Source organism: Phacochoerus africanus, chromosome 5 (assembly GCF_016906955.1).
Source record: "Phacochoerus africanus isolate WHEZ1 chromosome 5, ROS_Pafr_v1, whole genome shotgun sequence".
NCBI lineage: Eukaryota > Metazoa > Chordata > Mammalia > Artiodactyla > Suidae > Phacochoerus > Phacochoerus africanus.
In genome coordinates, this window is record NC_062548.1 from 116295691 (window position 1) to 116431220 (window position 135530).

Below are 135530 nucleotides of genomic sequence, written 5' to 3' on the forward strand. Positions count from 1 at the left end.
GCTAAACCGAGGCATGTGCGGGAAATGAGTGACAAAGCGGCAAAGGCAGGTTGGATTGGGTCCAGGTTGGGAGAGACTAGCTACTGGGGTTAGCTTAAAAAAAAAAAAAAAAAATGGAGATTCTTGCATCGTGTGTGTGTTTTTTTGAAAAATTTCAAGCAGCACAGAAATACAGTGAACTATACAAAGACTCCTTATCACCAAATACAGTTATTATCAAGATTTGCCACATATGCTTTCTTTTTGTTCCCTCGTTTTCCTTGCTGAAGTTGCATTAGAGCAAATACCAGTTGTTATAACATTTTACTCCTCCAAACTTCAGTATGTCTCTAAAAAAATATGGAAGCTTGCCATGTCATTACGCTTGTTACAGTCTTCCTTACAGAGGTCCTAGCCATAATCAGATCTTCTTGATTGTCTCAAAAATGGCTTTTTATACTTGGTTTGTTTGAATTAGGGTCCAAACAATTCCATATGTTACATGTGGTTATTATGTCTTAAATTTTCTGTAATCAGAAACAGTCTTGGAGTTTCCATTGTGGCCCAGTGGTTAATGAATCCAACTAGGAAACATGAGGTTGCGGGTTCGATCCCTGGCATTGCTCAGTGGGTTAAGGATCTGGTGTTGCCATGAGCTGTGGTGTGGGTCGAAGACGCGGCTCGGATCCTGAGTTGCTGTGGCTCTGGTGTAGGCCGGTGGCTACAGCTCCAATTAAACCCATAGCCTGGGAACCTGCATATGCCGTGGGAGCGGCCCTAGAAAAGGCAAAAAAAAACAAAAAGCGAAAGAAACGGTCTCCTCACTTCCCCTTTTTTTCTTAGGTATTGGCTTGTTTCAGGAACAGGGGGATTGCATTTCATATGCCTCACATCAGGTTGGTTGGGCCATTGTCAGTGATGAGTGGGTCCAGGTATTTATTTTTTTTTAATTTTTTTTTTTTTTGGCTTTTTACAGCTGCACCCGTGGCATATGGAGGTTCCCAGGCTAGGGGTCATATTGAAGCTACAGCTGCCGGCCTACACCACAGCCACAGCAACGCCAGATCCGACCCGCTTCTGCGACCTACTATATCACAGCTTGGCAATGCCAGATCCTTAACCCACTGAGCAAGCCCAGGGACTGAACCCTCGTCCTCATGAATACTGAGTGGATTTATTACCACCGAGCCACAACAGGAACTCTGGTCCAGGTGTTTTAAAGTTTCCCAAAAAACTTTCATTTAATGGTTTCATCCACTGCTGATTACTGTCTGAATTATTTCATTGGAGGACACAAAATCATAAATTTTTTTTCCTTAATTCTATCATCCCACATTTACTAGCTGACAATCTTCTACAAAGAACTCCCTCTCGATGTGGAGTAAAGAAAACTCCTACACTACTGGTGGGAATGTAAGCTGGTGCAGCTACCATGGAGGTTCCTCAGAAAACTAAGAATATTAATAATATTGCTAAAATGCTAATCATCAAGGAAAAAAAAGAAAACTGAGGATGGAGTTACCATATGATCCAGCAATCCCACTCCTGTGTTCACAGCGGCACTATTCACAACAGTTGAGACATGGAAACAGGGAGTTCCTGTCGTGGTGCATCGGAAATGAATCCGACTAGGAACCACGAGGTTGTAGGTTTGATCCCTGGCCTCGCTCAGTGGGTTAAGGATCCGGCGTTGCCATGAGCTGTGGTGTGTAGGTCGCAGACTTGGCTCGGATCTGGTGTTGCTGTGGCTCTGGTGTGGGCTGGCAGCAACAGCTCTGATTCATAGCCTGGGAACCTCCATATGCCATGAGTGCAGCCCTAAAAAGCAAAAAAAAAAAAAAAATAGACATGGAAACAACCTAACCATCCCTTGACAGGTGAATGGATACAGAAGATATGGTACCAAAAAAACAAAAAAATTAGGAAAAAAAAAAAGGATATCATACATATATTGAATACTACTCAGTCATAAGGAACAAAATAATACCATTTGCTGCAACATGGATGGAACTAGAGATTATCATAGCAAGTGAACTAAGAGATAAATACTGTATGATGTCATTTATATGTGGAATCTAAAACATGACACAAATGAACCTATCCTCAAAACAGAAGCAGACTCATGGATAAGAACAGACTTGTGGTTGCCGGGGGCTGGGGGGGGGGGGGGTTGGGAGAGGAATGGAGTGGCAGGTTGGGATGAGCAGAAGTCAGCTATTATACACACAGAGGATAAACAACAAGATTGTACTGATAGCCCAAAGAGCTATATTCAATATCCTGTGATAAACCACAATGGAAAAGAATATTTTAAAAAAGAGACTGTGTGTGTGTATATATATCTGAATCATTTTACATACAGCAGAAATTAAACAACACTGTAAATAAACTATACTTCAATTTAAAGAAATAAAATCCTGGAGTTCCTGTAGTGGCTCAGTGGTTAACGAATCTGACTAGGAACCATGAGGTTTCGGGTTCTGTCCCTGGCCTCACTCAGTGGGTTGAGGATCTGGTAAGGCCAGTGGCTACAGCTCCAATCAGACTCCTAGCCTGGGAACCTCCATAGGCCACAGAAGCAGCCCTAGAAAAGACCACCCCCCAAAAATTAAAATACATATAAAAAAATAAAATCCTTAAAAAAAAATCCCTCCCTATTATTAGTTATTATTCTGAATTATTCATAATGGAAAGGCAAGATAAATGCTTAATTCTTTCAATTCCAGTTTTCAGGAATTTATCATGTTACTTCTAGTAGCATACGATGAGTAGTTCTTGAATTTTTGGCTTTTTCTCTCTTCATAAATATCATTATGGGGAATTCCTGCTGTGGTGCAGAGGATTAATGATCCAGCTTGTTTCTGGGGCATTGCTAGTTTGAGCCCTAGGCTGACTCATTGGGTTAAAGATCTGGCATTACCACAGCTGTGGTGTAGGCTGCAGGTGCGGCTTGCATTTGATCCCTGGCCCAGGAACTTCCATATGCCAAGAAGGTTTCAAAACCAAAACAAAAAAAACCTCATAGTCTTTTTTATATATTGAGCATACCACTCAGTCATCAAATTTAAGCAGAGGTTCAACAGGGTCAGCTCTCATAGAGATTAGAGGCAGAGAAACAGATCAGTCAAAAGATTGCCTAGGAGTTCCCATCATGGCTCTATGGTTAATGAACCCGACTAGTATCCATGAGGACACGGATTCGATCCCTGGCCTGGCTCAGTGGGTCAAGGATCCAGTGTTGCCGTTAGCTGTGGTGTAGGTCGCAGACATGGCTCGGATCCCATGCTGCTGTGGCATAGGATGGTGGCTACAGCTCTGATTCGACCCCTAGCCTGGGAACCTCCCTACATGGCCCTGAAAAAAAAAAAAAAAAGACACACACAAAAAGATTGCCTAGGAGTTCCCATTGTGGCTCAGTGGGTTAAGAACCTGACATAGTGTCCATGAGGATGCATGTTCATGTTGCTGCAAGCTGCATCTTAGGTTGAAGATGCAGCTGGGATCCAGCATTGCTGTGGCTGTGGCTGTGGCTGCAGCTCCAATTTGACCCTTAGCCTGGGAACTTTCATATGCCCCAGATTCCACACTTGCACAGTTGGAAAGAAAAAATAAAAATAGAAAATAAGAAGTTCTGGGAGTTTCCGTCACAGCTCAGTGGTTAACGAATCCGACTAGGAGCCATGAGGTTGTGGGTTCAATCCCTGGCCTTGCCCAGTGGGTTAAGGATCCAGTGTTGCCATGAGCTATGGTGTAGGTCGCAGACTCGGCTCAGATCTGGTGTTGCTATGGCTCTGGCGTAGGCCAGCGGTTACAGTTCTGATTAGACCCCTAGCCTGGGAACCTCCATGTGCCGAGGGAGCGGCCCTAGAAAAGGCATAAAGACGGAAAAAAAAAAAAAAAGAAAAAGAAAAAAAGAAAAAAAAGAGAAAGAAAACAAGAAGTTGCAGCGTTCCTGTCGTGGCGCAGTGGAAATGAATCCGACTAGGAACCATGAGGTTGTGGATTCGATCCCTGGCCTTGATCAGTGGGTTGGGGACCCAGCGTTGCTGTGAGCTGTGGTATAGGCTGGCAGCTGTAACTCTGATTGGATCCCTAGCCTGGGAACCTCCATATGCCACATGTGTGGCCCTAAAAAGAAAAAAAAAATTTCCTATATATCAAAATCACAAATATAGCAAATTTTGGTCCAGCAATTCTGGCTCTAGGAATTTATGGAGCCATATGGTTGCACATTTGAAGTAACTTAGATACAAGGTTATTTATAGCAGCATTGTTTATCAGTGCAAAAGACTGGAAACCACCTAAATATCCACTAATGTTAACAGAGGACTAATTAAACTATACTACATTCATATAATTATGTACTAAGCAATCGAAACGGATAAAAATTTTTATATACAGAAATGAAACATTTTCCAAGATACACTCATTTAAAGAAGCAAGGGGCAAAACAATGTGTATAGTTGTTTGAATTAAAAGAGGGAAACCTGCAGTTCCTATTGTGGTTCAGTTGGTTAAGAACTCATGAGGATGCAGGACTGACCCCTGGCCTCGCTCAGTGGGTTAAGGATCTGGCATTAATGTGAGCTGTGGTGTAGGTCTCAGAGGTGGCTTGGATTCTGTGTTGGTGTGGCTGTGGCGTAGACCCACAACTGCAGCTCCCATTCAACCCCTAGCCTGGGAACGACCATGTGCCACAGGTGCAGCTGTCAAAAAGAAAAAAAGGCAGGGGGAGCTACATATGTATTTACATGCGTATAAATACAGAAAATATCTTGGACCTAAACTGATTGCCTGTGTGGATGTGGTCTAGGAGGCTGGAGACAGCAGTGGAAGTCTTCACTTTATACCCTATGTATACTTTGAATTCTGAGCCATGGACTGTCTTATCCCTTCCCCTTCAAATTTACTAACATAAAAAAATTTGCAAAAGATAGTCTAATCTAAGGCAAGGATGGAGAAGAGTCAGATTTGTTCATTACAGAGGTAAACGCTTGAAGCTGAGAGCTGTCTATCCAAAGTATTAAGAGAATAGCAGCCTCAACTGTACTGTTTTGCACTCTCACAAAGGAGAGGGTCCTAAGCCATAGCACAGCCTTAGCTTGTCTTTAGGCCCTTAAGGCAAATGGGATGAGCAGTCGTCTTGCCAGCTTTCAGTCTATCTTTTTGGCCAGAGCATGCAGCAGCTTGATGTGGGGATCTCAGCTTCAAGAGCAGGCCTTGAACCAAGGCCACAAAGGTGAAAGCGTGGAATCCTAATCACTAGACCACCAGGGAACTTCCTGCCCTAGTTTTTGTTTGTTTTTTGTCTTTTTAGGGCCCCACAGGCAGCATACTGAGTGAGGTTCCCAGGCTAGGGCTGGAATGGGAGCTACAGCTGCCCGCCTACACCACAGCCACAGCTAGAAGGGATCCTAGCTGAGTCTGCGATCTACAGACAGCTCACAGCAAGGCCAGATCCTTAACCCGCTGTCCCTGCTCTACCTTTTAAATCTTTTCTAGTTCGGCCGGTCCTTTTCTTAAATGTTTTGTGTAGCCAAGGGTGAGATTATCTGGGAAGATAAAGATTTGTGTAGTCCACCCCTTCCTGTCTGTATTTATATATCCTGAACTCCCCTACTCAGTATCTGGAGTCTTGTGAGATTTAAACAGCTTTAAGGAGTTCCGCTTTGCTGCAGTGGGTTAAGAATACGACCACAGCGGCTCTGAGGCGGCAAAGAGGCAGGCCCCTGGCGATGGGTTAAAGGATCTCGCGCTGATACAGCTGCAGCATAGGTCGCAGCTGTGGCCTAGATTCAATCTCTGGCTTGGGGAACTTCCATATGCCGCGGGTGCGGCCATGATAATTAAAAACAGGTAAACAGCTTTAAGTGCCTCAGGAAAGGGCAGACGTTTGTTACATTCTTTCTGCACCCGCATCCCACCTCCCAGGGAGGGAGTGCAGCGTCCCCACCCTACCCTTTTCTACTTCTGCTCCTTTCCTTCCCTCTGCTTTTTCCAAGCCCCTTTCTTTCTTTCTTCTCTCCCTCCCCCCCCCCCTTTTTTTTGGCCACATCCGCCGGCATATGGAAGTTCCCCAGCCAGGGATCGAATCCAAGCCACAGCTGCGACCTAAGCCGCAGCTGCGGCAGCACAGCGGGAACTCCTCCAAGCCCCCTTTCATTGTGTTTCGGTTCACTAGTGGCTGGATCTGCTGGGGGCTGCCCTGTGACGGAAGCCAGAGTCATTCTCCCGCGGCCCGAGGCAAGGATTCCTTTGTCTCCCAGTCTGTCTTCAGCTCGGACCGCGCCGCGGTGGCCGGGAGACTCTCACATCCGCCCGGCTCTGTCCGCCACACGCTCGGTGGTCACAACAGAAAGCCAGGATTCGGCGCTCGGGAGCTACGCCCAGACCTGGGGACCCGCACTCCGGAGGCTCGGGTAGAGGCCGCGTGGGAACCGCGGGGGCCCGACGATCCTCACCGCGCAGGCGTCAGATTTCCCTTCCGGACACTGCAATTCCCATAAGGCCGTGCAGCGTCCCCTTTGCCGCCGGTCCTCGGGAGCTGCGCCCGCTCGGAGAGGGCTCGGGGACGCTCGCCGCGCTGCATTATGGAATACATAGTCTAATAGAAAACGTCCTAGGGCACAAACTCCCGACCAAGCCCACGTGTTTACCTTGTGCCCTGGGGGGACGTCAGTGAAGAGTAGCTATCAGATTTCGTCATAAAACGGCGACCAGACAGGCGGCGCCATCTTCGAACTTGGACTTCCGGAAGGACTTTGGCGAGGGTGAGTGAACCGCAGGGAGTGTGCGGGGCCCCACGATTACTCTTCCTCCTTCTTTTTTGGTAGCGCTAAGGTATTGGGAACCAACTCCCCGCTCCGCTTTTCCCTCTCTGCACAGCATTGCGACCTCTAGCCCCTGGGCTCCTACGGAAACCGTCGTGCTCCCCACCTCCTAACCCATAGTGGCAACCGTGCATCCCCCCGTCTCTGCTTTCCTCGGGTCTTGCCTTCTTTCCTCACCTGGTGTCCGTAACACTGCATCCTGTGTCCCGACTCTGTGCTGCCTACATTGCGACCCTCGGACTCTGCGAACCTATTGTAGTTCTTACCCAGACTTAGGAAAACTCGGGGCTCGCTTCCCGAACAGACTGGTGGTGAAAGCTACACCCTCGCCCAGGACTGAGGAACGGCAGGCGAGGTGGTAGTGGCGGTAGCGGGTCAGTCTGCTCATTCTGTGGCCCGCTCTTCCTCAGTGAGGCTCTTCTAACCCTGGGGGTTGTGCCCCGCGCGCTGCAACCCCATTGGCGCAGCCAGGGGCCAGTTATGTTTCCCTGTTTTGTCCTTTTATCCCGAGGCAAGTTGGCTTTCTGTTGGGAAGGGAGAAGGTGGTGACTTCAGCTTCTTCACCTATGGTAACTCACTTTGTTAGAGGGGTGTAGGGTATGGCCAAGCCTCTTGGCTCCAGCGGCAGGTTATTACACACTGAAGTCATTATTGTGCCTTCCTCTCTTTTTGCCATTCCTTCTTATCAACTGCAGTATTATTTTCTTAATATTCCTTTAGTATTCTTTTCTTAATAATTTTCTTTAAGTTGATTTAATTTTGGAGTTCCCTTGTGGCTCAGCGTTGTCACTGCAGTTTCTCAGGTCGCTGCTCTGGCCGGGGGTTCCTCTCTGGCGGGGCAACTTCCACACGCCCCAGACGCGGCTCCCCGCCCCCTCCCCTTTTTTCTTTAATTTTAAGTGGTTTAGTCTTGATCTAAGCAATGTAGATGAAGCCATGGAAACCATGGATTTCATGGACTAGTGATAGTTTTTTTGTCTTTTTAGGGCCACAGTGCTGGCATATGGAGGTTCCCAGGCTAGGGGTTCAGTCGGAGTTGTAGCTGTAGGCCTGCACCACAGTCACAGCAATACTGGATCTAAGTCCCGGCCAGGACTTACACCACAGCTTAGGGCAACACCAGATCCTTAACCTACTGAGCGAGGCCAGGGATCCAACCTACGTCCTCATGGATGCTAGTTGGGTTCATTAACCTCTGAGCCACTACGGGAACTCCTGACTAGTGATAGTTTTTTATACAAGTTAAAATAAAAACACAATTAGTTGGGAGTTCCTTTCGTGGCTTCGGCGGTTATCAAACCCAACTAGGATCCACGAGGATGTGGGTTCGATCCCTAACCTTGCCCAGTGGGTCAGGGATCCCGAGTTGCCATGAGATGTGGTGTAGGTCACAGATGCAGCTCAGATCCTACATTGCTGTGGCTGTGGTGTAGGCTGGCAGCTGTAGCTCTGAGAACTTCCATGTGCCACAGGGTGTGGCCCTTAAAAAAAAAAGGCATAAAAATAAAAACACAATTAGTCAAGTAAAATCATTTTATTTTTGTATCACAGAAGTCATCCTCCATACCACCAATTGTACCATAGGAACACTTTGGGAGATAATGTATTAGCCCAAACAATGTCTGTGCATAAAGTGCTTTGATACTTGAGAACAGTGTTATCTGATCATTTTCTTTGGCCGGGGAAGTCAGGCTGGCAGCCTGGGAGCAGCATGTGAACCACACAAGCTGGGGTGCAGATGTAAACTTTTATAAACTCTAGTACAGATTTACTAAACATTTTTGTGTCCAAAATTTGTGTAGTGAAAACATAAATGGAAATTAACGACCTCCCTGCTGCCTTTTATGAGAAATAAATCTTCATAGAGAAGTTAGTTGTTCAATCAACAGGTTAATTATGGCACTTACCATGTGCCAGATTCTGGATACTATAGTGAATCAGATAGACAAGATCCCTATCTTATGACACTTTCAGGAAGATATGTATTTATACGAAAATTCTAGATGGGCTAAAGAGCGAAATATAAGATCCAAAACTAAAAAAAATTCACTAGAAGAAAATAAAAGAGAACATGGTTTTAACAGTGGGGTAGGAGATGCTTTTTTTTTTTTCCTTTTTTTTGGCTATGCCCATGGCATTTGGAAGTTCCCAGTCCAGGGACTGAATCCTTAACTGGTAGGTCACCAGGGGATTCCAGAAAATGCCCCCCACTTCTTTCTTTTTTTAGGCCAAATTTGTAGCATATGGAAGTTCCCAGGCTAGGGGTCGAATCGTAGCTGCAGCTGCTGGGTTCTATGCCACAGCCACAGCCACACCAGATCTGAGTCCTGTCTGTGACCTACACCACAGCTCACAGCAATGCTGGGTGTTTAACCCACTGAGCAAGACCAGGCATTGAACCCACATCCTCATGGATACTAGTCATGTTCATTACCACTGAACCACAACATGAACTCCCAGGAAATGCCTTTTTTTTCTTTTGATCTTTTTGCCTTTTCTAGGGCCGCTCCCGCAGCATATGGAGGTTCCCAGGCTAGGGGTCGAATTAGAGCTGTAGCCACCGGCCTACACCAGAGCCACAGCAATGCGGGATCCGAGCTGCCTCTGCAACCTACACCACAGCTCACGGCAAGGCTGGATCCTTAACCCGCTGAGCAAGGTCAGGGATCGAACCCGCAACCACATGGTTCCTAGTCGGATTTGTTACCACTGTGCCATGACGGGGACTCCTGGAAATGCCTTTTTAAAACACAAAACAGTTCCCTTGCTGCACAACAGGTTAAGAATCCGAGTTGCCACCCCCGAAGCTGTGGCATAGGCCTCAACTGCAGCATGCGTTTGATCCCTGGCCCAGGAACTTTCACATGCTGTGGGTGCGGCAAAAAACAACAACAAAACCCTTCACAAGATAAATAGAAGCCATAAAATAGAAGATTAAGAAATTTAACTCATGAAATTTAAACGTCATGGAGTTTAAACTTCAGGAGTTCCCACTGTGGCACAGTGGGTTAAAAATCTGACTGCAGCAGCTCAGGTCCCTGCTGAGGTGCCAGTTTGATCCCTTGCCTGATGTTGCTGTTGGCCCAGCTATAGCGTAGGTTGCAGCTGTGGCGAGAACTTAGTCCATAGCCCGGGAACTTCCATGTGCCACAGGTGTAGCCATAAAAGAAGGAAAAAAAAAAACCAAAAAACTTCATTTAGCAAGAAACTAAGTTTTGAAAAGGTAGAGAAAATATTTGTTACATAAATAGCATAACTCCACAGATCAATAAGGAAATGATTAATTTGTCCTATGGAAATATGGGCAAATTATATGCATAGGCAGTTTATAAAAAGGTATAGATATCCAACATGTAAAATTGCTAACCTCAATTGTTATTGCGACAGTGCAAGTAAAAACAACAGAGAAGAATTCTTGCACCCATCAGATTGGCAAAAATGAAAGATTGACAAGGGTGTGCTAAAATGGATATATCCGTTTTTACAGTTAGTGGGGGTATAAATTGAGTTTCATTTTGGTGAGCTCTTTGACAATATCTAATAAATTTTGAAACATCTATATCCTTTAACCCAGTACAGTAATTACACTTCAGACAATTATTCTAGAAGAAGAATTTTTCATTAAGAGATCTATACTAGAATATTCCTTGCAGTATTATTTGTAATAGTATTGTAACCCACTTGGCCATTAAATGGGAAATATCTATAATCCTGTGGAACACCACATAGTAACTAAGAAGAATGAGATAGATATATGTTTACTGATGTGGAAAAATCTTTTAAGACATAAAGAAGTTCTCTTTTTTTTTTGTCTTTTGGGCTGCACTCAGGGCATATGGAGGTTCCCAGGCTAGGGGTCCAGTTGCACCACAACAGGAATTCCCAGAAGTGCTCCTAACTAATCCCCATTTAACTAGCTACCTTTGTTAACTGATATTCCTCATTTCCACTAGTTGAACTGAATGTTTGCCAAGAGTTATTGCATTGATTCCTCACATTTTTTGTGTCAGTTGATTTGTCATTATATAATTGTGATATATATTTAAATTTTAAGGAAATTTAAGTATGTTAAGAGTTAGCTTCTAAGGGTTCCCCTTGTGGCGCAGTGGTTAACGAATCCGACTAGGAACCATGAGGTTGCGGGTTTTGTCCCTGCCCTTGCTCAGTGGGTTAAGGATCTGGCATTGCTGTGAGCTGTGGTGTAGGTCACAGACTCGGCTTGGATCCCATGTGGCTGTGGTGTAGGCCGGTGGCTACCACTCCAATTAGACCCCTAGCCTGGGAACCTCTGTATGCCTCAGGGGCGGCCCTAGAAAAGGCAAAAAGACAAAAAAAAAAAAGTTAGTTTCTATTAAAACTAAGTTGAAATAGCAGAGGCACAGATGTATTATTATTTTTTTATATCCTACACATGTTTATAACTGTTTTGTGTCAACTAGATGTTTTTAAAAACAATTCTAAAAAAGAAAAGGGCAAACTAAATTGAATACTTTAGAAAGACAAAGATCATGAGTTTGTAAACAAGCAAAAAAGCTGCCAAATAGGTGTGAGACAACTGTGAAAGACTGAGGAAATTTTGTAAAAATCTGGAATGTTACTGCCCTTGAATTACTTCTCAGGAAAAGAGAATGTTTCAAGGGGTGTCCTTGTGGCTCAGCAAGTTAGGGATCCAGCAACACTGCAACAGCTTGGATTGCTGCTGTGTCTCAGGTTCCATTCCTGGCCCAGGAACTTCTACATGCTGCCCACATGGCCAAAAAAAAAAAAAAAAAAAGAGTGTTTCAGGAAACCAGGGGTAAGTAGCCTTGGTGCTGCTGAGAGGTCAAGTTAAATGAGACTGAGTGTCTCCATTGGACTAATTGACACAATTATTGATGATCACTTTAGCTTCAGAGATGAGTTGGGAGCAATATCCTAGTTAGAACGAAGCAAGATAATTAAAACACATGTCAAAGGCAGACAACTCTTAACGGTGGACTGAGGGAGAGGAGGATGTTAGTTGGAGAGGGAATGTGGGTTGAGGGATAGTTGCATTTGTGTTAAGGTGAGAATTAAAAACATTTAAATCCTATTTGGAAGGAACCCGTGGAAAGGAAAAGCATAAACAATTCCAGTTTCCTTGGGGGGGGGTGTGCAGGAGGGGGCATGGGGCTAGAATACAAGGGGAACCTTTGGCCCTAGAAGGTGGATGAGGGCTCAGAGGTAGAGAGTGTTAGGTTACTTGACAAGAAATTGAAGTATGGTGTTTGGCTTTTGTTACAGAAATCTGAGGCTAAGTCATCTGCTGAGAACTTAGAGGATCAGACTAGAGAGAAAGTGTCATTGCTGGTGCTCGACAGCTTAGCTGCACTCAGGGATAGGATGGGTGGTTGGTTCATCCAGGGCTTGAATTTTGCCAGGCCCATGGAACAAAAAGACAAAAAGAAAGGAAGTTCATAATATGAACAAGAGTCTGATTTAAAAAAAAAAGGATTCTAAGCTAGGTGGGATGTGGCTAACAGATGAGAAGTTGGAGAGATGAGTGGGTAGTGGATTAATATGGCTGAAGAATACTTGATAGTAGTTGAGCAGTTTAGCTGTAACGATGGGAGGCTGTGATCAGACAGTGGATGTCTTTGTGATTTCAGAAGTCAGAAAGCTTTTTTTGGCTGCAGCATACAGCAGCTTGGTGTGGGATCTCAGTTCCCAGACCAGGGTTTGAATTGGGGCCAGCAGCAGTGAACCTCAGTCCTAACCACTAGACTATCAGGGAACTCCCAGTTAAAAGGTTTTCTTTGCTGACAAGATCCAGGGTGTGGCAGTGGAGGGAATAGCTGAATGTTAGGAGCTTCAAAGAACAAGGTTTACACAAGGTAGGGAGGCCTGTTGGTCAAGAAGTGGCACTGGAAGGAATTCGCTGGTGGTCTAGTGGTTAGGACTTGGTCCTTTCACTGCTGCTGGCCTGAGTTCAAGCCCTGGTCTGGGAACTGAGATCCCACATCATTGCATGGCCCAAAAAAAGGGCACCAGAGAGGATTTGAGAAGACACTGATCCTACTTTCTGTCTGGGATAAGTGGGATATGAGAAAATGGGCAGCATCTACTTGAGAGCCTGGAAAGCTGGAAATTTCATTTTCTGTATTTTGTTTTTTTTTGTCTTCTAGGGCTGAACCTGGGGCATATGGAGGTTCCCAAGCTAGGGGTCTAATTGGATCTGTAGCCACTGGCCTACGCCACAACCACAGCAACCAGAACCACAGCAACGCGGGATCCAAGCCTAGTCTTTGACCTATACCATATCTCATGGCAACACCAGATCCTTAACCCACTGAGAGAGGCCAGGGATCGAACCTGAAACCTCGTGGTTCCTAGTCGGATTCGTTACCCACTGAGGCAGGAACTCCTCATTTTCTGTAATTTTTTCATTCAAGATTCTGAATATTATTTAGGGCTTGCCAGTCAAATGTGCTCTTGAAGAACTCAAATTTGGGCCTGAGTTTAGAGAGAGGCAGGCCAGAAGTCCTGCCTTTTGCTAGTGCAGATGGTGGTAGTGATAGGGTTCTGGATCCAGGAGCCAGAGAAGAGTATTCCTCAGTTTTTTACTTTCTGATTATTGTAGAGGCCACTTATTTATATGGAGGCATCACCTATGGCAGGGGCTTTTTGTTTTGTTTTGTTTTTTTGGTAGCGCCCATGGCATGTAGAAGTTCCCGGGCCAGGGATGGAAGCACCATAGTAGTGACTCAAGCTGCTGCAGTGACAATGCGGGATCCTTAACCCGCTCCACCACAGGAGAACTCTGGCAGGGGCTTCTTGATTGAACAGGTGGCTCCCCCCTTGATTTAGGAGACTGCGGTTCTTGAACCAGCAGCTGTAAATAACTTCTCACTTGATCTTGGTCAAAAGATCAAGAATCAATTGTAAGCAACTTCTCCATTTGGCAGACACTTGTTTCTAAATTTTTTTCCCCCAACCCTTCCAGTGATCATCTGTGGAGGCCCTTCTCAAACCTGAGTGTGCTTCAGAATCACCTGAAAGGGAGTTCCCATCGTGGCACAGTGGTTAACGAATCCGACTAGGAGCCATGAGGTTTCGGGTTCGGTCCCTGCCCTTCCTCAGTGGGTTAACGATCCGGCGTTGCTGTGAGCTGTGGTGTAGGTTGCAGACGCGGCTCGGATCCTGAGTTGCTGTGGCTCTGGCGTAGGCTGGCGGCCACAGCTCCGATTAGACCCCTAGCCTGGGAAGCTCCATATGCCGCAGGAGTGGCCCAAGAAATAGCAAAAAGACCAAAAAAAAAAGAATCACCTGAAAGGCTTGTTATAACGTGAAATGCTGGTCCCATCCCACAGTTTCTGATTCAGTAGGTCTGGGATAGGTCAGGAGATTTGTATCTAACAAATTTCTAAGTGATGCTGATGCATCACTGGGACCACACTAGAGAACCACTGATGTGAACCATTTAATACCCCGTGATAAATCCCGTTTGGCTTGAACTGGTGAGAGAGGATTCCATTCTGTGCAACTGAACTTTGACCAATATAGAGGTCAACCATCATTTTATTCACGTCTTCTCTGTCTTTATCTACATGATCTGTTAGTGATTTTAAAAAGTAGTTCTTAGGAGTTCTCTGGTGGTTCCTTGGATTAGGGAACCAGCATTGTCATTGCTGTGGCTCAGGTCTCTGGTGGTACAGGTTCTATCCTTGGGCAGAGCCAAAAAAAAAGGTAATTCTTGTATTTTCTGAAGATTTTGTTTTATACATTTTGATGCTATTATTTAATGTCTAAAGGTTCATACCATTTATGTCTTTTATATGATTTGAAGTTTTATTCATTATAAAGTGCTCCTTTTTTGTCCCATTTAATACTTTTTCCCCCTGAATTCAGTTTCACTATTACCATTGAAACTCCTTTTTTTTTTTTTTTTTGCTTATATTGGCCTGTGTATTAAAATTTTTTTTCATTATTTAAAGTTTTATCAACATATAGTTGATTTATAATATGATAGTTTCTTTCTTTCTTTCTTTTTTCTTTCTTTTTTTTTGTCTTTTGGTCTTTTTAGGGCTGCACCCGCGGCATAGGGAGGTTCCCAGGCTAGGGGTCCAATTAGAGCCATAGCTGCTAGCCTACACCACAGCCATGCCAGATCTGAGCCATGTCTGTGACCTACACCACAGCTCACAGCAACACCAGACCCTTAACCCACTGAGCGAGGCCAAGGATGAAACCTGCAACCTCATGGTTCCTAGTTGGATTGGTTTCCACTGTGCCACGATGGGAACTCCTATAATGTGATAGTTTCTGTAGTACAGCAAAGTGATTCAGATTCTTTTCCCATATAGATTATCACAGAATATAGGATAGAGTTCCCTGCGTCATACAGCAGGTCCCCATTGGCCAGTCATTCCACATACCACAGTGTGCATATGCCAATCGCAAGCACCCAGTCCATCCCTCCCCACCACCCTTTGGTAACCTTAAGTTTGTTTTCAAAGTCTAGAAACTTTCTGTTCTGCAAATGAGATCATTCGTGTCCTTATTTTTTTAGGGCCAAACCCTAGGCATATGGGAGTTCCTGGGCAAGGGGTCAAATTGGAGCTGTAGCTGCCTGCCTACCCCACAGCCATAGCAACTTGGGATCCAAGCTGCATCTGTGACCTGCACCACAGCTCATGGCAATGCTGAATCCTTAACCCACTGAGCAAAAGGCCAGGGATTGAAACTGTGTCCTCATAGATGCTAATCAGATTCATTTCCACTGAGCCACAATGGGAACTTCATCACTAATCATTTTTATCTCTTTGCAATCTATGTGGTTTTTCTCAAACATCTTTCATATCACTGATTCTCTTTTCAGTAGCATAGTTTCAACATTTTAGTCTCTGGTTTTATTTCTTTGACATTATACATATATGTAATTATTATCTATTATTGTTATTTTGCTTTTTAGGGCTGCACCTGCAGCATAGGGAGGTTCCCAGGCTATGGGTCAAATCGGAGCTGCAGCTGCAGGCCTTCGCCACAGCTGCAGCAACTTGGGATCCAAGCTGTGTCTCCATCCTACACCACAGCTCACCTCAATGCTGGATCCCTAACCCACTGAGCGAGGCCAGGGATTGAAGTCGAGTTCTCATGGATACTAGTCGGGTTCCTTACTGCTGAGCCACAATGGGAACTCCCTGATTATATACTTTTACTCAGTTTCTCTCCTTATGACCTCCAGGTCATTTTTTACCTCGCCATCATTTATCTCTTCTTTGAGCTCTTATTTCTTGGATTCCAGTCTCTGGCTTTTTTGAAAGTATGGAAGAAGCTTTTGTTGGAAAATTTCTTGTTTTCAGGAGACTTTCTTTGAAAGGGTACTTTTCATCTTTTTTTGTTTGTTTGTGTCCTTTTTACTCCTTCTGTAGTGTCTGTGTAGGGGTTCTATTTGCTTGTTTCTGCTTATTACTAACTTTGGAGCAGTTCTCTCAGGGCTTGCTATTTACCAAAGAGCAGTGTAGGTGGATTCTCATTGACTTCTACTTATTTTGGCTTTGTTACATTGTATCTTTGACACATGATGTTTTAGTGTATCCTTAGCACCTGACTTAGAGGGTTGACTATTATATAGTTCATAATTTAATTATAACAGGAACTTTAATTTGTATGATATTTTTTGTGGTATTTGTATTAGCATGCTTTTCCATTGAGGTTGATGAATTCTTCATCCCTAAGATGTATATGGACCCGTGGGAGAGGTTCTTTCTGGGATCTGAGCTATTTCTCCCCTTTTGTCAGACAAGTAGATTATTCTGGCCAAAAACAGGGCTTTTGTAGAGTTTTTATGGTACTCAGGTTTTTGGTTTGGTAGTCAATATTTGTTTATCTCTGTCATTTTACTTTGGTCCCTGGTTGCACAGTTGATTTCCTGGGTTTGAAGAAAATGAAGATTGATGACCATTTTTTCAGTCCATTCTTCAATGTGGAAATGGCACGCAGAGGTTCAGGGATTGAACCATGCCACAGCAGCAACCAAGCCATAGCAGTGACAACTGCCAGATCCTTAACCCACTGAGCCACTAGGAAACTCGAAAATGGTCTCTTATTGTAGTAGGATGTCCCTTAATTGTCTCACAGCCTATCACCTCCCTCATCCAGCTGAAAGATTGCTAGCAGGATACAAGAGAATTGCTTTACTTATTCTTTTTTTTTTTTTTTGCCTTTTTGCCTTTTCTAGGGCCCCTCCCATGGCATATGGAGGTTCCCAGGCTAGGGGTCTAATTGGAGCTGTAGCCACCGGCCTACACCAGAGCCACAGCAACTCGGGATCTGAGCTGTGTCTGCGACCTGCACCACAGCTCACAGCAATGCCAGATACTTAACCCACTGAGCCAGGCCAGGGATCGAACCCATAACCTCGTGGTTCCTAGTCAGATTCGTTAACCACTGAGCCATGACGGGAACTCCTTGTTTTACTTATTCTTAAATAAATCTGTTCCTTGACTAATATTCGCAAAGATGGACGTTAACAACTCTAGTAATTCTGTCCTCCTCTCAATTTGCACTAAACTTTATAGTATCTGACAGCAGCTATTCCTTCTTTCCTATTTTAGAAACTTGTGGCCTTTCCCTAAATTCATAAAAGATGATTTATTTTTTTCTCTCTCTTTCTTTTCTCTTTATCTCTTCCTTTTTTTTTTTTTTGAGAAGGAGAGGGTGATTCATTGGGTTTCAGGGAGAGGAATTAAGTAATTGTTCATTCACTTCAATATCCTTTGAAGAAACCTTATGAGCTTTATTATAGTAAATCATGTAAGTAAAGTACCTAGTACTGTACCTGGCACATAGTGAGCATTTAATAAATTGTAGCTTTATTGTTGTTTGTTTGTTCGTTGTTGGCTCCATTAGCATGGAAGTTTCATAAGGGCAAGGACCTTGTCAGTTTTGTTTATGGTCATATTTACAGTTCCTAGAATAGTGCCTGACATAGAGAAGATGCCTAGTAATTATTGTTGAATGAATGAGTGATCAGGGAGCTTGGGTGGGGGATGGCTGTGAGGAAAGATAGGAGAGTAGAAAAATCTGAGCCAGGGCAAGTAGCTTTTACCCTCTACTCATTTGTCTGTCTCCGTACACAGGGGCAGCCATTTTAAGGGGCGCTGATGGATACCTACGGGGTCGGCTGCGTTGCCCTGGGGGAGGCCGGCCCCGTGGGGAACATGACTGTGGTAGACTCTCCTCGGCAAGACATGCTAGACCAGCTTGATGTCAAGGCCTCTTCAGAAACAAGAAGTGTGGAGGCTTCCATCGAGATGTCATTACCGACCCCTTTGCCTGGATTTGAGGATTCTCTTGATGAGAGGAGGCTCCCTCCAGAACAGGAAAGCCTCTCCAGACTGGAACAGCAAGGTATGTCCCTTGACCTTTCAGCTTTTTATCTCCCCTTGCTCAGCTTAAGATGAATGAGAGCAGGTTGAGCTCATAGGACCTTACAAACCTGGGTCTGGTATAAACTGTTCCAAGAGGTTTGCGCTCTGGTCCCATCTCATGACCCATAATCTTCTCCACAGATCTTTCTTCAGAGATGTCAAACGTCCCAAAGCCTAGGGCCTCACAGCCTGGCCAGAAGAGAGGTGGGAGGCCACGGAGAGGACCCCAAAGGCCCCAGCCGCCTAATCCTCCACCAGCCCCTCTGGTTCCTGGTCTCTTGGATGAGCCCAACCCTCTGTCTACCCCCATGCCTAAGAAACGAAGTCGAAAGTCCAAGGCAGACCTGCTACTGCTGAAGTTGTCAAAAGACCTGGATCAGCCAAAGTCTCCGCCTCCAAAGAAGCCCCCTCCTGGGGAACGGCCCCGCCGAAGGGCTGCCCAAGTGTGAGAATTGTGGGACACAGCTGGGGATTGGGGATTGAGGGGGGTGGCTGGGGTGAAGGGATCAGGGTGGAGCAGACGTTGGAGAGCTGAGCAGACCGGGGTGTGGTGTCAGGTATACACCTGGTGTCGGGGTTCTAGGGACCTGAGCAATCTTTTAGCTCTTGCCACAGCAGCTTTTATCTGTTCCTGTTTACGAGGTCCCTTTCTGTGCCTTGTATCCCATCACATTTTCCACAGTTCCTCCAAGTCTCCATTAGAGTTTGATTAAAGCCCAGTGTATGTCAGTATATATGTGCCCTCTGTCCTTTCCCCTTGCCCTCAGTGATCTTTGGTACAGTGAGACGTGCTTTGGACTTGGAGTCAGAAGACCTGGGTTCAGACTCCACTTATGTGGTCTGGATCATCTAGGCCAAATCGCTTAACTTCCCTGGATTTCTGTTTCCTCATCTGTCAAAGGGGGAGGGGAAATTAATAGCTGCTTCCCGGGTCACTGGGAGGGTCCAGTGAGATATGAATCAGCCCAGTGTTGGGGTACGTGGGCTCTCAGTTAAGTGTCTGTGAGTATGGCTCTGAATCTGCTTTATCACACAGGGCACTCCTGTATCTTCAGGAGCTGGCTGAAGAGCTCTCAACAACCCTGCCTGCTCCAGTGTCTTGTCCTGAGAGCCCCAAGGTGGACAGCCCCACCAAACCGAAGAAAAGCCAGCAGCAGGCAGCCTGTCACAGTGGAAAAGAAGAGGATGACACAGCACAGGATGAAGATTTCATTCTCCAGGTGGAGGCGGAAAATGGAGAAGAAAGTGAGGCCCCAAGCGAGAGCTCGTCTGACCCTGAGCCCGCAGTGCCCCGAAGCACCCCACGAGGATCCACTGCAGGGGTAACCTGAACAGACAAGAACGTGAATGGGGAAATCATTGGTAGACTTAGCAGGGGGTCAGCAGGGGCTCAGCAGGAAAGCTCTGGGCTAGTCACTAGGATGGGCAGGGCAGGTACAAGAAGAAAGGAGCCACTTCAAACACAGTGGAGATTGTGGAAACTGAGGGTGTAAGTAAATGAGATTAATTGTTGACATATTGAGCCTCTACTCTGTGTGAGGAAACACAAACATGAATGATACAAGGTCCCGCATCACAGAGCTCACAGCGTCAAGAGTGCTGCACTAGGAGTGAACAGCGTGCTTTCGGTGTACAGAGGAAGGATGATTAACTGCTTAGACGTCACACAGAAGGCGTAGTTGAGCTAGGTCCTAAAAGGAAGAGAAGTTTGCCAGAGAGGATGCTTTTCCCAGAAATTGGTTATGGCTGCAGCTTAGGGCCTGGGGTAAAGTGGTAGGGAAGATTAAACTAGAAGGGATGAAAGGGCTAAAATTGGTAGGAGTCAACAAAGGGTGTGTGTGTGTGTGGGTATGTGTGTGTGTAGTTAAGGTAAAATAGACATATAAAGTTTACCATTTTATTTTATTTATTTAGTCTGCTTTCTAGGGCCCCTCCTGCTGCATATGGAGGTTCCCAGGCTAGGGGTCTAATCGGAGCTGTAGCCACCGGCCTACACCACAGCCACAGCAACCCAGATCCGAGCCTCATCTGTGACCTACACCACAGCTTATGGCAACGCCGAATCCTTAACCCACTGAGCAAGGCCAGGTATTGAACCTACAACGTCATGGTTCCTAGTTGGATTCGTTAACCACTGAGCCACAACAGGAACTCAGGTTTACCATTTTAAAATGTATAACTCAGTGACGTTTAGTGCATTCACAGTGTAGGGCAACCATTACCACTATCCATTTCCAAAATTTTGTCATCCCAAACAGAAAAACAGGTAATTTGCGGGTGACAATAGAAGACAGCTTTAATTCTCCAGGTGAGAGGTAATAAGGGTCTAAATTAGGCGGTGAAGGAAGAGAAGATGGTGGGGGTGCGGGGGGGGGCAGATACAAGAGATAGATGAGAATTTAACACCACTTGGAAGTTGAAGAAAGAAGGGAGTAGGTGTTGAGCTGAGACAGTGCTCTCATATGCTGAGCTTGGGAACACAGGCAGACTGCTGGCTGCAGGAGGGGTGAAGGTGGGCAGGTGAGGGGATGATTTTACTTGCTGGTATGCTGAGTCAGAGGTGCCGGCGGGTCATGGGCCGTCTGTCTGGGACATCTGGTTGCTAGTCATATATATGGGACCAGTGCCTTACTTTTCCCAAGTGCAGCATTTAAGGACGCACCAAAACCCTCAGTAATCAAGATAGGTGTATATATTTTGTCTTTTTAGGGCCACACCCATGGCATATGGAGGTTTCCAGGCTAGGGGTTGAATTGGACCTGTAGCCGCCAGCCTACCCCACAGCCACAGAACACCAGATCCTTAACCCACTGAGCGAGGCCAGGGACTGAACCCGCATCCTCATGGATGCCAGCCAGGTTTGTTAACCACTAAGCCACCACAGGAACTCCACGAGATAAATATATTGATACAGCATTTTAAAAATCAAAATTAATACAACAAATATATAATGAAGAAAATATCACAGTTTTTTTTTTTTTTTTGGCTGCACTTGAGACATATGGAAGTTCCTAGTCCAGGGATCAAATCTGAACTGCAGCTGCAGCCTATGCCATAGCTGTGGCAACACCACATCCTTAACCTGCTGTGCCAGGCCAGGGATCAAACTGCAGAGACAGCGACAGATCCTTAAGCTTGCTGTGCCACTGCAGGAACTCCAAAAATAGCACTATTTTAAATAAAGTCAGGAATTATATTATCAATATTTCCTTTTGCATCAGGCTCTAATATGGCTCAGCACCACACTGCATGAGTCTAGAGTTTGTAGGAAAGTCGAAACTGAGTAAAGTATATGTTTACTAAGATGCAACGTTGGTAAGCATAAAAATGTTGGTCAAAGCCGTGAGACCTGGGATGAGATTCTCGGGAGTACAAGTGGAGTAGACAGAGGGACTCTGGAAATTGCCATCACTGACCAAGCCTATCAGAGGAGGGAGAGCCTGGGAAGGAACACTAGAGAGGTGGGAGTGGTGGGGAGAGACCACGCCTTAGGGCAGGAGTTTCCAGGAGCAAAGGGAAGTCCTCTGAATCAAGTTCTGAGGACACGCCAAAGAAGACCAGCAGCAAGTAGATAACAGGTTTTGCAGTTTTGAAGGATAATAAGCCGAAGGCGCAGAAGTCATTGTAACAATTGAGATACAAATCTTTTAAGGTGCTGATGGGGAAAAATTTAGTGAGGTAGTGCCAAGAGAAGTAAAATCTAGGAAAGCTGCCTCCCTGGGACTTTCTCCAGCCTAGAAAATTCTCTCCCTGACACTTTCTTGCATTTGATCCTCAGAAGCAGAAGCCACAGTGCCGGGGAGTGGCCCCTAACGGCTTACCAAACCACATCATGGCTCCTGTTTGGAAGTGCCTGCATCTCACCAAGGACCTGTGAGGCTTAGGGGACGGGCAGGGGGTGCCGGGGATGAAAGGAGGTGGAATGCAAAGGACCATCTAGAAGGGGGGCCGTGGGAAGGAGGGGAGGCGCCCACAGGGCAGAACACTGCGAAGACAGTCTAACTAAGGCACTGCTCCAAAGGCAGGGGCCCTAGAGCTGTGCTGTCTGATGTGGTAGCCACTAGCTGCATGAGGTCATTTACATTTAATATTAAATTAGTTAAATATAATTAAAAGCACAGTTGCTCAGTTGCACTAGCTACATTTCAAGTGTGCAGTAGTTACTTGCAGCTGTTGGCTAGAGTGTTAGCACAGATAATAGATTGCTTCCATTATCCAGAAAGTTTTATTGGGCAGCACTGCTCTAGAATTTCCCTCCTCCTTCCTTCATGCTTCCTCTGTTCCTCCAGCCGAGAACAGAAACATTCATACTGGGAGTTTGCAGAATGGATTCCTTTAGCCTGGAAGTGGCACTTATTATCTGAACTGTAAGTAGACTCCATTTGTTACTGAGAGTCTGGAGGGGGTGACACCACGGGTGGCGGAAGAGTGAACAGAGGACTTTGGATTTATAATGGGGATCCCGGGATGGGTGAAAATCTGCCAGATTCAGGCTCTTCCCTTTTCCTTCCCCTAGTGAGGCGGCTCCCTACCTACCCCAGGAGGAGAAGTCTCCGCTGTTTTCTGTGCAGCGTGAAGGACTTCCTGAAGATGGCACACTCTACCGCATAAACAGGTGAAGATTACATCGCTTTTTCTGATTCTGGGAAAGGGAAATAGGAAAAATGAATGTCGCAGGGGATAAGAGATTGGCCCTGTTCTTGTCTTAATGCTGGTCCAGTTGGTCCCAGGGGTAGCCACGCTGGCTAGATCTGTCCATCCCCTCTAATTCACAGTGCTTATCACTACTGGCCACACTGCAGGAGAAGAGGGAGGTTGGAGGTTAAACCAGTTTTCAAGGTCAGTTCTACTCGGGTAGACTTGGACAGACTGGCCCTAGAGAGAGCAGTGTGGTAGAGCAGAATGCAGGGCTTGTCATCTTTGGAGGTGGGCCTAGAAAGCTGGACAGACTTTAGAAAGGAGAGACACAAAGGATGTGTAGGACCTGTAGACTGTGATTGATATTCTGGCTTGGGCTGAAGTCTGTTCACACTAGCTCCAAGTGGTGCTACCATCCTGTCCACATTATTTATTTATTTATTTATTTATGTCTTTTTAGGGCCGCGCTCACGGCACATGGAGGTTCCCAGGCTAGGGGTCTAATTGGAGCTGTAGCTACTGGCCTACACCAGAACCATAGCAACGCCAGATCCGAGCTGGGTCTTTGACCTACACCATAGCTCATGGTAATGTCAGATCCTTAACCCACTGAACAAAGCCAGGGATCGAACCTGCAACCTCATGCTTCCTGGTCAGATTCGTTTCCAATGCGCAGCAATGGGAACTCCTTAAGGCAAATTTTTTTTTTTTTTTTTTTTTTGGCCATACCTGGGACACTTGGAAGTTCCTGGGACAGAGATTGAACCCACATCATAGCAACAACCTAAGCCACTGCAGTGACAATATCAGATCCCTAACCTGCTGTGCTACAAGGGAACTCCTTAAAGACAATTTTTTTTTAGAGCAGTTTTAGGTTCACAATAAAATTGAGAGGCGAGTACAGAGATTTCCCACATATTCCCTGCCCCACATGCACAGCCTTCCCCGTTATCAACATCTGTCACCTGAATGGTACATTTGTGATACTTGAGGAACCTACATTGACACAGCATAATCGCTCAAAGTCCATCACTTACCTTTGGGTTCACATTCTGTGGGTTTGGGCAAAAGCCTGTGGTCATGTATCCATTGTTAGGGTGTCACACAGAGTATCGTCACCGCCCTAAAAGTACTCTGTGTTCTGCCTGTTCATTCCCCCACTTCTTCCAGCCACAACCTTTGGCCGTTAACTGAATTTTTTTTTTTGGCTGCACCTGTGGCACGTGAAAGTTCCTGGGCCAGGGATTGAATTCAAGCCACAACTACGACCTATACCACAGCTGGGGTGATCTGGATCCTTAACCTGTTGTGCCACAGTGGGAACTACTACTGATCTTGGTATTGTCTGCATAGTTTTGCCTTTTCCAGAACGCCATATAGTTGGAATTATACAGTATGTGGTCTTTTCAGATGAGCTTCTTTCACTTAGTAATATGCATTTGTTTTCAGGTGAGCTTTTTTCGCTTAGTAATATGCATTTAAATTCCCTCCATGTCTTTTCATGACTTGATGGCACATTTCTCTTTAATGCTAAATAATATTGCATTGTCTGGCAGTATCACAGTGTATTTATCCATTTACCCACTGACATCCTTACTACTTTTTATTAACTCTTTTCTTCATCTCATGTTTGACTTTTCTCCAGATTTAGCTCTATCACAGCCCACCCAGAGCGCTTGGATGTGTCCTTCTTCACGGGGGGACCGCTCTGGGCTCTGGACTGGTGCCCAGTGCCTGAGGGGGCAGCAACTTCGCAGTATGTGGCCCTTTTCTCCAGCCCTGACATGAATGAGACGCACTCAATGAGCCAGCTTCATTCGGGGCCTGGGCTGCTCCAGCTGTGGGGCCTTGGGACTTTGCAGCAGGAAAGCTGGTGAGGTGGGGCTGGGACATTGCCATGGGAGGGTGGTTGAGAAGGAGAAAAGGATGGGGCTGAGCAGGGTACAGGGCAGGGCGAGTGCTTGGACTGAGTTGCCACAAGGGGAGCCCAGACTGGCAGCTCCAGGCCCCTCCTTCCTACCCATTCTCCCTACCTGCTCTCCCTCCTCAGTGCTGGCAACAGAGCCCACTTTGTCTATGGAATTGCTTGTGACCACGGCTGCATCTGGGACCTCAAGTTCTGCCCCAGTGGAGCATGGGAACTTCCAGGCACCCCTCGGAAGGTACCTCCCAGTGATTGTGGAATGGCCCTGGGACTCAGAGCCAGGACAGAGAGGCCCTGGGTCTTGCCATAGTAGGAGGAGGAGAGGTTGGAAAGGGGTGGGTAGATTCTTTCAGGCAACTCCGTATCATATTTGCAGGGACCAGAACCTCGAAGATATCTGAGAGGTGCCTAAAGGCAGCCTGTAGCCTCAGCACAGATCTGGTCTCACCCTCTAGGCTCCTCTCCTGCCCCGGTTGGGTCTCCTGGCTCTTGCCTGCTCAGACGGAAAGGTGCTGCTCTTCAGTCTGCCCCATCCTGAAGCCCTAATGGCTCAGCAGCCTCCGGGTGAGTAGTGCAGTGGGGAGAATGGGGCTGCTGGAATTGTGGCCGGAGCTTGGCAGGACCTGTCTCTCTCCCCTGAAACTCCTCCGGCCCAGTCTCTCTAGTAAAAAGCCTTACCCATCAGTCCTCCCATTCTGACTTCACACGTGTGGTCCCTGACGGCTCTTTGGCAGCCTGTGTGCAGTCCTCTGTTGCAGGCTTAGCACTGTGCTCCCACCCTGTATCTCCCCCTCTTCCCGCTCTCCTGTGCTCTGAGGTCTTCCCCCTCCTGCTGCCGTGGTAAATTGGCTGCAGGAAGAGCTGCCGAAGACAGGCTAGTGCCTCCCCTTCCCCTGACCCTGTCCTCAGCCTCTCCTGCCCTCCTCACCACACATACTCATAAACATACCCTCTTTGTTGTGAAGAGGAGAGGATATAGAGCTGAAGGTGAGCTGAAGAGCCAAGGGTCAGGGGAAGGCAGCTCCTATTTGTTGGATTCACTTGTTTTTCAACAGCACTGAGCATTTAAAGAAGAGGGCACCCCGGCTTGGATCCTGAGGGATCCAGTGTTTGGTGGTCTGGTGGAGGAGTGGGCCCAGGAGGGAGTGGGGAGCGAGGGAGTGAGCAAAGAGACACAGAGACAATTCTTGCAGGGAGTTGGGCTGTGAAGGGGGTTGTATAAATGAGGGTGGTGGCTGGAGGTGGATGAGGGGTAAAGAAAGGCTTTGGTTTGTTTGGTTGGCTCAGACAGGAGACCAGGGTGCATGTTTAGGTGTGCACATAAGAGTGACCCAGCAGGGGGAGAGCAATGGGCAGCGCAGGAGAGGGGAGCATAATCAAGGGAGCTACTCTGGAGGAAGCGAGCAGAGTGGAAGGGAGGCCTTGCTGATAGGAGGAAGGGCATGACCAGGTGGAACAGGAGGAAAGAAGAATCCGGGGGCAGACAGCTTGCCGGCGGAAAGCGGGGCGCGTGAGGGAAGGGCGTCATTGAAAGGGCGGGGTGCTGACCCAAGAGCAAGGCCTGGTTGGGACCTCAGGCCTCTGGACAGAGCGTCAGCACCTGCTCTTCCTCCCTCACAGATGCCATGAAGCCTGCCATCTATAAGGTGAGTGAGGAAGCGCTGTTCTAGCCAAGGCTCCATCTTCGAGAGCCTCCCTTACCGATTCCGCAGTGAGTCTCCCTCCCCTCTGACGTCTCCACATCTCACCGTGTTAAACACTGCTTTGAGCCTTCATTCCCAACAGTAGTATCCCGAACCCTAGTCTTGCCTCTTTTGTCCCTGCAGGTCCAGTGTGTGGCAACCCTTCAGGTGGGGTCCATGCAAGCTTCAGAGCCCTCAGAGTGTGGTCAGTGCCTTAGCCTGGCCTGGATGCCCACCCGGCCCCACCACCACTTGGCTGCTGGATACTATAATGGTAAAAAACCAACATGTGAAGAGCTGTTGCTCTTTAAACTTGATATATGCTTGTCTTTTGGTTGTTGTTTCCGTTTTGGTTCGGTGTTCAATATTATATGATTATAAATATTGATGCAATGTAAAAAAATACAAAAAAAATTCACTAGAATTTTTCTACTCGGAGAAAAAATAATAAAAGTAGACGAACAGGAGTCCCCGTCATGCCTCAATGGTTAACAAACCCATGAAGGCTCGGGTTCGATCCCTAACCTCACTCAGTGAGTTACGGATCTGGTGTTGCCGTGAGCTGTGGTGTGGGTTGCAGACATGGCTCGGATCCCGCATTGCTGTGACTGTGGCGTAGGCCGGCAGCTACAGCTCCGATTTGACCCCTAGCCTGGAAACCTCTATATGCCATGGGTACGGCCATAAAGACAAAAAGACCAAAAAAAAAAAGTGGATGAACATCATTTCATGCAGTTCTCTGTGCATGTATAAAGATAAAAAGATTAGAAGGTATCATACTCTAGAAGCTTTTAAATTAAAAGGTATTAAATTTAATTATACTCTAATTTTATAAAAGAAAAAGGCAAGTGAAACTGATTAGCTAAGCTTCTATTAAATGTTCATTCATTGCACAGATATTAGTTCTGTAATGATACTTCTAAGATTAAAAAGGGAAAAAATTAGGAATTCTTTGGTAGCTCAGTGGGTTAAAGACCTGGCATTGTCACTGCTATGTCACCACGGCATAGGTATGATTCCTGGTCCAGGAACTTCTGCATGCTGTGTGCATGTACCAAAAAAGGAAAAAAAATAATGATTATATATACAATTAAACAATTGGCATTATTAGGTTGTTGGTTGGCTTTTTTTTGGGGGGGGGCGTGGAATGCAGTGGCTTGAAGGCGGGGTATCAGTTCCCTGACCAGGAATCCCTGGTCCTTGTGGTGAAAGTGCTATAACCTCCCCAGGTTGGTGGTTGCTTTAAATGATCATTTCACTTTTAGACATATGGATAGACTTTCTGCTGGAGGGACAAGGAAATTAGCACTCTCACACTGCCTCCTGTTGTCCCTCTCACCATCTTCTAATTGCATTTCCTTTGGTGGTATTATTCTTACATTGTGAAGGTATTTGGTACTCAATGTTGTTTCACTATCTTAATTTCCAAAGTTATTTAATCTTTTTTTTTTTTTTTTTTGGCCACACCTGCAGCATGCAGAAGTTCTGGGTGATCAAACCCACATCTCGCAATGATGAGAGATCCTTAACCCACTGAACCACCAGGCAACTCCCATAGTTACTTAATCTTAACTCTGTATTGATATGATTGTGTCTCTCCATCAGTCCATTCATCTCAGTCTCCCCATCCACTGCTGAATTACTTATATTGCTTGCCCGTAAATCGCCGTCAGGTTTTTTTCAAGAAAGGCTCATAAGTGCTACATTTCTTGAGTTTATATATAAAAAGGGTTATAGCTTCACATCTTTCTCCCAACTTTTGTTGATTAAATTCTTGCTGTTCTTTAATTTGTCTTTCACTTTTATCAGAGTTATCCTTTTGATTACCTCGTCCTCTGCCAGCCTGGTCAGGGGTCAGCTTGTTTTGGATCAGCTGCGTTAGTTTCTCTCTGTCTATCTGTTTTCTGTCCCTCTACATTTTGTTGCTTTTGGCTCCTTGCCTTTTCTTTTTGCCTTAGAGCAGAGTTGGCAAACAGCTTGGTACAGGTTCAGATAGTGAATATTTTATGCTTGTGGGCTGTTTGGCCATTGTTGGAGCTATTCAACCCTGCTGTTGTAAAGGGAGAACCACCCCAGACCTTAGGTACATGAATGGGTGTGGTTGTATTCCAGTCGCACTGTATTTACCAAATCACGCAACAGGCTGTTTTTTATCCATGGGCCGTCGTTTACCAACCCTTGTCCTAGAGGGTTTATACTTTAAAATATTTATATTTTAACCTTTATTTAGTAAAGAGTAGAGGGTATTGGATGCATTCAGCCTATCCTTCAAGTGCAGACCCCAGAGTAAGGTATTACCTTTTTGTTGATGAGAATTGGAACTAAAAATGTCTGACCCATGGAGAGAATGTTGGCTGCTAATCACCATCCTGATGGCCTTTCATAAGGGATCAGAGCTGCAGGTAGAAGGACTCAGAGAAAGAAACTAGAGCGAGGAAGAGAGAACCCGGCCTTAACACCTTCATGTTCTGTCCCTACCTCAGGCATGGTGGTTTTCTGGAACCTTCCCACGAACTCCCCCCTGCAGCGGATCCGGCTCTCCGACGGCTCCTTGAAGCTCTACCCTTTCCAGTGTTTCCTGGCCCATGACCAGGCTGTGCGTACCCTGCAGTGGTGCAAGGCTAACAGGTATAGGGCAGGAGAGTGGCGGACGTGGGAAGGGAAGACTGGAACTGGCTGACTCTTCCAGACTTGTTCAGATGTGATCTCCTCCCTCTTCTCCCACCTTTGCACAGTCATTTCCTAGCTTCCGCAGGGAGCGACCGGAAAATCAAATTCTGGGACCTTCGACGACCTTATGAACCAATCAACTCTATCAAGCGCTTCTTGAGTACAGAACTGGCCTGGCTGCTTCCCTACAATGGTGTCACCGTGGCTCAGGACAACTGCTATGCCTCGTACGGCAGGATGGAGAGAGGAGGAGTTCTGGGGACAGGCCCTAAGGGTTGGGGTGCATTATGTCAGATTACTGTGGGGAGATGAGCGTTAAGGGTTGTTTCACTGAGGGACTGTGAATTCTGGGAGAAGAAATGAATCTTGAAAAAGGAAGGTTTTATTTTCTCTTTTTCTTATAGTTATGGACTCTGTGGAATTCATTATATCGATGCTGGTTACCTTGGTTTCAAGGCCTACTTCACTGCTCCTCGAAAAGGCACTGTCTGGGTGAGCCACTCTCTTCCAAACCTTCATTACACAGGACAGTGGTTCCTTTCCTCACCTAGACATGGTCAGAAAGGGGAAGTAGTTTGGATCAAAGGAGAAGATAGGTGTGTGGTAATTGTATCATCAAGAACATGGGTGATGGAGTTCCCGTTGGAGCTCAGCTGTAATGAACCCGACTGGTATCCATGAGGACGCAGGCTCAATCCTTGGCTTTGGTTGGTGGGCTGAGGGATCTAGCGTTGCCATGAGCTACAGTGTAGCTTGCAGATGCGATTTGGATCTGGCATTGCTGTGGCTGTGGTGTAGGCCGGTGGCTACAGCTCTGATTCCTAGCCTGGGAACCTCCATATGCTACGGGTGTGGCCCTAAAAAGACAAAAAAAAAAAAAAGAGTATGGGTGATCACACAAACCCGCATTTGTTTGTGTGACTATGTCTTCCCCCCTTCAGACTGTGCAGTTGTTACCAGTTCACAGAGATGAATGAATGAAAGTAAATGAATGAATGAATCAATCAATCAATGAAAAAAATCTGTCTTTTCCTATTAGAGTCTTTCTGGGTCCGACTGGCTTGGGACAATAGCTGCAGGAGACATATCTGGGGAGCTCATTGCAGCTATATTGCCTGATATGGCACTGAACCCAATAAATGTCAAGCGACCTGTAGAGCGAAGATTCGTAAGTATATGAATGTTTAATAGCAGCAGCATCTCTTGGGTCCTGATCCTCACGGCCTTGCAAATTAATGCTACCAATTGGCAGTAGAGTACAAACTAGTACTAGGTCTCCCAGCCCTGATTTCTCCCTAGAATTCTCAGTGCAGAGTTGTGCCTAATCTTCCCTACCCTAGTGCATCTGAACCTGGGTTGAAATATACGACTTTCTTCCACCTTTAAGTTTCTCCTGAACCAAACCAATTTTCTCTCTTATTTTTATTCAGTCTTCAGTGTAAGAGGACCTAATCTTATTGTCTCCTTTGTAGCCTATATATAAAGCAGATCTGATGCCATATCAGGACAGGCCTGAAGGTCAAGACCACTCTTCCACTTCGTCTGGGACCCCCAACCCTCCCAAGGCTCGAACTTATGCTGAAACTGTCAACCATCATTACTTGCTCTTTCAAGACACAGATTTGGTAAATCAAAGCCAGGAGAATGGGGACGGCATTAGAAACAGTAGAAAACTTGAGTCTTTGAATCGTAGGGAATCCTAGAGAGTTCTAGCTCAAAGATACAGAACTAAGAAGTTGCTCACTTTCTCTGCTATTACGCTTCTCCTCTCCAGAGTTCGTTCCACGGTCTGCTCCACAGAGAACCGATGCTGCGCATGCAGGAAGGCGAGGGGCAGACACAGCTCTACCTGGACAGGCTGCAGCTGGAAGCCATTCATAAGGTAGGAACTTGTCCCTCATCTTCGCCATCCTTCGTCTCATTTCCTCCCACCTTGGGCCTGTGAGCAGTGAAGTGGGAGATGACCAGGTAGTGGAGGTGGCAAAGGAGGGGAAACAGCTCCCGCACCCCCATCCTCCTGAGTGTGATGGGCGTACTTCATTTGTTGTCTTCTCATTCCCACTCTCACCCCATCACGGTCCTGTCCTTTCAGACTATGGCCCATTTTTCTGCGCTTACAGCGAGGACTCACCCCAAAGCACCAACTGCAGGCGTCTCTTTTGTTTTCTGTTCTCTTCACAGGTACGTTTCAGCCCAAACCTGGACTCCTATGGATGGCTGGTCTCTGGGGGGCAGTCAGGGCTGGTTCGGATCCATTATGTCCGTGGACTCACCTCTCCACTGGGCCATCGTATGCAGCTTGAAAGCCAAGCCCACTTCAGTGCTATGTTCCAGCCGGCCTCCTCTATTGAAAGGCCTGGCTTCCCTCCAGCCAGCCATCGCCTTCTGCCCAGTCCCTAGTGGTGGTCCCCAGAGGACCCTCGGAAGGAAGTCCGCCAAGAACAGTTGGCCTCATGCACACAGCCGTGGGAACTGGGGCCTTTCTGGACAGTGATGCTGCCAGGCCTGGACTTTTAGACCTGCCTCCCCGGGACTCCTTAGATCCCTCTCCTTCCACAGACTTCGCCTGTCATCACGGCCCCCCGCGGGCAGGGGGGCTCTCCTCCACAAACTCTTGAGGCTCCTCAGCTTAAAACTACAACTCACGAGAAACACTCAGGCCTGACCTAGGCTTGGGAGTCAAATTGCTCATATTGAGCATGTTGTGAAGTGAGGAAAGCTAAGTAAAGGTACTGGGTGTTTTTGAGACCACACGTGAGTGGGTGTTTGGAGAACGGGAAAGGGTATCTGCATGAAGGCTCCTGTCTGGCTGTATTCCTAGGACCCAATGTTACTGCCTTCGCAGCCTCCTCTTTAGAGTCCCCAGCACACAGGCCCGTGACGGGGTGATGGTTACCTATTGGACTGAAACTGCTTAGAGTACTTGCTTAACTGGGGAACACCACAGACACCTTGCCAGCAGAACAGTGTTTCAGATCTTACTTGCGCCTGCTTCTGGAATATTCCCGGTCACTGGTCATCCGACTCTTCTTGAGCACTCCCAGACAGTCACGTTTTTAAAAATCCTCCTTTATATCAAGGCAAAGAGTATACCTTTATAAATTTTTCCATGGGTATTAGGAAATCTAGTCACTCTTCCCTGTGATTGCCCTTTTAAGTATTTAAAAATAGTTATCATGTGTTTCCCAAGCCTTTTCTTCTCTAGATTAAATATCTTCAGTTACTTTAACCATTCTTTCACACGTCATGATTTTTGATCCTTCATGATACTGTCACCTTGTTGACTTATTAAATGTGTTTAGCTGCTTTATTTCAACTCTCTATAGGGGAGGTGTTGAGAACCCAACAACAGTAGTGTATTATAGGTCATCTTGTTAGAGTCCTCTTGTGAGATGTTGCAGACTCACAGTGACTGCAGTACTGCGTCTTAAGCAGGCTGACTCCAGCAAGGAGCAATAGGCAGACCATAGGCTTGGAATGTATAAGGCTATAGCCTGAGGTTTGGGGGGAGGGGTTGTCAGATGACTTCAGGAGATAGAGAAAAACATGCAGCCAGCTCCTGTTGAAGGGAGTGGAGATTAGTTCAGTGCTGCCTAAAACGAAACCCTCTGGCACGCTATATTCTGGCCAAATATCTGGGAACAGCTTTCTGCCTCTTCAGTGTAGGGAATTTATCGTATGTCAGAAAATCTCCTTTACGAGGAAGGGGGTCAGGAAGTTCAATTCCTTCCCTGTACAGAAGAGGAAATAGACCTGGAGGCAACCCGGGGCATTTAACGGCAGAGGGACCACAACTCGCATCAGTGCAAAGGAGCCAAGTGTGGCATCATCCTATTGTGATCCAGCTCAGGTTAGGCCAGTTTTAGTTTTGGAACTGATAGAAGAGTGCTTCCCATTGCAGTGGAGCTTTGTTCATTCTATATGGCAGCCCCTTGACACTGCATCATGAAATCCCACTTTCAGTGGTGGAGAAGATGGGGCCAGGAGACCCATGCTGTTAAGGCTGTAGGTTGATGCTGGCAGCCCTGCTTCTGCTGCTGAGCCTCTGCCCTTATCTCAGCCTTCAGAAGAAGATCAGGAAAATACTTTCAGCTCTTGTTCTCTACCATAAACCCTTTTCTCCCCAGGCCACTCCCCTTCCAACCTTTCCTCCCAGTATATCCACTTTATACTATTCATGGGTTCCTGCACTTTTCTTTTGTGCCTTTGCTCACACTATGCCTTCCTCTGGAGCATCCTTTTCATCATCTTCACCTGTTCATCCTTCAAGGTCCCAGCTCAAGTTCCACCTTCACCAAGGAGCTTCCCAGATTTCTCCAGTGAAAATGACTTACTGCTCATGTGTTCCCAAGAGGAAAGGAAGGAAAAGATGATAAACAAGAGTTTATTAAGCATTTGATCAATCTCAGATACTTTAGCACATGTTACTTAATTGAACTATGAGGCTGGTATTGCCCCCATTTTACTTGCTAAGATTCTGAGAGGTTAAAGCAGCCTGAGTAAGTTTACATGACTACTGAGTGGTGCTGCGGGGGTTTGAGCCTAGACCGTCTGACTTCAGAATACAACTTTCCAGTTTAGCACATTTGGTCTCCTTAGCACATTGATCTCCTAGTGTAAGTTCACTCTGGTACAGTGTTTTGCATATAGAAACCTTTAGTTAAATGTTTGTGACATGACCTCTCTTGTTTCCTCACTGTGTTTCTCCAGTATCTGTAACAGGATTTCCCCTGCCTTAATCATACAGGAATTGAATAAATTGGGGCTGGAGAGAGCCAGGTAAAGAGCCTGAAAGAGTCAGATTAAAAACAACAACAACACACACACAATAATGAAAAACAAACAAAAAAGATACAGCTGCCTCCTGAAGTGGGCTCCCTGAAAATGATTAACAGGGGCTGCCAGCCTGACAAATCTGCCAGAGATCTTCTAAATCTCCACTTTTCTAGAAAGGATGTTGCGCTAGGTTCACAAAATTATAGAATGTTAGAGCTGAAACAGATTAGGAAATTACCTAATCTGTTGGTTTACAAACACCTAGTTGTGAGCCCCTTAGTGGTTTTTTTCTAGAGGTATACAGATATTTTTTAAAAGTTGAGGTAAAGAAGGCCCTGTGATACTCTACTCCCAAACACCTAACCCCCTCCCCAAACTGAGGAGCCCAGTTCAAAAAACAGTCCAAATCCCTCATTTCACAGATGAGGAACCTAAATTCAAGTCTAGTGATGACCAAGGCTGCAAGCCCTCTAGTTTTGAAGCCAGTACCCAAACCTTCTGAGGTTCTCTAGTCCCAGTGCTTTCCACGGAGAAGTCATCTTTGCGCAGCATTTCAAGAGGCCATTATAAACAAAACGCTGAACTAGCTGCTGTGAGGACGATATATTTGAACAAGACCCAGTTCCACCTATTCAGGAACTCGCAATTGAGGCTAGTGAAGAACTTGGAGACATTTTTTAAAAGTAACACACACGCACGCATTTAACTGTGGCTAATGCTTTCCAAACTACGATTCCTGAGCCCGAGAAGGAGGTCAGGACCTTGGCCAGTTCCGGGATGCGGGAACAGTGAGGGTCTGCCCAGGTTAAGAGGCCCCGGCACCGGGGAGAGAAGGAGCAGAAGGAGGCGGGGGTCGGACGCAGGTGGGAAGTATGGCAGGCGGGCCCCCGCACCAAGACCCGGAGCAGACCGAGCCGCGCCGCTCACCGCGGGTCTAGCGGCTCAGTCCACTCCCATTCCGGCCGTGGCTGCCGAAGGAAGCCGAGCGGAAGGGGCGAGACTTGGGGCGGAAGTACCGCCTCCCGCTCAGGTCACGTGGCAGGGATTGCGCTCCCGCCCAGGTGAGTAGCTGGGGATCCACAGTCACCGGCTCAAAGCGCCGCGCGCCCGGAGTGCCCGCAGGGCGTGGGGCAGTTCCAAGCCCAGGGAGCCACCCTATTTCCGGTGTGGACTTGGGCTCTGGAAGGATGCGGGCCGGTTCCAACTAAGAGTCTGAATCTGGGGACCGAGCAGGCTCTGGGGAGAAGGCCAGAGCAGACCCGCCCTCTTGTGTGTGTCAGTCGGGACGAAGGCCCCCAGATAGCCCTGCTTCACGGCTGGGGGTAGGGTGGCGGGTGGCAGCCACCGGGATTCCATAGGTGCCCACAGGCTTCCTCTCTTCCCCGACCTCCAAGGCGACCCCTGTGACAGGAAGCTGTCCAGGAAGCCGCTACCCCTGTAGAGGCGGGAGGGGGAGAGGGAGTGGGCAGAAGGTAAAGACAAGCGTCTTTTTAACTGTGGGAAGGGACAGTGGGAGTGACCTCCCCTCTCCTCTCGGCTTGACAGGAAGCATGGCACTTTGGCGGGCATACCAGAGGGCTCTGACTGCTCACCCATGGAAAGTACAGGTCTTGACTGCTGGTGAGTGTCCCCGTGGGACCTGGTGGTACCACAGCAAATGATTTGGGAGGCAGAAGTCCCCTCCACCACAGCCCTCTTGAAGGATTGGCTCTCACCCCAGTCTATTTTAGAGGGAGGGTCCCCAGGCTGTTCTTAAGGAAAGGGGTGTGCATAGGTAGCCTAGCTCTAAAGTAAGATCTGAAAGTCCTTAAAAACCTAAGGAGTCATCCCTTTAGGATAAAGGCATTGCCTCAGGAAGCCTTAACTTAGAAATGAACAATAACAAAGACTCCTTTAACATTTTACAGTGTGCAAAAAGACTTTCAACGCACATTATCTCAGAGGGTCCCACAAAGGTGTGTGGGCTAAGATAACTTGGGTCCGCATTCGATCACACACCTAATAAGTGCTGGAATCATACTCTTACACAGGTTATTTTTCTTAGCATTGTTTTTATTGGGGAATATATCCTAACACACAAAAGAATGATTAAGATATGTACGCACCACTTAAATAATATTACACTGAATACTCCTCTATCGGTACCCAGCTTTGAGACCCCTGGAGCGCCTGTCCCTAGTTCATGCACCTCAAGAGAAAACCACTTTCTTGAGTTTAACTTACATCACTCTTTTGCTTTTCTTGTAGTTTTACTACCTATAGCCATGTCCCCAAACAATATACTAATCAAGGATTTATTTTTACTCTAAATCCAGCGATTGCATGTCGACCTCACAAAGGTAACCCTTTGATTACCTGTATTTGTTATCATCTTCATTTTGCATATGCTAATAGGAGAGGGGAGGGCAAAGAGATAAGTTTTATGGGGGGAAAGGATGACTATCGAGGCAGTGCAAGGGTGACCGGGTTCAGATGGGGTCTTGCCTGGGCTTCAAGGAAGGGAACGGGCTTCTGAGAGGAAGACTGTTAAACAGGGAGGGGGCGCCTGCTGAAAGCCAGGCCGCGCAACCGCAGTCCTGTGAGCTGGAAGAGCCCCACAGCAGCACTAGAAACTTCCCTGAGTGACTGGCTCAATCAAGGGATGGACTCTTTCGCCCCTCCCTGGGCCCCTCTCCAGCCTCCTGTGCCCAGCTACCCCCGTCCTGTCCTCAGAGTGTCCGTCAGCCTGCATGACTCACCTGGCTGCGTGTGTGGTGACTCACGCTGGACTGTGTGGCTGTGATGGGAACTGACACGCTGGGCCCTTTGCCCAGCCTCAGAGTCCCTCAGGGACCCTCACTGCCGGAAGAAAGGTTCCCCCTCGTGACCATCCAGAAAAGGGAGGGAAGGCTAGTCCTTGTGTTTCCCCACCGGAGGGATCTGCAGCTGCAGCTGGAGCTCCACAGGCCCAGGTGCCGACATGTGGCCAAACCAAACCGGGGTGCTGGTTTGCCGGTGCTAGAGCCCTGTGGTGCCACACCCCCATTCTTCCTCCACATCTCAGCCCTGAAACAACCTCTTGGTAGCACTTTTCTCAGACTTTCGCAAAGCTTTCAGACTTTTCCTTCTCTGTCGCTCAGTGTATTTGAATCAAACTATAAATAAAGGAAGGGAATTTAGCTCACCGAGCTGTTTTTAGATCCCAGCACAGTAGTTCCTATGGTTCCAGCTCATCACACTGGAAAACAGAGATTTCAGACATGGAGTTAGCACACCAAGGTTTGAATCTCAGAGCACTTAGTATCTGTAAACCTCTTTGAGCCTCAGTTTCCTCATTTAGAACCTGAGTTTAGTTACATGACCTCACAGAGTTAGTATAAGGATTATCTCTGTGAAAAGGTCTTCGAAATCAACAAACGCTCAAGAAACTTAAAGGCTCCAGGAGGTGACCCTTTCTAAGAGCACTGGCCATCCAAGCACAACAAGCTCTTTGGTTTTTTTTCTTTTTTTTCTTTTATCCATTTTGTTTTGTTTTGCTGTTTTAGGGCTGTACCCGTGGTCTCTGACTTACACCACAGCTCACAGCAACACCGGATCCTTAACCCACTGAGCGAGGCCACGAGTTGAACCTGCATCCTTATGAAATACTAGTCAGGTTTTTCACCCACTGAGCTGCAGTGGAAACTCCCCAAGCTCTTCTTTTCATAGTGATATTTGGGTCGGGTTCGTTCCACTTGCCGTAAATTTGGACATGGATAACCATCCAGCCTTAGTTCTCCAAGAGTTTGAAGCCTCTGTGCAGGTGTTTTGAAAGAGACTAGGAAATAATCCCCTGGGGTGGGGGGGAGGGGCAGCCAGTATAAGGCTGCATCATCACATTGGACATGGCTTAGGGCATGTGCAACCCCTTAAAACAGACTGAGAAACTCTTCGAAATGCCTCTTAGGACTCTATGGGTGAATGGTTTTTTCTGGAGAAAAGGAGAAGGCTTTACCCACCGGCTTCATCCCACGTTGGTCAGAGGTCTGCCACACGGAGTGTTAATGCTGGTGCTCTGTGCCCTCAGGTTGCACGTGCATAGTCCCCAGGTAAAGTGTCAACAGCTCAGCCCCAGGTAAGGCATCGGCCTGAGACAAGGACCTATCAGGTGAACTGCGGTGGTGGCTGAGGTAAGAGAGAAGTGAATCAGAAAGACCTGAGATGGTTCAAAAGATGTGTCTGATGCACCCAGTCTTGGCCAAGCCGGAGGCCGGAAGAGGGCGGCTTGGGCAGAGTTCTGCTGTGTGTTCTGCAGAGTCTGAGTCAGCCTTCCCCCATCCTTTCCTGAGGGCCCTTCCATCTCCAGTGGGCCCAGGGCCCAGCTTCATCCATCCTAGGCCACCTTGGTCCTGCTGTGGAAGCAGCTGAGCTTCTGGAGACACTGGAGTCTGAATTAAACCAGAATGTGAGAATGCAGCAGGCATGAGAGGCCATCCAGTCCAGCCCCTGGTACTACAGAGGGACACTGAGGCCTGACGGCGGAGTGACAAGTGTGAGGTCTTGTGGTCAATGGTAGAGCTGCCATTAGAACCAGGGGCACTGGCCAGGGCACTGGCCTGCACCCGACACTCCTGGGGCCTCAGAATGCTGAGTGTCGCTCCAGCAGGTCTGGGCTTAGATGCTGGACCAGCTGCAGAACTCCTCATTCTGTCTCACTTTCTAGCAGTGGGAAGGGTTTGGGCCAGGAGTGGGGAGGGCACTCCGACCCTCTCACTGTTGGGCTTTGGCTCCTTCCGGGCTCTGCCAGGCCAACCCCTACCCCAAGCAGTTGTTGACTTGTTGGAGACTTCTGGAGAGGAATGAGACAGCACTCTGGCCCCAGGCCAGCAGCTATACCTACCAACCCAGGCCTCCCATAGTCAAGGACGTACTTCCTGCTCCTCCATCCAACTTCCTGCCCCTCAGCCTTCTCCTCTTCCATTAATGCTTTAGCATCTAAGCCTCCATGCTTAAAAGCCAGGACAGGAGCAAAATAGGAGAATTAGAGAGCTTACCCCCACCTGTGCCTCGGAAGAGGGCATGGAAGTCTTAGCTTTTCCACTAGTGGGCAGGGGGTGGTCCCAAACATATCTGTGCTCAGAGGCAAGCTCTCCCTCCACCCCCTACTCTGCTGAATCTGGTGGCGAGTGATGGCATGAGAACTGGCACCTACCCAGGGGCATGATGTCACACCCGCGCCAGCGTCTGCCCGCTGGGCTCCGCGCCCAGCCTGGCTCTGGGGCCTCAATGCCCGGCAGCCCCTTGTTCTTCCCCATCGGGGCTCAGCATTCTGTCTGGGCAGCCCTCCAGCCCCAGCCCCCAGGAAACAAGTCCAAGGAGGGGGGACTCAGAGCACTGGTGGGTCCAGGTCAACCATATATGGCCAGGAGGACTCCCCCAGCCTTGGGGCGCTTTGGGTCTGATTGGGCTCTGGATTGGGGAGGGTGGAGGAGGAATCTGAATGCCAGCCCTTCATGTTCAGTCCCTTGGACCAGAAATGCAGGCCTTGCTCTGTGCTTTGACCAGAGCCTCAGACCACCCTGGAGCTGCTGCAGGCCCAGGGGCCTGATGATCTGCGGGCAGAGCGCTGTGCTCTCTGAGACGGACTGAACTGGCAGGGCCACAGGCTACACGCCACCTGCTCACTCCTGCTATGGCCCGTCCACTCCGTAGTCGCTCAGGCCCGATGGCCCTTGGCTGGGGGCCTGGAATCCATCTTTCTCAAAGGCCGCATCCTCCAGGACCACAGGACTAGAAGTCAGGGACTCTGGCTTTCATTCCTGGTCTGCTTTTAGCTTGTGTGCCTGTTGCTAAGCCATGAAGAGTGAGAACACACCTCTCTTTGTCATTGTTTCTGTCCCAGGAATATTGCTGCTTGGCCGCCCCTTCCCCCCACCACAAGGCGACAAAGAACAGAATGGGTTCCTTTCTGGGGAATAAAAGAGAGGACGTGCACTAGTCCAGAAAGTTTCTCTGACCTGTGGGCTCTGTTTGTTTGGGCAGGAACCCCCTGTGAGTAGCAGCACAGAGACCTCTTGGTGTCTGCTGGCCCCTGAGTCCAAGTCTCAGCCCCTGCTGGGAATTCCCTGGCCTCCAGTTCCGCCTTGAGAGAAGGCCTGGGTTCAGGCCTCAAGTCCACTCCTTGCCACGTCGCCTCATCTCTCAGAGACATTAAATGAAGGTGTGACCTCTACCTTTCACTCCTCTTGTGAAGATTAAATGTGTGAGAGCCTCTTACATACTGTACACCTCTTGCCAAAGTAGAAGCTCAGGAGTTTCCATTGCGGCTCAGGGGTAATGCACCCAACTAGTAACAATGAGAATGCAGGTTTGATCCCTGGCCTCACTCAGTGGGTTAAGTATCTGGCGTTGCCATGAGCTGTGGTGTAGATTATGGACTTGGCTTGGATCCTGTGTGGCTGTGGTGTAGGCCAGCAGCTGCACCCCTGATTTGAACTTCCATATGCCACACATGTGGCTCTAAAAAGCAAAAAAAACAAAAAACAAAAAAACAACAAAAAAAGAAACCTCAAACTGTTCATCTCTTCATTTAAGCAGTGACTGTCTTTCTGTTTTCCCTTTATGTGTCGCCTTAGCAGCTCCCTCCCCAACCTGGGCATGCAGCTGGTGACCCCAAGTGGTTGGGGTGGGCATAGGGAGTTAAGTGCTGACTGCGTGGAGGAGGAGCAAGCCTTCAGCCCGCTGCTCCTCACACCTCGACCCTGGGTGCCGTCCTTCCATCCCCTGTGCCCTTCCTGGGACGGTCCCATTGTCGGGGGCAGTGCATTTGACATTTTTCTTCAGTTCACTTCCTGAGCACCTGCCAGGTGCTTGGCTAGGTATGGGGGTAAGATGATGAACATGTCTAGGGGTCTGTCTTTGCCCTCTGGGAGGCCGTGTCTAGCCGTGTTCTGGGCAGAGCCTCCATCACTTTGGGAGTTTCAGGGAGGGGAGAGGCAGGCTCCCTTGATGGGTGTGCTGGGGTCCCAGCAGTTGAGGCCACTATCCTCGGTCACCTGTGGGTGCCCTGCTCCAGCCCCAGCCCCAGCTCTCAGCTGTACTCCTCTCCCTCTGACGAGGCTGCACGGGGGTGGGAGAGCAGAGCTGTGCAGAGGGGGCAGGAGGGTGCAGGGCAGGGGGTGGGGACAGCCAGCGTGGACGTCAGAGCCAGCTCTGGGCCACGAAGTAGGGTTGAAGGGTGAGGATGTGTTTGCCCAGAGCTAATTGAGGGCACAGGGACAGTGGTGGCTACGAGGCTGGAGGGGGCTCTCATTACTCAGTGAGATGGATCGGCGGGCTGGAGGCCAGAGGGTCACTCCCAAGCAGCCCTAGAAGTGTGTGTTTGCTAGAAATCATCACCCCACTGTAACTGACAGGGGTTCCGTAAATAGCTGTGGCTTCTGGAAGTGGGTGTCCAGCTAGTGCGGGGAGGGGAAGTGGGTGCGAAGACCTGGGCAGAAGCGGCCTCAATACCTATTGGCAGCTCAGTCTGAGGCTGTGACTGGGACGTCCGGGTGACCCAACTGTGCTGGAGGTGACAGGACCCTTCCTTGCAGGGACCCTTACCACCTCAGCCAGTCATCCTCCTGCCCCATGAGGGACCATTTGAGCCCTCATATTTTAGAGAGGGGGTTATGCTTGCTGTTCTCTAGAGACCCCAAAACAAAGGTGAAGGACTCTGGCCAGGGGCTTGCCTTGGGCTGAGGGGGAAGCCGCAGGGTTCCTCGCCCTCCTGCACCTGATCTATGGATAGTACCGCGTCCGGAAAGAATGCTGGCCAGGAAATCAGGCCACCTGGTGGTTGCCTTGGCTCTGCCACACACTGGTCTTTTGAGGTCCTGGACCTTCATTTCTATGCGCCCAAGAGAAGGGGTTTGCACGGAATTGTCTGGAAAGCCTTTCCAGTTCCCACGATGCTTCTCCTTCCTCTGCCTGCAGTTTCTGACTCTTGACTCCTCCTCACGGCTCAAGGCAGAGTTCTTGGGCCCTGGCTGTCTCAAGGCTGCTCATCGCAGTTTCTAACAAAACACATATATGAAGTGTCACCATCCTTGGGGAGGTGTCACCATCCTTGAAGCAGCAGGAGCAGACTGGCCATTGGCCTCAGATTGCCAGAGCCTCATTCAGTCAGCAGACTTACCTGCCTCTTTGATTTGGCAGCCTGTCCCTGGGGGGGTGTCCTGACCACAGCTGTGTGCCCTGCACAGGGTCCCTGATGGGCCTGGGTGACGTTATCTCACAGCAGCTGGTGGAGCGGCGAGGTCTGCAGGGGCACCAGACCGGCCGGACCCTGACCATGGTCTCTCTGGGCTGTGGCTTTGTGGTGAGTTCACACGGCAGGGCTGCCTGTGGAGTGGACAGTGGTCTCAGTTCCCTGTCATCTTCTAGTTTCCCTTGGCCCTTCTCACATCTAAGCCAACCTTGAGTGTCTGCTTCCCCGGGGTTCGGTTTCTCAGACTCGGGGGAGAAGCATAGTGATGGAAAAGCCTAGTGCTCCCCTCTGCATCCCTGCTCCCGTCTCTGGGGTTTGCTTTCAGGGCCCTGTAGTTGGAGGCTGGTACAAGGTTTTGGACCGGCTCATCCCCGGCGCCACCAAGGTGGATGCGCTAAAGAAGATGCTGCTGGACCAGGTGAGCAGAAGGGAGAGGGAGTTGGCAAGGGCGAGCTGCATTGGGGGAGGCAAAGCTTTGTCTGTTCACAGCGCCTTAATTCCTCTTCCCTAGGGGGGCTTTGCCCCATGTTTTCTAGGCTGTTTCCTTCCACTGGTAGGGACACTGAATGGACTGTCAGCCCAGGACAATTGGGCCAAACTCCAGCGGGTGAGCTGGGCAGATGTGGCCACGATCTCTGGCTGGCAGACTGGCGGGTGGCGGGGGATGAGGCAGGCTCGTGGGGATGGGAGGGTGGGGGTGCAGGTGGAGCCCCAGCTCTGGAGGAGAGGAGCCGAGGGGGTGTGGTGCAGGGGTGTCTTCTCTGAACTGAAGTCTGTGCGTGATACTCAGATTGGGAGGCGCGAGCTGCCTGGACGAGCAGCCGTTCACGCGTTCCCTCTCTCGTCTCCCCAGGATTATCCTGATGCCCTCATCACCAACTACTACGTAAGAGCGTGACGCCGCAGCTGCCTGGTCTCCTGCTTTCTTGAGTCCAGAAGTGCCCAGGGATTGGGGGTCCCCCTGTCACAGAAAGCCCTCCGTTGGGGTTCCTCCTGCATTCCCGCGGAGCACCTTACTCAGGGAGGCACTCAGCCGGTTGTGCAGTGTGTTCTTGTCTGAGGGAGTTGAGTCAGACCAGGCAAGGCAGTGGGTGTGGGCTCAGGTGATGGAGGCAGCCCCCCAACCTTGACCTCCGCTCTCTCGTAGCTCTGGCCCGCTGTGCAGTTAGCCAACTTCTACCTGGTCCCTCTTCATTACAGGTATGACTCAGCCCTGCCCCGCCCTTCAGGGAAGGTGCACGTTATGAACAGTTGGGGACAAAGTGATTCTCACTTTAACTTTGAACTACTTTAGATCCCCCAGACCACTCTGCCCTGGTCAGAGCTCCTCAGACTCCCGAGCATGTTATTCAAGACCTCGTGTGTTACAGAACTGCCCCAGGGCGCCTGCCCGCTCACCTTTCATCTTCCTAGAGAGGATCTTGCTCCACAGCCCTTGTCTCCGTCCCACCCGAGCTCACTATATATATATAATACAGAAAATACATACATACATACATGCATATATATATATATATATATGTATGTATTTTTGTCTTTTTAGGGTCACACTTGTGGCATATGGAAGTTCCCAGGCTAGGGGTCAAATCAGAGCTGCAGCTGCCGGCCTACACCACAGCTCACGGCAATGCTGGATCCTCAGCCCACTGCTGAGCTCTCTACATTTGGTGGCATATCTTCAGGGATGGTGCTGGGGTGCTACAGCCTAGGTTAGGCAGAGAGGTAGACCAAAGAGACAGGTAGGAATGTGGTCAGGTTAGTCCACTGCAAAATACTATTTTACCCTAAATAATAAAGGTGTTTGCTGAAACCACAATTAAAAAAAAAAATATATATATATACACACACATATATATATGTATACAAACAGTGGAACTCAAGATGAGTGGTTAAAATTATTGGAGGTGAGGGGGTTTGGGAACAGGGAAACTCTGTCCACCTTCAGAGGGGACAGAGTCGATGAATAACGTGATAGCATAGCTAAAAGGAATCTGGACCCATGAACCAAACCAAACTTGAGGGTCTTTGCAATGCTTTTTGAAACTAGAGTGAGGTAAATTTATTTATTTATTTATTTATTTGGTCTTTTTGTCTTTTAGGGTTTCACCCACAGCATATGGAGGTTCCCAGGCTAGGGGTCCAATCGGAGCTGTTGCTGGTGGCCTACACCACAGCCACAGCAATGAAGGATCCAAGCCACGGAGACCTACACCACGGCTCGTGGCAACCCCGGATCCCCCAGGGATCGAACCCACATCCTCATGGAGCTAGTCAGGTTTACTAACCTCAGTCATGATGGGAACTCCGGTAAATTTAAAATAAAGAGAAGGAAGTGCTCCTTTACACGGCCAGCAGTACATTATTGAAAGATGAGCTCTCAGCTGTGCAAGGCAGACAGACATGTATTTAGAAGGAGACTGGATGGGACTGAATAACGGAGCCGTGCGTGGCGAGATGGCTGCCGAGGGGAGTTAACTCTGAGGCTCTTGTCCAGGAGCCAGAGCTCCGGGCCAGCACCAGAACCTGGGCTGTTGTCCTCCAGTCCAAGCCGCCTGTCCCTCCAGGGGGGCTGCAGGAAGGAGGTCTGGATCTGGACGTCCTTGGAGATAATCCCTGTCTTCCCACTGCCCTTTCCCATCTCACCCCTCTTGCTTGCCCCTTCTTTTTCCTCTTCTTCATGATGCCGTCCCTGTTCTGTAGGTTGGCTGTCGTCCAGTGTGTTGCTGTTATCTGGAACTCCTACCTGTCCTGGAAGGCACATCGGCTCTAAGCCTGCCTCCCTCCCTCGCTTGCCTTGCAGTCATTCAGCTTGACCCTGGGAGGTCCGACCACCTCCTTAAAGTGGGCACATCGGTTTTCACAGGGTTTGGTGGCTGGTCAGAACTTGATGGAGTTAGCCCTCTGAAATGCCCATTTCACTCTAAAATGTAACCTGACTCCTGTGAAATCACTAAAACCTTTATAATGGCTTTATACCCACCGCATAGTAGGCATCCCATAAATATTTATTGAACCATATGGTTTTGTCAACTTTAGCTTATACCCACATCCCAGTAAATGTCACTCATTCCTCCTTTTCATAGACACATCTGTTTTCCAAACCCTTCCCAGCCTTAGTGTAGCTCTAGTTTTGGAGGGACTGCCCCCTTGAACCCTTTATATGGAGCCTCTGTAAATATTACTAAATACATAACCTGGAACCTGCAGAAGCAATAAGACCCAGCAAAAAACTGCTGGGGGGGGGGGGGCTACATTTTCTAGAGCTTGGAAAGAAGCCTGGAGACCACCAAGCCCAATCTTCTTTTGCAGATGAGGACACTGGGGCCCGTAGAAGTGAGGTGACCTGTCCATGCTGAGTTAGTGGCAGAGTAGAAACTTGAACCCACGAGGTATAGTCCGAATGTCTGTGTACTCCCCAAGTTCATATGGTGAAAACCTAATGCCCAAGGTTGTGGTATTAGGAGGTGGGGCTTTGGGGAAGTAGTTCTGTCAGGAGGGCTGAGCCCTCATGGGATCAGGATGCTTACAAAAGAGGCTATGCGAGCACATGGCAAGAAGGTGCTATCTCTGAGCCAGAAAGCATGTCCTCACCAGACACCAAACCCAGTGGCACCATGATCTTGGACTTCCCAGCCCGCCAGAACTGTAAGAAATAAATATTTGTTGCTTATAAGCCACCCAGTTTATGGTAACTTTTGTTAAAGCAGCTCAGACTAAGATGCCAAGTTTTCTTCCTACCCAGCGATCTTAACTGGGAGGTCAAAGATAAAGTAATAACTACTGCTGCTGTGATTCCCAGGAGGAAAATTAACTTGGCTAAACTCCCACTTTGGAGCTAACCCAGAAGCAGATGGGCCAGCCTTTTGTTGCCCGGAAGCACCCTGAGTCCAGAGGCCCTTTTTTTTTTTTTTTTTTTTTTAATGGTGCCTCAGTCAGACAGCCCTAGAATTTAGATCCTGGGGCCAGAATAAGATCAAGAATCCTGGCAGCTCAAGCTGCCTCAGCTGCCCCTTGGGTGGGTACCATGGCCATAGCTGAGTGCCAGTGGTGCTGTCCCAACTGGCTCCGTTTACAGAACTGATAGCTGGAGCCAGGGACTGGGTCTGAGCAGCATTTTCCCTACCCCTCTGGCCCCTTCTAGAGGCTGAGGACAAGGTCAGCACCACGGACAGCCCCAAGGTCCAGCCTGCCTTTCAAGTGCCTGAGAAGAGATCTGGACTAGTCTGGTCTGGGGACCCGCCTCTCGTCGCTGCTGGCTATCCTAAGTGGTTGAAGGGCTTCTGTGTCTCCCAGAGCAATCTTTATGCCCCAACCCGGCTTCTCACTTTCTTGAGTCGGGTGTCACTTCCAGCCATGCCAAGTCCAGTACCCTGAGGTGCGCCTGCTCAGGGTCTCGCAGCCGCTCGCTATAGGTCGGACTTGAAGCCGCGGCCGTCATTGCTCTACAATCAGTGCATGTTCCTTGCTGACGTCATTCGGTGCTGTCCTGGCGCTATATAAGGCTGGCGGCGGTCCCGGGACAGACCCCGTGTTCCCCAAGGCGCCCTCAGCCCGCCCCGAGGGACAGAGACTGGAGCTTGGTCCTGCACGGAGCAGACGCTCTCCGGCAAACTGTGAGTGGCTCTGAGCATCCGCCCAGCTTCCCTCAGCACCGGGACAGCGCTCAACTCACCCACCACCTCGATCCACCGAGAGGGAGGGAGGAAAGGGTGGCAGCGGCTGGGGCTGGAGGGAAGGCTGCGGGCGCCGGGCAGCAGTCGCAGGGGCTCGCTAGGGAAGGGACGCTGGACGTGCGCGGGAAGGGGAGTGGTGCCACCTGCGACTGTCCCAGACGCACCTCACCCCCGCGCTGCCTCTGTGTGTCCAGGGCCGGTGGCACCATGAGGCCGGCGGGACTCGCGGCGCTGCTGGCGGCCCTTCTGCTTCTGGCACAGCTGCGTCCGGGGAGCAGCCAGTGGAGCCCAGAGGCGGCCGTGGCCGGGGTCCAGGACCCGAGTCTGCGCTGGAGTCCCAGGACGCAGAAGCACGGCGGCGGCGGGGCCCGCGCCCTCCTCTTGTTGCTGGCCGAGCGCTTCCCACGCCGCGCAGGGCAGGGCCGGTGGGGATCCGGGGCCGCAAGTGAGCGGCCGCGACGGGACGACCCTCCGCTGTCCATTGACCTCACCTTCCACCTGCTGCGGACCCTGCTGGAGCTGGCGCGGACGCAGAGCCAGCGGGAGCGCGCCGAGCAGAACCGCATCATATTCGACTCGGTGGGCAAGTGATCATCTGGGTTTGGGGCCCTGAAACCCTCGACCTGCATCCCCACCCCCAGGCTGGGCGTGAGGGACTGGAACTGACCTAGTCCCGCGCGGCTAGAGCGGCCTAGAGATGCCCTGAGCACTCCCCACGTTACTAGTTTTTAATAAAAGTGCTGAAGAGCCGTTGGCCTCTGTTTGGGGGCTCAGGGAACCACAGCAGGGTGGGAACCTGTGGGAAAGTGGGGCTGCCCAGATCGGAGAGAGGGAACCGGGTACTGCTGGAGGGCTCCGGGAGAACGGCTTTCAGCCAGGTTCCTGTGGTCCCCACTGTCCCCAAGTCTCCTAGGAACTCAAGCCCCAGTACCGCCGCACCCCCCACCCCACCCTCTTCCCTTGGCAATGGGCTCGCGAATCTGTGCCTGATATCAAGGAGATGCCCAATAGGGGTTCATTCCACTTCTGCTCCCCAAATGGTCCCAGATTTGGAGAGGGCAGGAGGTGATGCGAACGTCTCCGAGGCTGAGAGAGTGAGCAGTGAAAGGAGCGGCGGGTGGGGACGCATTAGCTCTTTATTGAGCCCCTCCCCCGCGGCGGGGCGCCGAGCTGGGTGGCGCGGTGGTCTCCGTTCAGATCCTTCACCACCCGAGAGTCAGGCTCCCCAACAGGGGCGGGTCAGTGCAGTCCTGCGCCCGGAAAAGAAAGCTCCATGGGCAGGCGCTCCAAAGGAACAGGGCAACTCCGAAACACAGCTGAATCCCTTTCCCCAGCCAGGAAAGCCTCTCCTCCACTTTCCCGTCCAACCTGGCCTTCCAAACCCCAGAGGAATGAATGGTGGGCAAGGAAGTTGTACTTCAGCCCGCGCGCTAGGGGGCGTGTCCCGTGGGGGCCACACGCGATCCCTGATGCCGCAGAGAGGGCAGTGGCCGGAGGAGAGGGCAGGAGCGGAGCAGCCAGGCCCTGCCATGCCCACACTCACCTTCCGGCCCATCCGGCCGCTCTTCCTCTGGCCCCGCGCTGCCCTCTTCCCCGTCCAACGCTACCTCCTCATCCTCTTCCTCCCCGGGAGCGCCTGTGCCGAACGAAAGGCCGGGTGAGGTGGAGCCCCTGATTTTCAGGCCATACTGCCCCACAGCGCCCCCACCCGGAGGGTCTGGACGCCCAGTCCCAGCGGCCCAACGCCCCCTCCCATCCTCGCTCCCTCACCTGGCTGGAAGTCGATGGTCCTCAGCATTTCGGCCACGTGCTCCACGCTCACCCTGAATTGCTCCATGCTCTCATAGCCTGGCTCCGGCCGCCCCGCCAGCTCCACCTTCGACATTGTCCCGACCCTGCGGCAGGGGCTGCCGCTCAGCTGGAAACTCCCAGCACCCTCACCCCCTCCCCGTGGCAGGGGAGCCCCCACCCCCACCCAGCCCCTTCCTTTCCCTTCCCCCTCCACCTACTCACTTATTGATCAGCTCCTTGGCCTGCTGCAAGGAAGAACAGAGGGTGAGAGTAAGCACTGTGCCAACCTCTGCAAAGTCCCATTTCTGAAGCCCACCACCGTCCCACAGGGTAGGGGTGGATTCCTGTCCCAACTCGTTAAGGAAGAAAATGGACTCAGAGGGGTGACTTGCTAAAGGCCCTGGGGCAAGTAGGTGACAGAGATAAGACTTGAACCCGCTCTCTTGGTGCCAAGACCCCCACTGAAGACCCTAGGCAGGAGTTCCCATTGTAGCACAGTGGTTAACGAATCTGACTAGGAACCATGCGGTTGTGGGTTCAATCCCTGGCCTTGCTCAGTGGGTTAAGGATCCCGTGTTGCCATGAGCTGTGATGTAGGTTGCAGATGCGGCTCAGATCCCTCGTTGCTGTGGCGTAGGCCAGCGGCTACGGCTCCAATTTGACCCCTAGCCTGGGGACCTCCATATGCCAAGGGAAGCGGCCCTAGAAAAGGCAAAAAGACAAAAAAAAAAAAAAGACCCTAGGCAGCCTGCCACCCTCCCCTAGGGCATACCTGCAGGTAGAGTGCCATCTGCGGCTCCTCCATGGATTGGATGGCAGACTCCACCAGCTTAGAGGAGGCCTCTAGGTGGTCTCCGTACTGGCGGATGAGGCCCCTGACCCGCTGCAGCTTCTCCTCCTGTACCCTGGCCAGCGCCTGCAGCAGCTCACCCTTCCGCTCTTCCAGCACTGCGCACAGGGCTTCAAACCTCTGGTTTAGCAACTGCTTCTGCCTCCGGCTATTGTCCTAAAAGATTGGGAGCAAAGATGAGACCAAAGATGAGACCGCATAGCTAGGAGAGCACCCAGCTACTCGGCCCACTCCCCACTTAATGGCAGTCACAGAGAGCCAAGGAGAAGAGTGACGGGTCAATTACACCCCAAATTAGTGGCAGAGCCAGAACTCCAGCCAAGGGCTGTTGATTCCCAGATTTTGTCAGTAATAATAAAATGATACATATACATATTTTTTTCTTGAGGTTTACTTAACATCTAACATGTTAGCTTCTGGTGTATGACATAATGATCCAATGTTTATATATTGTGAAATGATCACCACAGTATGTCTAGTTAACATCCAGTGCAATACATAGTTTACAAACATTTTTTTCTCCTGTGGTGAGAACTTTTAAGATCTACTCTTTCAGCAAATAATACCATATTTTAAAGAAGCTTCAGAAGTGATGTCTATATCTCTGGCCCTGTTTTTTACTGGGATTGTCTCATTTAATTCTCAGAAAGATCCACTGAGGTAGCCACCATATCATGCTCATCATCGCTATCTCATGTAGTTAAAAACAAACAAAACCAAACACAGAGAAGTTACTGAACCAAAGTCAGAGAGCTAGTGAGGGATGGAGCTGCTAGGGATTCAAACCTAACAGCCTGGGTAAACACATCCCACCACTTGTGACCCACCTCCGGGAGCCCGGAAACTTTCCCTCTCTCACATCCCAGGCTTACCTCGATAGTCTGGCACACCTCCTCCATCTGGGTGATCACTGCTTGCACACGGTCATTGCCTGCCACCAGCATTGCGATGCCATCGCTGAGTTCACTCTGCCACACACACAGGCCAGCACTTAGAGCTGGAGGACCTGGTTTGGAGCTACCCCCCTCTCATTCTACCAGGCAGGGCTGCCTGGAAGAGGACTGCCCCCTCCACTCCACCATCAGGGCATCTTCAGGGCAGCCCATACAGAGATCTAGAGAGTTTGGAACCATCCAAGAAGAGTGTGACAGCACACTCGATAAATTCTGGAACAAGGTGAATACAGGAGGTCCTCCATCACCGAATGAGAAAGAAAGAGACATTCACCAAACAGCCATCAAATACAAGGCACTGGGCCAGATGCTTTATCTGTAGATCCATGCCTTTCACAAATTTTGAAAAATCCTTCATGGGTTTGTTTGTTTGTTTGTTTTTTGTGTTTTTGCCTTTTCTAGGGCCGCTTCCCTTGGCATATGGAGGTTCCCAGGCTAGGGGTCCAATCGGAGCTGTAGCCACCGGCCTACACCAGAGCCACAGCAACATGGGATCCGAGCCGCGTCTGCAACCTACACCACAGCTCACGACATCGCCGGATCCTTAACCCACTGAGCCAGGCCAGGGACTGAACCCGCAACCTCATGGTTCCTAGTTGGATTCGTTAACCACTGCGCCATGATGGGAACTCCAAGTCCTTCATGGTTTTGTTTGCTTTTTTTTTGGCTATGCAGCATGCAGAAGGGATTGAACCTGAGCCACAGCAGTGACAACTGTGAATCCTTGACCACTAGACCACCATTTTTTTTAAAAAGTCTTCATGATTATGCATTAGGTTGATGTTGCCTTTTCTCCACTCTCTTTATTCTTTCATTCTGTGACTCTGATTAGATATGTTAGACCTCATTCTCAACCTTCTCATCTGCAAGTGCTGTAGTCTAGGTTATTTTTTCAGTCCTCTCTTCCTGACAGAAATTTGTCATTTAATTCATCTTTTGAAGGTTTTATTTCAATAATTATTTCTTCATTTCTAAAAGCTCTACTTGGTTCTTTGTCAAATCTGCATTTTTCATAGTCTACTATTGCTTATTTTTAAATTCCATTTTATAAAGAATTTTTAAAAAATTCCTTGGTGACTCAGCAATTTAAGGATCCAGTGTTGTCACTGCTGTGGCTTGGGTTGCTGCCATGGTGTGGGTTCAATCCCTGGCCCAGGAACTTCTGCATGCCGTGGGCACAACCAAAAAAAAAAGCAAAACAAAATACAACATTTTATACACAGGAACTTTCTTTTCTTTTCTTTCTTACAAGTGAGGAAAGTTAAGTCACGCGACCTACAGAGAGGTCCCGTGACTTACCCAAGGTCGCACATGGATCAGCCTGCCTCTGAAACTAAGTGGAGTAAGAGGCTGCAGTGTGAGACCCTGTCCTTTGTCCCCACCCCCAAGGCCTGCTTCCTCTGCTGCTGGATACCTTCTGACGTTTGTAAATGGTGGGCAGTGGGGCCACCTCACAGTCCTTGTGGGCACCGAAGACCTTGCAGAGGGAGCAGGTGGGGACTTCACAGGTCAGGCAGTAGATGTTGATCTTCTCGTCCTCATGCTCCTCACACATGAGGTGCTGCTCAGCCTTGGTGTGCAGTGGCCTGGAGGGGAGCGGGCAGAGTGGCAGGAAGGTCAGGGGCCAGGCTGAGGGGACAATGATGCAAGGCCCCACGAGCACCTTCTCTTCAGCCTCCACCAGCCGCCACCCCCTGCTCTGCCTTTGCAGCCACAGGGTTCTTCACGGAAGGAGCAGAGGAGCCCTCGATCCAAAGGCAGTTTCTACTCCAGGGGGCAGGGGAGTCCCACAGGGCAGGAGGGCACACAGGGCGCTGCCAAGCTGGGGGCAAGTCCCTCCTTCTCTCAGGACCCATCACTACCTGAGGAGGCAGGCTCAGCCCCTCCCCCAGCTTCCCTGGCTGTGTCCCAGGCTCTGCACTTTATTTTTATTTATTTATTTTTTGTCTTTTTACGGCTGCACCTGCAGCATATGGAAGTGCCCAGGCTAGGGGTCGAGTCAGAGCTACCGCTGCCGGTCACTGCCACAGCCACAGCCACACCAGATCCTTGACCCACTGAGCGAGGCCAGGGATCAAATCCGCAACTTCGTGGTTCCGAGTCGGATTGCTTCCACTGTGCCCGACGGGAGCCCCCGGGGCCCTGCACTTTAGACAGCCAGCGCCCTGAGCGGCTCACCGGGAGGACTCCTGCTTGTAAATGTCGATGATGTTCTCCACCAGCAGGTTTCGCTGCAGGCCGTAGACGCCGTGTCGGTCCAGGACAACCTCGTGACGGCAGGACGGGCAGCGGAACCGGCCTCCCGACGACACAGTGGTGGAGCCCCGGGACTGCCACAGAGGGTTCGAGGCCTGGGGGGGGGGGGCAGGGGACGTGAGAGAACAGGCACAGTGAGTCATGGGGCACCGGGAGGAGGCTGGGTTGGCGGGAGGTCACGGGGCTGGGATGCAGGAGGGGCCGGACAGAGGCATCAGCCCTCCCCTGTGGCCGGGCGCTCCTCCAACGTGGCCGTGGAGACCGTGCCCACCTCTGCACCTGAGGGTCCCTCAAGAGCCTGGCGTGACCCAGGCCTGGTCTGGGCAAGACCTCCTCCAAGGGGCCCAGCTTGGAGCTGTGGGGAGACCTCAGCAGGGAGGCTGAGGTCAGAAACAGCCGCTATCTCCAGCCCGGGGCTCCCACGGGGAGGGGAGAGTCTCTGCAGCCCTGGGCAGGGGTGCAGAGCAATGGAGCCGAGCAATTCAGGGAGATGGCTCCAGGGACTGGGAATCCCGACTCCTGGGTTCTTGTGCTCCCCTGACACTGCCCCCCGTGTTTATCTGGGCAAGCATTCAACCTCCGTAAAATGAAGGACTAGCTTGGCGTATTCGTTCTACCGCAAGGATTGAGGGTGCCCGGTAATTGCTAGTCTCTGGGGATAATGTATGAACAAGCACACGCCTGCCCTGAGCAAGAGCAAACTACGCCCAGGGGGCTGGGTGTTGTGACAGGAGGAAGCTCAGGAGCAGGACTTGCCAGAGGTGGGGGCCACTTCCTCCCTCGGCCACCACTTAGACAACTTGCTCTGTCTCGTGCGAAAAGGGAGCCCTCGGCGATCAGGTCCTAGGAATGTGGCTCAGAATTGAGGAGGTGATCCCCCAACCTCACAGGACAAACCAAATTTTCTCTCAAGGAACTTGGAATCAGAGGCAGAGGTGCTGAGGTGACTAGACCCTATATAGCTCTGGAACTGAAAGAAGACTTGTGGAGTGGGACCAAGAGCTGGCCTTCTGGCCACCTGGGTCCTTCTGCGCAAGGGGACAGTGTGAGGGGCCAGACGCTGTGACCAGAGAAGGCTGGTCCGCAGGGAGAGCAGCAGAGAGGAAAGACTGCTTGTTGTTCCCTGCCGTTTTCTTCTTCAATAATAGAGCCCCTGAATTTTTAGCAGGACACACGAAATAAAGGTCATGTGCCCAAGAGTTCACATTGTGGCTCAGCGGAAAAGGATCTGACTAGTATCCACGAGGACACAGGTTCCATCCCTGGCCTTGCTTGGTGGGTTAAGAATCCATGAGCTGTGGTGTAGGTCACAGGTGTGGCCTGGATCCCCTGTGGCTGTGGCTGTGGTGTAGGTTGGTAGCTACAGCTCTGATTTGACCTCTAGCTTGGGAACCGCCATGTGGCACCGGTGCAGCCCTAAAAAGACAAAAGACAGTAAGACAAAAAGAAAAAGATCATGTGTCTGAGCCTCCCTTCCAGCTGGGTCTGACCAGGTGACTGCATTTTGGCCAATGGGATATAGATAGAAATGTTTCGTGCAATTTTTAGGATGGGCAAGCCCTGATGCTCCTCTTTTGTCCTTTCTGCTGGCTGGAATGAAGATGCAATAGCCTAGGTTGAAACAGCTATTTTGAGCCGTGAGGTAGCCACATGTTGAGCATGGCAATGAGATAAAAGGAGTGAGGCTCTGACGAGGCAGTCCTGGACGGTCAACTCAGACTTTCGCTGGAGAGAAAAAGTTTTACTTTCTTGCAGCCATTGTTATTTTTGGTTTTCTGTCACAGTCCAACCTAATCTTTTTTTTTTTTGTCTTCTTAGGGCCACACCCATGGCATAGGGAGGTTCCCAGGCTAGGGGTCCAATCAGAGCTGTAGCTGCCAGCCTACGCCACAGCCACAGCAACGCAGGATCCAAGCCACTTGTGGGACCTATACCACAGCTCATGGCAACAACAGATCCTTAACTTACTGAGTGAGGCCAGGGATTGAACCTGCGTCCTCATGGATGCTAGTCAGATTCACTTCTGCTGAGCCGTGATGGGAACTCCTCAGACTTAATCTTAACTGGCTGGAAGAAGATGCACACTTAGAGAGTGATGGAGAGTAGCCACCTGTGACCTTGTACATTCAGATGTATTTCCCACAGTTGGGCTCCATGAAATTCTCCACATCCTTTTGCTATACACCAGGAGGACCCCAATGCATGTGGACCCCACAGGCAGCACCTATAGTATACAGAGGGCATCCAAGTCCAGCGTCTTATTTGATCCTTTAGGAGCAAGAGATGTAGGTGAGGCAGGAAATGTGGTCCCATTGTGAAGCGGGCAGCCTAGCCTGGGGAGAGTGACTGGTCACAAATATCACATGCTGGGGGGATTTCTTGAGAATCATAAGAAATGAACACTTGAGCCCATCATAGAGCTGTAATGGATTAGTTTGAGATTACCCAAGGCCGTTGCATATTTGTTCTTCTCAGTAACTGGAACTGTGCAGATTGGTTTAAACTGGGTTTTACACTGGATTACACTGGATTAAAGTGTAAAACCACTGGGCTTTTGGAATTCCCATTGTGGCGCAGCAGAAACGAATCTGGTGTCCATGAGGGCCTGGGTTCGATCCCTGGCCTTACTCACTGGGTTAAGCAGCCCGCGTTGCTGTGAGCTGTGACATTGGTCGAAGATATGGCTCAGATCCCACGTTGCTGTGGCTGTGGCGTAGGCCAGCAGCTGTAGCTCCAGTTGGACCCCTAGCCTGGGAACTTTCATATGCCATGGGTGTGGCCCTAAAAAGTTTTTTAAAAAAAGATCATTGGGGAGTTCCCGTCGTGGCGCCGTGGTTAATGAATCTGACTAGGAACCATGAGGTTGCGGGTTCGGTCCCTGCCCCTGCTCAGTGGGTTAAGGATCCGGCGTTGCCGTGAGCTGTGGTGTAGGTCGCAGACGCAGCTTGGATCCCGCATTGCTGTGGCTCTGGCGTAGGCCGGTGGCTACAGCTCCGATTGGACCCCTAGCCTGGGAACCTCCATTTGCTGCGAGAACGGCCCAAAGAAATAGCAAAAAGACAAAAAAAAAAAAAAAAAAAAAGAAAGAAAGAAGATCATTGGGCTTAACCTGCTGAGCCACAATGGGAACCCCTTAACACATGTTTTGAGTGCCTTTTATGTGTCAAGCCTTGTGCTCTGGGCTTTCCCGATATTATTGAATTTAACCCTCAAGATCCTCTTGTAAAGTTGGTGGAGGTGATGAACATGTGGCCCCTAACCTGGACACAGGAAATACAATGACAATGGCTAACTTCTACTGTGCACTTACTTTACGCCAGGCTTTGCTCTGAGTCCTTTTATTTCTATGAACTCATTTAATCTTTACATCATTAGCTCCATTTCAAAGACAAGCAACTGTAGCCCAGAAAAGTTACATAAATTTGCACATGGTCATCAGTTAATAGATGGCAGTGTCAAGATTTGAACTCAGGGCGTTCCTGTCGTGGCTCAGACGAAATGAATCTGACTAGCATCCATGAGGATGCAGGTTCGATCCCTGGCTTTGCTCAGTGAGTTAAGGATCCAGTGTTGCTGTGAGCGGTGGTGTAGGTCGCAGACGCAGCTCAGATCCTGCGTTGCTGTGGTTGTGGTGTGTGTGGGAGGGGCTGTAGCTCTGATTCAACCCCTAGCCTGGGAACTTCCATATGCCAAGGGTTCAGCCCTAAAAAGACAAAAAAAAAAAAAAGGAAGATATGAACTCAGGCACTCTGACACCAGAGCCCATCCTAATAATCATTACACTCCATTGTCAGATACAATAACATTTCAGTCAATTGAAGGATAACATCCAGAGCTAAAATTTCTCTGAGTCTCAGGTGAAACAGGTTTTAGTAAAAGAGTCACGAGGGACCAAACATCAACCTTTCACAACAGCCAAAAATCAACTGTGCAACTGTGGATTGAAGTGGGTTTTTTTTTTTTTTGTCTTTTTGCCATTTCTTGGGCCGCTCCCGCGGCATATGGAGGTTCCCAGGCTAGGGGTCTAATCAGAGCTGTAGCCACCAGCCTACACCAGAGCCACAGCAACGTGGGATCTGAGCTGCATCTGCGACCTACACCACAGCTCATGGCAACGCTGGATCCTCAACCCACTGAGCAAGGCCCGGGATCGAACCCACAACCTCATGGTTCCCAGTTGGACTCGTTAACCACTGAGCCATGACAGGAACTCCTGTGGATTGAAGTTTTTTGCGCAGAAATAAACAAGAGATGACCCATCCAACCAAAACCCCTGTGTGCCATGGAGCACTACGAGAGCCCAGCTTGCAAGCAGAATGACCTGCTTGTCTATGAAAAGGACCAGAAATAGCTCAACTCTCGGGGGTCTGAGACTTCCTCCCATGGATCTATGCATGTGCCCAGGTTAGATAAGTCACCGGATTTTGTGTGAAAAATAATCTGAGGCAACATAGCCAAACTGAGAGACTCAACTGCCTCCTAATCCAGGTCATACCCCTCTGTTCACCCAAGAAGCCAAAGAGCTAAACAGAGATGACGAAGCAATGACAACATCCAGCCAGCCAGTCTACATTTAAGAGAACGGTGGAACAAAGCCAAGGTAAAGAGGGTTGAGTGAAGAATTCACCCTCTGCACCAGATAAAGCTACTACCCCCATTCAAAGAGGAGGGAGAGCAGAGGAGAGGCCAGAGAAGATGCAAGCCATGATAACACAAAAAGAAAAGGGGAAAGGCAGCACGACAAACAAAGGAGAGGTGAAGAATACCCTCTCGCCCCATGCAGCCCGCCACGCTCCCTCCTCTCCGTTTAACCCTCTGACTCCTGCGATGCACTCGTCACCTGCGTGCCTCCCGCCCTCTGCCCCTGGAGCGCCCTCTTCCTGTCTGATCCCAGCAGTTCCTGAAACCCCATCGCCTCTGAAATAGCCCTCGGGTGTCTAGATGGATTTGCTTACACATCCTGCAATTTGTGTTATCCGTGAGGTTTAAATTTTACACAACACACCTGTATTGTTCTTGTAACTAGAATAAACAATAAAATTGCTTTTTTGTCAGATAGGAAACAGGCTGGTTATTTAACAGGAGAGATTAAGTGTGTTCTAGTGGAATTAAGCCACTCTCTTTAATAGTTCTTTGCACAAGGAGAGACTCATGAAAAAAGCGAGATCTAAGTCTCTAAACACAGGAAGTTCCCAGTTTTGAAGTGGGTGAGGAGATTTACAGGATTTTAAAAGTTCTTCTTTGCAGTCATCTCCTTTCCCAAATTTCTCTATATAGACCATTACTTACTTTATAAAATGTATAACATAAAAATTAAACATTTTTACAATAATCTCCATTGAGAGAGAGAATTGTGAGTGATTCCTTCCTTCCTTCTTCTTCTTCTTTTTTAAAATATAATTTCCAAATTTTGAACAAGGACTTTGGGGCTGGGGAAAATAACCTTTACTTTTAAAACCTGCAATGCTCCATCCTGCTGTGAATGAAGGAGGGGCGCAAGAGTGCCAGAAGCGTTACCCAGAGGAAACGCTGCTTAGGAAACCTCTGTGTTAGTTCAAAGGAGGAAGGGGTTTAAGAAGATACCCTTTGAAGACAGGGTTAGACAGGAAGCAGGAGATGGTCGGTAGGGAAAAGTTTCAAGAGACCTGAGAGATTATAGGGTTACAGACAGAGGAGTCATGGGGGAAGCTAGAAGGGTGGATTTTACCATGAAGTCTTTTGTTTTTTTTTAAGGCTACACCCTGGCATATGGAAATTCCCAGGCCAAGGGTTGAATCAGAGCTGCAGCTGCTGGCCTACACCACAGCCACAGCAATGGCCAAATCTGAACCACATCTGCAACCTATGCTGCAGCTCTTGGCAACGCCCGATCCTTAACCCACTGAGCGAGGCCAGGGATGGAATCCACATCCTCATGGATACTAATCCAGTCCCTAACCCAATGAGCCACAATGGGAACTCCCACAGAGTGATATTTCCTGACTTTGGGAAATCAGATTGCTAGAAGGACAAGTATGTAGTTTAAAACATCCCTTTCATCTACATGTGTGTAAGCAGGCTTGAAGAGGTGAGGCAGCCTGATTTACATCACATAGCAAATTAAGGAAGCAACTGAACCCAGGAATGCTGAGTCTCAGCCTACAATTTTTCCTCCCCAATAAACCCAGTGTCTTCCCTAAAGTAAGTAAAATCCCTAAGCCTGCTACATAGTTGACCCAATTCACAAATTTTCTTTCTTTTTTCTTTTCTTTTTATGGCAGCACCTATGACCTACGTACGCCACAGCTTGTGGCAACGCAGAATCCTTAACCCAATGAGTGAGGCCAGGGATTGAACCCCCATCCTCACCGACACTATGTTGGGTTCTTAACCTGCTGAGCCACAACGGGAACACCCACAAATTTTCAAGGAACCAATTTCTCATAAAGGAGACCTGCCCAAGGTTGGGCTGGAGAGGGGACATCCTGGCGCCCTCGGTGGCAGGTGGAAGTGACCAAGGAGGCAGGCCGTGTAGAATTTTCACTGGCTGTCCTGTCCTTGAGGACAGCAGGTCCTAACACTGAATTAGGGATGAAGTAAAAGGGTCATCTCTTTCCCAGGCTGCTTTTCACATGAGAGGAGGAGGCCTCGCTCTTGCTATTCCCATCTCTGTAAACCTCACCCTAAATGGACACTCTCCAGAAGAGCTGTTTCGGAAGAACCTTCTTGCAAGGCCTTCTGCTTGTCTGTTAAATTACGACAGGCTGCAGCTCATAAACAAGTGCCCACAGTGGAGAGGGGGCAGGTGTAAAAATAAACCGAAGGCTGTTTTAAAGTAGTTTAGGAGTGCACAGAGTTTACAAATTCACAAACACATGGAAAGATGTTTGTGTCGGATTCCCACACCGACAGCTTTCCTCTCATCAAAATGCTTGGTAGCTGAGTGGGTGCGGTGTGTGGAAAGAGAAAGAGATTAGAGGGGGTTAATGTGTTTTGATGTTTTTTTCCTGTTTAAAGTCAGAGAGAGAAGAGAAAGCTGGATTACAGCTCTAAGGAAAACTAGATAAATTGTGGTGGCAACTATGTAAAAATATGTATGGGGACAAGGGCTTGAGAGTAATACGCAAACATGAAAAGACCTGTGTTGGGGGAGGTGGGATTATGGATGATTCCCTCCCACGCCCTCAATACTGTTCAGCATTTTTGATGACATATTTTAATATTTTGCTTCCTGGCTCTTTTGTTAATCTGATGTTATAACAGCACAATCACTGCAGATTCTTGCTTGTTGTCCGTCACAGCAGTTTTGGGGACCGCAAAAGCCTGGACATTGTTTAAAGGTTTCAGAGGACTGATTGCATAGACCGTGGCCCAGTCGTAATGATGGACCGCTATACAGCCATTAAAAAGGAGGGGGCCGATCTGAACGTGTGGCATATGGGACAACAAGCAAGAGAGTGAACAAAGGTAGGTGCAATGAATTTAGTTTAAATATGTGTATACATACACACGCACACACCTGACCATGGAAAATTTCTGGAAGGATATTCAAGAAAGCTGGTAATGGCTCCCTCCATCCAGATAACAGAATTATAGAGAGACCGAGGTCAAAAGTCCCTTTTCATGCTAAAAATTCCTATAGTGTTTGGAGTTCTTGTGGCGCAGTTGGAAATGAATCTGACTAGGAACCATGAGGTGGCGGGTTCGATCCCTGGCTTCTCTCAGTGGGTTAAGGATCCGGCGTTGCCGTGAGCAGTGTTTAGGTCACAGACGTGGCTTGGATCCCATGTTGCTGTGGTTGTGGTGTAGGCCGGTGGCTACAGCTCTGATTCGACCCTAGCCTGGGAACTTCCATATGCTGAGGGTGCGGCCCTAAAAAGCAAAAAATAAAATAAGATAAAAAATTCCTATAGTGTTTGAAAAAACTGTGTGTGTGTGTGTGTGTGTGTGTGTGTGTGTGTAGTATACTGGTATCACTTTTCCAAGTCCTATTAACTTTCTAGGCAATGTTCTGAGGGTGTTCTTCCTAAGTAGTTTTAAGATAGAGAAACCACAAGTCCTATTCCTGTCCCCATACTTAGAAAACAGACAATCTGATTATGCCCAGAGTTGTCAAAATGTGGAGGCAACGTGTGAAAAAACTAAATATGCTCATCTTTCAGAGGGAGATCTACCAAGATGTATATACATAAGTGCAGCTGAAGAACTGGGTCAGCCTCCCACCAGGCCGTCCCAAATAAAGCAGCAAGGAAATGAGCTGTTGCCTCCTCTCTCCTTGGAGGGCCCAGGGGTGCCCTGCTCTTTAAAAGGTACACATCGGGCCAGAGCCACAGTACCAACCCAAAGGCCTGGTATCTCCCAAATATGCTGCACAGGCTTTGACCCAAACAATCCCCAGGTCTCTCTGGGCCCAGACTGGTATCCAGAGCTTCATGGGATCCAGTGGGTCTGGATACAGAGGACTGGCTTGAGCATCTTCTAGCCTCTGCGTACAGGACCTGTCCCTGGGCCTCTCTGCTCCGTGATACTGTGTGCTGGGCACTTTAACATCGTGACCACTTTTTAACAGAACACGTCACCTTCACTTTCAAAACTTTTTTTCTGGCCATGTCCATGGCATGGAGAAGTCCCCTTAGCCAGGGATCGAACCCACACCCCAGCAGTGACCTGAGCAACAGCAATGACAATGCCGGATCCTTAACCTGCTGAGCCACCAGGGAACGCCTCAAAACTTCCTTGCTTTCACCCATTTTCAGCTCTAATGAAAGGCTATTTTACTAAAAGCTCACGAGAAGGGATGGCTAAATCTTTTTTTGCCAGACTCTTCTAAGCATCTCAGCATGAAGGGTGTTCAGAGTTACTTAGACCGAGGGAAAAACCAAGATGGTGGGCAAGGCATAGCCTCTTGCATGTGACTCGATGCCTGCGATGAGCAGACATAGCAGTCTAGGCCCCCAGAGAGGGAAAATCACTAACTCTGAGGCTCTCTGGAGCCAGATAATGGCAGGTTTGGATACTCAGAGGACCAGGCGATGGGAATGGGCCCTGAAGGGAAGATGGCAGGAGACACCACAGAGCTCAGTGAAGATGGCAGGCAAAGGGTGGGTTGTGGGATTACAGCTGTGGAATGACCTAAATTCATCGGCCCATTATCTGCCCTCCAACACGCTGCCTCAAAGAACTTAAAAGGGGGAGTTCCCATCATGGCTCAGCAGTTAACGAACCCAACTAGCATCCACGAGGACGCAGGTTCGATCCCCGGCCTTGCTCAGTGGGTTAAGGATCTGGCGTTGCCGGGAGCTGTGGTGTAGGTTGCAGATGTGGCTCAGATCTGGTGTTGCTGTGGCTGTGGTGTAGGCCGGCAGCTGTAGCTCCAATTTGACCCCTAGCCTGGGAACTTCCATAGGCGGAGGGTGTGGCCCTAAAAAGACAAAAGACAAAAACAAAAAACAAACAAAAACCTTAAAAGGGAAGCATTTTCTTGGTTAAGTTAAAAGTCATTGTGTTCAACGCATTTCCTCACAATTTCTGATACAGATGAAGAATAGCCTGCGGGATGTTCCTTACCGCTGCCATGCCTGCTAAACCAGCCAGCTCGGGTTTATTCTGAGTATTTACTTCATTTGCAAAGACGTGTGTGTGTGTGTGTGTGTGTGTGTGTGTGTGTCTTTATTCCTCACTCTCCCTAATCTCTGTTCCTTTTTTTTTTTTTTGTCTTTTTAGGGGTGCACCTGAGGCATATGGAGGTTCCCAGGCTAGGGGTCTCCGTTCCATTTTATACATCACTAGAACCTACACCAGGGGCACAGGGCAAGAGAGGAAGCCCATTTATCGAAACCATTCTGATATATGCTGCTTTCATTTTTGAAACCAGGCGCTCAAATGATTATCTGTGAATGTGATGAACTATGCCTTGCTCCACAACCACACGTAAACCCAAACTGGTTGCATTCTGGGGAAGCAAAATGTCTTCTCTGCCTTCTCCCTGCTTAAATGACCTCATTCCCTTTGAAGCAGCAGCCCCTTATCTGACCCCTGTGGAGAGGGACATGATGCGAACTTCACTTAGGGAGAATTCCCAGGCTGCTGCCCACAGTCTAACTCTGCCCCCAGAGATGGATGCATTCAGTCTTGCCTTAAATACAAATACTTTCGCTGCTGTCATGGACCTTTCCCAATGTTAGAACACTGACAAAGTCATGAGCACAGTGTTCTGGGAAGCCGAAGCCTCTGTTCCGGCTCCGCGGGTTCCCTGGACACCAGCTTCCCTAGGTTTTTGCTTTTTTTCATTTTTGGCTGCCCCATGACATATGAAGGTCCCGGGCCAGGGATCAGATCTGAGCCGCCACCTAGACCTAAGCTGCAGTTGAGGCCACACAGCATCCTTAACCCACTGTGCCAGGCCGGAGATCGAACCCACATCCCAGCGGTCCCAGGATGCCACCAATCCCAATGCGCCACAGCAGGAGCTCCATGGGGCTTATTTTTTAATGTTCATTATCTCATTGCTATTTTCTCCAGATTTCCCATATCATTCTCAACATCTCAAACTCCCAACTGGAATGCAGAGTCTAGCACAGACCGTCTTACAGCCTGGTGTAGAATCACTCTCTTACCAGTTCCTGCGGGGGTCCCCTTTCCTCTGCAGAGCCCAGAATTCCAGTGGCTGTCCACGCACAGGCTAGACTTGCCAGCCTGCAGAGCGGCTGCTGACTCATGCTTACTTTGGGAGCTGCTAGGACCCCCGGCTCTTCTTCTCCTCTTCCGCTGGGACAGCCACCACCCACCTCAGAGAGCACTCCGCCCGTCACCTTCTGGGGCCTCAGTGCTGCCCCGATGAGACGTCGCCCCCAAGCCTGCACGCCTTACCCCACTCTGCCCCTGCCCCGGCCCACCTGGAAGACATCGTTGGCACACTTGCGGCAGAGGTTGTGCTGGCAGGGCAGGATCACCACTGGTTTGGAGAACATCTCCAGGCAGATGGGGCAGATGAGCTGCTTCTCCAGGTTGTCCATGCTGTGTGCATCCCCCAGCAGCGGCTTGAAACCCACTGTGAAGTTCATCCCCTCGGCGATCGTGCCTGCCTTGGCCTTGGCCCTGGTCCTGGCCTTCCCTCACTGTCTCTGGACCCTTCCTCGCTAACTTCAGACAATCTGCGGACTCTTCGGCTCCCTTCTGCTGCTCAGTCCTGAAATAGCTCTGCTCTCTCTATCGTCCCTTCCTCTAACAATTTCTCTCGTCCTTAGATAGCTGTTTGCAGATGCTTCTCTGTCTCTCCTTAGTCTCTGCTCTGAACCCCAGCCAGGCACATGCAGCGTTTCCTAGTCCTCCGTCCCTGAAGGACTCTGTCCCTGGAAATTTCTCCTTTTGTTTTCCAGACGACTCTTGTCCACTCTATGGGCAGCACTGTTTGTCTCTCGCTCCCCAGAGAGGAGATTAATTTTAACGTGGGGGTGGGGAATGAGGGGCAGCTCTGTGTGACATTCCAACTCCCGATTTAGCTCATGTAAGGCGATCCACAGCTGTCACCGAGTGAGTGACCCTGACTCACTCGGGAATGGGTGACGCCCTTGAGCAAGAGCAGGGGTGGCGTCACTGCTCATGGTGGAAGGTGGGACCACGAAGGTGCTCTCCCTCGGAGGGCTCCTGTGAGCCCCTGACCCCTGAGCTCTGGCCCGGGCCCCCTTCCCAGGGCAGTGACACAGAATCTGACTCAGGCGGTACGAGAGCCACCACACATGGCGCAGGGTGGGAAGAAAGATCTTGCCGGACCTCCAGCCTGTCGGTGAAGGTTTCTGCCTCTGAGGCTTAGCCAGTGACCTTGGCCCTCTTCCTCTGAACCCCATGACTCAGAAGAAAGGCACCAGAGATAAAGAGAGAGGCTCTGGCCCAACACTTCTGGTCCATTTTTGTTCTTGCCCAGACTTTTCTTATATCCCCTAGAAAAAGAAGCCCAGGAGGCTGGAGCTGACAGGTGCGCCAGGGCCTGGAAGGACCTTGTGTGCATGCTCCGAGAGCGTGTGGGTTCTGGTCCATGAACCCATCCCTGGAGCCACTCCAAGGACTTTAAATTTGTTAGGAAATCGAGAGACGCTGGACTGGACAGAAAGGACCTGGATGCCAGGGACCTATTTTGGGCACCAAGGGGAATCAGTCTCCAGGGAAATGTTAGAACACTGACAAAGTCATGAGCACAGTGTTCTGGGAAGCCGAAGCCTCTGTTCCGGCTCCGCAGGTTCCCTGGACACCGGCTTCCCGAGGCGGGCTGGTCTCGGAAGCGCACACCGCTCCTCTACCTTCCCCGCCGCCTTCTTCTCCATCTCAGGTACCATCTGTCTTTGGGGGACCCGACACAGGCACTGGGATTGGACCAAAGCTCTTTTATTCACAGACATGCCTTAGCCCGTCTCCCAGGCCAGCGAGAGACGTTGGAGGAGTTACTAGGCCCTGACCCTGCCTGGATGCAAAATGGTGTGCCGAGGAGGCACGCGTGGGGAAAGGGTCTGTCAAAGGTGGCTCTTGACCCTGTCACCCAGTTCGTGCCCCTGTTTCAAGACCAAAACATACAGTGATCAGCCTACAAAGGATGGAGGTAGGCAGGCCCAGATGTGTGAACCTCAGTCATCCCACAGGCCCCATCTAAGGTGCTTTGCTGGCAGCTGCAGTCCAGGGAGGATCCGGAGGTAATGCCACATGCGTTGGCACCAGAAGAAGGTGAGACCGGCCCCCAGCAAGGTGTACGCACTTAGGAAGGACTCTAAGAGTTCTTGGTACACAGAGTTGCAACAAAGGAGGATTAGCTGGTACAGCAGCTCTGGGACGGCATCCACCCTGCTTGGTTATCAGGATCTTGATGGAGATACGGCAAGCGGCTGACGGAGCAGCTGACACTGGCTCAAATCCCAAGGAAGGCCCAGGAAAAAGCATGCTCTGGGAAGGACTGTCACCACTGCCCAGGACCTTGTAAGGACAGGGATAGGAGGGCCACTCTAAAAGATGAAAATCAGGGCTGGAGCTAAAAAGGAGAGTATCTGGGCAACCATGCAGGGCCAGGGTCCGTGATCCCATCAAGAAGAAGGCAGCATCCTCACTGGGATGGACGCCATCCGAAGATGGGTTTTTTTTTTTTTACAAGAAGAGCAAATCAGGGGCAATGTCAGGACAGGGCTACTTGCTCCTCTCTTCACCGAGTCCAGCTGACTGAGCAGCAAAGGGCACCCTTGCTGGGTTAGCACCTAGGGGCAGAAGGAGTTGGAATCTTATTAATGAGAAAGAATGATCACCCGGAATTTTTTTTTCCTTTTTTCGGTTGCCCCATAGCATATGGAATTCTCAGGCCAGGGATCAGATCAGAGTTGTGGCTGCAAGCCAAGCCACAACTGCAGCAATGCTGGATCCTTAGCCCACCATGCCGTGCCAGGGATCGAACCTGCATCCCAGCGCTCCCAAGACACTGCCAATCCCGTTGCACCACACTGGGAACTCCAATGATCACCCAGAATTTAAAGCAAACCCCCTATAGGTAAGGAAGGGTATAAACACCTGTAGTCCACACCGTAAGGACAGAAACTTCCCACTAGTGACACATCTGAAATTAGTGTGTATTCTTTTCTTACCCTTGAATCATTGCTGCATTTCAGTTTTCGTACCTCACTCTCCATCTTTTAATAACTGTTATCACTAGAATTATCGTTCCCTCTTCTAAAATGTTCTCTGTGTCCTATGATGAAATTTGAAACACACACATATAAACATTTAGCAACAATTTTTTTGGTCTACTGGTGAGAAAACGGGTACCATGCAGTTATGCATTTGCATCACTAGGTGGCACTGGTGTGAACCGCAATTTGGGGTGGCAATCTCGCCACTTTCCCTTTGAGTAAACGCAATGAACTGCATCCTCTAACTTTTCTCCAACCACCGCTTTTTCTAGGCACAGTCTCTCACCCCGTTCTTTACGTGAATGCCCACCCCATTCACTAAGCTTAACAGTCCTGAGAGGCCAACATTACATTCAAAACTGTCAGTTTGTGGCATAAGCCCCTCAGAACCTAAAGGCACCCGCTTTTCTGTCTTCACTCTGCGCCAATGCTGACTTGAGGCTCCAATTGCTGGGCAGTCACAGTTTCACCCCCTGCCATTTCCTTCATCCCTAATCCAGCTCTTACCCCAGCTCCTGTCTGGGGTTCTCACCTGATCTTGGAGGCTGGTTCTGGACATTTGGCTCATATTTTCTCTTCGCTACTTCCTCGGGTGGCGGTCGAAGTGTTCCACAGCAAAAGCAGCAGCAGCAACAGCAACAGCAACAGGTGAGCAGAGCACACAGGAGGACAAGTGTCTGAAAGGTGGGAAAGAACGGCTTCGATCTAGCAGTTCTTCTGTATTTCCATTCACGCTCCCATCCCTCAATCCTTCCAGCACCCAGGATATGAGGTAACAGGAGCATCTGTCCCAGGAGAGGAGGATCAGCTGTCCTGGGAGAGGAGGGATGCTCCTCCTTCCTTATGCTTAAGGGATTAGGAGGAATTGTGTACCTTGAACCAACAACTATTCATCGTAAAGTAGTAGGTCACACCTTCTTCGCCAAAGTGATCGTATATATAAATGCCCAATGAGCCATGCCGGTCGTAAATTTTCCGCTTCTTAGGGTCACTCAGTACGGCGTGGGCTGTGTTGATCTCTTTGAATATCTCTGCTGCTTGAGGGTCCCCTGGATTCTTGTCTGGATGATACTTCAAGGCCAGTCTCCTACCCAGGCAATACCCAAAAGGAGTGGGGGGAGAGGATGGGGAATGGCTGGGGAGGGAGGGTGAGGATGAAGGACAGGGAGAGGTCTCTAGAGGGAAGCAAGAAGGCCTGAGATGTGGGACAAAGGATGGAGGCAAGGAGCCCAAGCCTAAATTCCTTCCCACGTCACACGGAAGAGGATGATGGCTCACCCGGCCCCAAGGTGAGGGCTTGGGGATTTAAAAATGGGTCAGAAAGCAAGACAGAAGGAAGAGTTTAAGGGGGGGGGGAATTCCAGGATTTAATAAGGGGCCAAGGTCTGAACCTGTAGGCCTTTTTCACATCTTCAGGTGAGGCACCCTTCTTAAGCTCCAGCACTGCGTAGAGGGTTGACCCAGTTTTGGACAACCGGCGGGCTGCCTCCTCCACATGAGCCATGTATGATCTGGGGCAGCGGAGAAGAAACATTTGTGAGAACTTCCACAGGGGTGGCCACGGAGACACGAACTACCAATGACAGGAAACTCACGGCCTTTAGGGGCTTCGCAGAAAAGCGGCTACTATGGACAGGTATAAGGCAATGGTGTGCAGCCTTTGTGACCAGCAGGAGAGTGGAGGTGACCAGATGAGACAATCCACTTCAAATTTTAAAGGGGAAACATTCTGGAGTTCCCGTGGTGGCTCAGTGGTTAACGAATCTGACTAGGAACCATGAGGTTGTGGGTTCGATTCCCTGCCCTCGCTGAGTGGGTTAAGGATCCGGTGTTGCTGTGAGCTGTGGTGTAGGTTGCAGACTCTGCTTGGATCCCGCGTTGCTGTGGCTCTGGCGTAGGCTGGCAGCTACAGCTCTGATTGGACCCCTAGCCTGGGAACCTCCATATGCCATGGGAGTGGCCCCAGAAAAAGGCAAAAAGACCAAAAAAAAAGAAAAAAAAAGAAAGAAAGAAACATTCTTCTCCTCACATTTCCCAGTGTCCTTCAGATACACAGACCTCCAGACACCCCACATTCTACAGAGGTGAAGCAAGTGGGGGGTAGGGTCTAAACCCTGCGAAAAGATTGATTTTTGTCCAGAGCTACTAGTACCTTAAGGAAAGAGCCCGGCCCCTGTCCATGCTCATTGCTAGGTTTGAAAGAGCAGCAGGGCCCCAGCCACTGAGCAGGCTGGGTTGGGGACGGTGGAGATCCACCACACCCAGGGGAGAAACAAACCACATCAAACCCTGAGCTCCCTAAGAGAAGTCAAGTGTCTAAAAGCCAGGCCAGGAGGCAGTGCCTGCACGGAGACCTGACTTGCTCCCCTCCCAAACCATCCCACTCCGGCCCCTCAGAGAGAACGGAGGGATGACTCCGAGGATGAAGGAGGAAGTGAAAAGGGGGAGCCGTGGGGCCGAGCAGAGAGGTAGCCCGGCGCTGGACTCCAGAGAGTGGGGGAGAGCTTGGGAGGCCTGGGAGAACAGAGGCGACAAGCTCGGAAGGGAATGCTCTAGTCCCCCAGGTCCCCTCTGGCTCTGTGTGGACCCCCCAACCTGGCCTGGCCTGGCCTGGCCTCTACCTCGAAGTCACTCTCTTTAGCTGCGAAGGCCTCACACAACCTCCATCAAGGTGTGAAACGTCACACGGCTGGCCGTGGTCCAGAGGCCGACTGCGCCTGCGCACTGCGTCAACTCTCGGGGTCGCTTTTTGGCGCTGCCGGAAGGCCTGGGAGGGACTTATTTCGCTCGCGGGAAGCCTGAGCGTAGGGATCTACCTGGCGCCAGAGCACAAGTGTTTGCCCGGTGTTGGTTCCCTTCCTACCCACCGCTACGGCCTCCAGGGGTGTCCCTTCTCCATTGGGAGAGGAATCATTCGTCCTGATCAGGGACATGACTCATCCATTCACTTAAGGAAAAATAACAAGGCTTGCAGACCGTGGCTGTATGAGAGGTACGGTTGCTGCCAACCTTTCTCCAGAGGTGTATTACCTTCCCAGCCTTCTTTTTCAGAATGTAATGGTCTCCTCTTGGTCCTTTTTTCCCCCTTCCGCCTGGAAACTCCTTTACATGCTTTAAGACCTACAGCAAATGTCAGTATTCCTAGGAATCCTTCCTTCCTTACTGTAAATTGTACCCACCTTGCTCTGTAAAGTATTTAAACTATCATATTGTAATTTTTAGTTTGTATGTTCTTTTAAAACGATGTCTTGAACATTTCCAAAAGTCATTACTGTTCTTCAGAAACTTCCTTTAAATACTAGTACCTCGTAAGTTATGTATCATAACGTAATAATAGAATCCAGAGCGGTTGTTTCTAATCATTTGATAGTATAATGATCTTATTATGAAAATTCTTATGTATCAATCTTTATTTTTTATTTTTATTTTTTGTCTTTTTTCCATTTCTTGGGCCACTCCCGGGGCATATGGAGGTTCCCAGGCGAGGGGTCGAATCAGAGCTGTAGCTGCCAGCCTACGCCAGAGCCACAGCAACGCAGGATCCGAGCCGCGTCTGCGACCTACACCACAGCTCACGGCAACGCCGGATCGTTAACCCACTGAGCAAGGGCAGGAATAGAACCTGCAACCTCATGGTTCCTAATCGGATTCATTAACCACTGCGCCACGACGGGAACTCCTATCAATCTTTAAATAAATCGCTTTGTTTTCTCTTTAGGGTAGATTCCTAGAAGTGGAATTATTGGGTTGAAGTGAATTTTTTTCTTTTCTTTTTATTTATTTTATTATTACTCAATGAATTTTATTACATTTATAGTTGTGCAGTGATCATCACAACCCAATTTTATAGCATTTCCATCCCAAACCCCCAGCCCACCCCCCCCACTCCCAACCTGTCTCCTTTGGCAACCATAAGTTTTTCAAAGTCTGTGGGTCAGTATCTGTTCTGCAAAGTTCATTGTGTCCTTTTTTAGATCCCACATGTAAGCGATAGCATATGATGTTGGTGTCTCACTGCCTGACAAACCTCACTTAGCATGATAATTTCTAGGTCCATCCATGTTGCTGCAAATGCTGTTATTTCTTTCCTTTTATTGGCCGAGTAATATTCCATTGTATAGATGCACCCCATCTTCTTGATCCGTTCCTCTATTGATGGACATTTAGGTTGTTTCCATGTCTTGGCTATTAGCGCTGCGATGAATGTTGGAGTACATGTATCTTTTCGAGTCATGGTTTTCTCTGGAAAAGAGAATTTTTTTGAGGCTTTTGATCTGTAGGGCTTTCTTTCCAGAAAGTTAAGTACCACTTTATCTTCTTCATCAATTTACATGCCACCTACAGGGCATGAGAGCACTTGTTTCTACTTCCTGTGATCTCCGAGAAGGTTCGTACCACTTATAATTTGCCGCTTCGGTGATACTGCTTTTCATAAGGAGGAGCACTCAATGGCTCCTAGAGCATGTAACTGAAAGCGCCTTATTATTTCAGTCCTGTCTCTCTGTTACTCCTCTTGTGGTTTTTATTAGCCCTTTATTGCCGTTCCTTGTGCGCATTTACCTCCCCTTCTAGGTTTGAAGTTGTAAATCAGTACTGCACCCCCAAGATGTGAGCCATCTGAGCAAACTAAGGGGTCCAGGTACCACAGGCCCATGTGGATTAATTATTTCTGTAGATCCGTGATCAGTGTAGGGATGAAAATCTCTGATATCACTTAACCCGGCTCACAGGTTCTGGGTTAGATGAGTTTAAGGAGAATCACTTAAAGCAAAGAAGCTGAAGCTGACAATTTTGGGGGGGTTTGTACTGGACCACATTTCTCTAACTAACTTCCAGAACTAGCAGAAGAGCCCAAGTCAGGTCTTCAGTTAATACTGGGAAGAGGGCAGAAGGCCCTGGAGGTGCAGTGCACTTACCGTGAACTTCTTCCCTCCATCTCCAGGCCCACTGTGGTCTGGCCCCTGCCTCTCCCTCCAACTTTATCAGGTACCACCGGCTTGCTCGCTCTAGTCTCTGCTTTTCTGGAAGGTCTTTGCAGACACCATACGCCCTCCCTCTCCTCTGCCTGGAGGACTCGGCCCCAGGCTACTTGCATGGCTGACGTCTCATCCTTTGTGGCTCTCAGCTTCATGCCTCCCCAGAGAGGCCTTCTAAATTGAGTTCCACTCCTCTCTCCCCATCTCATAAACATGTTTGCCATGATTTGTGAATACGTGATTTTGTGTGCATGTTGATTTGCTTAAGGTCTGCCTTCACCAGTAGACCGTGAACTCCACGAGGGCAGGAACCTTGTCTGCTTGTTCATCACTGTGTCCCCAGCACCTAGAACCATGCCTGGCTCAAAAATCAGTGAATTAATGAGTCGCTGAATGAGCCATAGCAGAGGGAGCCCTCAGCTGGTCCAGTGGCGGCCCAGAGTTTGGGCCGTAACAGGAATTCCCTAGGACAGGTGCAGTTAGCTGGGGAATTGGACAGGACTGCATAGCCCACCTTTCCTCACGTGATCTGAGATAAGAAGACACATAGGAGCTCCCGTTATGGCTCAGCAGGTTAATAACATAATCTCTGTGAGGAGGCAGGTCGATCCCTGGCCTTGCTCAATGGGTTAAAGATCCGTGGTTGCCACCAGCTGTGGTGTAGGCCTCAGCTACAGCTCCAGTTGGATCCCTAGCCTGGGAACTTCCATATGCCACAGGTGCAGCTGTAAAAAGAAAAGAGAGAAGAGACACAGGGGTAAACACTAGTAGGGATCGTCATGGCTATTCTGGGCTCCTTGATTCTTATTTGTCTTTGTTTTCTTCCAATTCCTAACACTGATCCTGGAATATTGTCAGTGCTGAATAAATGTGGGTTGGTTGAATGAACAAGTACACTTTTGTGTACCTTTTCAGAAGCATTTTTACGTAGTTGTCTCCTTGGATCCCCACGCCAACCCTGGGAGGCGTTGTGATCAAATCCCTGCTTTATAGACGTGAGCCCGAGAAAGAGGGCAAATTAAGCTCCGAGAAGAGTTTGTAAACATCTTGCCAGAGGCTCCACAATGCTATTACCTCTTATCACTGCCCTCTGACATTTTAATTAATTCTAATCATAGTTCTTGGCTCTTGAAATAGCCATTATCTTTGTGTCTTCGGAGTGTCTGCTCTGAATGAGATGATATTGCAGCCAGCAGACTGCAGAGATGGCAGTAGAAACAGGCAGGTCGTCCTGGCCTCCTCTGGCCAGGGGCCCTCCACTTGGCCTTCATCTAGAAACAGACCCCTTTTGACTCCATTTTCTCTGCACAAGGTCTCTTCTAACACCCAGCAAAGAACTAGGAAGAGCACACAGGCCAAGAGTCAGAAGCCCTAGATCTTAGTTTTGGCTCTGGCTCTAACAGACTGTGTGATCTTGGGTAGGTCACTTCATCTCTGAGTCTCTTCCCTCTTGGGTGTAATCCTGTGCCATTTTATTTATTTATTTATTTTGTCTTTTTTTTTTGCCATTTCTTGGGCCACTCCCGTGGCATATAGAGGTTCCCAGGCTAGGGGTCCAATCAGAGCTGTAGCCACCGGCCTACGCCAGAGCCACAGCAGTGCGGGATCTGAGCCTCATCTGTGACCTACACCATGGCTTATGGCAACGCTGGGTCCTTAACCCACTGAGCGAGGTCAGGGATGGAACCCGCAGCCTCATGGTTCCTAGTCGGATTCGTTAACCACTGAGCCACGACGGGAACTCCTTGTGCCATTTTATAGGATTGAGGTCAAGACTAAATTAAATTTGGTTGTAAAAATAATAGCAGAACTTTAAAGTACCCATGCTAGAGAAGGATGACCTACTGCAGACTCTTCTGGACTCATTTGCCCTCCCGTCATATCTTGACTCCGTGATCTTAGAAGTTTACTACCTCACAAAGCCGTTTGGTCTCTTCTGGAGAAAACCAAGAAGCATCCCTTATTTACCCACAAACAATAAAGTTTTAGTCATATAGCTGGAATGCACACATACAGACAGCAGACACTGGCATATTTATACCCAACACATCATACTCTCAAACATATGCAGTGGGAGAGAGATCATAATTTATCATACCCAACCCCCAGGTTCTAGGATTGTACAGTTTTTGAGCTGGAAGGGACCTCAGAGACTTAACTCATCCAGTGCCTTCATTTTGTAATTGAGAAAAGTGTGGTCCAGAGAGAAGGATCAACCTGCCCAAGGTCAACCTGTGAGGTCCAGACTAGGTCTTCTGATGCCAAGTTCACTGCCTGTACTGTGACTGCTCCTGGTACACACCAGCTCCCTTCCCACTTTATTAATTCATTTCTTGGCTCAGCCCGTGGCATGTGGAAGTTCCCAGGCCAGGGATCGATCAAATCCAAGCCACAACAGCAGCCTGAGCGCCTGCCATGACAATGCTGGGTCCTTAACCCACTGCACCACCAAAGAACTCCTCCCTCCCACTTTAAAATCCAGGTGTAGAGACAGACCAGAGCTGTAGCTGACATTCGCCTCCTTTCATTGTGATGTCAGGTAAGGTCCTGCTTTCCCTCTCCCCGCTGAAGGTTGCGTACATGTGACCGAAGCACCTCTGGCCCAGTTTGATTGCCTGTCTTCCCCCAGGGCGGACATCTCATGGTGGGAGATGGAGGGCTTCCAGCCAGAAAAGCTGCTTTCTGCCCTGTCCTTTCTGCTCTGCAACCTCAGACTCTGCAGACCTAAGGGCAGGCTACTGGGGCCCACCTGCCTTACCTGTAAGATGGAGATAATAGTGTCTGTCTCTTAGGGTTGTCAGGAGGGCTGCTTATTTATTTGTTTGTTTGTTTATTTATTTATTTGCAAGCAAGCAAAGTCTTTTTTTAAATTTTTTTTTTGTCTTTTTGCTATTTCTTTGGGCCGCTCCCGCGGCATATGGAGGTTCCCAGGCTAGGGGTCTAACCGGCCTAACGCCGGATCGTTAACCCACTGAGCAAGGGCAGGGACCAAACCCGCAACCTCATGGTTCCTAGTCGGATTCGTTAACCACTGCGCCACGACGGGAACTCCGCAAAGTCTTTATTACAGGAAAGCAAATAGCTCCCAGGACTGCCGGGAGGCAGGAGAAGAGCCCCCCAGGAGGACCGCATATTTAATGCAAACAGTGATCGGCAGGTGTAAATGCCTTGTGACCTTATCATCATCCTCATTCTTTCTATCCTGGCTCTTCCCGATTTTGTGAAGAGAGGAGTTGTTTTTCTTTTTTTTTTTGTCTTTTTTTTGTCTTGTTGTTGTTGCTATTTCTTGGGCCGCTCCCGCGGCATATGGAGGTTCCCAGGCTAGGGGTTGAATCGGAGCTGTAGCCACCGGCCTACGCCAGAGCCACAGCAACGCAGGATCCGAGCCGCATCTGCAACCTACACCACAGCTCACGGCAACGCCGGATCGTTAACCCACTGAGCAAGGGCAGGGACTGAACCCGCAACCTCATGGTTCCTAGTCGGATTTGTTAACCACTGCGCCAAGACGGGAACTCCAGGAGTTGTTTTTCATTCTGTCTCTGGGAAGACGGGGTAAATCAGGACGCTCCCTCTAAGATTTGGAAATTGTCATTGGTATCCGTCCATCCCCTTTCTACTTCCTTTCCTCAGCCTCTTCGAACCCTATTTTCTCGTCCCTCTACCCAGTGCCCTCTGGCTGCCCAAAACATCTCCCCCAGTGTTCCCCACACAGTCAGGACTCCAAAATTACCCCTCTCACTTCCTTTCCTCTCAACATTTCTAATAAAACAATCATCTCCACACAACGATCTCATCCCTAAGGGTTAGGTGGAAAGCAATCCGATTAAAATGCGGTCGTTCAGTTCATAGTCAGAACGACTATTAATACCTCGCCCTCTTAATTCTTACTAACACAAAAGGAATAACTGGCAGGATTTCAGGACGTATGACTAAATTAAGTGAAAAATACCGGGCTATGTTGTGGGAAGAGATTCTGGGCCTCCAGTCACGTCTTTCCTTTCTCTTCGACTCCACCAGGGTCGTGTCTTTTCAGTTCTGTGGCTCTGCATTATTCGGAGTCTCTTTCTGCATCTCCGATAAGTTTCCTCTCCCCCTGGCTGACTCCTCTCCTTTCTTTCATCTCCCGATGGTGGATATTCTGTATGGGTTGGTCTTTAACCTCCTATGTTTGCTCCCTCCCCTTGACTTCAGCGAAGCAGTCTGTGGGCACGGCTTCAGCTGGCACTACTCTTCTTGAGCGTGGCTTGGTGTCATCTGCATGCCAGTCTCCCATTGCCTCAAAACCACCCTCTAAAATCTGAGCTCATGACCTTGCCCCCAGACTGGTTGTTCCGCTTGCTTTTCTCTACGTATGCAGGGCTATCACTCTTTCCAAGATAATGCTGCTCAAACCCCAAACATCAGTGAGCTATGGACTCATTATTTTCCCCCGAATTCAGGCCAAAAAATCTTATGAATTTCTTTTTTTCAAAACTGCTCTTTCAGGAATTCCCTGGTGGCACAGTGGGTTGAAGGATCTGGTTTTGTGGCTGCTGTGGCACGTGCTTGATCCTGGGCCTAGGAGCTTCCAGATGCCGTGGCACGGCAGGAAAAAAATTGCTCTTTCATTTTCCCCTGCTTTTCAGCTCCCACAGCCTTGAAGCCTCTCGGAGAAAGGGTTTCCATGTCACGCTGCCTGTTGTCCTAGCCTCCTATCTGTTCTCCCTACTGCCAGTCTCATGCCAGATACTGCTACCAGGTCAGTGTTGGCAAAGCAGTGCTTCCACTGTTACCACTTCTTTGCTCATAGCCTGCAGGTTGCAAAACAGCCCTTTGCATCTGGCAGCGAACCCCACGATTGAACCCCGTGACCCTTCCAAATGCATTGTCCACTACTGCCCTAAAGTAAACCTTCCATGATAATCAGTCTTTTTTTCTCTCCTAAATATTCCTCTTCTTTCTCACCTCTATACCATTGCCCTCACACCACCTCCCCTCACCAACTATCCTTTTAATGAATTGATTCACCTACTCAACACCTATCTCTTCAGCATTGCTCTATGCCTAGTGCCTTGGATACAATGAGAATCGGCTCTCATAGATTATAGCTTAGCATGGAAGACAGAGTCATTAATATCTTCAACAGATATTTATTAGGTGCTAACATGTTCTAGGGACTATAGCAGCAGACAAAGCAGACAAAAATTTCTGCTGTCATGTAGCTTAAATTCTGGTGAGAGGAGATAAGACAGTAAACAAGAAAAGTAAAATATTCAGTGTGTTAAGTGGTAGTAATTATTGTGGAAAAACATAAAGCAGAGGGTTGAGATGGAAAGTTTGCTAGGGAAGACAGCAATTTTTCTTTTTCTGTCTTTCTTTTTTTTTTCTAGGCTGCACCTGAGGCATATGGCCAGGGATTGAACTTCGTCCTCATGGATACCAGTCAGATTTGTTTCCTCTGAGCCAAGACTGCAATTTTTAAAAGGATAAGCAGAGAGGGCCTGTGAAAGGGATTACCAAAAAAAAAAAAAAATGAGAGGGAGTGGGATGGACTGGGAATGTGAGGTTAATAGATGCAAATTATTGCCTTTGGAATGGATAAGCAATGAGATCCTGCTGTGTAGCACTGGGAACTATATCTAGTCACGTATGATGGAGCATGATAATGTGAGAAAAAAATGTATATGGGTATGTGTGACTGGTCCCCTTGCTGTAGAGTAGAAAATTGACAGAACACTGTAAACCAGCTATAATGGGAAAAATAAAAGTCATTATTATAAAAAATAAATAAAAATAAAAACAAATTTCTATTGAGTTCAGAAATAAAAATGACAAAATTAAAAAAAATTTAAAAATATTATGGTCGCACCCATGACATATGTAAGTTCCCGGGCCAGAGATTGAATCCATGCCCAGCTGTGACCTATGCTACAGCTGTGGCAACGCCAGATCCTTTAATCCTCTACCCCAGGCCAGGGATCCGACCTGAACCTCTGCAGCAACCCAAGCTGCTGCAGTTGGATTCTTAACCCACTGTGCCATAGTGGGAACTCTGAAAATGCTATTTGAGTCAAGACCGGAAGCAGGTCCTTAGGTGAGTCCTGAAGCCATTTGGCAGAGTGTATTATAGATAAAGAGATGAGTAAATGCAAAGGCCCTGGGGTGGGAATATACCTGGTGTGTTTTAGGGCTACCTGCACAAAGGCAGAGTGGCCGAGGAGAGAGAGGAGAGTAGTATGAAATGAGATCAGAGGGCGCTGGATTGCATAGGGTTCTGCAGGCCAGTGGAAGGCCTTTGGCTGATACTGAGTGAGATGGAGGGTGATGACATCTGGCCTAGCTGCCTAGCCCGGATTGAGGAGAGACTGTAGGGGCAACAAAGGAAGAAAAAGTTAGATGACCTGGGAGGCTGATGCCATGATCAACAAGGCAGATGATGGTGGTTTCAACAAGGATGGGAGCAGGATTTGCTGACAGATTGGATGTGGGGTAAAGATAGAGAAGTCAAGGATGGCTCTAAGGTTTCTGGTCTGAGCAAATGCAAGGATGGAGTTCTGTGTTCTGACATGGGAGGACAGCTGCCGGAAGATTTGGGATGGGGTGACGATCAGGAGCTCAATTTTAGATGAAGCCTGAGATGCCTATTAGACATTAAAGAAGAGAGGTCAAGCTGACATTTGGGAATATGAGTTTGGGGTTCAAGTGAGAGATCTGAGAATCATCATCGTATAAGAAGCCATGTTTTAAAAGTTTTATTTTATATTTATTTGTCTTTCTCTCTTTTTACAGCTGCACCCACTGCATAAGGAGGTTCCAAGGCTAGGGGTCCAGCTGTAGCTGTAGCCACCAGCCTACACCAGGGCCACAGCAACGTGGGATCTGAGGCGCGTCTGCGACCTACACCACAGCTCACGGCAACGCCAGATCCTTAACCCACTGAGCAAGGCCAGGGATCAAACCTGCACCCTCATGGATGCCAGTGAGGTTCGTTAACCTCTGAGCCACGACGGGAACCCCCAATTTTTTTTTTAAACAGAAAGTTTCAAACACATGCAAAACCAGAATAGTGCAATGATCCGCCATGTACCCATCACCCAGCTTTGACAGTCACTGCTTTCTGCCGTTTCTACGTAGTATTTAAAGCCTTGAGACTGGATGGTATCTCCATGGGAGTGAGGGTAGAGAGGTAAGAGCAGACAGTGGCCAAGTCCTGGACTATTTCAGCATTAAAAGGTTGGGAAAATGAGGAGGAGCTGCTAAGGAGACTGAAAGAAAGCAGTCAAGGAAGCAGGAACAGAACCAGATTATGGTATCCTGGAAGCCAAGTGGAGAAACAATCTCCAAGTAACAATTTAATTACAGTCGGATAAGTGCTAAGGAAGAAGAAGTGTGCGGTGAGGATGCGTAACTTACACTGGCCTGGTTTGGGGGCGGGGGGTGTTCAGGGAAGGCTTCCCTGAGGAGGTGACATTCAAGCTGCAGCCCTCCTTCATCCTATCTATCTCCAACTTAAAGCCTGCTTCCTCCATCCTGCTTCTACTCTGCCAATCAGCTCCTCCTTTCTGGAATGGCTTTTTGGAGGACCGTGTATCAGGCCTTACAGTGTCCTGAGGACGCATGGTGAGAAGGATAACACCTGTCTTCAGGGAGCTCATACTCTAGCGAAGAGACTGACAAGCCAGTGATTTTGTTACAGGGTGGTTGAGTACTACTGCCACCTAAGCACAGTGAGCCTCGAGAGCACCAGGGAGGGGCACATAACTTCCCCAAGGGCTGGGCAGGGCGGGAGTAGGGGGAGTCAGGAAAGGCTTTCAGGGGGTAACACCTCTGCACCTACCCTTCAGCCTGGCTTAGACCTTTCAAGTGTTAACCCTTGCCCACGGCTTGGATTCCACTTCCTGCCTGAGATCTCTGGCCCCGACTAAATCCTGACCTCAGCACTGGGCTTGGCTCTCCTTCTCTCCCAAGATGAGCTGGTGCAGCCTGGGTTCCCCCTTCTGACCTGTCATCCTCTGCTCTTGCTCTGGAATCTGGCACTGACTTGTCCTCCCTGGAACAGCCAGGGCTTTCTGCCTCCACAACACCTTTGGGACTAAGAGCGGCCTAAGGACTCACCTTAGGGGAAAATAGGTATCTGAAGAAGGAGTAAGAGCATGTGGGTAAATCAGTAACGAAAAACCACAGGATAGAAATCTCTTGGAGTTCCTGTCGTGGCTCAGTGGTTAATGAATCCGACTAGGAACCATGAGGTTGGGGGTTTGATCCTTGGCCTTGCTCACTGGGTTAAGGATCCGGCATTGCCGTGAGCTGTGGTATAGGTCGCCGACACGGCTCAGATCCCACGTTGCTGTGGCTCTGGCATAGGCCAGCAGCTACAGCTCCAATTAGACCCCTAGCTTGGGAACCTCCATATGCTGCAGGTGCAGCCCTAGAAAAAGGAAAAAAAGAAAAAAAGAAAGAAAAAGAAAGAAAAATATCTCTTGCAATCAAGTCAAAGCCAGGAAGGGAGAGAACACGCCTATCTTGATCACCAGGAATCCCCAACTAGGATAGCAAAGTGGATGGCAGGAAATAAATGTTCAGCAAATGTTGAATGCATAGTTCTTAGCCTAAGCTGACCTTCTAACTCCTGCTCGGTATCCTAGCTCCCGTCCAGGTGCAGAACGCCTTCCTCATACCTGGCATTCAAGAGGACCCTTTGCAAAGATTTTCATAGGGTCACTTGATGGTTCTTTGAAAAACAGGTTTGACCTGTTTCACTACCAGGCTTGTCTTATATAAATTTCCAAGCAAAAACAAACCAAACTCCCTGCTATTGCTCTCTGCTTCCAGAGGCAGCTCATTCCAAGGCCAAGGAGCTGAGGCAAAGGGCAGCCCATTTGCTCCGAAGCCACTTTCCCTTCCTGCCTTCTCGATCCTCGCCGGGACAGTGGGGGGCGGGTATGTGCCAGCGTCTGCGCCCCATCCCTGGCACCCAGGGCTGCTGTCCGTACCCCAGGGGCTGCCCAGGAAGGGAAATCCCGGAGGAAGCCATTGTTGTCATTATCACGTCCTCTATTGCCGTGGTCGGCTGAAGCATGCCTAGAAGCCCCTTTCTCGCCTAGGGTCCCGGAGTGCCCATTTCCAACTCGTTCTACGCGGCCGCTTTGGGCAGGGCTCCCGCAGCCGCGCCCTGGAGGGAGCAGTGGCTCTGGCGTCACAGCTCCAAGGCTCTCAGAATTGGCAAAGCCCCAGGCCTGGTGCGGAGCTTCGAAAACCGACGGCGCCAGGCCGGAAGGGCCAGGTCCCTGGCACAGGCGAACGGGGACCCGAGTTGCACCCCAGCTCTGACGGGGACCAACAAGGTGACCTTGGCTGGTGGCTTCCTCTTTCGCAAATTCAGTTTGCCCTCCTATAACCGGAGAAGGAGCTGAGGCCCCATCCCTCTAGGGAGAGTTGGGGGGGGAGCCCCCCCCAACTCTCGCTCTCTTGTTGGGCGAGGACTTTGGGCTGCGCCCTGGGCGGGGAGCTGGGCGGAGAGTGCGGAGCAGAGGCTAGCGGGTGCCCGGTGCAGGGCGTGGGTGGAGGCGCTGCGCCTAAGCGCGCGCAGACCCTTTCGTTCTTCCGCTCCGCACGGCTCCCCGGCTCAGTACGATCCCTCAGTACACGCCGCCCGCAAACCTTGGCACCAGCCGCACTCTCCCCCGCCGGAACAGCCAGCCCGCCGCCCAGCTTGCCTAATCTGTTCAAACCTCACCTCCTCCGCGAAGCTCTCCCGGGTTAACCCCATCACTTCCAACCACTCTGGCGCTTACTCCAGGTTTTTTGGTTGGTTTGTTTTTGGAAGCGCGCACGCAGTCTCATTGTTTGGAAAAACAATGTTAGGGGTGGATGCCTATCGACAGAACCCTACATTCATTCTGAAGGATATTCTGAAGCCCTGTGTATTCTGAAGGGTGCGACTGAAGTGTTTCGCCTGAGCTAAGTAACCACTCCCACTCCACGCTTCCCCATCCGTGTTCACTCTTTCTCCTCCTCCTACGGATCTTCCTCTTTAGAGTGTCACAGCTTGGAGTGCACAATCCAATCACCACCCCATTTTCATTCTATATTGGCAGCAGGTGTGAGGGGCAGCGACCATTGAGCATTTGAAGCTCTGACTCCAGGCTCAGCCACCGACTTTGCTGTAAGTCCCTCCTAACCCCGGGCCTTAGTTAGAATGAGGCAAAATGAGGTAATGCCCAGGAAGGTGCTCCAGGTTTGGAGGGAAGGAATCACCGATAACAAGCCGAACGCAGCCTCCTTCAGTGAACTTGGGGCTTGTGACCCCAGAGAGGGGGCACGCTCTTCCCTCCGGCTGCCCCGGCCTTTGAGTGACAACACGGTAGCGCGCGCTGTCTCCAGGCGCCAGTGCGGCGCCCTGAACCGAGGAGGGAAAGAGGATGGGGTTCCAGTACCAGCCCTTTATTCACTGGCCTCATGACATTGGACACTTCTCCCTCTAGGACTCAGTTTACTCGCCGGAAAAATAGGGATAATTACAAAGGAGAGCAAGAGGCTTTTTGTCACTCCATCTTTCTGTAAATAAATAAATAAATAAAATAATGAGCTGTACTGTATGTGGCTGCAGAATACTCTCGAATGCCGACCCCACATCCTCCACAGAGGGGTTTCTGGCCGGAGTCCCTGTAGTTCTCCCGGATGTGTCACACTGCTCTCCCCGCATTCTTTCGGGTTCTCTCCTCTACACCTGTTTCTGCCTCCGTGTAGGGGGCTGGTTACATGAGGTGACGGGTGACAGGGCGGGGGACGCCCTGGAGCGGACCTGCACCGGGCGGGGTCCCTTTGGGCGAAGAAGGGTCGGCAGGTCCCCAGGATTGAGGCGCTCAGCCGGGGACCGGTGGGCGGGGCTTGGGTGGGCGGGGCTAGTCCGCCCAGGAATGGGGCTATGGAGATTAGGGGTGCTCTAGAACCCGGCGGGGAAGCGCAGGGCTCCCACCGCCTCCACCTGGCTCTGGCTCGGGAAAATGGGTCTTTGGCTCTGGGGGCGGGGCTCCGGGGCGGGGCTTGGGCGTGGGGGGGAGAGGCCGAGGGGCCTGGAGGCGGGGCTTGAGGAGCTCGCCCCACGCGGGGCGGGGCTCCAGCAGCCGCGGGATCTGCAGTTCGGACTCCCAGCGCCACAGTCGCCGCAGTTCCTTCCACTCTGGTGGCCCCGCGGCCGTGAGGGGATCCCGGGGGTCGGCTGGCCGCTCGGAATTGGCTCGGGATCGGCCCCGCCTCTCCCTCCCTCACTGGGGCCTAGACGGCCGGGGCCGCGGGGAAATGGAGCCCTCTCCCACCGCTGGGGGCTCGGAGACCACTCGCCTGGTGAGCCCCCGAGACCGTGGCGGCATTGGTGGCGGCCTGCGTTTGAAGAGGTAGGACAGACCTGCGTCGGCCCTCGGCCGCGGGGCGCCACGCTTCTGCCTTCCGTCCATTTCGTTGTCTCTCTCGGCGCGGCCCCAGCTGGCCGCCCCAGGTCACCGCGACCCCCTCGGCTTTGCGGCGCTGGGCTCTGGCCCCTCTGGCCGCACAGAGACACCCCCCCCCCCGCAACCTGCCCGACCAGTCCGGACCTCCGCCGCTCACCAGCCCGCTCTGCCTCCTCCCGGCCGCCCCTTTCTCCAGATCCTAGGAAACGGTCCCCCGGCCCGCCCCCTAAGCCTCCTGACCCCTGGGCCGCCCCTGCCGCGTCTGACTTCCCCGCGAGCGATGCCCCTCCGTCGGGCCGGAGTCCGCGCCAGGTGCCCCGAAGTACGCATTTCTCCGGGGCCCTGGCGGTGGGAGCCCCTCGCCGCCTGGGCTTCGCAGCCCCATCTGCAGGCCCCTGGCCCTCCCCTCCGCGCGCCCGGGGTCGGGGCGCCCTCACCAGCACCGCCAGCCGTGGGCACCCGGGCAAAGGATGGGGCCGGGCCCCGCGGCGGGTCTTCCAGCCTCCTGGGGGGGCGGGCGGCTGCGGGGAAGCGAGGGGGCGGCAAGGAAGGAGCAGGTGCGGTCTGGGCGGCGGGGGTATTCCCGGCTCCGCACAGACGGGGCCGGGGGCGGCGAGGTGTGAAATGAGGCGCTCCGAGCGGTCGGGACAGCGGGCCGGGGGCGGCCGGAGAACCGCCTCCGCGTCCCGCCAGCCGCCCGCGCCCGGCGCCCGCTGCCTCTGTCCGCCTTGTCCCCACTCTGGGCCGCACCAGGCCCTCCCTGGCCATCTCCGCTGGCCATTTTGTCTGCTGGCCCACCGTCCGTTTATCTCGGGAATTTGACAGGGTCTCCGGCTTTTTCTCTTTCCTCATTTGTCCCAATCTTTCCTGTTCCCTTCGACCCCTCTCCTTTTGTCTCTGATGTGTGTGGTGCCTCTGGATTTCTTTCTCTTTTCCTGGGTGAGGGAGGTAAACCTGGGCGGGTAGGAGAGTGGATGGGCAGAAGGGAGGGGAGACTTCCCATCAGACCCCCCCCCCCCCCCCCGCGGAGAGCTGCAGACGGGGGCAGCTTGTGGGGGCTCCAGGCGTGGTCCTAGCATCTCTTCACTTCCTTTTGACTCTGCTTCAGGCCAGGCTCCCCTCTCTGCATCTCCCCTCTACCCCACTCAATAGTATTTGTTGTTGGGGGGGGGGGTCAGAGGACCAGGGAGAGAAAACTGCCCTTCTTTTTCCCTAAACAGCAGGTAGCGCCCTCCCCCGCATCCACACACACCCACACAGCAACAATGAAGCTTCCTTAGTGCCCAATTAATGCAGAACAAAAGGGAGCAGCCTGTTGATGGGTGGCTACCTTCATGCCTGGCTGCACTGTGTCTTACCGGCCAGGGAAGGCATCTTGCCCACTGCCCCAAAAGCCAGTCATCCTCTCTTTGCTCTTCAGACCTGCATCTCTGACTCCCAGGTTATCTTCACCCTCATATGACCATTAGTCACCAAATCCTGCAGTAGTTTCTGGAAGAAGCTCTTCCCTACCTACCTGCCCCTCCTCTAAAATTCTGCGCAAGGAGCCTCTGGCCTGGTCTGTTCTGGACCTCTCCACCTCCTCCCCTCTCTTCCTCCCAGACCAGAACAGCAGCAAGGTCATCCATCTCACGGCTCAAGAAAGATTAAACCAGTGTGTCTCCCTTGATGTTCCTTTGAGCCCATCACTCTCCTCCTTAGCCCTTCCCCTGGTTTTTCACGCTTAACCTCCAAGCTGCCTGTCTTGTCCTTGTCATTCCATGTGTCTGGAGCCCCTTTCTCTACCTAGGTCTTATCATAAACCTTTTGCCCCCTGTGAAGTTCTCATTTCCATTAGAGTTGGTCACTCCTTCCCCTGTGCTCCCAAAGCCTTTGTTTATACCCCTCCCTGCTCCAGCTTCCCCTTGCATTTGTGACACACCTGTCTCTCCCACCAGACCAGGCTTCAGTATGTGTGCACTGCCTCGTGCATCTCACAGAAGGACGAGGATGGGCTTCAAAACCACCCTCATCTCCCATCACCTCTGGGAACACACCTGCAATCATACACGCCCAGATTCTAAGGCTTGCAAGGGAATTCCCAGAAGCGAGTCTACCTGCCAGCACTTGAATTTTCCCAAGGAGCACCAAATGTGCCCCCACCTCCCTCACACCTGAATTCACCCACTTGGCAGAGCTTTCCTCAACCAGAAGGCCCCGGGCACCCCTCCCCACTTGACTGCTGTGATCACATTTCTGTCTGGAGCCTTCATTTTCTTCTTGTCACACCTCCACGAGTATTTCTAGGACTCCTCTTCTATTTAGGTCCTTTATGCTGTGGAAGGTTCTGTGCTCCCTGGGGTTCAGGTTGGGTAGTAGTGGGGGTGAGAAGTAGGCCAGAATGGACCTCAAACTCAGTCAGCCTGAGCTCAGCCTCTAGCATCTCCAGGTGAGGCCCCCCAGCTCCATTCATTTGTCAAGGGAGGCTTATGGCACCTGCGGGAAGGGGGCCTCTGCTGGGTGCCCATGTTCAGGCCGCGGTCCAGCTAACATGTGCCAGACTCCCCATCTAGCGCATCTCCCGCTACCACCCCAGCCACAGCAGTCTGCACTCGCTCTTCCCCATGACAACCCAGCTCTGGAATCTGGCCATGAGTTCTCGGTGCCAGGAACTTCAGACTTTTTGGGTCCCAGCATTCTACTCCTCTCTTAAAGCGCCACGTTCAGCTGCATGTCTAGAGAGGGAAGGTGGAGGACCGGGCGTGCAGGCATCGGGAGGTAGGTCTGGGAGGGAGGCACCAAGGTCACGGCCACAGGCGGAGCCCCACTCCTTTCACGTGACGCCCCCCTCATATTGCCTTGGCCTGGTGCCTCCTCTCTAGCAAAACCCCTCCCATTCTTCTAGGCCTTTCTCAGGAGCCTCCTTCAGTTGTTTCCCCAATTTCCTCAGCCCTATCCCTCTATCAGCCCTGAAACCCTTTGTTTTAACTGCTCTAAGGCCACAGCTCCCTTCTGCCTCTCATAGTGTTTAGGTACACATTTGTCTTCTTCACCAAAGGCTCCCAGGAAGGGTTTCCTGCCCATTGTGTGTTCCTGGCGGTACCTGTCAAAACGGATTGATTTGGCTGGAGTCTCCTCTCCGCTGGGTGGGCCTCTAACCAGCTGTGTGGCCTTCGTAAGCCCCTCTCCCTCTCTGAGCCTCACGCTTCTAATTCTTTAATAAATGGTGGACCAGACCATCTCTCAGGTGCTTTCTGTGTGTGCCGTGAGATTCTCTGGCTCTGTATACGATGTGAGCAGGGAGGCTGGGACTTGAGTTGTCTATTTAGCCCCCATCTGTCCTGTGGCCCTCCGTCCACAAGGTTCCCGGGTTTGACCAGGCCTTGGGAAAGGAGAGAGAGCGATGCGACATCGCTGAAGCCAGTCTGGGGGACCCAGGACCTGGGAGTGAGGAGCAGGTGAGCCCACAAGCCAGGCCCTGGGCTGAACTGGGTTGTCCGCCTCAGTCTCTTCACAGAGGCCTCAGAGCCCGTCCCCGAGGAGCCCAAACCCACAGAGATGTCCTTCCAGCACTGCCACAGGGACCCCCTGCCCCAGCCGGGTCTCACCCCTGAGAGGCTGCAGGCGCAGAGGCAGCTGTGCGCCGCCTGTGCCGTGTGCTGCGTCTTCATGGCCGGGGAGGTCGTCGGTAAGTCGGAAAGCAGCTCCTCCAACCCCATCCTCCGGACACCTGCCGAAGCCACTTTCCAGCCAGAGTCCCAGGGACATTCCTGGGTGGAGATGCAGAGAAGATGAGGGTGGCCGGGACGGGGGCGCTGGGTGCCGGGGACTCAGGCAGGGGGAGAGGGTGACAGGCAGCACCCAGGGGATTCAGGGCAAGGGCTGGGCGAGGGCTGGCTTCTCCGTATGAATCAGTCTTTTAGAAGCCCTACTTTCTTGTTATTACGATATGTTATTGTAGAAAAACTAGAAAACTGGATGAGTGAAAAAAACAAACAAACAAACAAACAAACAAAAACCTATGTGTAATCCCATCAGCAGAGAACAATTGCAGGGCACGTTTGGTCTATATCCCCCCATCTCTTTTTCACGCCTCCACAACCACGATGTTGTTTTCTGAGTGGAACCGGGCCACACATCGATTTCCCCTTGCAGGTGGGTATTTGGCGCACAGCCTGGCCATTATGACCGATGCAGCCCACCTGTTGGCAGACGTGGGCAGCATGATGGGCAGCCTCTTCTCCCTTTGGCTCTCTACCCGTCCAGCCACCCGCACCATGACCTTTGGCTGGCACCGTTCAGGTAAGGCCTCTGCGTGGCCCGATGACCCTCCTGCCTTGCCAGAGGGTACCTGTCAGGGTCCCGGGCCGCCCTCTGATAGCTTGTCTCCCCCTGCAGAGACTCTGGGGGCTTTGGCCTCTGTGGTCTCCCTCTGGATGGTCACTGGCATCCTCCTGTACCTGGCTTTCATCCGCCTGCTGCACAGCGACTACCACATCGAAGGGGGTGCCATGCTGCTGACCGCCAGCATCGCAGTCTGTGCCAATCTGCTGTACGTCCCAGTATGGAGCAGGCACCCGTGGGATTCAGGGCGAGGGGGCCTCCTCCAGGACGGAGAGCTGGCTGTCCCGACAGACACTCAGCTTGTACCCACCGTTCTCGTCTGTCTGCCCTGGGGAGGCCTGAGGAGGGACTGGGGGAGTAGAGACCTAGGATTCAGAGTCCCCAGACCTTGCTAAAGGCCTGCCGTGTACTGTCCGCTCTGCTGGGAGCTGTCATCAGCACTGACTCAATTAAAGCTCGCAACCACCCCCGCGGGGTAGGTGGTGTCACACCTAGTCCACAGTTAACGAAACGGATTCCAAGAGGTGACTTGACCAGGGCCTCTAGCTGTTTCAGTAGCAGGGCCAGGATCTGAATCCACAGCTCTGGCACCGAGTCTTCTTGCCCCCAGGCTGCACCGTGTGTCTCTCCTGGACAGTAGTGTCTTTTTCCTGGGGCTGGGCAGATAGGTGGAGAAAGGGCTCTGGGGGTGGTGAGAGAAGGAGGTGTGGAGATGGGCGGAGGAGGCTGGGAGCAGGCTGCCTGGGCTGAGCTGCTCTGCTTCCCCCTCAGAATGGCCTTTGTGCTGCACCAGGCTGGGCCCCCCCACAGCCACGGGTCTAGGGGGGCAGAGTATGCACCGCTGGAGGAGGGGCCTGGGGAGGCCCTGCCCCTGGGGAACACCAGCGTCCGGGCGGCCTTTGTGCATGTGCTGGGGGACCTCCTGCAGAGCCTTGGGGTGCTGGCTGCCTCCGTCCTCATCTACTTCAAGGTACCGTCCATGCGAGCCTGCCCCAGCCTTCCTCCCCTAACTCCGCACCCCAGCTCCTCCTTCCCGGACCCCTAGCACCCACCTCCTCCAGTTCCCAGCTCCCCAGGACTCCTGGGTCCCGCCCCCCCCGTCCCCCACCTGCAGTAGTGTGTTCCCAGGTCCTGTTTTGTCTAGGACACCCCTAAGGCTTCCTCTGAAAATCCCCCAATTCCTAGGCGTGGGGCTGTTTTCTCTACAGCCTCAATACAAGGCAGCTGACCCCATCAGCACCTTCCTCTTCTCCATCTGCGCCCTCGGATCCACCGCTCCCACCCTCCGAGACGTTCTCCGCGTCCTCATGGAAGGTGAGTCAGGCACCGCTGCTCCCCACCCTCCGGGGCCCTCTCCAACCTCTCTCCAGGGCTGCGGGCCCCGCTTTTCTCTGCAGACAGTGGGGAGAAGGCCTCTTGCTGGGAGGAGGATTCAGGGATGGGGTGAACAGCGAGCATCTGTAGAGCAGCGGCGCAGGCCGAGGGAGGTGGGGTCCTGACCTCTGGGCAGGAGCGGCCTTGGAAACAAGGTGTGCTGGGTGCTGCTTGCAGGTACCCCCCGAAGTGTGGGGTTCGAGCCTGTGCGGGATACCCTGTTGTCAGTGCCAGGAGTCCGGGCAACCCACGAGTTGCACCTGTGGTCCCTCACGCTCACCTACCACGTTGCCTCTGCACACCTGGCCGTCGGTGAGTCCACAGCGGCCCCGGCCGGGCCCTTCGGGAAACATGTCCCCTTCCCCTCCCACCCTCCACGCCTAGAAAGATGGTCTGAATTCCCGGGATTTTTTTCTGTCTCTTTGGCTTTCTTGGTCTCTGTCTCTTGTCTCTCTCTCTCACTCTCTTTCGTGCATGTTGGAGGCAGGAGAGGCCTCACCGTCTCTGAATTAGCGCAGGGAGCCAGCAGCCCTTTCAGAGACCACGAGTCCCTACAGGTCTGGTGACGGGGCAGAGTTAGGTAAATTAGGGCTCCTCCACGCAGTGGGGTATCATGTAACTATTAAAAATGATGACTATGAAGACTGTATGGCAACTCGGAAAAATGTTTATGGTATGAGGCGAAGAGAAAAAAAGCTGAATATAAAATTATAGCTACATTATGATTCAACTATTTAAAATATATATGGTGACTCATGAGCTGACAAAGGATTTTTGAGTTTCTTCCAGATGCAAGAAGCAATCAGAGACATGCAATTTGGATGCCAAAAATATTATATTTTGTAGGGTTTTTGATGGTAACTCTAGAGGGACAATGGGACCAGCATATTTAACATCTGGATTGTCCTGGAAAAGGGGGTGGTATGGCTGCGGAAGTGCACAGCTGTATAGTGGTACTCAAAGAGCAGAAAAGCCTAGAAAAATAAGAACAGTTGAGTGTGTTGGCCTGGTCAATCAGGGATGAGTCTCTCCCAGCTTTTCTTTGACCGGTTTACGCTGTTCCTACAATACCGAGAGAAAATAAAGCTCCCCGTTCAATGCTTTCATGCGTGCGAGCCCCTGGGTCCCCCTTCACCCATCCTTATCTGGGCCCCTGCCTGGTTCCTGACTCCCCTGGGAACCTGCTGCCTCTTATCACTCCCCCGCAGACTCCACAGCTGACCCCGAAGCTGTCCTGGCTGAAGCCACATCCCGGCTCCACTCCCGGTTTGGATTCTCCAGCTGTACCCTGCAGGTCGAGCAGTACCAGCCCGAGATGGCCCAGTGCCTGCGCTGCCGGGAGCCCCCCCAAGCCTGAGCCACGGCCCCACCTGCCTCCCCCCACTGCCAGGCCCCTGGCTCAGCCTTGGACTCTCAGCACCTGCCTCCCTGCTCACGGAGAAGTGACAGAGCTGGGCCTGCACCCTTCCTCCCTCCCCGCTTCCACCTGCCGACCCCCCAGCCCCAGTGGGCAAGACCAGAGTGTGTGTGGGGCGTGGGCCCGGAGTCAGGCTGAACAGGGAACTCAGAGCAGTGGGGGGGGGGTGTAGAAGTCCCGAGGTCCCCGTTCCCTGTGGTCTGGGGAGCCCCCAGTGTCCTTTCCGTGCAGTTCATTATTTGTTGTGTGGCAGGCTGGCTGGGAGCATCTGCCTGTCTGTGTGCTGTTGGTGTGCCTATGCCTGGGGGAGGTCAGCAGGGGCCCCCTCCCCACGTGGCCCTCGCTCTGTCTATGCAGGAGCCCCAAAGCCCGCACTTTGTCCGTGTGTTCTAGCCCTGTGGTTTTGTGTCTCTGTGTGCGTGTGTTTCTTGGTGCTGTGGCCTATGCTATGGTCTCTGTGCCTGTGTGGCTGTGCTATGGTCTCTATGAGTCTGCACCATCCACGTATCCATCTGGGGTCTGTCTGTCCATCCCTCTGTTGGTGCTGTGCCCTCGGCTATTCCAGGGAGAGGGAGGACTCCGCCGCAGCTCCGCCAATAAACCTGCGTCAAACTGCATCTTTCAGCTCCTGTGCCGAATCCTCAGAAGGGGGAAAGGGACTGCTGGGTCACGTGGGAACTGATAGAATCACCCCTCAGCGGGTGGCCTTCCACCGCGCCCCAGCCCCCTTCCCAGCCCTTCCCTCCTCCCCACCCTCGGGTAGTCATTCCGATGTAGGCTGGAACCTGCCAGGCCCTTTACTACCTTCCCCTGCTTCGCCTGAGCTCGAGCCAGGGTCCTTGGCTCAGGGAGATACCCAGGCATCCTGGGCTTGGTTGTAGGAGAACGCCCGCCGGCTGGCAAGGAGCCAAGGGATCCCAGCGAGCCATTCCCGAAGGCTCCTGCAGGTGCACGGGTCGGGCTGGTTGGCGGAAGCTGCATCCGTTTGGAGCTGGACCATGGGGCTGATTGTCTTTGTTCTCAAGCTGTGTGAGGTGCTGAGGGGGCGTCGGGGGGAGTGGCCCTGACTGTCCCAACCCTGACTCACAGCCGCCAACCCGGAGGATACCAAGGACCTCTTTCACAATCAGCTCTCCTTTGTCTTAAGAATCCTGTGTTTGGACAGATTTGGCCTTACAAGCCAGTCTCATTAGGGGATAGTTCATTTTCTCTTTTTTAAAAAAAAAAAAAATCAAGCTCGTTGTGCTCTGATTCTGGATCTAGTGTTTTGGATCAGCAGGAGCCCACTGGTTGATATAATCCACCCAAGGTTGATATAATCCCAGTCTGAAGCAAAGGCATGGAGCATTTTCATTAGCCCATGCGTATTTCTACAAGCCTTCTCCCCCAGCAATTAAATTTTCTTGATTTTTTTAAATTATAAAAGCAATATATGAGAAAATGTATCAAGTAGAAAGTGTTTCCCCCATAATCTTACTCCCAGCGATAACTGCTAATTCACAGAGTCTCTCTGCTCATAGTTTCACGTAGGTACAAACACTTCTACATAATATCAAAGGATCCTTTTATGGCTGAGGTCATTTAACCTGCTTTTATGATTCAGCCGTACACCCTGATTGCATCTTTCCGTGTCCATACACAGAGATCTGATCACTCATTTTTAAGGTGAGGCTTTCGGACTCACTGAAAACAGGCCTCCCGACTCTGCTCTCCAGTTGGGGACCCCTGGCCCAGGCTGGGGGAGTCGTCGCCGGCCTACTGGCCGAGTCGGGCGTGGGAGGCTGGGTGCTGGCGAAGGGCTGGCAGTCCATCACGTGCGGTGCCAAGGCTGCCCCAGCTGCTCGCCATGCTTTGCTAGTCCCTGATACGTTCTCATTTTACGACTCATTGATTACAGGCCCCGAGTGACGAGTGACGGGTTGGGGGTGGGGAAGAGGGAGGCAACGGAGAGTGGGGAAAGCAAGGGCTAGATTTCCACGCTGCTGAACGGCCTTACGCTGTAGCCCGGCCCTACGTGCACAACGCTGGATCTCTTTGCAGGGCGGGGAACAGAATGTTCAGGGCAGGAAGAGACCTCCCAAAGCAGGCAGTCCATCTCGACCCCCTACCCCTGCAAAATGAGGAAGAGGAAGTCGGGGCTTGGAGAGGGAAAAGGGCTTCCCCAAGGTCACCCAGCAAGTGCCAGGGGCAGATGCAGCGCCTGGGCTCACTCCCACCCAGGCCCCTTGGCAGCTCTTGCCCAGTTGAATTTCTCAGCAAAACTCTTCTCAACTCCTTCCCAGCAACCTGCTGCTGCTGGCTTGCTGATCCTGGGGCTCTGTGTTTAGGCTGCTTGGTGCTGCCTGGGCTTTCTGCTAATATTCTGGTTCCGGCTTTCCTATTTATGAAAAAGAGGGGTTACATGATATCGTGGGTGTGAGGGTACCTGGTACTTTAGAGGGCTTGTAGGAAAGCGTTTCCTTTTAGGGCGGAATCTAGGCAGCAGGGGAGGGATTTCAGGGAAACAGGGTGACCTGGTGCTCTGACAGCAGGGACGGGAGCCAGCATTTACCGAGCTCACACTGGGTGCCATGCACTCTGAGGCAGACAGTGTTGTCTGAGCTTTACAGATGGAGAAACTGAGGCTCACCTGCCCCAGGATCCTGTAGCTAACAACTGTCGAGAGTTGAGATTCAAATTCAGTTCTGGCTGCACTATGTCCCCAGCCTTTTCCACCCCCCTGCCTTTCCACCCCCCTCCAGGCATCGCTCTTTCAGGAACAGGGGAGGACAGAAGAATCAGGAACATTCTCCCCCAATCATAGGACACTCCCGAGGGAGTCCAGGAATCCTTATCTTCGGGAGCTGCCTGCCCAGCCCTGTTATCTCCCAACCCACCTCTCCTCTGGCTTATCCGGAAGCCCTTTCCTCTTGGTAGCCTTCCTTTGATGATGCAATAAGTGGTGGAGGGAGAGGTGGGAGAAAGGGCTGGGAAGGGGGTTGTGGACGAAGGGGGGTGGGCGAGGAAGAGCCCTCGAGGGGACCCCTAGCCCCATCCATCAGCCCAGCCCTGGTGGCCTTTTACACAGCCCGTTAACCCGGGGAGGGGAGGGGAGCGGGCGGCCCTCGAGCCAGAGGAGAAGGAGGAGGTGGGCAGGAGGAAGGCGCTCACCGTGCAGCCGCACGAGTGTTCAGAGACCAAGGAGCCGGATGTAGAAGCCAGAATGGGAGGCTGTGAGCTGCAGGGGCCTCATGCTGCCGAGACGGGGTCGGAGGACCCGGGGATCTGGGCATCTGGGCAAGGCCCTGCGCTCCTCACCGAGCTGCTCACCTGGGGCTGAGGGGTGCAGCCGGGCCAGCTGGCAGGCGCGGCTTCCCATTGGAGGGGCGAGGGCTGAGGGCCCAGCAGACCAGGGACGCAGCCTGTCTGCGGTCAAGAGCAAGCTCAGGGTGACAAAGTGGCGCGCTCCTCCCTCCAGGGATTCTGCCGCCGCCGCCGCCGCCGCCGCCGCCGCCGCCGCCGTGGCTCTGGGGACTTCGAAGCCGTGGGTCCACCCTGGCTGCCGTGAGCCAGGCTGTCAGTGGGGGAGCAGCGCCCCCATGAGGCCTGTGCCGTGGGAGCAGGCCAGGCAACCGGAAGGCTCTGGAGGGAATGGCAGGACCTGAGTCAGGCTGGGAAGACCCCTGCCTCTTTTCCTGGCAGGATCCCCCACCTCTGTGGAGAACTGCATGTAGGGGCTTTCTTTTCTGCTTGAAGGACTCTTCCTCCCCAATCCTGGCGGCTCCCTGGGCCTGTCCCTGCTCTGAAGCCCCTGGGACCATCCCATCATCACCTTGTCAACACCTTCCAAAGGGTGCTGGGCAGTTCCCAGGTGCCTGTGCCGCGAAACCCAAGGCTGCACATGCAGCCGTGATCACAAACGATCCCACAAAGTGGGACCTGTTGCCAGGCCTGCAAGAGAGCGTGGGAGGGGAGCATGGGGAAGAGGAGGAGCCCAGGGTTGCCAGAGCCTGCGCCCCCTCCTGCAGCCCATCCCTCACCCTCCCTCTGCCCTATTCCCCCCTCACCGGCTCTCTGACTACAGCCTCCTGAAGAAGCCCCAGGAAGCAGCCCTCGGCCTGGGGGAAGCTCACTCAGGGGACAGGTCACCATATATCTGGGCTGACCCTCTGTGACAGGCATCAATCTAGAGGCCACAGTGTCCACCCTGGGAGGGGCGCATCTCACGCTGCCCATGAGCTTTTCCCAGCCTCTGCTCCCGCTTCCACTTCCTCTGTTACTGAGTCCAGGCGCCTACAGCTCACCACACAACAGGTCAATATATCAAGAGATGATTGTTGAATCAAGGAGTAGCTACTTTATTGGGAAAGCCAGCAGATTAAGAAGATGGTAGACTACTGTCTCAAAAAATCATCTTAACCAGAGTAGAATTCAGGCTGCTTTTATACTGAAAGGGGAGGAGGTGTGGTTGGTTGTTGCAAACTTCTGGATGCTGGAATCCTTTGTTCTTGCAGCTGTTTACAGTAGGCCTGGTCTCCTGTTCTATACACCTCCAGCAAGACAAATGTTATTCTCTGTCCTGCAACTTTTTATCTCTTTGTGAATAGAAAAGTGCTATACCTTTAAAGGTCAGAGTCTTGAGAAGGGGCTGTCCTGTGAATTTCAGGCTAGAGGCATTCTTTTCTTGTGGCAATAGCAATAGAATACCGAAGTTAAAGAACATCCAGCATGGAGTCAGATTTGTTCTTCCTGTTACACCTCTGAAAGACTTTATGGTCAGTTCCTAAATGGATGGCTCAAAACGAGACAGAAGGAAAGAGCAGCCGTTGACAGCCTCCCCCATCCTGGCCTGGAGCTATGCTCCTAAGGAGGGCTGCAGGCTTCTAGTATGGAACAGTTTCCATTCTTAAAAGAAAATAAAAAGCCTTCCCAGAATAGAACAGGAGAGCCCTGTGTAGGTGAGCGTCCAGAACCCCTTCTGAGTTTTCCTCTCCTGTTTGGTGCTGTGCCCATGGCACTTGGTCCCACCCAGGGTTTACTGCCTGACTTTCTCTCTGACCCAAACAGTCTGAACATCCAATTCCATTCTCTTGTTCCCTTTGGCTCAAGCCAGACAGGCTATACATTTTAAAAGGACTGTGGCCAAAAGGCCTGGGGAGAAACAAATGGGAACCGAACTGAGGAAATAAAAGACAGCTAAAGCTTACCAAAATAAGCAGGTTTCAGATGTTACAACAGCAAGCTTGATTTTTCCTTGACCATGGAGTCTGCCCAGAGATCACCTCCCGGCTCCCCTCTGTTGTGCCCACCGGCCGCACCAGAGTGGGGTTTAGGCCAGGACCTGATCACACAGGACCTCAGGGAGGCACAGCCGGGTTGGGGGGCCAGAGAGATTGCCCTGCAGACCACATGCCCCTTGGGGAAAGGCACTGCTTTCCCCATGTTTGTCTCCCCAGCGCCAAGCTCACAGCCTGGCACCCAGTAGGCTCTCCATAATGGCTGCTGGTAAAGGAATGAATGGATGGAGAGATGGGGAAGGAAGGGGCGTGGGGTCAATACGAAGCTCATAAAGTGCCCTCTTAGTCCCCAGGCTCCCACCTGTGGGCCAATAAGACAGCGCCTTCCTTACAGGCTGAGTCCCCAGGGCAAATCTGCAGCCCCATTTGTGGTAACTAAAGGGGTGCCTGTCGAGGAGGAAGTAATTGCTATTTCTAGGGCGCTCCAGGGTGGTGATGTGCCCTAGCCCTGCCTGGACATTGCGTCCCCAACCCCACCACAAACGCACAGTGTCTAGCTTTCCCCTTGAGCCCTGCTTGGTGACCCTTTGATTAATCTCCTGAAGATCCATCCCAGCCTTTTCTAGACATTCAGGTTCTAATCCCAACAGCTCTTTTTCCCTTGGCAAATGACCTCAGCTTCTGAGCCAGTCCCTCACTAAGCCCATGAACTTGGTGTAAAGCTTCCAGCCAAAAAGCGTCAGAGTCACAACTCGTGTGACCAGGTCCCTACTTCAGACTTCATTCTCTGTGGCCTCTTGCAGGAGCTGATCCTGCCCACACCTCCTCTCCCCATACCTTACAAGCCTGGAATTCTGGGCCTCTTTGAGGGCTTTCTTCTGAGCTCTTCTCCACCCTTTCTGAAATGCAGATTTTAGCTCATTGCTTTTGCTCCCATTCTCTTGGTGAACTAACACAGAGGTGTATTGTTTCATCAGCTTCCTGGATGGTGGAATGGCTCCTTCCCTCCTCTCCTCTAGATTCTGCTGCTAAACCAGTCTTTCCTACACACTCCTTTCTGCCTGGCACTTTTTCTGGGCCCCACATCTCCAGCAGGGTCCCCCACAATCTACAGGAGCTTCTTACAGAATTACCGATGCCTACCCATGCTATAGGAGAACTTCCAGCTCTGCCCTTTCAACTTAAAGCCCTAAGGTGCACTCACTTCCCTGCCCATGGTTGCTGGTCATTCGTAGGCAAGTTGGCAGGAAAAGGACGAAGGTGGTAGAGCTCCCAGGGGAACATCTACCTAAAGGAGATGTTTCTCCTTCCCCAGGATGGACAGTGCCGAGCTGGGGGAAGGATTTTGCAAGGGTAACAAGGAAATTCATCAGGTCAGACCTCTTTTCGTGGGCGGGACATGTGTTTAAAGAGTTCATCCAAGGGTAAGGAAAAAGAGAATGTTGATGTTTGTAAAGTGCTAGGACAGTTCTTGGCATATATTTAGAGCCATATTAACTGGAAAAAGAAATATCTCAGGAGAAAAGGAGACCAGGGAACTTTATTTTCGTGACTTCATATGGTTAATGATAATCACATGAAATCCTTCCTAATTGATGGGGAACAGGCTCAGATGTGGGTATTTTGCTTAAGGGTCTGTTTTCCTTTCGTGCTGGTGGCCTCTTTTATTTCCTGGTGTCCTAAGATCTCCTTTCTGGTTGTAGAGGAAAGAAGCTTATTCAGCTCAGAGCTGTGTTATGTTAGGAGCCAAAGAAAGGGTCAGAGGAGGAACACCTCCCACCACTTAGCAACTGAGTGGAATGTGTGTGCCGCTTGGCAGCAAACACTGCCGGCACTTGAGGATGAGGCTTTCCGAGTTCTGTGGGAATCTGTGTGCAACTCAGGAAAATCATCTCTGGTTTGTTCCAGTAGCTTAAGGGTAACTGAAGTCCTAGAAAGGAGAAGGGTTCCAGAAATGATACTCTCCTTTCCGACCAACCAGATCCTCCAGGTCGCTGAGGCGCTCATCGGGGTCAGGGCTTGACAAGCCTGGCATCAGGGGCACCCGGAGAGGGTCTCAGGGACCTAGGCCTTCTTCAAACACTGCCTGGGGTTTTATGTTCCTGTTTCTGTTGGAACCTACATCCAAACCTCTTGGTCAGGCTCGTCGGGACTTGCAGCCCCAACCACACCGAGTGGGAAGGCTCTGGCGGTCTAGGTGTACCGCCTCACTGTGCTGCAGAACCACTACCCCTGTGTGTAAGGCAGACGGTAAGATTCTTCATCCTCTGGTCTACCTGCTGAGGCTTGCCCCTGCCTCGGAAACTGCCTGAACCCCAACCTCATGGGCCTTTCTGACTCCAAACCTTTCTGACTCTACTGGTCTGGGTTTTTTTTTTTGTTTTTTTTTTTGGCCATGCCCAGGGAAGTTTGGAAGTTCCCGGGCCAGGGATCAAACCCACACCACAGCAGTAACCAGAGCCACAGCAGTGACAACACTGGACTCGCCAAGTCACCCGTGGATTCTTGGTCTCTCTTCTGAAAACCAGCCCCCCCCCCCCCGGCCCCCGCAACTTAGACTTGTTCTCTGGTTGTTCAGATGTGTGTGGCTTGTCTCTCCCACTGGTTTTGGATGCCCTTAAAGCCTGAAATGACTTTTTAAATAGGAAGATGGGTTTGAAGTCATGTGGTCCTGACGTCTGAATTGTAGTGACCTAGACCTAAAAGAGGTGCTTTTAGTCGAGCCGCCCACTAAGTTTCGTGAGCATTTCTGTATGTGTAAGACGGTTGGAGGGTTGGCTCAGGGGTAAACGAGAGCATGTGGAACGTTCCTGCTCACACTAAGTTTTCAAAAAACAAATTCCACCTTCTTTTTCCATCCCTGGAACTTGCTAACAACTCTTTGCAAGACGCAGGTTCTTCCTTTTTTTTTTTTTGCGTTCTTCTAGCAGGTTCTTCCCAAATGACGTTGGAGCCGCTTGGACCATCCTGTGCCGTTATTTCAACCTAGAGAAGTCACTGGATGCTTCGCCCCCTAAGAGGCCTCAAAGCTGAGGGTGAGAATGACTTGTTCATCCTTATACACCCACTACACGTGGTGCTTTGAACCCAGAGGGTGCCAAGTCAAGTCTGTCGGACCAAGAAATTTCTACTTGCTAGAAATGCGACGGAAGTTCATGGAGTGGAACAGCTCACACACTTTGAATGGTCCACAGAAACCCTAACCTACAAAGATACCTGAGCCACCACACCCAGCCCCCTATCCCAGGGGCCTCGAGCCAAAGTGCTCCTCGGCCCTCCACGGCATCCGTACCGCCTGAAAAATCCAGCGAGGCATCGCCCAGGGACCGTAGGTGGAGGGGCTACGGCAGCTGGGGAGCTCCAAGCGAGGTGTGAGGATGCAGTGGCCACCACGGCGGCTGAAGGAGAGGCCTAACTGGACAAAGGAGAGAAAAGGCCCACAGGGTCATGAACCTCACCAGTCAGCACCCAAATGCTCAGCCCCCCTCTTACTCATGCGTCTTAATGGAGAAAGGAGAGCAGGGTACATATTAGTGTAGTACGGGCCTCAGAGAGCAGCAAGAGCCCAGCTTGCTCCTGCCAAGAACCCCAGAGTCACAGCTCTGAAAATGCCGGGCCTAGCTGCTCCCCTGGCCAGAATGTGAGGCTGCCCAGCGAGGCTGCTCTTGTATTTGGGAAAGGGTTCTCATTTTCTAGAAGAAAGCTCTGCCTCTTACACTTAGCATCCTCTGCTGAAGCCAGGACAGATGTAAGGAAGCAAGAACCAGAGGCAGCTTAGCTGTTTTATTAAGAAAAGTCTGTACATACTTGAGGCGCAGGAAGGGAGACGGGGCAGACTGGGCCCCGCATCTGAGGCCCCACCCCGACACGAGAGGCTCCGGTCCAGTCCAGTGCCTGAAGCACGGTCTGCGTGTGTGTGTGCATGTGAGCACATGACCTATCTGGAAGCCCCAGAGCATCTGCTAAGTGCGCTGCTGCCGTGGAGGGCAATGGATTCTGTGCCGGGCAGCTGGGCCTGCAAAGAGGCTAAGGAGCCGGGCCCTAGAAGCGGCCCAGCACGGTGGCCAACAGGGCCATGCGGATGTACATGCCGTTCTCAGCCTGGCGGAAGTAGGCTGCTCGGGGGTCCGAGTCCACCTCCACGCTGCAAGAGAAGAGGTGCCATGTAGCCCTAGAGGGCCTGAACAGGACGGCGTGTGCTCCCCGAGCCAGCCCCGCCGCCCCCAAGCGTGTCCTCAGTTTTGATGCTGTGTCACCTTATCTCATTGACGCGGGGCATCGGGTGCATCACCACCATCTTCTTCTTGGCCCGGGTCATGATGTGGGGAGTGAGGATGAACTGGCCAAAGCACTGCGGGTAGACAGGGCCCCGTCAGCCCCTCAGGGCAGGGGTGGCTGCGAGCCCCCATCCCCCAGGGCCCGGCCTTCCCGGCTGCTGGTCTGGAGGCCCAGCGGCTGCAGCCCCGACACTCACAGCCTCGTACTCCTGGGCGGAGCCAAAGCGCTCCTTCTGGATTCGCGTCATGTAGAGCACGTCGGTGTCGGGCAGCGCCTCCTCAATGCTGTCAAATTCCTCCTGGAGCGGGAGGCCCGGCCGGGGTGAATGCTGGGCTCCGCAGACCACCCAGCCCAGGTCCCCCAGGGCCTCCCGGGCCTGACCTGCTTGGTGCCGCGGGAGGCCACGAAGGCCCGCACGTCGGGAGGCATGCGCAGGCTGGGCGGCGCCACGTAGCGCAGGCTGACGCGGTACTGGGTGAGCAGGCAGGCCAGCGAGTGCACCGTGCGACCGTGCTTCAGGTCCCCCACCATGGTGATCTGGGCGGGCGGCGGCGGGGGGCGGGGGGGCAGTCACCCAGAGGGCCCCGAGACGGAGCACACCCCCACCCCCTTCGGCCTCAGGACCAGGATACAGGCCTGCTCGATGCCCCACGCCCTGGAGGGCAGAAGCTACCTCCCAACTGCTGCCCTCTCCAGACCCTCCCCCGCAGGCCGCCAGCCTCACCGTCATGCCATTGACCGTGCCCAGCTCCTCCCGGATGGTGAAGATGTCCAGCAAGGCCTGGGTGGGATGCTCTCCAACCCCATCCCCGGCGTTGATCACTGGCCGCCGGCAGTGCTTGGCTGCCAGCTGTGAACACACGGATGAGGAAGGAGAATCCGGGCTTCGGTATCTCGGTGGCCCCCCACTCCCTGCCGCAGTCCTCGCTCCTCCTGGGTCCCCACCCATCCGGCCCAGCCTGATGGATCCTGCCCGGCCCGGCGCACAGGCCGGCTCACCTCCACCGCCCCGGGCTGGGGGTGCCGCAGCACCACGACGTCGGCGTAGCAGCTCATGGTCTGCACTGAGTCCGCCAGGGATTCGCCCTTCTGGACGGAGGACGTGGCTTCGGAGAAGCTGAGCACGGCGCCCCCGAGCCGGGCCATGGCTGCTGCAAAGGAGCTGCTGGTCCGCGTGCTCACCTCGTAGAACATGGAGGCCATCACCTTCCCCTGGGGAGGCAGGAGTCACGTGTGCGCGCCGCGCGCGCTCACCTGGGGAGCCGCCGCCTGCCCCCCAACTTACATATGAGGGGCGCTGCCAGAACCCTTTCCCCAAACCTCCCGTGACCCCGGTGTAGCTTTGACATTTCCACCCCTGTGTCACTCTGAGTCAGAGGTCTGACTCCAGAAAGCCATTGTTAGGTGTCTGAATGAGACATTCATTCTCTGGGGGAAGGAAATAGCTCAGCTCTCTCCCACGAGGACAAGGGCCCAGACGAAGTGCCTGGATTAGCCCGCCTGTGTGCTGGTGCTCAGGCCAGGTCTGCTAAGTGCTGATGGGAGGTGGGCGAACATGGCAGGGGGGGCTGGGGGGGGCGCCTTGGGCCCCAGGACGTCCCAGCAGCAGACCTGCCTGCTGTGGAGGGTGTGGACACGCACAGGGTGGGGGGACCTATGGCGGCAGAAGGAGGCCCCTCTGACCACCACACGGCCCTGCTGATGGGGGCCTGGACCTCTGCCCACAGCCTTGACCCTGACCTTGAGGATGTCGAGGCTCCGCTCCTTCTGCACCATCATACGCAGCATGTGTGCCACGTTGAACAGGTGAGACATCTAAGAAAGATCCTGAGTCAGCTGGAAAGGCAGTGGCCCCAGAGCTCCCAGCCCCAGCTCTCCAGGTCCTCAGAGCTCGGGGTGTCCCCATCCTCTCTCCCCCAGGCACCTGATCCTTGGTGAACTGCCGGACGGACAGGATGTGCTGGCCCACTAAAGAGTGCAGCAGGGGTGAGGTCTGGGGGTGCAGCAGGCCTGGGGCCCCCAGGTTCTGGGGTGACGCCTGTCTAGGTACTGGTGGTGGAAGATAGCAGGTGCCATCAAGGGTTCCCATCAGGTCTGCAGAGAGGCCGGGGCAGAGAGGCCAGTCAGCGCTCCTCCTCCGCAGGCCAGACCAGAGAGTGCCCAGGGTGAGTGTGCATTCTGGGGAGGCTACCTGGCTCGGCTGCCTTCCGGGACGACTTCTCCTTTGGCTCCTCAGCTGCAAACAGGGCAAGAGGACAGATAAGCCTGTGGCTGAGGTGTGGGAAGAGCCCCGCGTCCCCAGAACGCCACATCACACACACTGTCTGTGTTAAACCAACTCACACCACAGTCGCTATAGCAGGTTAGGGGAGGGCGGGAAGAACCGGCGGCACGGGACAGATGCATGACGGCCCATGGGGACCGCTGTGTGTGATCCGTGGTGCCCTCCCGGGCCCCGCCCGGTTGGCAAAGGCATCCTTGGCAAGGGGAACGGCCAGGCTCACACCAACCAACAACCTGGATTTATCCCACGCTCTGCTGCCCCGTGGGCTCCCAGCTCCCGGGCGGAGGAACACAGCTGCCCACAACAAGAAAGGGCTGTGAGAAGCAGCTGTGGGATGCCTACCTCGTGCTGGGCGGGCTGATTTAGGCAAGGGGGGTGGCCAGCGGGTCAGACGAGGATGGGGGGCGGCGGGAAGGACAGGGTCCGTGGGCAAAGGTGAGATGCTGGGAGGGGAGGGCCTGGATCTCCAAGTCCAGGCAGCCCCACCCTCCACGTCCCCGGCTCTTCTTCTTACCTGGCAAACCTGGGTCAGAGGCTCGGTGGATTCGGGGTGGCAGGTGGAAGCGGCCATCGGGAAGGACTGGGATGCCCCGGCGGGGCCTTTCCGGGGTCTGGAAAGAGAACACTGAGCAGTGACCCGAGCCCTCCTCAAGTCCAATCCCCCCCAGGAATAGCCTAGCTGCTCCCTGTCCACCTCCATTGCGCCCCCCCTAGCCCCGCCCTCCCACCGAGCTGCCCTCAACAGGGGCGGACCCACTGCCCCCCGACCCCGACAGACCCCCAACCTCTCTCCGGCTGGGCATGTGTTTCCTGCAAAGCTTCCTAAACTGAAAGCTAATTCTGCGTTTTGCAGTAAATGGGGGTGGGAGATAGAGGGGCAGGTGGTCAGGATTTTGAGGGTTAAGTGACGAACCTTCCGCACCCTGAACCACTGATGTTTCTGTTGCTGGCCCTGCCCCTGGCTGCACCGCCCGACACCCCCACCAGCCCGAAGCAGTGCAGATACCGTGGTTATCTCACTGGTGGCTGGGGCTGCAGGCGTGAGCTGGGGAACAGCTCCCTGAGGCCACTTGCGAACATCCTGCCCGTAGCCAGGCGGCACCAGCACCTGTGGACAGAAGGCGGGAGCAGGCACATGAGCCGGGCGGGGAATCCTAAAGGTGCGGAAGCCAGCTAGCAGAAAAACGCCCTGGGGACCCGCATCCACCCACACCCAGGGCAGCTGGAGGACTACTGAGACTGTGTAGACGAGCTGGGGTGGGAGGAAAACGGGGCCGAGGGGGCTATGACCAGACCTGGACACGGGCCACACACGCACCTGCCCGTCGATATAGGCAACCTCTCCTCGCAGGACCACACGGCGCACGGTGCCCTTCAGCTTCTGCCCTTCAAAGGGTGTCCAGTGGGCCTTGGAGAAGGGCATGTGGCTGGGGACTGTCCATTCATGCTCCAGATCCACCTGCCAGAGTCACGAGTTACGCTGCGCCGGGGCCGCCACGTGGAACAGCTCCCAGGGCTGGAGAGCCCCCGCCCCCATCCCCACACCTCCACGTAGGTGTCCTCCTGGGGGGGCAGGTGGAAGATGCGCCGAGGGTTGTGATGCAATCGCTGCAGCAGGTCGTCCAGGCTGAGCCGGCCCTCGCTCACGGCCGTCAGCAGCAGGGGCAGCATGGTCTCCAGCCCCGGGAAGCCGGGGGGAGGCCGGGGCCCGCACTTCTCCTCCACGGTGTGGGGGGCTGGCAGAAAGAGCATTAATTACCCTCCACTGCTGGGAGGTCACACACGCCACCAGGATGGTGCCTCGTTACCCACCCCGATGCTGCCATCTTCTGAGGCCCACAGCTTTTACCCAGATTTTCTCCTTCACGATTTTTTGGGATTTTTTTTTTTTTGGTCTTTTTGCCATTTCTTGGGCCGCTCCCACGGCATATGGAGGTTCCCAGACTAGGGGTCTAATTGGAGCTGTAGCCACCAGGCCTACACCACAGCCACAGAAACGTGGGATCTGAGCCGCATCTGCGACCTACATTATAGCTCATGGCAACGCCAGATCCCCAACCCCCTGAGCAAGGCCGGTGCTCAAAACCGCATCCTCGTGGATACTAGCTGCTTTCTTTACTGCTGAGCCGCAGGAACGCCCTCATTTACAGCGTTACTCCTTTGCTCGTTCACTCTTTCAGTAAATATTCATCCATCACCTATCACAGACCTGGCCCTGCCTCAGAGGCTGGAGTCCTGCCCGAATCAAGGCTCAGTTCTCATGGGGCCAAGGGTCCCCGCCGGGATCCCCAGAGCGGGGGCGCGAGCCAGGCCGGGCAGAGGGGACATCCTGGGCCCCTCACCGTGGTCCGAGGCGAAGCAGTCAATGATGGCCATGTTCTCCCACAGGGCGTCCACGTCCTGCCGGGAGCCGAGCTCCGGCCGAACCTCCCCCTTCCCGGGCCCCAGGCGCTCCAGGTCATCGCGGCTCAGGAACAGATGGTGCGGCGCCACCTCACAGGTCACCGGGAGCCCCCGCGCCTTTGCCGCTTTGATTAACAGGATCTGGGGGGAGAATGCGGAGATCTCGAGACAGCCTCCCTCTGGGCCTCACCCTGCAAGGTCCCCGCAGGAGCAGCCCCTCTGGAAAGCCACGGGCGGCTATGCAGAGGTGCCGGCCGCAGGTTCCCCCTGAGGCCCACCCTGACCTCCTGGAGTCACGGGGAAAGCGACAGGTGCCTCGGCTGTCCCCTTACCTCCTCCTTCCGCGCCACGTGACAGATGTGCACCGAGCGCTGGGTCAGCTGTGCCACCATGAGGATGGCGGCGACACTCTGCCGCTCTGCGTGGGCCACGATGGGGAGGTGGGATGGCCACGTCTCGAAGTGCTGGGTGCAGGGAGAGTGGTCAGGGACCGTGCAGAGCCCTCACCCTCACGGACTCTCACTGCTGCCGGCCCACTCCGGGCGGGCCCCAAGCCGGGGGTGTCAGCCAGCTGCCTCCTCCCTCCTGCCCACCCCCCTACCTCCATCCACTGGGCTACACTGTCCAGCCGCAGCTCAGAGAAGGTCTCATTGAGGTAGAGCTTCAGCCCTGCAGCAGACGCAGCCACAGGGCCCAGTGTCCCAGCATTATCCGATGAGGCTCCGAGGAACAAGGTGTAGTCACAGCGGGCGCCAGCCTCTGCCAGCTGTGAGGGTAGAGGGTGCATTTGCGATCAGGCCCATCAGCACCCATGCCAGCATGGCATCTGTGGCGTGGGCCGCTGGGGAGGGGCAGAGAGAGCAGGGCTCAGGGAGGCCAGTGGGGCACGTGGGTCACTGCGAAGCAGCAGGAGAACAAGGGCTCACCTTCTGGGCCAGGGCCAGAGCAGGCGCGTCGATGACGGGGGGCCTGGTGTTGGGCATGGCACACACCATGGTGACGCCTCCAGCCAGGGCAGCAGCTGTGCCCGAGGCAAAGTCCTCCTTGTGTGTCCCCCCCGGTTCCCGCAGGTGCACGTGGACGTCAATCAGTCCTGCGAGAACACGGGGGCAGAAGATCAGCAGAGCCATGCAGGGGCATCAAGGAGGTAAACGGGGGTGGCAGGAAAATAGGCAGCCACTGGTCCAAGGGAGAGGCAGTGAGCTTCCTCAGTCAAGGGCGTCATGGATGGAGGAATACAAGAGCTCAGAGGAAGGGAGATTCTGGGGCCTCCCCGTCTACAGCCCAGGGCCATCTCTCAGCACACCCAGGGTCTGTGCCGGCTCCAGTGTCTGGAAGCCAGGTCCTCCCACGAGATGCACTTACCAGGCAGCCGCACAAGCTTCTGGGAGGTCATGCAGTCAACGTGCACCTTCAAAGGAGGGGCCGGCCCGATCTGTCCCAGGGCCTGCAGATGCAAACCACGGGCAGCTTTGATGTAAGGGCAGCCTGGGAGTTGCAGATGGGGGTTGGGTTTCCCCGTAAACCAGACTTCTGCCTCTGTACCCACCTCCTCTCTCTGCAGCCACGAAGCTTGATTACCAGCGTGGCTGCTGCAGCCCGAGGGGGTCCCAGCCCCTGGGAATGCACACTTCCCCCCTTCCCTGCGGACACTGGCTGCCCCCTCTTGGCACCCAGGTCTGTCACCTCCACAAACAGTTTGGTGCACTTGATATCGATGATGAGGGGCACGGAGAAGTCGGCGGCCAGACGCCGGGTGCGGTAGCCCTTGGTGACGAAGGACGAGAGACGCCGGCCCCCGGCCCCGCGCATCGACAGGTTGATCACCAGCTCGAAGTTCTTCTCGGCGAGCTGCTCCAGGATGCTGCGCTGCGGTGGGCACTCGCCATCCACCGCCTCTTCAAAGTGCCAGTCCACGGCCGTCACCTGTGGCCCAGAGACAAGGGGAGGCCAGGCCACATGTGAGCCTGCCAGGGGCCGGGAAGGCCAGCCTGAAGGGAGGGGAGGGGGCCCAGGGTCCACAAGGAGGAACCTGAGGACTCGCAGGGTGGGGACCAGGCTACCTCTGCTTGCTACAAACAAAGCATGTGTCTTGACAGGAAAGAGAGTGAACACTACGGTTTACCGAGGACTCAGCAGGATGAGCCCTGCCTCCACCCCATGAACATGGAGAAAATTCTCCAAGGAAACATGCCGGCCCGTAAACAGTGATGGGAGGTCACAGGGATCTCTCTTTGCTTTTCTGCATATTCTACGGCTCTGCGTGGGATACGCACGATTTGTACAATGACAATCAAAGCAGGGGAACGGGGAGAGCATTCCTGGGCGCTCTGACACCTGCGAAGGGCAGGCAGCGTGGGCTCGGGCAGGGGCACCCCGTACCTTGACGCCGTGCTCGGTGTAGAAGTCGGCGGTGCCCAGACTGGCGTAGAGGCTGTAGCCCAGGCTCTCCAGCAGCCGCACGGTTGGAAGCAGCTCACTTTTGTTCTGCATTGAGCAGGAGGAGGAGGAGCTTGTTTCTCCCGTCTTCCACCTCAAGGTCGGCCCCGGCCTGAGCCAAGGTCAGCCCCAGCCAAGGCCATCTGCCCCCAGCTCTTCGGGGGGCTCCCCTGGACTCTGTACCTTGTAGCTGCCAATGGTCAGCAGGATGTTCTTCTTGGGGATCTTGAAGCCGGTGCTTAGCATGGCCTTGAGGTAGGCCTCGCAGCGGCTCTCCCCAAAGCCGGCCACCTCCCCGGTGCTGGTCATTTCCACACCCAGCACCACATCGGCCCCCGCCAGGCGGGAGAACGAGAACTGGGGCACCTGAGGGGGCAGGACGTGGGAGAGGCCCGGCGTGAGGGGCCCGGCTCCGAACAGCAGGGGGAGCCTGCCCTGCCACTGCTCCCACTCCCAGCCGGGCTCCGCCTTCCCTCGGCTTCCACGAGGCGATTCCCTGGCCTTGGAAGACCCCTCGACGGGCTTGGCAAATCTCACATTCTGACCTCCTCCCCAGCTCCGTGCAAACACCCCCCCTTCTCTGGAGCCTTCCCAGGTCACCCCTTTGGGAAGGGACCCCTTCCTTAGCATTTTGTTTTTCTCTCTACCGTGCAGGCCTGTCACACACTGTTTGAGAAACAAGCTGTTGTTGTTGGACCTGACCTCTCTTGCCTCCTATCACTAGAGTGGAAGCGGAAGCCCGTAGGGGACAGAGACCTTCCTGTTGCCCTGATGGCCCAGGAGGTGCTCTGTTGACATGCCGACTGACACACAGCTTGCGCGGTAGGTGAACGCCCCCCGCTACTTGCCTCCTTGCCTCCGAGTGCCAGCCTCGGGCTCCAGTCCTCCTTACCTTCACCCCCACGACTCCAGAGCCCGTCATGAGCCCCACAGGCTCCACTTCTTCCCCCATGATGACCCGGGTGGCCAGCGCTACTAGGTCCACGCCCAGTGTCTTGGAGACGAAGGGGAAGGAGCGAGAGACACGCACGTTGCATTCAATGACTTTCAGCTGGTCGTCCTGGGGCAGAGAGGGACTGGTCAGACCTCCTGCAGGTGGGCTAGACACGCTACCCCAGTGACCTGACTCTCCCCCCACTCACCATTCTGCGGGTCATCAGCCTGGGACAACACCGTGACCCCTGCCCCCCAGCTCTCCTACTCCAGGAAGGGCTCCTCAGCTCCAGGGCCAGCACAGAACCGGGAGGCACCATGGCCTTTTGGTCCCTTCCTTCAGCCCCCTCTTTCTACCTTGGCAATGAGCTGCAGATTGAAGGGTCCCGTGACTTGCAGCTCCTGACCCACGGCGTGCACGATGGCTTTGATCCGCTCCAGCGTCTTGGCAGTGATGTCTTGTGGCGGGGTCACCAGCGTGGCATCACCTGAATGCACACCTGCATTCTCCACGTGTTCCGAGATGGCAATGGCTGCCACCACACCATCGCAGGCCACAGCATCCACGTCAATCTCCTAGCGGGGTGGGGGGGAGGATGCACAGGGCAAGGTGATGCAGAGCCAGGCCCATCCTCTCTTCCCGTTCGCTCCTGCAGGACGCTTCCCTTCCTTTAAGAGCCTGGCACAACCCATCCTTCCCAGCCCCATCGTGCCGACGAATTTCTGTAGGACCAGAGAGGGAAGTCGCCTCGTGGCTGGGAGCCTGCCCTCCGGGACCCCTCTGTCTGCAGCCTCCCACCTTGGCCTCCTGGATGAACTTGGAGATGACCACGGGGTGCTCCTTGGAGACAGCTGCCGCACTGCTCAGGAAGCGCTCCAGGTCCCCGTCGGTGTAGGCCACATTCATAGCAGCCCCGCTCAGCACATAGGAGGGGCGCACGACACACGGGTACCCCACGGTCTGGCAGAACTGGCGAGCAGACTAAGGGCACAGGGAGCTTAGCTAGATTGGTCACACTCACCCACGACATCCTCCCGCCTCCAGCACTGACCCCAGCCCACCTCCAGGTCGCTGAGCTCCCTCCACTGAGGCTGGCTGATACCAATGGTGTCCAGGAGCCGGGAGAACTTAAAACGGTTCTCAGCCGAGTCGATGGCTTCCGGGGAGGTGCCCAGCACCCGGCACTGCTGCCGATGCAAGGCCATGGCCATGTTGTTGGGCAGCTGGCCGCCCATGGAGAGGATCACGCCTTCGGGGCTCTCCAGCTCATAGATGTCCATCACCACCTAGAGGGCAGGAGAAGCAGGTGGCAGCCACGGGGAGGGTCTGGGGTCTGAGCCTTCCTGCTCCCTGCTCTTCCTCCTCCACCCACTTCCCCTCAAACCCCACGCGTTCCAAAGAGCCTCGGGTCCTCCGGCCAGGCCTGCGCGGCTGGCCACCCAGGCCGACGGGCAGCCCTCGTCCCGCTCACCTCAAAGGAGATCTCGTCGAAGTAGAGTCGGTCACACATGTCATAGTCGGTGCTGACCGTCTCTGGGTTGTAGTTCACCATGATGGTCTTATACCCCATCTGCGACAGGGACGGGGACAGTTAGCAACCGCGTGGGAGGAAGAGCACGGAGAAACTAAGCCAGAGCCGCTGCTTCGGAGAGTACCGCCTCAGCCGCCTCGGAACTCGCTGGCCAGACACCTGCCTCAGGAGGGAAGGAAGGCCGGCACTGTAGGTGCCCGAGAAGTGGATACAAACGTGTTGGAGAGCAGCCACGTGGGGGACACAAGACGGCCTAAGAGGACCGACCCCCCAAGCCCAGAGCCCTGGGATAGACGTCGGCTGCGGCAATGACTAGGGAGGCCCAGGCGGGTGGAGGGGAGCTGCTGAAGCTGGTTGGAACAGCAGAGAAAATCGTATGAAAAACTAGCTCTTGGACCTTTCGGAGCTGCCGGATGCAGCCCACAGCACACCAGTCAAACTCCACGCTGGAGCCGATACGGTAGACGCCAGAGCCAAGGACCAGGACATGAGGTGTTCGAAAGGTGAGGTCATGGGTGGTGCCCCAGTAGGTCAGGTACAAGTAATTGGTCTGGGCTGGCCACTCGGCTGCCACCGTGTCAATCTGTTTCACCGCTGGGCAGATCCCCAGTTCCTGACGCAGCTTGCGAACGGCCAGCTCTGTGCTAAAGGAGAAGGGTCGGAAACATAGGCCCTGGGGGTGGCGTAGGGACCGAGTAGAGGGGGACGGACCCCAGGCAGGGATCAGAGAGGAAAATCCCCGGGGCTGAAGGTCGGAGGCCTCCGAAGCTCCCCATGCTCTCCCTCCCATCCGGGGGCCCCTCGCTGGTACAAAGGTTCTCTGCCCCGCGTTTCTCAGCCTGGGACCCTCCCCACTGCCCCTGACCTGAGAACGGCGAGGGCAATCTGCTTGTCTGAGAAGCCGAGGCGCTTGGCCTGCTGCAGCAGGTCTGGGGGCAAAGGCTGTCCACGGTGCTGCTCCAGCAGCTGGGTGTGTGCTATGATCCGCTTCATTCGGTGCAGGAACCAGCGGTCGATGCGTGTGAGCTCATACAGGCGGTCCACCGAGTAGCCAGCCCACAGCGCAGCGGCCACCACAAAGATCCGCTTGTCTGTTGGCGTCTCCAGCTCCTAGCGGGGCGTGGGCAGACAAGCTAAGCGTCAGTCTCCTCATCTGTAAAGACAGACCTGATGATACGGCCTCACACAGCGATAAATGACATCACGGAATTCTCAGCAAAGTGGAAAGAGCAAATGTCCAGGAGGGACTGGGGCTAGAACTGCGGGGCCCAAGCTCAGGGGCTGGGGACAGAGAGCCGCAGGGTCCATCTGGGGGGTGCTGCCAGCGGGAGGGGAGCCACTCACCATGTCACTGACGGGCTTGACTGTGTGATCGAAGCCCACGCAGTTTTCATCCACCATGCGCAGAGCCTTCTGGAAGGCCTCCTCAAAAGAACGCCCGATGCCCATGACTTCACCTGCAAGGACACGACGGAAGGGCTCAGGGCCAGAGGGCAGAGGGAGCAGGGGGCGCGCCGCCCAGAATGTCTGTCGTTTACAGTCAGGCCTCGAGGAGGTTCTCGAAGCAAGTCCCTCTCTCGTTATTGAGAAATCTTACACTTGCAGCGCTTCTCCCGACCATTTTCACGTTTTCCGTTTATTAGGGGAATGGAATTAAAATGCCTCAAGTGGGCATGTGGCTATCGGAACATGTCACAGTTTGTCCCGGTGGCCCGGTCGCTGGTGGGTCCTCCAGGTATTTGCTTTATGCACACTGTGATGACACCAGCTGGGGATCTGGCTCACCCTCTAAAACTTTTGAAAAGTCTGGTCAAGAGAAAGAGGACCCCATTAGTCTCTGAATGCGTCCAGAGCTTATCCCACCTACAACTATCATTTCCAAGTATTTCTTGCTGGGCTGTTTTCAAATGTATGTTTTGTACACGATTATAGTCCACATACAACTCCCCCCGGCTCCTTCCCCCACCGTGAGCCTCTTCCCACATCGCCACGCGACTTCACTACCAACAGTTTAACTCCTGCAGACTGACCGCGATCTAACTGTTGGCTTACTCGAGAACACTGAGCTTTGAAGTGCTCGTGCTTTGTGAGGCTGTGATGTTTTCTACGCTTTAGGTTATCTCCGTAGGATACATTTCCAGACGTGCATGAGTAAGAGGTTAAGATAAGATTTCTGGCCCTTGGCAAGTATTAGTGGCTTTATAAAGGTTTGCGCTTTACAATACAAAGCAGACATTTAGTCCATCTTCTAAGAAGTGTGTATAAGCATTTCAAACGATGTTTGCTAATAAGCCAAAATAATTCTCATTTTAACTGATTTCTATTTAACAGTAAGAGGGGACTTCTCCCACTCTCGAGCCTGCTTATTGATTTCCTCTTCTGTAAGGTTCTGTTCACGTCCTCTGACAATTTACCCTGTGATCTTCAGGTGTTTCTTACCAATCATATTTATCTGTTTACAATCCTAGTACTTATTTCTTTTAAACATTTTTTAAAAATATCAAGATATTAACACTAGTGCTAAGGAAGCAGATCATGAGTGCTTTTGTTCAATTCCTCCGTAATGTGGTTGCATTATAAAAGGTTTTACTGGAGTTCCCATTGTGGCACAGCAGAGACGAATCTGACTAGGAACCATGAGTTTGCGGGTCTGATCCCTGGCATCGCTCAGTGGGTTAAGGATCCGGTGTTGCCATGAGCTGTGGTGTAGGTCGCAGATGTGGCTCGGATCTGGCGTGGCTGTGGCTATGGTACAGGCCGGCAGCTGTAGCTCCGATTCAACCCCTAGCCTGGGAACCTCCATATGCTGCGGGTGTGACCCTTGGGTGAAAGAGAAACCCAATACACTCATTCATGCAAGCCTAAAAAATTATGGAGTCATATCCTCAAACTATTCTATGTGAAAAGATAACAGGTGATTACTCTTTTCTAGTTAAGTTATCTTTTCTAATTTCTCAATGATTCATGTATCTTGAATAATAAAAGTTACAAAAAGTTACCAAAGAAGATCACATTCCAAGAATACTCAAGGAGATGGAAAGACTTAAATGTCTCTTCTAGGAATCAATCTTTGGTTGTCCTAGTTTCAATCCACTTCTTTTAGCTCCAATTTATGGCTTCATTCCCATGTTTATTATAATTTTCATATAACAGAAATTCATCTCCAGAAGGAACAACTTGGCAGTCTTTTAAAAGTTCTAAAAATTCTGGAATAATATGTGAGCTTAGACTTCCATCGTTAAAGGCTACTGTTGCTCTTAATGGAAATTTGGAGCACAATGAAATGCTATTATCCTTGGCTGGTGGCAAGTTGGTGCGTGCACATATTCATTTGAGTGGAAATGTTTTGGAGGCCAAACGAAGGCAACGGCAGGGGTCACTGTAAGGCCACATTGCCTCAGGCCCAGCCTGCTCTACCGCTGCTTGGAGGCTGACCGTCACACCCATCCGTGGGTCACTGCTCAATGTCCTCGTTTTTTACGCAAAGGTTTCTGATGTCCTGCTCTGATCTTAAATGCCGTATTAAAAAACACTTAATAAACAATTCATTTCGTGACCGCAGCAGGACGTGCCCGGAGAAGGAGACACGCTCGGCTTGGCTGCCACTGCGCTGACCTGGACTTGGAAGCTTTCACAGGAAAACAGCGGTCGTCCTTTCCCCGAAGCATCGGTATTTAAACTGGCATGGAGAACAAACCGTCACTGGCACTCGCAGCCTGGTGATGAGGCCACGGGCAAAATGCCATGTGTGCTGTGGGTGGAGTTTCATGGAACCGGTCTCACCCACGACAGGCAGCGTCGCGTTAACAGAGGAAGAGGCACCGTGCTTCTTGGCTAGTTTTCACGCCTTGGCTCTGCCCTCTCTCTCCTCAGCCACATCACTTTCCTCTGTGGGCACCTGCTTACTCATTTGTCAAGTGCGTCTGATGGCTACCACCCCATCCCGGGTACCATCTGGGGAGTGGAGGTGGCAAGTGTATTCTGACACAGCTCGCCAGACGCCTCTGCTCCCCACCCTGGGAGGACTGCTCTCTTCGCTGGAAACGGCCCTGTTTCGCGCTCTGAGAAACCGTGTTCCCAAGAAGCTGCTCACACAGGCGCTGGAAGGCCCTGCCAGGGAACTGGCTCATTTCTGAGGTCCTGTGGGGGGACCCCGCGAGGGGGTCTGCGGCGTGCCTCTCACCTACGCTCTTCATGCAGCTCCCGATCTTCGTGCTGACGCGGAGGAACTTGCTGAGGTCCCAGCGAGGAATCTTCACCACACAATAATCCAGACTGGGTTCAAAGGCTGCTGTTCCCCCCGTCACCGAGTTCCTGGCAGCCATCAGGTGTGGGGGGGGGGCGGGGGGCAGAGGAACAGAGCAGGAGACGTAAGTGGTGAGCTTCCAGCTGATTCTCCCCGTCCCTCACATCCAGGCCGATGTCCTCTTCTGATTCCCCGTCCCGCAAATGTTTTCTTCGGCTCCCCGCCCACCTCCCCTCCCTGACCTCTCCCCAGCCCCGGTACCTGAGCTCAGGCAGAGGGATGCCCAAAGCCAGCTTGGCTGCCACATAGGCCAGTGGATAGCCCGTGGCCTTACTGGCCAGGGCAGAGCTGCGGGAGAGCCTGGCATTCACCTCGATGATGTAATACTGCAGAGAGAGAGAGAACGGAGAGTGACCAGGTAACTGGCCGGAAAGGCCTGCCTGGTAGAGGACGCAGAAAAGCAGGAAAAAAAAAGCTGTACCCCCCCAACCCGAGACCCACCCCTACCAAAGATAATCCCAGCTTCTACGCCAGGCCATGGAGCCGAGAACTCCAGCTGTGGGACCTAGCGGGAGGTCCCACAGCTGGAGTTCTCGGCTCCATGGCCTGAAGTCGCACCTGCTCAGATTCAGGGTTCAGGGCATACTGCACGTTGCACTCGCCGACGATTCCGAGGTGCTGAGTCACCTTGATGGCCGTCTGCCGCAGGAGCTGGTACTCCCTGTCATTCAGCGTCTGGCTTGGAGCCACCACTATAGACTCCCCAGTGTGGATGCCCAGTGGATCTAGGTTCTCCATGTTACACACCTGCCAAGGGAGGGTCCCATGGACCAGGTCACTGCTAAAGGCACTCAGGAGAGGCAGGAGGCTGCATCCCAGGGTACACTCAGCTCTCAGAGATCTCAGCCCTGGCTCCAGCTCTTAGGACCGTCTACGCTGCCTGATGCTGCCCCCGCCTCCAGGCCTCCTCCGCCCCCATCACTCACCGTGACACAGTTGCCATAGGCGTCTCTCACCACCTCATACTCAATCTCCTTCCAGCCTTTTAGGGACTTGTCTACCAGCACCTGGCTGGTGTGGGCAAAAGCTGGGGCCACCAGCGCAGAGAGCTCCTCTTTGTTAGAGGCAAAGCCGGAGCCCAGACCGCCCAGGGCAAAGGCTGCACGCACCAGCACAGGGTACCCCAGTCTCTCGGCAGCGGCCTGGGCCTGCAATGGGCAGAGATGAACAGAGAGATCAGGCCCTGACTGTGTGCCGCGCAGAGGGTTCCTGGCCCTGGAGAAGAGCCGAGGTCAAGAAAACGACACCTGTCTGCCCCAACCACCCCTCGCACCTGCTCCAGAGAACTGGCCGCCTCACTGGGGGCCACGTGCTCTCCGATCTCTGCCATCCTGGAGGCAAAGGCACGCCGATCCTCGGTCAGCTCAATGGTCTCCACGGGCGTGCCCAGGACCCGGACCCCGTACCGAGCGAGCACCCCGGCCTTGGTCAGCTCCACGCCGCAGTTCAGAGCTGTCTGGCCCCCGAACGTCAGCAACACACCATCTGGGCGCTCGTTACGTATCACCTGATGGAGGAGAGAGGAATTACAGGCAGGAAGACCGGGGCAGGGGCAGGGCAGCGGATCAAAGAAGCTGAGAAACCCCCCCCCCCCCCCGCCACACGGGTCCCCTGCCTCAGCCCAGGCCCACCTGGGTCACGTAGTGAGGGGTTATGGGAAGGAAGTAGACTTTGTCGGCCAGGCCCTGCGAGGTCTGCACCGTGGCGATGTTGGGGTTGATCAGCAGCGTCTGGATGTTCTCTTCCTTCAGGGCCTTGATCGCCTAGGGGACAAAAATGGCCCCTCAGCCGCCACTGCCTAAGCCAGATTTTCAGTCTTAGGCCAGCGTCCCTCTGCCTCCTCTCCCCTCCCTGGACTCTCCGTCCCTAATACCTGAGACCTCTGCTCCTCACCACCTCCCCTCTCCAAACATTCCCCAGATCTCCCGGCTCACTTCCTACCACCCATTTCCCGCCTCGGCCCCCGCCCCTGCTGAGGGCTACACACCCAGAGGTGCCTTACCTGAGAGCCTGAGTAGTCAAACTCTCCAGCCTGGCCAATGGAGAGGCCCCCTGAGCCCAGAATCAGAACCTTTCGTGGCGGGGGAAGCCCAGAGCCGGGGGTGGGAAGCCCAGGGAGACAGAGGCGCTCAGCCAGCCGCTCTCGAACTGTGGAGGCAGAGAATGTCACAGAATGTTAGAGCTGAGGGAGACCCAGGAGATTGCCTAGATTAAACCCCTCGCTTTATTTTTTTCACTTTTTTTTTTTTGGTCTTTTTGCCTTTTCCAGGGCCAATCCCACAGCATATGGAGATTCCCAGGCTAGGGGTCCAGTCGGAGCTGTAGCCGCTGGCCTACACCACAGCCACAGCCACAGCCACACGGGATCCGAGCCGCATCTGCGACCTACGCCACAGCTCACGGCAACGCCGGATCCTTAACCCACTGAGCAAGGCCAGGGATCAAACTCGCAACCTCATGGCTCCTAGTCGGATTCGTTAACCACTAAGCCACGAGGGGAAGGCCTAAACCCCTCACTTTAGAGAAGAATCCAGAACAAGTCATGCCTCCAATGAGTGGCAGAGGCAGGACCAAAAACAGGACTTGTGTCTCTGCACTTCCTTTGAATAGAAGAAGTACAAATGAATCCCCTGGGAGTTCCCATTTGTGGCTCAGCAGTAATGAACCTGACTAGTACCCATGAGGATGTGAGTTCGATCCCTGCCCTCGTTCGACGGGTTAAGGATCTGGCATTGCCGTGAGCTGTGGTGTAGGTTGCAGATGCAGCTCATATTCGACCCCTAGCCTGTGAACCTCCATATGCCGCAGGAGCCGCCCTAAAAAGACAAAAAAATACATATGAATAAAAATAAATAAATAAATGAATCGTCTTAGCTTGATTGCCTTCCCACCCCTCCCCCTTAACCTCTCAAACATCTATCAGCTTCTCAAGGCATGTCTATCGAAGGCTTATCCTGGAGCCTCTTCTTTGTTCCATAACCCAGTTCTACTCGAGGGCTTACCTGTCTGGCCCCCAGGGTTTCCAGCTGTGGCTTCTTTCACAGTCTCCAGAAAAATATCAAAAAGAAGTTCCATATCTGAAGGGCCAGCTTGGTGCTCTGGGTGAAACTGGACACTGTGGGAGAGAGTGGGTCACGAAAGCTGCCATCACTGTTGGCAGCCTCGGAAGCAGGTAAGGATGCCTGACTGGGGCCCACCGCTGTGCTGTTACTTCCTCATCTTCAAGCCCCAGGGGGCTTCACAGCTGTACGGATCCAGTCACCGTGCCCAGAACCACCCAGGCTCACCTGAAGAAGGGCAGGCTGTCGTGGACAATGCCTTCATTGGAGCGGTCATTGGCATTGGTGAAGAGAGGAAGCCAGCTGGCTGGCAGTGAGTCCGTTTCCACCGCAAACCCGTGGTTCTGGGATGTTAGAAAGCAGCGCCCAGAGCCCACCAGCAAGCATGGCTGGTTATGGCCTCGGTTCCCGTATCTGGAGATGGAAACGTACAGAGTCACGGGCCCCTGGCACCCGCCCCATCACGACTGTACCCAACCCAGCTCTGGCTGATGTCACAACTCTCTCCAACCCCCACTCCTGTTTCAATAACAGGAGCGAATAAACACCCGTCCACTCCCATTCCCAAGACTCCCCGCCCCTCAGGTCAGCGGTGTGGGCCCTTCCTCTCCCCACAAGTCCCACCTCATCTTGTAAGTCTTGGCCCCGATGGCTAAAGCCAACAGCTGGTGTCCCAGACAGATCCCGAAGACAGGTCGTGGGTTAGGTTCCGATAAGACACGGCTCAGTGCAGATACCACGCTGGGATAGGAGGCGGGGTCCCCGGGACCATTACTCAGGAAGAGACCCTCATACGCTGGAGTGGGCAGAAAAGATGATGTCGAAACCGTAGTTCGGCCAGAGAGACACAACATTAGAACGAAAGCCCTTATCTCCGCCTTCTTCCCTGCCGCTCACGTGGACTTTTAGCAGCTGGATCAAGGGCCAGGGTTTCCACCTGTGCTGCTTGTCTGTGGTCCTGTGCAGACCCCAGCTACTCACCCTGACTGTCTAAGGCGTGGTCCCAGGGGACCACGGTGACCTCCGCCCCACGCCGGCACAAGCATCGGATCTGATTATACTTGAGGCCACAGTCCAAAGCGAGGATCCGAGGGGCACCCCCCGCATTGAATACCCGCGGAACCTGAGGGCAAGCGGAATAAAGGCAGTGGTTGCCAGCTGTGATTAGCAGCCATAACACGCACACACCAACCTCCCTTCACCTTCGAGGCCTCTGCGGAGTCTCCCTCAAGCGTTCACCCCCAGTAGGGGCAGAATATAACCACTGTGCCGCAGCTTGGAATCCTCTCCGACTCTACCTCTGTACCTTAACGGAGACCTCCGGCACCAGGGGGCGGGCATTGGGGTCCAAGAACGGCAGGGTGGAAGGCTCCGTTCCATCCTGGACCAGCTTTCCCAGCAGAGACCCCTGCTCTCGCAACTTCTTAGTCAGCTCCCGAGTGTCCACTCCTGTCAAGAGAGCACGCTCGGAGGAGGTGAGGGCTTCCCTTCCAGAGCCCTGAGTCACATGCAGCTGTTCCAGGGGCAGCAACGTCCCGGGCTAGAGGTCCACCACCCTCGGGTACTCTGGCCCTCAAATATCACATCTGCACCTGAACCACGACTCCAGAACTGCTTATAGAAAGCAAAACCAAGGGCAAAAGAATAGCTAAATAACAACACGGGAACGTGACAAATAAAATGCAGACCGTGGGAGTTCCCCTTGTGGTGCAGTGGAAATGAATCCGACTAGGAACCAGGAGGTTGTGGGTTTGATCCCTGGCCTCACTCAGTGGGTTAAGGATCCCGTGTTGCCGTGACCTGTGGTGTAGGTTGCAGACGCAGCTTGGATCCCGCGTTGCTGTGGTTGTGGTGTAGGCTGGTGGCTGGAGCTCCGATTCGACCCCTAGCTTGGGAACTTCCATATGCCGAGGATGTGGCCCTAAAAAGACAAAAGACAAAAAAAAAAAAAAAGCAGACTGGATACACTAAAGGAAAATCGACTGTGCCAAAGGGGTTAAAAGGTTCACAGATTAAAGGGACATAACAACCAAATGCAGACATATCCCAGATTCAAATCAACAGTTAAAAAAAAAATCATAAAGTTGAGGAAATTTTAAACACTCCCTGAATATTTGATATTAAGGAACTGCTGTTAATTTTTTAAGGGTGTGGTAATGTTAGAGTGATTACGTCTTTATAAGGATTTTTTTTCATAACTATTGGGCTATTAGTGGATGAAATGATATTATGTCTGAGATTTGCTTCAATATAACCTGTGAGTGGTTGTAGTTATGATGCAATAAACTCAGCCCTGAGTTGATGATTACAGAGGCTGGGGATTCATTACCCCCATTCTCTCCTTTTATTTCATTTTATTTTCTTTTTCTGGCCATGCCCGCACCATGGAGAAGTTCCTGGGCCAGGGATCGACCCTGCGCCACAGCAGCAACCCAAGCTGCTGCAGTGACAACACCAGATCCTTTACCCGCTGCGCCACAAGGGAACTCCCTCTCTCCTTTTACAGTTTTGAAGTTTCCCATCCGAGCGAAAGCTCAGTTCCTTCCCACAGCCCCAGCCCCCTAAACCTTTCAAATCAGGTACATTGCACCACAAGGCTGGACTCAAGTCCCAAGTGTCCACAGTTGACCTTCTCTTGAGTCTTTCTATCCAGGCACCTGTGCTGGCACCATACCTTGCAGGCCAGGTATGCCATGCTGTTGCAGCCACTCATGCAGGGTGCAGGCGGCACTCCAGTGGCTGGGCGTGGGGCAGCACTCTCCCACCACCAGTCCTGCCACGTGGATCCCCGAGGATTCAAACCACTGTCAAGGGAAGGAAGAGACTGTGAGGAGCCCAGGGCCACACACCCTCCTGGTGTCATCTTTTCCCACTGTTTGGCCACGGACCCTGTGCTTCGGCCACACGGAATGACCCGTCATTCCTCTAACTCGCCAAGTACCTCATGCTCTTACCTTTTAGCAGCGGTGCTGCCTCCCTCACGAAACACTGAACACATGGGCCCAGACGCCTGATTCCTAGTTGAAATAGCATTTTCCTTCTCCCGTCCTTTTCTTCTACCCCCTTTTCTGTGAAGTCACCCCCACTTTCCACCACTGCAGCTTGTGCCTCCTCCTCCTCAGAGCTCACTGAAGCTCCCTTTATCGCCACTGGTCTCGTTATTTACATTGTATTATCAATGTGTCCATGTGTCTTCATCAGAGAACCATGAACCAGGGAGCAAGGCGCCTGATACAGGAGAGCAGTCAGCCTGTGTCTACTGAGGGCCCGCTTGTGCCAGGTATCAAAACCGATGCTGAGGGAGGAGCAGGAGCAGCAGAAAAGACAAAGCCCCTGTCTTTGAGATGCTGATTTGCTACTTAGGGGAGGTTGATGTGCTACTTAGGGAACCTGAAAAGTAACAAGGTAACACAGAGGAACAAGATCATAGCCCCAGAGTGTGATCAAAGCCCTGTCAAAGAGATAGGGGCACAAAGCCTTATCGAGTAAGAATAAAGGTTCAGGGTACAGTACTAGGCATGGTTAGAGCTCCCCTCCCCCAGAGGGGAGTAACAGGTAACCCACATTTGTGACTCAATAGATAAATGTACAATAACTAGAGAAACAGATTATGTGGGAGGAAGTGGCATAAATTACACCTGCTTAATGATGGAAGGTTCAAAGACAGGAGGATGTTGAGGCTGTTCTTGAGCGATCTGAAGGCTAGTCTGGCAGAACCTCCATGGCTAGGCGGACTAATCCGCACACGAGCAAGTGCACTGACAGCACACGTGCCACAAAAGCATCTGTGGAGGGCTGGTGGCTCCAGGAGCCCTACCCTCCCTCCTTGGTTCTGTCGGGGCCTCGATCTTGCCAGTGCATCACCTCAATTTTGACATTGTGTCTAGAGTTGACCAATCTGAAGACTGACATAAATTGACCAAGATAGTGCATTTTGGAAAGAGGTTCAATGGACATCTGCTAATCTAATTGTGTTAATTGAGGTCTGTATTCACTAAGACTAACTCCCCAGATAGTTTCTTTTTTTTGTCTTTTGTCTTTTTAGGGCCACACCCACAGCATATGGAGGTTCCCAGGCTAGGGGTCTAATTGGAGCTGTTGCTGCCGGCCTACGCCACAGCCACAGCAACACCAGATCCCAACTGCATCTGCGACCTACACCACAGTTCACGGCAATGCCAGATCCTTGACCCACTGAACAAGGCCAGGTATTGAACCAGCAACCTCATGGTTCTCAGTCGGAGTCGTTTCCACTGCGACAAGACGGGAACTCGCCCCAGATAGTTTTTTTGCATCAAGTTATATTGTTGCAAAGTTTAACTGGGTTTCTAAAAGGACATTCTAAACGTGTCTCCAAAGTTTATCTCAGTAATCTACTTTTGGACAAAGATCAGATGCCCCAGGGCCCACAACCAGGGGGATGATGCAGACTGGCAAAGATACAATTTAAAGCACTGTTTCCAAGCCAGATGGAAAGGCCCTCACCAGGTACCCTTAACTAGCTCATGTGCAGCAAAACTAAAGGGAACTGACTCTTAGATTCATATTTCCCACTTAAAAAAAGGCCCCTGCACTGGACGGGTCTATAGAGAGGACTGCTGACCTCAAAATCATCTTAAAACAATGCTCATGTGGAGGAGAAACTACACCAGGATGAGAAGATGACATGAGAAGCAGACAGCTGGCCCACGATGCCAGACCTGACTTGTACAGTGATTTGTTTTCTTGACTTCTTGAACTTTTGCATATGAATCAAATGTTTTTCCATCAGGAAAACAATCCTATGCTAATTTTAGAAGTCAATCCAGTTGTTGTGTTTGTGGCCAATTCCCTGTGCCTGGTACCTCTGGGTTTCCCTGGTGGATTTCTCCTCTCTGAGGCTCTGACTGGATAACCCTTAGGATTTTATTACTCGGTGAGATTTTCTCACCTGACCAATTAATAGTTCCTGCTCGGACCCTGACCATAAATACAAATTTTCTTTTAGGCTCACTCAAACTCAGAACAATGAGCTAAGGCTCAAACACTGTAACCTCCTGTCGATTAGAAGGGAGCCTCCCACCATTGTGGGATGGATTTCTGTGGTTAACAGCAGGCTACTGGCCTACTGAACTCTGAGGTCCCATGCTGCTTTAGGTGACCCACTCCCTAGTCTCGACAACATCTTCTAAAACTGGTTTGGCATCGGAAGCTCTCGGCTTAAATATTTACCCATACCTCTACTGATGTTATTAGCTACCTTGTTTGTGTTTTGCCTGTGTTACAAGATTAGTGTTTCTTGTTTTACCAAATGTGTGACTGAGCCTCCACACACACAAAATAACAATGATGACCAGGTGTCTTGAAGCAGTCGATCAAATATACAATCCTTTGCCAGATCAGTGACTGGAACAGCGTAACTCTAGATATGGGAAGATGCAATAAGAGGGAATGTTTTCCTGGACCCTAACAGACTAGTAAAACAGGTGGTTCGGAGACTTTTGGCTACTGTTAATAAGGCCTAGTCCAGTAGTTCCCGCAGTGGCTCAGCGGTTAGCGAAGCTGACTAGTATCCATGAGGATGTGAGTTCAATCCCTGGCCTCGTTCAGTGGGTTAAAGATCCGACGTTGCCGTGAGCTATGGTGGAGGTCGCAGATGCAGCTCGGATCCTACGCTGCTGCGGCTGTGGCTGTGGGGAAGGCCGGTGGCTACAGCTCTGATTTGACCCCTAGCCTGGGAACCTCCACATGCCACGGGTTCAGTCCTAAAATGACAAAAGACAGGGAAAAAAAAAAAAAAAAAGGCCCAGTCCAGTAACAGCACATTGAATGGCCACAAGGAGATCTTCACCAAACCTGGGAATGAGCATTCCTAGCACCGTGGGATGAGATGGTCATGAAACGCTTCCCAGCACTATGGCGAATTTATGACCATGGGGGAGCCCTGTGAACTGGAGATGGCACTTGCCATCTGCCTCTACGTGGACTGAATCAGGAGCCACTGCAGCTGCCGACCCTCACCACCCCCGAAGGGAGCTTGGGGTGGAGATCAGGAGGGAGGCTCTCTGTGCTCTGGGAAAACTGGCAGAACAGGTCTTCAGATCGTTAGATATTTTCAGGAGATTTTTATGAGCCCAATTCTTGCATCTCCTCGCATCTAGAAAAGCATTAAAATCCTTCATGGTGACATCTGCTCCTTGAGACCAGCAGCAAACTTCTGTGAAAATGCGGGCATGGCTGCATGTTCCTCCCCCTTCACCAAAATCATATATATCCTGACATCTCCCTCTGCCTCTTTGGAGAGGTTTTTCAGAGCTCTCTGAAATGCTGCCTCCAGGGCTCTAGTCCTCATTTTGCCCCAAATAAAACCTAACTCTTAACTTTTAAATTGTGCACATTTTTTAAGTTGACAGCATTATAAACTAGAATGTAGTGAGTTTATAGGTTTGTGATGAGGAATGGCCCTTCTGGGAATAACAAGAGTGCCCCTTAACCTAGAGTTTCCTCTCCCAAGTGTCAGGGTGACTGGGAAGGCATATTAAGAATTAAAGGCTCAGCAGTTAACGAAGCCGACTAAGATCCATGAGGATGCGGGTTGATCCCTAGGTTAAGGATCTGGCGTTGCCTCGAGCTGTGGTGTAGGTCACAGACGCGGCATGGATCCCACGTTGCTGTGGCTGTGGTGTAGGCCGGCAGCTGTAGCTCTGGTTGGACCCCTAGCCTGGGAACGTCCATAGGCCGCAAGTGCGGGCCTAAAAGGCAAAAACAAGAACTAAAGGCTCAGTATGCCTAGAATCAGGACAAAAAAAAAAAAATGAGTGTTGAAGACTACTGCTGCTGCGCTATGGTGACTCTACAAAAAACTTGTGGTTTTGGTTTTTTTTTTATTACTTGTACTCTCAGACGGCAACTTAGTTACCAAATTCCAGAGGAGGAACAGGAGAAATCTCACTGGAAGAAGCTGTTTTCTTATCTAGATTTAATAACTCTACTGAGAAGTGGTAAAAAAATGAGGTAAGGTAAGGAAAGCAGGTTTAGAAGATGCTGATCAACCTCATGGATTTTGGCAGGTGAACTGGAACCTGCCATCACTGAGAAGGGTGTGGCCCTAGTTTCCAGGCTCTTTCCAGTTAGTTTCTGTACTCTTTTGTTTTATCCCCACCTGAGGCATATGGAAGTTGGGGGGGGGGAGGCAGGGACCCAAGCCAGGGACCACAGCAGCGACCATGCCAGATCCCTAACCCACTGTGCCACAAGAAAACGCCAATTTACATACTCTTAAAGCAGACTCCCATCACACCGATCTGCTGCCAAACAATCCTCACTGGTTCCTTACCAGAGCCAAGACTTTGGCTTGGTCTCCAGCACTCTAAGCTTCTCAAGGAAACTAACACGCCTTTCATAGCGCTTGGCTATTACTTCGGTGTGCATCTGTTTTCTCCAGGATGCCAAGAGGAATGTCAGTGTCTTCACTTCACTAACAGTTAATAATTACTGTTTGAAAAGGAATGTAGAGAAAGCATTGGGTGCGGCTACCTTGCTGAGCCCGAACTCATCCATTTCATCTGGGGGGATGCCGTAGTTACCGATCAGAGGATATGTCAGCACTAAGATCTGTGCTTTGTAGGAAGGGTCTGTGAGAGCCTCAGGGTAGCCGACCATACCGGTTTGAAACACTGTAAGAAAGATGCAAGACTGGGGCTCAGGCGGGCCACCCTTCGGAGCACTGCCCCGCGCGATGAGAGCGCCCCAGCGCAGGCTGCCTCGACCGTGAGGGATAAAAGGAGCTAGGCTGGTAAAAGGCGGGGTACGGAGTGTGCAGGCGGGAAAATGGCGGGGTCTGGGCAGGGCAGGTTGGGCAGAAAAGGGCAGCAGAGTGGGATGAGGTTGGCAGCCGGCCCGAACTTGCTTACCCACTTCCCCGGCAGTCGACACAGCAGCCCCAAAAGGCTGGCCCCGCAGGACCGACCCGTCCTCCAACACCAGGGCCGCCATGGGAACGGAGCTCAGAGGCGGGGATGAATACAGACAAGCGGGAAGCGCAGCAAGCCCCAGCCGATGCTGGAACCACGTGAGGATGGCGCGCCCGGAGTCGGTCCACGTGGCCAACCGCGCCGGTGTCTGGAGCAAGAGCGGTGTGGAAAGCGCAAGAGCCCAGGCGCGATGGGCGGCGGGGAACTGCGGCGGCGCAGGCAGCTGGCGGCGTGAGGGGCGGGGCCGGAAACGTAAGGGGCGGGGCCAGGGCGCGACAGGGTTGCCTCACCTCCTCTCCCCCGCGCCAGGCGAGGGGTAACCTGAGAAAACCGGCCCTCCCGAAGTAGCTTCTCCCACCCCAACCAATAAACACACAAAGCCAAATCCAGGGCACCTTCTCTTAAAAGAAAAAAAAAAAGGGAGAAAGAGAGAAGCAAAAGAAAAAATTTATTATGGTCAGCAGCACAAATGAGAACTGATACTAGTCCACTCCTGGACTGGTGCGTCTGCAACACACTAAGGTTATGCAAATGTCCATCTTCCTTCAAACAACGACTTCTGGTCATCTTTGCTGACCAACGATGTCTAGGAAGCAAATCCCCCTGGCTGGACTAAGATGGGGATGATCTTTAGGTCAGTAAGAAGACCTGTGTGGTTCATGAAGCCTTGGCTTTTCGGCGTTGAGTCCCCCAAAGCAGGATGGAAATGGATAATGTCGTGGATCCCAGAATACCGAAGAACATGAGCAGTGAGAATGAGCCCTGTGAATAACAAACCCAAAAAATTTCATACAGGATTACACCAAGGGCTTACAACCCAACACCCAGTTCTCCCCTAGTATACCCATGCAATCATCCAGGGCAATTCTCTTATAGTTTCCTTCTCTGGGTGACTTGAATCAGCTTCTGGTCTGATGGTTTTTTTTTTTTTTTTTTTTTGTCTTTTCCAGGGCCGCTCCCGCAGCACATGGAGATTCCCAGGCTAGAGGTCCAGTCGGAACTGTAGCTGCCAGCCTACGCCAGAGCCACAGCAACGCGAGATCTGAGCCGTGTCTGCGACCTACACCACAGCTCACAGTAACACCGGATCCTTAACCCACTGAGCAAGGCCAGGGACCGAACCTGCAACCTCATGGTCCTAGTCGGATTTGTTAACCACTGAGCCACGACGGGAACTCCTGATGGCTCTTCTTTTAAAGAGGTACTTGCTCTATGCATTTCTCTTACCGCTAATGAGAAGGCCTAATTCCTCACCTGGCGCATACACTTGTAGCCATGGAAGCCATCAGCACAAACACACTGCAAGAGACCAGGACCATCAGGGACACAAGATCCATTCTCAGGACACGTTTCTAGAAACCAGAGAAAAACAGAGACCATCACTGGATTTCATTAATATGTTTCCCAAATATCTGCTTCAATTTAGATTCTCCCAACTATTTCTAGGTCAAAGTAGAGAGGAAAGAAGATTATAGATCATCAGAATGTCATCATCACCATAAAAAAATCACTTTGAGACCTTTTCTTTCCAAAGGATTAAAGCTTCCGAAACCTGAACAAAAGGCACTTAAGCAGTGTGACTGTCTTTCTGATCTAAAGTGATGAAGACAAGGGAGGAAGGGCAGTTTCCAGAAGGGTGAAGGTGAGACAGCATACCTGGGTCCCCAGTGCTGTTGCAAAGGTTTCGTTGTCCTTGGCAGGTTTGGTTGGTTATATAAAAAGTGACAACATCCCAGGCATTGATACCTCCTGGACAGGTGACACTTTGTGGCAGTATCCTGAACACAACACAAACAGTCATGTATGCAGCCCAAAGTTGCTGAGCTCACAGTGCTGCCTGTCTTTGATTTTCTCCCCTACCCCATACCATTACTCACAGAGTCTGGAGCTGGGTAAAGCCACGGAAGGTGTTGGCCCAGTCGCCCTCGAAGGGGTTTGCCTGCAGGTCTCTGCAAAGCGTACACTGTTAGCACTGTGCTCTAGGAAAACACTCTCCTTCCATGCATGCATCTTGCTGAACTGATAAACCAGTTCTCGTGCTGAGTTTGAACAACTGAACAACTTGAACAAGTGTAGAGAATATGCAACCATTTTCTTAGGAGTCCATCCTCAAAGACTTTCCCATAAACCCTTTGCCATAGGGCACATTTTTGGGAGGAAGGATAACTAACAACTTACATGATGACAGCAGTATGTGCCTGAGCAAAGTCTGGACCAGGGTCCTTCAGAGAACAGTTCTGGAGATCCAGCCTGAGGGAAATAAAGTAATCCATGAAAGTATATGTGTCACCCCTTCCTCTAAGGTAAACGAATACAACCCCCCTTTATGTTAATTGAACATAGGTGTGCCAAGGCCACACACGAGGTACTCTAGTAGGGTGTGAGTGGACAAAGAATTGGGAGTAATGTTAGAAAGGTGGGTTGGGCCTGTCTGTGGTAGTTCCTGGTTTGAACTTGATACTGGGGCAACAGACCATTTAAGTCTAATTTTGACTTTTTTTTTTTTTTTGCCTTTTCTAGGGCGCTCCCTTGGCATATGGAGCTTCCCAGGCCAGGGGTCTAATCGGAGCTGTAGGTGGCCTATGCCACAGCCACAGCAACGTGGCATCCAAGCCTCGTCTGTGACCTACACCACAGCTCACGGCAACGCCGGATCCTTAACCCACTGAGCAAGGCCAGGGATTGAACCCGCCACTTCATGGTTCCTAGTTGGATTCGTTAACCACTGAGCCACGACAGGAACTCCTAAGTCTAATTTTGTTTTTTATTTCATTTTATTTTTTATTTTATGGCCATACCACAGTATATGGAAGGTCCCAAGCTGGGGATTGAATTCAGCCATCAATGCAACCTATGCTGCAAGTGCAGCTATGCGGTATTCATTAAGCTCCTGGGCCAGACCAGGGATTGAACCCGAGCCTCTCAAGAGACCCTAGCGGCTGCAGTCAGATTCTTAAACCACTGTGCCATGGTGGGAACTCCCTAAGCCTAATTTTAAAGCCAGAGAGTAATAATGGAGAAAAGTTGGTTTCAGAAAGTTTAATATAAAGAATTTAGGTAGATCAGGGGAAGAGGAAAATGGAAGCAAGACATCTGACATCTTGTGTCTGAAGAGAGGAAAAGTTTAATAGGAATTGAGTGGTACCCACATGTACCTGGAGCTAACAGAGAGGTCAAAGGATACTAAAAGAGATCTAGTTTTAGGAGACACCTGCATAATGGTTGAAGCCGTAATAAAAGCGTGGATTGTCAAGCGTGTATGGGGAGGGTTCCTGTCACGGCTCAGCAGTTAACAAACCCAACTAGTATCCACAAGGATGTGGGTTTGATCTCTGGCCTTGCTCAATGGGTTAAGGATCCAGCATTGCCGTGAGCTATGGTGGTCACAGACGCAGCTCAGATCCTGCATTGCTGTGGCTGTGGCCTGGGCCGGTGGCTTCAGCTCCTATTCAATCCCTAGCCTGGGAACCTACGTATGCCGCAAATGAGCCCCTCCCCCCAAAAAAAGAGTGTACAGGGAAAACTATGCAGAAGCTAATCTGCATAAAGAGACAAGAGGAAGAATTTGCCTTAAACACAAACAGGAATTAATCAGAAAGAGAACAAAATCATATCACAGTGTCCTGGAGGCCAAAGGAGTCACTTCTTGGAGACACATAGTAAATGAGCCAAAGAGTTGATAATAAAAGAATTTTTTTAAAAAACAAAGCCATAAAGACTTTTAAAAAAGAAAAGGCAAATATTATGACATTTACTCATTTCAACCAGGAAGCGCCACAGGGTAGTTTACTTAGCCAAAAATGCTATAACAGATTTAAAGTCTGAGACTCATAGTTTAGAGGCCTCCAAAATAGGTACCAATAGTTATCCTAAAAGCCAATCAGGCAAGCGTTGAAGAATCCAGTTTGGGAACTCTTTTCCAATATCCAGAGAGGTCTTCTCCTTCCTCACCCCAGGATGGTGCCCTTCCCATTCAGGCAGCAGCGGCCTTGCAGCATTAGCTCTGGTGTCTGTTTACAATAAAGGGCCACTTCTGACAAATTTTGCACATCTCCTGGACACTGGATGCATATCTGCAGAAGAGATAAAACTATTAGGACTCCAGAAAGAAAAGCCAAGGGAAAAAAACAAAAACAAAACAGGGACCAAAGACTAACTGCCAGTCTAGAATTCCTCTAACTCAGGGCATAGACGTGTCCTACCTTTACGTCAGATTTACTAGAAGACAGCGTTTCTGGATCCAGGTGCCAAAACAGGGCACCAGAGAATTTCTGTACCGGATCTCATCCAGGGAAGGACCTCATCTTTGAGAATTACTATTGGAACATATTTATTATGCCCTCTCCAATGACTTCTCAATCTGCCAGCCGCGATTTGACCGGGTATAAAAGGACTGCAGGTACACAAAGATCTCATCAAGCATAACAGAATGTACAGCCCAGCCACCGCAGGGTATACGGCGTTCGTGCGTCGTGATTTTGCAGAATAGCCAGAGGACTTGTTGGTAGAAAGGATAACTTAAAGTTACTCAAACATTAAGGAGGGAGGAGGTCAAATTTCAAAGGTCTTTGGACATTGGCGCTGGGAGACAGCAGCGTGAGTACTCCGGCGGGGAGACGACTGGGTTACGCTAGGGAGGCCCCAGGGACGAAATCCGGGCTGCGGGCTGGCAGGGGAGAGGCCAAGAGGGGAGAGCCGAGGGCCAGCGAGGAACTCTGTTTCAACCCAGCCTCTAATTTGCTTCAGTACCTCGGGTAACGCCAAAGCCCTTGGCACGCTCAGAACGAGGAGCAGGGCTGCAGCCCGGGGCACCAAGCTCGAGGGACTGCGGAACCCGGAACGGGCCATTTTCTGCTCCCTCCGTCCTTCTCAGCTGATCGCGAGACTTGCGAGTGTGGCCCCGCCCCCACCGCCTCTGGCCCTTCCCGGGGATGTGGCTAGTTGAGCGGCCGGTCAGCCCGGCCAGTCCGCCGGCTGGGAGTTGCCGCAGCGCGCGGAGGTCAGCGCTCTTCTTTGTGGGCCTTCGTCCTCCTTCGGGGGGCCGGACCGCCCCTTCTTTTCCCCGTTAAATGAAGGCCTCCCCACGACCGCTCTCTCAGCCCCGCGTTCCTCCAGCCTGGACGCCGAGGTCGCGTCGCCGCAGCGCCTTGGGGCCGATCCTTCCGCCCTCAGTAAACATGGCGGCGCGGCGGGGGCGGGCAGGGGGCGGGACCCTGCTGTCACCGGGCCAGGCGCGGCGGGGCCAGAGCGGACCCTCCTGCGGAGACCCGGCAGGTGGGCGGGACGAGGGCGGGCCGCAAGGGGGTGGGCCGGAGCATAGAGGCTCCGGAGAGTGGCGTAGGGAGGGGAGGGGCGGGAGAGAAGGGGCGGGATGAGTCGGCCGGGAGCGTGGTGGCCGGGGAAGATCGGAGGTGCCCCGGGCGAGGTGGTAGTGGTCCCGCCGCCTCGCCTGTGGAGGGGGGGAGAGAAGCTAGAAAGTAAAGAGGGTAAGGGAGATGGAGGAGCGAAGGGCTAAGGGCAAACCCCCCTGGGAGGAGAGGAGCCTGGGGACACCCGAGGCACGCTTTTTCACCTCCGTCCTGAAACCACGCGGTGTCTGGTGCCCTGGCAAGGAGATAGGGGAAGGCGATATGCTTCCCTAATTCCTCATCTTCTTTGTTTGCCAGAAAAAAAGAGTGATGCAGAACTCGGGAAGAACCACGGGACCTTCTTAGCCTTGGCTGGGCGGCGGAGGTAAGGGTAAGACGAATGCTGTACCTGGTTGGCCCTGGGGCCTTGACCGAAGGGCACTGAGAGCGAGAGCGAGCTCGTGTGCTGGGAGGGACTGAGTGTTGGCTTTGGTTAGGGCCATCAGGAGTTCATCAAAGCTAACCAATGCTTATCTTAAGGAGCCAGGCTTCCCTTCCACCTAGCCCCAGGTGTCAGGAAGCTTCTGAAAGGATTTCCTCTCAGAGGGCTGGCACATTTTCTAAGGCTTTTGTAGTTACTAGGATTTTAATGAGGACCCTCAAGCTTTTCAGACCTTGAAGAATTCTAGGCACGAGGTCAAATTTTGAAGCCCTAGGAAGGTTGGTCCCAAAGTGGCCCCTTTGTCTTTTGTAGAAATCAAAGCCATGCAGTTTGTTACCAAAGGGGGGGGGGGGCATGGTTAAGGTGGTGAAAAATGAGTCTCTTTCTCATCTGTGTATGTTAGACTTTTTAAAAGGGTCCCACAGGCAGCATCTTGTGCCCTATGTGCCAGTTTTAGTGGAACAACCCGTCTCTTCCTTTTGGCTTCCCTTGGAGAGATGCAAGTCCATGGGATATGTAGACCAGTGTAGAGTTTTCAGAAGATCTCTATCCTGTTCTTAGAACCATGTCTGATGAAGGTTTGGTTACTGGGTCAGGTTTTTCCCGTCTTGCCAGGCTCGCTCTCTTTCTTCAGCCATCTAAGAGGGTTCTCTGTATCTCATGCAAATAGAATTCTCAGGAAGCCCTGCCGCTTTACCGCAACAGTGGAGGATCTCCGTTTCTGTGCTTCTGTTTTCCAGTCTGTCCTGGGACCTTCCTTCCTTGCTCCAAACACCTGCCCAGCCACATCATTAACTCTTGCCCTCTACGTGTTGTTATTTGCCCACAGCAGAGATCTCTCACTCTCTGGTACTTTCCATCACCTCTATCACAGCAGTAAAAACTTGCCAAAGAATGGGAAATCTCCAGGTGTTGCAATGTACAAAGGCTCAGGGCATCTTTAGGTTAAATCGAGTGGCCTGTTGGGAACATTGTTCCTGGGACTCACATTTGTGACTCAGTAGAACATGTGATCCAAGAGCTGCCAACTCTGATTTCCTCTCATCATCAGCTCCAAGAGGTTCAGAGTTCAGGCTTGGTCTGTGTGAAGCCATATCTTGCCAGCCAGGCAATGTCTGCCCAAGAACACAGTGTAGGAGAGCCGGAAGCCAGCTAGGCTGATCTTTCTCCTAGTGGGCAGGAGCAGAAGACATAGTTTACATGAATCTGTCTCTAGAGTAGCTGAAATCTAAACTTTGTGCCAGGAATGACTGAGGACAGTGAACACTGCTGCAGTCCCAGTTCTGGAAGGAGGGAGGGAGGGACTCCCGGTGGATCACCTGTCACAGGTACAGACAGCACAGTTTTTTTCTCCCTTGTTCTGTATCACGCTGTGGAACCCTTGAGAACTAGAGCGTTTTCCTAAAACGTGCACAACCTGAGACATGGTGTTTTGAAAGTGATAGGCATGGTTACTGCTTTAGTATCGGTACTACTTATAAAGTATGTAGCACACTGCTGGATCATAGAGCAGGTGTTCAGAACATATTAGCTGTCATCATGTGAGGAGGTCTAAATTCATGGGCCTCAATGTCTTTGTCAGTAAATGAGGGGGTTGTAATAGTGATCTCGTAAGATTCCTATAAGTTTTTGGGTTTTTTTTGTCTTTTTGCTATTTCTTGAGCCGCTCCCACGGCATATGGAGGTTCCCAGGCTAGGGGTCGAATCGGAGCTGTAGCCACCGGCCTACGCCAGAGCCACAGCAACGCAGGATCCGAGCCGCGTCTGTGACCTACACCACAGCTCACAGCAACACCGGATCATCAACCCACTGAGCAAGGGCAGGGACCGAACCTGCAACCTCATGGTTCCTAGTTGGATTCGTTAACCACTGCGCCACGATGGGAACTCCAGATTCCTATAAGTTTTGAGCTGCTATGATCTGGTCCTTGTCCTGAGGATAAGGGTATTTTCTTTGAGGATTAGTATTTCTTGGACAGAAGTCAGAAAAGCAAGCTTCCTGTCTGCTCTCAGCAGCTCCTTTCCAGGTGCCCCTCGCCCACAGCGCCAAGTGTGACTCCTAATCCACCTAGGAATGCTGTTGACCGTGAGCTCCCTGCTCCCCATTCTGGAGCCTCTAGAGCTGAGCTGGGGTTTGGGGGCTGGAGGGTGATAGGGCCATTTGGATCACAGTGATTGGTTCCCTGAAGGGGCCAGAACAAATAGCTGCTGAGCTTCCCTCCACCCCCAGTTCCTCATCTCCCTTATAGACCGACCCTCAGCCTTTGCCTGGCTCCAGACACACAGCTTCTCCAGGCAGCTCTGCCTCCGCACAAGGACTGCTTCTCTAGGCAGGTGTCTGCCCTAGTGGGATAGGACCAGTTTCCCTGACTGTTTCTTTGGCCGCCAGCTCCCCGGCTGCTTTGCTTCTCTCCACATTGGAACTCTGCGCGCTTGGCTCCAGCCTGGTGCCCTCGCACTTGAATCTCGTCCCTCTTCCTGGATCTGCTCTTGACGGTGGTGTTACAGGTAGAGGAGTTGAGAGGCGGGTGGCAGGGCTTGTTTAGCCTTGTTGGGGAGGAGAGAGGGGTTGCCTGGGGATGTGTGCGCTGGAGTTTTGGGCTGCTATGCAGGTGGTCCCTCTGGTGATCCATGCTGAGAAGGGGCGCTGCTCAGAAGGGGACACCGGAGGGGCAGAGGCGGAGGCTGGGAGAAGGGAGGAGGCCCTGCGTCATTTGTCTCTGTTTCTTCTTCCCTGCTGGGTCGTGGCGCTAGGCTGGGCTCTGCTGGCTTAGTACATTGTAGTGACTGGGTCTCTGCCTGCAAGGGGAGGCAGGGAATTCTGGGACAAAACATGGGCCAGAGTTAGTTTTTCTTCCGCTGCTAGGGTGGAGACCTGAGAAGGTTCTTAAGTTTCACAGCTGTGTATGCCCAAAAAGCGCTTGGCCCAGAAGTTGTCTCCTGGCTGTCCCAATCTGCTGCTTCCTCCCTCCCCTCTCTGCCCTGCCTAACCCATATCAGTACCTTCCAGACCTTCAAGGGCCGCCAAGGAGCTGGCTGGTCCAAGTCTGGCGGGTGTGGGATACACAGGCCCAGGGGTGGGTGGCCATGAAGGTAGGACAGGCCTGACCAAGAGCCGATTTCTTTGCAGCGCCCCCTGGACCATGCCCCTTGGTGGTGGAGAAGGACCGTGAGGCAGTGGCTGGGGGTCAGATGGTAGCCACTCACCCGTCACCGCCCAGCCAAGTGGCAGCCCAGAGCGCAGGAGCAGCCGACGGCTGCAGGACACGGTCCCGGAGAAGCTATGAACGTGGGGGTGAGCCCCTCCACCGCCCCCGCCCCAGCCTCAGATGCAGGCGCGAGTGCCTCCACCTTCTCCACGGCGGACTATGTGGTCTTCGTGCTGCTGCTGGTTCTCTCGCTCATCATTGGGCTCTACCACGCCTACCGTGGCTGGGGCCGGCACAGCATCGGCCAGCTGCTGCTGGCTGACCGCAAGATGGGCTGCCTTCCTGTGGCGCTGTCTTTGCTGGCCACCTTCCAGTCCGCCGTGGCCATCCTGGGCGTGCCGTCCGAGATCTACCGATTTGGGACCCAGTACTGGTTCCTGGGCTGCTGCTATTTCCTGGGGCTCCTGATCCCAGCACACGTCTTCATCCCCATCTTCTACCGCCTGCATCTCACCAGTGCCTATGAGGTGAGCAGGGAGGGGCACAGAGACCCCCAGGGTCGGGGTGGAGCGGAGGAACAGGGCACCCGTGAGGGGTCCGAGCCTCTGGATCTCCTCAGTGCAGTGAGAGTGACGGGGAGCGCGTGGTGGGTTTATGCGATCGATCGTTCTGGGTGAGGGCAGTGGGGCGGAAGGAGGAGGAGAAGGTGCTGTGCTGAGGGAGGCCCTGGGGGAGCTGGATGTTTCGTCTGTTCCGGGGCCTTAGGTGGAAAGTTGTGCCTGAAGGGTTAGGGGTGGAGTGGGGAGGAATACCTTGAGGTTTTTTTAAAAATATCTACTCCTCCTAGTACCTGGAGCTCCGGTTCAATAAGGCTGTGCGGGTCTGCGGGACCGTGACCTTCATCTTTCAGATGGTAAGTGGAACAAGGATGGAGGCATGGTGGGGGGCGCGACCCCAGCAGCTGGAGCCTTCCCCCTCCCCGCCTCTCAGACTGGCGCCACCGAAGTTCCTGCTAGCGCCCCCCACCCCCTTCCCTGCCCCCGGGCCATCCTGCTTCCATCCTTCCGGTTCTGACACAGAGACTGGTGGCAGCAAGCCAGACTCTGGAAGGAGGGAGAGGGAGGTGAGCCTAGGGGAAGGGAGGCCATGGGAATACCGGAGCTGAGGTCCTCCTTTCCTCCCCGCTCTGCCCACCCTCGTCTCCTCTTCCGCTCACGGTCTCTGTTCCACGGCCGCCAGGTGATCTACATGGGAGTTGTCCTCTATGCGCCGTCGCTGGCCCTCAATGCAGGTGAGGAGTCCCAGCCCCTGGCTCGCAGCCACAGCAGGCTGGGGGAACCTGTGGGAGGGGCGGGTAGAGGAGGGTGTGCAGAAAAGAATCCGACCTTGACCAGGAAGTTATTTCACTGCCTGGGCCCTCAGCTGGTCTCTCCTGAAGGTGAAAAGCAAATCAGCCTGACTGTGCCTCCGCTGAATTGGTTAATCAACACCTTTTGGTGGAGCTTTGCAAACCTTTTTTTTTTCCCCATTGTGGTAAATGATTGATTCCATCCATCTTAATGACCAGCCAGTGCACGTCTTACCCAGGCTTCTTGGGCTTCCCTGCTGGGACACCTTCCTCTGGAGGCAGGAACGTGACTTTTGTCTGTTCGCAGTGACTGGCTTTGATCTCTGGCTGTCCGTGCTGACGCTAGGCATTGTCTGTAACATCTACACGGCTCTGGTAAGTGCCGTCCGTCTCCGGGGAGGGAGGAGGAGAGGTGAAATCAGGAGGGCGACGGGAGGAAAGGGAACAAAGGGACAAGTAGGTGGGTTGTAGATGAGATGGGCATATGGGTGAGGAGATGGCGTGAAACTCTAGGGTGTGATGACACGAGAGATGTGGGAAAAGGGGATGAGGTGATGGGTCAGGAGGGTAGGGGATGGGGTGGGAACGCTGTCAACAGGATTTCAGCAGCGCTGCGAGCCTGGGGGGCCGTCTAGTGCCCTCGCGCGTGGTGTGGCCTCGTAGGCATCTGGGGCGGGTGTGCTGTCTTTGCCCTGCAGGGTGGACTGAAGGCAGTCATCTGGACAGATGTGTTCCAGACGTTGGTCATGTTCCTAGGGCAGCTGGCGGTTATCATTGTGGGGTCGGCCAAGGTGGGCGGCTTGGGGCATGTGTGGGACGTGGCTTCCCAGCATGGTCTCATCTCTGGAATCGAGTAAGTACATCCCTTCCCCGGCTGGGGGCTGTGGTGCCTGGGAACTGAACCCATCCTAGAGCCTGCGCTCAGGGCCGTAGTCAGCAGAGGGCCGGCTGTGAAAGCCGAGGTGCCACACTGCAGAGGTGGAGGGTGAGCACGGGGGTGGGGGGCGTTTCTGGTACGTGGGGTGAGGCTGTGGGGTGGAGGAATGGCACCCCACCCC

At 52.1% G+C, this 135530-nt stretch overlaps 9 protein-coding genes and 2 long non-coding RNA genes across 23 annotated transcripts in view; 6 read left to right on the forward strand and 5 right to left on the reverse strand.

Annotated features, from left to right (window-relative positions):
• The first annotated feature begins 6478 nt into the window (after nt 1–6478).
• On the forward strand, nt 6479–32342 carry GTF3C2 (general transcription factor IIIC subunit 2). Its single transcript, XM_047782409.1, has 19 exons — nt 6479–6749; nt 17909–18179; nt 18341–18644; nt 19236–19521; nt 21978–22072; nt 22489–22566; nt 22716–22814; nt 24483–24710; nt 24888–24999; nt 25217–25325; nt 26382–26407; nt 26588–26717; nt 28927–29071; nt 29179–29340; nt 29518–29605; nt 30153–30281; nt 30586–30738; nt 30888–30995; nt 31295–32342. Exons 2-19 carry the CDS (start codon nt 17933–17935, stop codon nt 31511–31513), a joined length of 2718 nt encoding a protein of 905 aa, XP_047638365.1. The 5' UTR covers nt 6479–6749; nt 17909–17932; the 3' UTR covers nt 31514–32342.
• A 2612-nt stretch (nt 32343–34954) lies between these two features.
• MPV17 (mitochondrial inner membrane protein MPV17) lies at nt 34955–46694 on the forward strand. 4 transcript variants are annotated; one of them, XM_047782414.1, is made up of 9 exons: nt 34957–35053; nt 35435–35509; nt 36137–36228; nt 42094–42209; nt 42424–42516; nt 42610–42705; nt 42952–42984; nt 43246–43298; nt 46240–46694. In XM_047782414.1, the coding sequence occupies exons 2-9, from the start codon at nt 35484–35486 to the stop codon at nt 46244–46246; spliced, it is 516 nt and encodes a 171-aa protein (XP_047638370.1). In that variant the 5' UTR covers nt 34957–35053; nt 35435–35483; the 3' UTR covers nt 46247–46694. The 4 variants fall into 4 exon arrangements, with proteins under 4 accessions (XP_047638369.1, XP_047638370.1, XP_047638368.1 ...); XM_047782412.1 differs by lacking the exon at nt 46240–46694 and adding an exon at nt 44799–45004; XM_047782413.1 differs by lacking the exons at nt 36137–36228; nt 46240–46694 and adding an exon at nt 44799–45775 and having other exon boundaries at nt 34955–35053.
• On the forward strand, nt 46570–47533 carry UCN (urocortin). Its single transcript, XM_047782415.1, has 2 exons — nt 46570–46711; nt 46966–47533. Exon 2 carries the CDS (start codon nt 46979–46981, stop codon nt 47360–47362), a length of 384 nt encoding a protein of 127 aa, XP_047638371.1. The 5' UTR covers nt 46570–46711; nt 46966–46978; the 3' UTR covers nt 47363–47533.
• A 356-nt stretch (nt 47534–47889) lies between these two features.
• On the reverse strand, nt 47890–64038 carry TRIM54 (tripartite motif containing 54). The gene is made up of 9 exons (XM_047782410.1): nt 63496–64038; nt 52544–52716; nt 51780–51951; nt 50285–50380; nt 49335–49568; nt 48785–48807; nt 48542–48666; nt 48315–48407; nt 47890–48021 (listed from the first exon to the last, which is right to left on the reverse strand). Exons 1-9 carry the CDS (start codon nt 63661–63663, stop codon nt 48011–48013), a joined length of 1095 nt encoding a protein of 364 aa, XP_047638366.1. The 5' UTR covers nt 63664–64038; the 3' UTR covers nt 47890–48010.
• Nucleotides 64039–64797: 759 nt separating this feature from the next.
• LOC125128240 (uncharacterized) lies at nt 64798–76639 on the forward strand. The gene is made up of 5 exons (XR_007135183.1): nt 64798–64925; nt 66762–66909; nt 67678–67897; nt 75866–75978; nt 76610–76639. It is a non-coding gene; the product is annotated as an uncharacterized LOC125128240 (long non-coding RNA).
• Nucleotides 66751–67846, reverse strand: DNAJC5G (DnaJ heat shock protein family (Hsp40) member C5 gamma). The gene is made up of 3 exons (XM_047782416.1): nt 67653–67846; nt 67135–67396; nt 66751–66938 (listed from the first exon to the last, which is right to left on the reverse strand). The coding sequence occupies exons 1-3, from the start codon at nt 67793–67795 to the stop codon at nt 66765–66767; spliced, it is 579 nt and encodes a 192-aa protein (XP_047638372.1). The 5' UTR covers nt 67796–67846; the 3' UTR covers nt 66751–66764.
• A 5692-nt stretch (nt 76640–82331) lies between the features above and the next one.
• On the forward strand, nt 82332–90400 carry SLC30A3 (solute carrier family 30 member 3). 2 transcript variants are annotated; one of them, XM_047782417.1, is made up of 8 exons: nt 82332–82615; nt 86155–86336; nt 86804–86950; nt 87047–87200; nt 87764–87962; nt 88178–88306; nt 88544–88678; nt 89575–90400. In XM_047782417.1, exons 1-8 carry the CDS (start codon nt 82521–82523, stop codon nt 89953–89955), a joined length of 1422 nt encoding a protein of 473 aa, XP_047638373.1. In that variant the 5' UTR covers nt 82332–82520; the 3' UTR covers nt 89956–90400. The 2 variants fall into 2 exon arrangements, with proteins under 2 accessions (XP_047638373.1, XP_047638374.1); XM_047782418.1 differs by having other exon boundaries at nt 82333–82615; nt 88201–88306.
• Nucleotides 90401–98767: 8367 nt separating this feature from the next.
• Nucleotides 98768–124413, reverse strand: CAD (carbamoyl-phosphate synthetase 2, aspartate transcarbamylase, and dihydroorotase). Of its 2 annotated transcripts, XM_047782419.1 has the most exons (44): nt 124126–124410; nt 123749–123888; nt 118908–119037; nt 117540–117682; nt 117215–117356; nt 116858–117029; nt 116462–116647; nt 116177–116289; nt 115177–115322; nt 114806–114937; nt 114448–114681; nt 114101–114322; nt 113733–113921; nt 113376–113500; nt 113052–113182; nt 110213–110325; nt 109734–109978; nt 109266–109512; nt 108809–108907; nt 108399–108623; nt 108136–108318; nt 107694–107912; nt 107296–107463; nt 106587–106769; nt 106347–106451; nt 105651–105890; nt 105330–105411; nt 104891–105057; nt 104566–104730; nt 104297–104428; nt 103904–104105; nt 103107–103297; nt 102880–103020; nt 102568–102669; nt 102076–102172; nt 101469–101513; nt 101202–101371; nt 101018–101092; nt 100277–100489; nt 100002–100127; nt 99659–99814; nt 99474–99575; nt 99256–99350; nt 98768–99143 (listed from the first exon to the last, which is right to left on the reverse strand). In XM_047782419.1, exons 1-44 carry the CDS (start codon nt 124205–124207, stop codon nt 99041–99043), a joined length of 6678 nt encoding a protein of 2225 aa, XP_047638375.1. In that variant the 5' UTR covers nt 124208–124410; the 3' UTR covers nt 98768–99040. The 2 variants fall into 2 exon arrangements, with proteins under 2 accessions (XP_047638375.1, XP_047638376.1); XM_047782420.1 differs by lacking the exons at nt 98768–99143; nt 99256–99350; nt 99474–99575; ... (3 more) ...; nt 101018–101092; nt 101202–101371 and adding an exon at nt 101795–101855 and having other exon boundaries at nt 124126–124413.
• A 203-nt stretch (nt 124414–124616) lies between these two features.
• On the reverse strand, nt 124617–129064 carry ATRAID (all-trans retinoic acid induced differentiation factor). 2 transcript variants are annotated; one of them, XM_047782428.1, is made up of 7 exons: nt 128935–129064; nt 128137–128258; nt 126364–126435; nt 126063–126134; nt 125842–125963; nt 125440–125537; nt 124617–124947 (listed from the first exon to the last, which is right to left on the reverse strand). In XM_047782428.1, the coding sequence occupies exons 1-7, from the start codon at nt 129031–129033 to the stop codon at nt 124843–124845; spliced, it is 690 nt and encodes a 229-aa protein (XP_047638384.1). In that variant the 5' UTR covers nt 129034–129064; the 3' UTR covers nt 124617–124842. The 2 variants fall into 2 exon arrangements, with proteins under 2 accessions (XP_047638384.1, XP_047638386.1); XM_047782430.1 differs by lacking the exon at nt 128935–129064 and adding an exon at nt 128388–128926.
• A 201-nt stretch (nt 129065–129265) lies between these two features.
• Nucleotides 129266–135530, forward strand: part of SLC5A6 (solute carrier family 5 member 6) — an 11178-nt gene continuing 4913 nt past the window's right edge. For 2 of the 7 annotated variants that reach the window (XM_047782424.1, XM_047782427.1), the window contains exons 1-8: nt 129337–129459; nt 129852–129918; nt 132365–132483; nt 133106–133651; nt 133972–134037; nt 134364–134415; nt 134780–134847; nt 135171–135325. In XM_047782424.1, the coding sequence (XP_047638380.1) occupies nt 133259–133651; nt 133972–134037; nt 134364–134415; nt 134780–134847; nt 135171–135325 (734 nt within the window). In that variant the 5' untranslated portion in view covers nt 129337–129459; nt 129852–129918; nt 132365–132483; nt 133106–133258. Of the gene's footprint in view, nt 129460–129543; nt 129672–129851; nt 129925–132364; nt 132484–133105; nt 133652–133971; nt 134038–134363; nt 134416–134779; nt 134848–135170; nt 135326–135530 lie in introns of those variants that run through there. The other 5 variants (XM_047782421.1, XM_047782425.1, XM_047782422.1 and 2 more) reach the window with 5 other exon arrangements.
• LOC125128246 (uncharacterized) lies at nt 130369–132385 on the reverse strand. Its single transcript, XR_007135185.1, has 2 exons — nt 132231–132385; nt 130369–131144 (listed from the first exon to the last, which is right to left on the reverse strand). It is a non-coding gene; the product is annotated as an uncharacterized LOC125128246 (long non-coding RNA).

Coding starts and splice junctions, on each gene's coding strand:
- SLC30A3 (XM_047782417.1), top strand. CDS start 82,521: ATGGAGCCCTCTCCCACCGCTGGGGGCTCGGAGACCACTCGCCTGGTG. Junction 86,951..87,046: donor CTTTGGCTGGCACCGTTCAG/GTAAGGCCTCTG, acceptor CTCCCCCTGCAG/AGACTCTGGGGGCTTTGGCC. Junction 87,201..87,763: donor GCAGTCTGTGCCAATCTGCT/GTACGTCCCAGT, acceptor CTTCCCCCTCAG/AATGGCCTTTGTGCTGCACC.
- DNAJC5G (XM_047782416.1), bottom strand. CDS start 67,795: ATGTTTCTTCTCCGCTGCCCCAGATCATACATGGCTCATGTGGAGGAG. Junction 67,397..67,652: donor GATGTGAAAAAGGCCTACAG/GTTCAGACCTTG, acceptor CTCCCTCCCCAG/CCATTCCCCATCCTCTCCCC. Junction 66,939..67,134: donor TGAATAGTTGTTGGTTCAAG/GTACACAATTCC, acceptor CCCACCTTTCAG/ACACTTGTCCTCCTGTGTGC.
- TRIM54 (XM_047782410.1), bottom strand. CDS start 63,663: ATGAACTTCACAGTGGGTTTCAAGCCGCTGCTGGGGGATGCACACAGC. Junction 48,808..49,334: donor AGATGGCACTCTACCTGCAG/GTATGCCCTAGG, acceptor TCTTCCTTGCAG/CAGGCCAAGGAGCTGATCAA. Junction 48,408..48,541: donor GACCATCGACTTCCAGCCAG/GTGAGGGAGCGA, acceptor CGTTCGGCACAG/GCGCTCCCGGGGAGGAAGAG.
- ATRAID (XM_047782428.1), bottom strand. CDS start 129,033: ATGGCCCGTTCCGGGTTCCGCAGTCCCTCGAGCTTGGTGCCCCGGGCT. Junction 128,259..128,934: donor GGGCTTTGGCGTTACCCGAG/GTACTGAAGCAA, acceptor TCTCTTCTGCAG/ATATGCATCCAGTGTCCAGG. Junction 124,948..125,439: donor GCTACAAGTGTATGCGCCAG/GTGAGGAATTAG, acceptor TGTTATTCACAG/GGCTCATTCTCACTGCTCAT.
- CAD (XM_047782419.1), bottom strand. CDS start 124,207: ATGGCGGCCCTGGTGTTGGAGGACGGGTCGGTCCTGCGGGGCCAGCCT. Junction 113,501..113,732: donor TGAACCCTGAATCTGAGCAG/GTGCGACTTCAG, acceptor CTCTCTCTGCAG/TATTACATCATCGAGGTGAA. Junction 101,093..101,201: donor GGCAGTTCACCAAGGATCAG/GTGCCTGGGGGA, acceptor GATCTTTCTTAG/ATGTCTCACCTGTTCAACGT.
- UCN (XM_047782415.1), top strand. CDS start 46,979: ATGAGGCCGGCGGGACTCGCGGCGCTGCTGGCGGCCCTTCTGCTTCTG.
- GTF3C2 (XM_047782409.1), top strand. CDS start 17,933: ATGGATACCTACGGGGTCGGCTGCGTTGCCCTGGGGGAGGCCGGCCCC. Junction 19,522..21,977: donor CACGAGGATCCACTGCAGGG/GTAACCTGAACA, acceptor TTTGATCCTCAG/AAGCAGAAGCCACAGTGCCG. Junction 25,000..25,216: donor TTCCAGGCACCCCTCGGAAG/GTACCTCCCAGT, acceptor CTCACCCTCTAG/GCTCCTCTCCTGCCCCGGTT.
- MPV17 (XM_047782411.1), top strand. CDS start 35,484: ATGGAAAGTACAGGTCTTGACTGCTG. Junction 42,706..42,951: donor ATTGGGCCAAACTCCAGCGG/GTGAGCTGGGCA, acceptor TCGTCTCCCCAG/GATTATCCTGATGCCCTCAT. Junction 42,985..44,798: donor CCCTCATCACCAACTACTAC/GTAAGAGCGTGA, acceptor CCTGTTCTGTAG/GTTGGCTGTCGTCCAGTGTG.